This window comes from Kogia breviceps, chromosome 19, assembly GCF_026419965.1.
Source record: "Kogia breviceps isolate mKogBre1 chromosome 19, mKogBre1 haplotype 1, whole genome shotgun sequence".
Taxonomy (NCBI): domain Eukaryota; kingdom Metazoa; phylum Chordata; class Mammalia; order Artiodactyla; family Physeteridae; genus Kogia; species Kogia breviceps.
In genome coordinates, this window is record NC_081328.1 from 36,414,871 (window position 1) to 36,537,806 (window position 122,936).

Here is a 122,936-nt window from a genome sequence, read left to right on the forward strand (position 1 = left end):
GTCCTCTTTGCCTGGCTAGCAACTACTCATCTTTTGGGTCTCAGTTTAACACCATTTCTTCACGGGAGCCTTTCCTGAACATTGAGGCTATGTTGGACTCCCCAGTAATATCCTCTTATACCCCCCGGCACTTCCCATTCCAAAAACTCATCCCACTTCAAGTTACTCATTCAATAATTCTTGTTCCTGCTGGACTGTAAGCGCCATGAGGCAGAAACCAAATCTGCCTTAACTGATTCTATAGTCTCAGTGCCTCGTATAATATACTTTTGTTCTGAAAGCTTTTGTAATGCGTCTGCTATCTGGATTCCATAGCCATGGAACTAATGCATCAAAACCTTTCCTTCAAGGCCAGTGCTGTGGGGCTTTTCTGACAGGCTTCTTCTGATATTTCAATAATCAACGTCCTTTGATTAGTGACCAAAATGCACACCTCCCACATCCAATAGCAGGTTGTAAGGTTAGAACACAGTGACACTGTATTCTTTGTTAATGACTAGAAAAGGCTGGTGCTGTTTCTTACCTCTTCTGTTGTTTCTGTGATGCTCACATACCAATGAGGACTTTTGCCCAGCATCCTTTTGGAGCAGTCAAGGGTGGATCACAGATGACAGGGACATTAAAAGCTATTCAGGGCTTCCCTGGTGGCGCAGCGGTTAAGAATCTGCCTGCCAATGCAGGGGACACGGGTTCGAGCCCTGGTCCGGGAAGATCCCACATGCCGCAGAGCAACTAAGCCTGTGCGCCACAACTACTGAGCCTGCGCTGTAGAGCCCGCGAGCCACAACTACTGAAGCCCGCACGCCTAGAGCCCGTGCTCTGCAACGAGAAGCCACCTTAGTGAGAAGCCCGTGCACCACAACAAAGAGTAGTCCCCCCGACCGCACTCGCCTCAACTAGAGAAAGCCCACGCGCAGCAACGAAGACCTAACGCAGCCATAAATAAATAAAATCTATTAAAAAAATTTTTTAAATAAAGGATTATCTTTTGAAAGTAAAAAAACGAAAGCTATTCTGACTATTCGCATCTCAGGTCTTGGTTTGGTGCACACCTGGGTCATTTATAGTTGGATGGCACATTTGTTTTACTTGTTGGAAGCAGTGAGGTATAGTTACCAAATTAATGGTGCAAGCCTAGGAGTGGAAGTAATACAGTTGCTCAAGCTGGCGAGGCAGGCGGTAAGCAGGTAAGCAGGGTCCGGTGGGAGGAACGCATGGCCTCATTTCAACAGCTGCAGCAAGCTGAAGTCCCTGAAAGTTTTCAAGCCAGCTACATCTCTCCTCAGCACAGTCTTTATGAAATCTGTCACCATATAACTTCCTCAGTCCTGTTCACGGTGATCAAAACTTGTGGCTAAATACCCAGGCAGTGGCGTATAAGGTTGCAAATGTTAGTTCCAAATATAGTGCAGTTCACGTTGCCAGTAAGGAAAGAACATTGAATGAATTCATTACATGAACTGCTTAAACTAACAGCCTGAGAGCTTAAAGCCACATTCCTCAAATATGTGCACTCCACAAAACTGGCACTTAGTGTCAGGCAGTCAGGCTGGAAAACAGTCGCGAACCAAAGAATCTAAACAAGGAAGAGGGCTTCCGTGGTGGCGCAGTGGTTGAGAGTCCGCCTGCCGATGCAGGGGACACGGGTTCGTGCCCCGGTCCAGGAAGATCCCACATGCCGCGGAGCGGCTGGGCCCGTGAGCCATAGCCGCTGAGCCTGCGCGTCCGGAGCCTGTGCTCCTGTGCTCCGCAACAGGAGAGGCCAAAACAATGAGAGGCCCGCGTACCGCAAAAAAAAAAAAAAAAAAAAAAAAACAAGGAAGAAATGCTCTCAAGGTATGCATTTGCCATATGTTACTTTGTTCTCAAGTCATCTTTGGTGATGAGCTCCGTGACTTAAAGCATGACATCAGGGGTTGCAGGTCTGAGCCTAGCACACTTGGCTTCATAAGGCAAAGACTGAAAATGTGTGGCACTGGTTACAAAGGGAAATAGGCAAAGGGGGCACAGCCTGTCTTTGTTACCAAAAATAATTAAGTGCATAGAGTATAAAAACATAGCTAGAAGAATATGCCCCAGACTTATCTATTAATCATGATTGTCTTTGGGAGGTGGGCTTATAAGAAGGGAAAGTCTCTTTCTAAGGTTTTTTTTTTTTCCTCTCAAAATTTGGAAAATGGATCTGTATTACATTTTGTAAACAGAATTAAAATTTTAAGTGGATACAGTATTCTCAGATGAAGAGCAAATTGTTACAATGAGGTTGATAAAGAAAAGCACAGACTGTAATTATTTTCTACCATACACAAAAAATACACTTGCGTATACTAGATATAGAACGGTTCAAATAGAACTTTCTTTGGTGATGGATATGACCTATATCTGTGCTGCCCAATATGGTAGCCACTAGCCATGGGTGGCTACTGAGCACTTGAAATGTGGCTAGTGCAGCTTAGGAACTTATTTTTTATTTAATTTAAACTTAAATAGTGCATATGGCTAGTGGCTACTGCATTTGGAGACACAGGTCTAGAACCTTCCATTTATAGGAAATAAGATTGTCAGCAGGGGCAGGGAGAGACCAGATTTAGTAGCCAGGAGATCTTCTATAAGCCATGTTCTGTTATGCTGTCTATCCAGTAGAGTCTGTGTACTCTAGGATTGTTACAAGAATAGAGAGGAGGCACTTCTTTACACTTGTAAAGGCCACAGCATTAACTTCATCCTGCCACACCCCTTCACATTCTCCTGAGTTTAACTGCTCCATTGATAGACTGAAGGAACTGACCTATTAGAAAAGCAACAATCATCTCACCCATTCTCATTCATCTCAAATATTTTAAATGTTTTGTGTTTTTTTTCTTATAAACTGTTTCTTTTCACCTCTCCTCCATTATCTTGTATTCTATGTTGTCTTGAGACTTCTCCCATTAAACCATCAGCCATTCAGTATACTGTTTTCTTAATTTGTCAGTCTAATAAGCATTAAGAGTATATCCATAAGATTAGTATATATAATACAAGGTAGATAATCCCCTAATAAATTAGAGTGGATTAAAATTGCAGTGTAATGTAATTTACCTGTACAGTTTGTCAAATTTATGATAAAAATTAAGGTTGTTTTGGGGTGAGAGGAGGTGGATGTCTCAGAGGACCATACTGGTATGATCAGCCAAACCATGGCAAGATTTTTTCTTTCTTTCTTGGTTGTCATTTTAATTGGTGTATAGCATGTCTGCTGGCAGCTGCTGGCAGCTTCCTGAGAAAGCACAGATTATGATAGTAAGCTATGTTCCTTCCCTGTTGCTAATTCCACCCCAGCGTTGGACCAGAAGTTCAGCAGTGAAAGCTACAGCTGCCAGATATCAGCAACGAAATCAGAGGAGCAGAGTTCTTTACAAATGGCAGTAAGAACCCAATTGATTTTTCCTGACACAGCCATCTATCACAGTTTGCCGTCAATCGTACTGTTAGAGCAACCTGATTTGGGTTCCTAGGGAAAGCAGTTGTTTGGCCCAATGTTTCATTAACATCAGGGTCTCCTGTCTCACTCTTGCATTGGAAACCAAACACCTTAACCACTTTACTTGCACTTGGGTTGGTACAAGAAGGCATGGTACATCTTGGCTGGGTATTTTCCATTACAACAAAAGATAAGAGAGTCCTATTAAAAACAACAACTCTGAGATCCTAAAACTACTATTGAGTAAGAAAAGATTAAATTCTCATCAGCTGATTTTATTATTCAGTCAAAAATGATGCTGGGCTTCCCTGGTGGCGCAGTGGTTGAGAGTCCGCCTGCCGATGCAGGGGACACGGGTTCGTGCCCCGGTCCGGGAAGATCCCACATGCCGCGGAGCGGCTGGGCCCGTGAGCCATGGCCGCTGAGCCTGCCGCTGAGCCTGCACATCCGGAGCCTGTGCTCCGCAACAGGGGAGGCCACAACAGTGAGAGGCCCGCGCACCGGAAAAAAAGAAAAAAAAAAAAAGATGCTGTAGGGCTTCCCTGGTGGTGCAGTGGTTGAGAATCTACCTGCCAGTGCAGGAGACACGGGTTCTAGTCTGGGAAGATCCCACATGCTGCGGAGCAACTAAGCCCGTGCGCCACAATGACTGAGCCTGCACTCTAAAGCCCGCAAGCCACAACTACTGAAGCCCGTGTGCCTAGAGCCCGTGCTCTGCAACGAGAAGTCACCACAATGAGAAGCCTGCGCACTGCAACGAAAAGTAGCCCTCGCTTGCCGCAACTAGAGAAAGCCCATGCGCAGCAATGAAGACCCAATGCAGCCAAAAATAAAAATAAATTTATTTTAAAAAATGATGCTTTAAGTATAGATTCAAAATTATAAATTTATTACCAAAAGCTTTTTATTTTCTTGCTGAGAAAAAAATTACTAACCCTACAAGTGTGGCTCCAAGTCCAGGACTCATTTGGATAATAAGAGTTGAAAGACTTGATTTAAAGCTATAAAACCCCTCCTACCCCCCCAAATTGCACACTACAGAGAGATATTCTTTTCAAAGAGGTTCCTTGCTTCCTGAAATTCATCCTTAGAAAATGCAAGATAAGAATTCACCCACAACTGCCCACTGTCCCAAAAGGCTTTACTGCTTCCCATTAATAAAATATAAAATAACATTCTCTGTAAGGAAATAACACATTCTTCTTTCTTTCCAACCTTCTGATTTCCACTAAAAATTTTAACCGAAGAATATTAGGGAAAAGGAAAATGACTGAATATCTTTAAAGCTGTTGCCTGGGTCCAGTGTGACTGTATGATCTTCTAATTGTGGAGACCTAACAGTTAGCTAGGAGAACACAGGTTTTTGCACTGGCAAGCTTGCGTTGATCACTAGTACTGAGAGTTATTTGCTGTTTAACTACCTTGCCTAATTTTTCGGTGCCTGCTTTCTCATCTGTAAGATGAGTATATTACCTAGGATAGGGAGCTATTTGGAAGACAAATTAAAACATCTGACAGGGAATTCCCCGCCAGTCCAGTGGTTAATGCGCTTTCATTGCCGAGGGTGCAGGTTCAATCCCTGGTCGGTGAACTAAGATCCTGCAAGCCTCGTGGTGTGGCCAAACAAAACAAAAATATCTGACATGCAAAATGTCAGATTAAGACCTTTAGAGACCCAAAGCATCAGGACTGTGGTGCCCAGATCAATCAAGATATTAGTAGAAAACAGAATACACTAAAACTGGGTAATTTGAGAAAGGTTTAATAAAGGGACTGTTTACAAAGACATGGGTAGAGTTCAGAGAAACAAACTAGGAATAATGGAGTTATCCAGAGCTAGTAAATGAGTGGTCCTTTCTATCCCTAGATCTGAAGGGCCAAAGAGAAGGAGACAGAAACTAGAGAGGCTGCTTGATAGGAGTCGCAGTCCTTGGTAGAGGGACTCAGACAACCTATGTGACCTGGCAATTTAGAAGCCAGGGGAATAAATACCCTAGCTTCTAAATATTCATTCCTCAGCCTTTTGATCTTCTGAGGGTGTTACTAATTGGATCAACACAACCTGAAGTCAAAGGGCAAAGGAGGCTGTTAATGCAGTCCATGGGGGTCAATACCTCCTGGGATGCAGAGCAGGATGAAAAGCAGTTCTGAGGAGGAAGTGGAAGATACCTAGCGCAACCTCTTCCCCAACATAATTCAAACTGCTAAACCAGTATACACAAAACTTGCATGTATGCTGAAACTAAAATAACTTCTTTCCAGAATTTGATTGTGAGTTCTTTAATTAAAGCAGAATTTCTTTCAGTCTTTTTGATGCCCCTACTTTGCCGGTGGCAAATGCCTAGATAAAAGGAAGCCTCAATAAATGGGAACTGGCAGGCTCAAGTTAACGCCTCAGTGCTGACTCTAAGAGACTTTTGAGTTAACCCACAACTAATTTAGGAGGAATCTTAGGATTTTTCTTTTTTTTTCTTTTTTTAAAAAAATTTATTTTTGGCTGCATTGGGTCTTTGTGGCTGCGTGTGGGCTTTCTCTAGTTGTGGTGAGTGGGCTCTATTGCGGTGGCTTCTCTTGCTGAGGAGTATGGGCTCTAGGCGCGGGCTTCAGTAGTTGTGGCGCATGGGCTTAGCTGCTCCGCGGCATGTGGGATCTTCCCGGACCAGGGCTTGAACCCATGTACCCTGCATTGGCAAGCGGATTCTTAACCAGTGCCACCAAGGAAGCCCTTAGGATTTTTCTGGTTAGGTACTATTCATTAGGAATTCAGCAACTGGATTTTCTCAGACTCAAAAAAATCCTATGGTAGTAAAACTTATAATCCTACTGAATGATAGGAAAGGTTTTAGTTGCTTATCAGAGAGAATAAAGGACATCAGAACATCAATTTCACATTGACATTTTTATTAACGCCAACTGTTTTTTTAATTATTTTTTTAAAACAATAGCACAAAAATGTTTCAAGGAAGCAGTCTCACAATCTGATGACCTTCTGAAATATAGTTAAGCCACACCAAATATGAATTCCTGTTAATAACACACAAAAATATCTTTTTTTAAGAAAAAGAAAAGAAAAAAGGTAGGGAAAGAGGAAAGGAATGAGATTTAGACTTAAAATTTACTGGATTAGGTTGGTGAGGCTTGTTAGTAGGATACACTGTGGAAGCAGAGTGGCACACACAGGCTTATATTCTTTGTTGTTTTTAAAACCAGTTACCACTAATATATAGGCCCTGCAGCAGTTACCAATGACTTCTTACATGCCCAAAATGAACCAGAAGAAGCCAGTGTTGATACTGTCATAAAGAGATTCAACAGCTGGCCTGTCAGACAACTAAGACCATTTTCAGCAGAGTAACTCCTTCAGAAAGGCCTGGATGAAAACCTTTTATTTCTATTGTCTCACCTATATGCAATTCAGGGTTCTTAAAAGTCATCTTAAAAAAGAAAGAAAAAAATAATGTATATCAGTTTCTCTTATTTAATGTGGCTATAAAAGATGTTTCCTTATTATTTCTTTATCTCTAAGAAGGACACCAGGGTAGTGGGTTGGGGATGGAACTAGGGGAGGAAAAAACCCAGACCAGGATAGGTTTTTTTTTCTTTTCTTTCTTTCTTTCTTTCTTTCTTTCTTTCTTTCTTTCTTTTTTTTTTTTTGCCAAGGGGTCACACAGAAGGGAAAGCAAGGAGGAAAACTACAATCCTTGGTTCAGATTGAGTTATGCAGGAAAATATATCTTCCTGATCAGTCCCCATGCCAAAAACAAAACAAAACAAAACAAAACAAAAAAAACCCAAAACAAAACCCACTTGAGATTATGCACAGACTCTATGTTATACCAGCTATCAGCCTTTCATGTTTAACATCCCCAGCAATGGACACTACCCTTGGCTTGTAGGCTGCTTGTAGAACCCATTTCACAAAAATCCTCTTTACCCAGAAGCCTCTAGTTTCCTTTTGGTAGGTTATAAAAACAGAACATCTGTCATTAACAGGAGAGTGTTAAATACTTTTAACCACTGACAAGGCTTCAGGAAGTTTCACAGTTTCGTTATGCTCTATTTTATTACTATCATATTTACATTTTTTTATTTTTTATTTTTTTTGCTGAATTGCTGATTTTCCTTTTTCAATAGAATTTAATTCTGGAGTGTGAGCAGGAACCAGTTAACTACATTCATTGTCCAACCCCCACTGGCTTGAAAGAGGACTCCAAATTCTTGGCATATGAATCAGCTGTTCGGTGCTCCACCTTATCCCTGCACGAAGCAGCAGAACCGCAGTGGCAGCATGCTCCAGGTTCATGCTGTGGGTGGTGAGGCCTTTCGCTGAAGGAGGTACTGGTGGATGCTCTCAGCATCACGCTTTAGCCAAGCAGCATTCAGCAGGATATTTTCACAACACTGCTGGATGGTACGCTCAGCTGAAGGAGCTGGGTGACTCTCGAAGAAAGCCTGGTATAAAACAACCCAGAATGTAGGATCATTACCAGCAATGGTAAGAAGCTAGTATCACAGGCTATGAAAAAATACCCACTGTCTATAAAGGGTTCATAAGCTTCACTCATGAAAATTTACCACTGCCACCTCCAAGCTAAAAGAAAACAAGCAGCTCCTTGTACCTGCCTACAGGAATTCTCCTCCAAATATATACTTAAAACCTAATCAAAAGTTAACAGTAAAGAGACTGAACCTACGGCTTTTCTTTTAAGTTCACTGTCCAACCAGCAAAAGAAAGTAAAAAGAACTAATATCAAGGACCTACTCTGTTCCAGGCCCCCTGTGTTAGTTACTTTATCTAAATGACAATCTTATCACTTCATTTTACAGATGAAACTGGCTCACAGGGGTTAAAAAACCTACTTGAAGTCTAGGTTTTGGAATCAGACTTGGGACTTGATCTGGGCTCCATCATGTACTAACCTGTGACTGAGTAAATTAACTGCTCTAAGTAAGTTTTCTCATCTATGAGAAAATATTTACTCCAGAAGATTAAAGAGACACAACCCATATAAACAGTCGGCATAATACTTGGCACAGAGTAGTTAAGGACTCAACACATTTTGGCTGCTTCAAATAAAGATTAATTTTTAAGGGTTGATAAAATTAAGAAGCTTAAATTGCTTCTATATCCTAAAAATTTAAAATTTTATAGACTCACATTTTTCATACAGTAAAACTACTTCAGTTTCTTGTAATTATCACAATGCTTATTGATTAAACACCGAATAAACCATTTTCTAATGAAGTACACCTGGTTCCATAGAAAATACCAACGAGTGAAAGAATAGGGGTCTTTCCTTTGAGCTAGTCATCACAGGTATATAAGAGAGAATGACTAATTCATCAGATTAAGTCTAGACCTTTTAGAAATCAATAACTTTATTGACATGGATGACAGTGGCTCCTGCTCCAAGGCTCCTATCACAGTTGGGTTCTTAGGGCCTGAGTAAGATACAAGACTTCCTCTCATTTCACCTCAAGAAACAGCACCACTATTTACATACCAGAAACCTGGGAATTATCCTTGATTCTTCCTTCTTCCTCCCCAGATACGTTCACAACACAGAGAAGCCACTCAGAAATACTGGTTGAATTAAAGATTAACAAAATCAAGCCCCTGAGTTTCTCTTACTCCATCTTCTCCAAGCTACTAAATCATTTTTGCATGGAGAGTTAGATTCCCGACATCTTCTCTTTTCCTTTCCAAATTATGCATTCTCCACACTGCGGCCAGACTGAAATTTTTATCATATAAACAAAGGAGTGACTTGATCTGGTTTGTAAGCCATTCAAGGGCTTCCCATTCTTAGGAAAATTTTAATATGGCCTACAAGGCCCTCCTTGGTCTGGCCTCTACCTACTTTACCAGCCTTAGTTTAACCACTGCCCTCCCCTCAAACTAATTATACGTATTTCTCCTTCAGAGTATTTATTACCTTTACAATAAGGTAATTATTAACACAATACAATACACAATGTAAACTAAATGAATCTTATTTCTAACAATGGCTCATAAAGTGAATCAAACATTATAGCTCTCAGAATTTCCAAATTCACACCTGATAACCCCCTTGCTTTCAAGAATGAAGGTGGAAGTGACACTTAAAAAATACTTTGCAATTAAAGGCAATGAAAGGCTTAAAGTTAAGATTTTCCTAATCAGTGTAGATTTGTCCTCCAAACGCTGAACTCTGCCACTAAACTTATTATCAGTCTTTCTAAGAGCTAAGAGGCGAGTCCCTACATAGTCATCTTGTCTCACTGTACCTACAAAAGACCTATGAAGGTTTTAGAAAAGGAAAAAGAACTAATATCAAGGATCTACTATGTTCCAGGCCCCCTATGTTATTTAATCTAAATATCTTAACACTTCATTTTATGGATGAGGAGCCAGGCTCATAGAGGTTAAAAATCTTGAAGTTACACAGCTAACAAGGGGCAGAGCACAGATTTATACCCAGGTCGACTGATGTCAAGTTCCACATTCTTTCAACCACAATTCAATGCCCCAAAGAAGATTCCAACTCTAAATTCTTCAAGCATTAAAGATACAACCTAACCTGTCTTTCTCCAAGCAAGAACATGGAGACCCTAAAGTACAACACTACCCCAACACTCTCATTACAATTTGGTTAGTGTTTTAACTTACTGGATTGAAAAGTGAAAAGTAAACAGTCCTTTCCTTACCTTAACTTCTCCAGCCATTTTATCAACTGCAAATCCCTCAACTGATAGCTGAAAATAAAAAATGGTTTATAAATAGTAAGAACAACTAAGAGTTTAGGAACAAACTTCCATTTACCATAAAAACAAATCATTCCATTCTTTCCCAACTTCAGTTTATTCTAGAGGGTACAGGATGGGTTATGGAGAAACTCTTTAGTAAAGCTAATAACTACTTAAGGAAACTCTTAAAAAGCAAAGGCCATAATCTATGGGTCTAGTGAATCATGGATGTCTCTCAATAATATCCATGGTAAGCAAGCTACTCAAAAATTTTCACCTACCTTTATTAGTCTAGATATTAAGAATCCTCCCTGGTATCGATTATAAAGTTCTTCCCAGTTGTCTTTTATGAATTTCCAAGCAGCCTTCCTTCCATGCTTACTGCCTCCAGCCACTCCACCAATTACTGATACAGTGTCCTGTGGACGTACCTCTTCCTAAAAAAAGGAAGAGAACTAAAAGTCTACCATATCCAGAACATCATCTGCTGCCAGAAAGGGCAAATGCTGTTGAGGTACCCAAGTAATCCCACTGAAGACACTTATTGTTTTAGGAATAACTGGCACCAGAAGCTTCTAACAAAGAGGAGAATGTTTAACCTAAATATCAGCCAAATTGAGAATGAAGCACTGGGATACAAACAGGCTGCTCAATAGATACTTGCTCTATAGGGTAAAGAAAGGAAGAGACAGAAAGTAGGCACAGGGATATGTCAGCTTTCCAGTTTATTTCCTCTCCCAACTATTCTGATTCTCACCACTAGAGGGAGATACAGTGATTAGTAACAAAAGCTTATTCCAGTCCTCCAAGAATGAGGGAGCCTTTAGTCTAGGGTTAAGGCAGAGAATACTCAATCAAGGACACTTGCTACAGATCAGTGGGTAACACTTCCCTCTAAAAGCAGTTTTCATTGTAACTTACTGAAAGTGCAAACGTGAGGACTTTTTGAATCAATTCAGGTGAAAGAGTAGCCCCAAGGACTCTTTCAATCCGGTTTTTCTCTTCCTGCATATCTGCTTGTTTGTGAAGCTATAGTGAAAAAATACAGATAGAGATAATTAACTTCTCCCCCATTAAGGTGAAACTTTTGCTCTACATTCTCATTGGCTAAGACTGCAGGATATGAAATTAACAAAAGAATATTTTTCAAGATGTTTGGGCACTAAATTTGTCATGTGCCCCTATAGTAAGACACTAAGTGTAAGTGCTTACTGTATGAATAGCTTGTTATCAGTTCTGAGCAGTTCAACATCAAGATCTAAGGGGTCAACCTGTCATGACCAAATTCTTTACTCATTGATGTCTGACTAATGTTCTATGTTAGAGGAGCAAAATAATAATTATGAATACCACTTCAATTTATAATATTTTTCACTATTTACAATAGTGAAAAATATAAGATGCACTACTGAAAGTAATATTTTAAGAATATTTGATGACATAAACATGCTCTTGATATATTAAGTGAAAGAAGAGAGACAAAGCAAAATGATTCTAAATTTTTAAAAAGTTAATGTGAAGGGGAAAAAAAACCCTGAAAACACATCAAAATGTTAACAATAACAATTGTCTCTTATCAGTGGGATCATCACATTTTTTAACTGCAAAAGCAGCATACGCTGAATGAAGAGTATTAAGAAAACAGAAAAGCGTAAAGAAAAACCAAATCAGGAATAAGATCATATTATACATGCTATATTTGTGACATTTTAAAATTACAGGTAAGTTCTGTGTTCTTCTTTATACTTTTCTAGTCTCTAAACCTTCCATAATGAGTATACCAAAATCTTTTTTCATAATTAGAAACAAAATATTATTATATATTTTTTAAAATTAGAACTACAAATGTATATGAGATACTTCTCCAGGACAACTTAATTTATAGACTCTCTTGACCTTTTTTCCCCTCTGAAGATTTAACACTGACCAGTGTCTGGAGACCCCATCACAGCTCCCAGTTTCCTCTTCCTTTCCTTTGGACTCTTTTGAGCAGCAGTGTAGTAAAATAGATAGGAGGTCAGAAGACCTGGGTTCTAGTCCCAGTTTTGCCTCTAACTAGCTGTGTGATCTTGACTAAGTCCTTAACCTCTCCGGGTCTCAGTTTCCCCATCTGTAAAATGAGTGGGGTGGACAGATGATTTCTAAGGTCCTTTTCAGCTCTAATACTCAAGGTCTGAACTCTGGTTTTTAGGAAGCATTCCCCACCCCACCCCCTGGAGAACCTGTTACAGGAGTCCACTAGATGGCACCATAACACCACATTTCAAATACACTTTGAATTAAAGTTATTTATCCTGCTTCATTATTCTTAAATTACCAACAGAAAACAGTCTGCCTCATCTCTCATCAACTGGTTTCTATTTTTTTAAAATTTATTTTATTGAAGTATAGTTGATTTACATTGTTGTGCTAGTTTCTGATGTACAGCAAGTGATTCAGTTATACATACATAATTATAGTTTGCATTTGCTAATCTCAAACTCCCAATCCATCCCTCTGACTGGTTTCTTGAAGAACCCTGATTCTGCCTTCATTAGAACTCTTTCCATAGTAAAGCTGAATCACTGTGAGCTCCCTTGTGTTAGATGCAAACATTTATTAAATAAACATACTAGTATAAATTCTTAAAAATATGCCATGACATGAAAATGTCAGAGTACTACCTCTCATGAACATTTCAGAACCCCTATTTTTCCCACACCTTTATGGAACAGACAAAAAATACCAAGTACTTCATTTCATATGCAAAGTAGTACATGATTTATAGTGCATAGGTTCACAGAATATTAAGAATGAGAAGGGACCTTAATGTCATTTAGCTGAAAGGTAAACCCAAAGTGTATTGTTTTATGTTATTAGAAAGGAAATCCTTATACAAGATAGGTAGTTAAAGCAATACAGTTTGAGATGTAGTTTCTTAAATAAAGTTTATAATAACTATTTTTTAAAACATTCTAATCATTTAAATAGGATTTGTTTAGAACTAAAATACTAGAAATTAGATTTGCAATTCTGATCCACCTGGGATAAGAAAAGTATTCTGATTAAGTGTAGAAGTATTAAAGCACATCCCATTCCTATCCTGTTTGTCTCCCTAAGTGCGGATCATTTAATGAATGGGTCTGATAGATGATTTGGGTATTTAGGCACATTTTGCACATTTTATTTAATGGTAATAAGTAGAATCAGCTCTCTCCACCTCTAATGCAACCAGATTGTCAAGTTATTTCTTAGACTAATAACTGCATGGACAAGGACTGGAGATAGCACTTGTTCCACAGCATTGGGACTTTCAAACAGATCACTGCCATTATAAGGACATGGAAAGTTTTACCTATATTTTTCTAAGTCGGAGTTTAATTATATGCCAACCACCCTGGGAAACTACAGAGGCTGTGAAAGCAAGTGAATTAATTTCCTGTCCATTCATAAGAGGCACTGGCATAGACCAAACCCTTGAGACACCTAATCATCTATCCCTTTTCTAAGCACAGAAACAAACCTTTTGTATAAAATGGGCAGAACCCCAAGTAAATTTGCATTGATGGGAAAAGTCTGAAGAACTTGACTTTTTAATCAAAATTAACATTTCGGTATTAAGATTTAAGATGCATAAATTCGTGAGTAAAAAAAAAGTGAAAAAATTAGATGACTTTTGGCACTTGTATTGTTAGTACAGATAAACAGATATTATATATTTCTCCCAGTTTCCTAATATTTGCATGTCTACAGTATGCAGATCAGCATGTATTTATTTATTTATTTTTTTTTTTGCGGTATGTGGGCCTCTCACTGCTGTGGCCTCTCCTATTGCGCAGCGCAGGCTCCGGACGCGCAGGCTCAGTGGCCATGGCTCACAGGCCCAGCCGCTCCGCGGCATGTGGGATTTTCCTGGACTGGGGCATGAACCCATGTCCCCTGCATCGGCAGGCAGATTCTCAACCACTGCGCCACCAGGGAAGCCCATCTTTTGCCAGGACATTTTTTAACCACTCAAGCTCATACTCTCTATAAAAAGCAGAAACTGGGAGCCCTTTCTAAATTTACTCACCTTCAGCATAATGTCTAAGGTAGTGCCATCACCATGCTTCAAAACAGTCAGATAGACCTACAAGAGAATACAGGAACAAAAAAGAAGGCATCTGATTAAATGTATCTTGTTCCAAATATTCTAATGTTAAGAAAAGACAGAAAGCAAGTTAAAAAAAATTGTGTGGATATTACGTATTAATACAAATTGTGGCAAGGATCTAAGAGCCCACATGAACAACCAGAAAGGTAGATGGCAGGTAGTAAGTAACAGTAGAACACACCAGTCTCTCAGGAGAATGTGCACAGATAGTCAATCACCTTTCAGTACCCTAGTGCAGACTGAGAAGCTTGGCATCAATGAGAAGCTGCCTACAGACCTCATAAGTGGTGTATATTGAAAGAATCAGGAGGGACTTCCCTGGTGGCACAGTGGTTAAGAATCTGCCTGCCAATGGAGGGGACACAGGTTCAATCCCTGGTCTGGGAAGATCCCACATGCCACAGAGCAACTAAGCCTGTGCACCACAACTACTGAGCCTGTGCTCTAGAGCCCACGAGCCACAACTACTGAGCCCACGCACCACAACTACTAAGCCTGTGCGCCTAGAGCCCATGCTCCGCAACGAGAAGCCACCACAATGAGAAGCCCGCGCACCACAACAAAGAGTAACCCCTGCTCGCCACAGCTAGAGAAAACCCATGTAAAGCCAAAAAAAAAAAAAAAAAAAAATTGTAATAAAATATCTTAAAAAAATAAAAGAATCAGGGGACTTCCCTGGTGGTTCAGTGGTAAAGAATCCGCCTTGCAATGCAGGAGACACAGGTTAGATGCCTGTGTGCCACAACTACTGAGCTCGTGCGCCTCAACGAAGGAGCCAGTCTGCTGCAAACTACAGAGCCCACGTGCTCTGTAGCCCCTGGCCACAACTAGAGAGAGAAAACCCGCATGCCACAACTAGAGAGAAGCCTGAGTGCTGCAACGAAGAGACTGTGTGCCTCAGTGAAGATCCCGCATGCTGCAACTAAGACTCAACACAGCCAAAAAGTAAAAAAAAAAAAAAAAAAAATAAGTAAAGAAAATAAATAAATAAATAAAGGAAAAAAATAAAAGAATCAGACATGATTTGTGAGTCAATACTTAGGTCATTTTTGGTTACTATTAAATACATTCCACACTACACAGAATGATGAAGTCACCTAGAAATCAAGGTACTTTATTATGAAAACCTACCGGACTCCTCAAATCAGCAGAGAGAATCTGTTTCCCTTCCACATGGTCCTTAAACCGACGACGGGCTTCTTCTAATGTTGCCTTATGTCCTGCCTTCCCTAGTTTGCCCAGAACCAAGCCCCTCAGGAGTGCATCTAGATGACCTGATTGAGAAGTAAAAAAGATATAGAACTACTTAAAAAGCTTATTTTTACAAATATGCCACCTGGATATCTTATAATTGTGTTATACCATGTCTACAGTCTTGAACAAACAAAATCAATTACCTTAGTACTCGAGAGAACACTTGATTTAAATTTATCAAATAAGAATGAAATGAAGTACTTAACATACTAGACAAGCAAATATGATGCCTCTGTCTACAGTTACAATGCCAACTGGATTTACTAAATGTTCACTCCATCTAGGTAATTACATAATAAGAATTATGTGTGAAAGGAACAGACTTAGATCATGCAACTTTGACCCAAGGTTTAGAGAAAGGTCACATATAGAACTAGTATGCCAGGTACATTGAAATCTTAGATTTTTAAAGTCAAAATCTGACAGATTACTCCAAAGATATGCAGATGGCCAATAAGCTATCACTGGTCATTAGGGAAATGCAAATCAAAACCGCAAGATACCACTTCACACCAATTAGGATGGCTAGAATAAAAGAGACAATAACAAGTGTTGACAAGGATGGAGAGAAATTAGAAACCTCATACATTGCTGGTAGGAATGTAAAATGGTGTGGCCACTTTGAAAAACAGTCCAGCAATTCCTCAAAAGGTTAAACACAGAGTTACCATATGACCCAGAAATTCCACTCTTCGGTATACACCCAAGAGAAATTAAAGTATTTGTCTATACAAAAACTTGTATACAGGGCTTCCCTGGTGGCTCAGTGGTTGAGAATCCGCCTGCTGATGCAGGGGACGCAGGTTCGTGCCCCAGTCCAGGAAGATCCCACATGCTGCAGAGCAGCTGGGCCCGTGAGCCATGGCCGCTGAGCCTGTGCGTCTGGAGCCTGTGCTCCCCAATGGGAGAGGCCACAACAGTAGAGGCCTGCATACCGAAAAAAAAAACAAAACCAAAAACCAAAACAAAAAAACTTGTATACATATGTTCATAACAGTATTCATAACAGTCAAAAAGTAGAAACAATCCAAACATACATAAACTGATAAATGAACAAAGAAAATGTGGTGTATCCATATAATACAATGGAATATTATTTGACTATAAAAGGAAATGAAGTACTGATACATGCTGCAACATGGATGAACCTTGAAAACATACTAAATGAAAGAAGCCAAATATAAAAGGCCATACAGGGTATGATTCCATTTATACGAAATGCCAGAACAGACAAATCCATGAGACAGCAGATTAGTGGTTGCCTGGGACTGGGTTGCCAGGGAATAGAGAGTAATTGCCAATGGGTATGGAGTTTCCTTTGAGGGTAAAGAAATTGTTCTGGAATTAGATAGTGCTGGTGGTTGTACCACATTGTGACAAAAGACTGAATTGTATATTTAAAAGAGTGCATTTTGTGGTATATTGATTATACCTAAAAAAAAAATAGTTAACCTAGCATACAAACTGATGGACTGCAACAGCACAATGGACAAATAAATTGTGGTATATTCATACAATGAAATAGCACTCAGCGATAAAAAGGATGTATCTCTAGAACATTATACTGAGTGAGACAAGCCAGATGAAAGAATAGACTATATAATATGATTCCATTTATATAAAGTTCTAGAAGAGACCATATTAATCTAGGGTGAAAGAAGTCAGAATAGTGTTTGCCTGCAGGGGATGTGAGGGTTGGTGGGGTGGGTACAGTGGCAGGGACTGGGAAGTGGCCTGAGGGCAACCTCCTGTGGTGATGGAAATGATGTATGCATTTGTCAAGTCACTGAATTGAACATGCACATTTTGCCATATTTAAATAGTAACTCCATAAAAAATAAGTTTAAGAAAACCATAAGAAATCAATAGATAACACGACACTAGTGAAGGTTCTTATTAGAACCAACTTATAATTCTGGTGCTGATTTGCTGTGTTGATACAGGCAATATTTTTATTATTTTGCTATGTTTGATTCTTCCATCTGTAAAGCTGGGAAACTAATGACATTCTTCCTATTTCAAAAAGGTGTTTTTTAGCCCCCAAAGTTTCACATATTATCATCATGAAAGAAAAGTACAACACCTACCAATTTACCTGCATCTGTGTCCATATACTTCCTGTCTTGTTCTTATGGATCTGCTGTATTCCTACCTAAAGCCAACTCCTCCACTTGTGCAATGGATCCTGACTCCTCTCGATTATTCAGCCATCACTCCAGCAATTACCTCTCTTTCACATCATGAATTTTTCTATTACTGCATCATTTTCATCAACACAAAAACATATTATAAAGTCTCCCACTTAAAAAAAAAAGCCCCCTTGACCTCACATCTCTATCCCCTTTTATCTGATCCTCTTTTTAGCAAAACTCCTTTAAAAAGTTGTCTAAAAGTGCTGTCTCCTTTTCCTCTCTTCCCATTCTGGTGTTGTTCATCACCATGCCACAGAACTTGGCCAATGCAATCATCAGTTCTTCATCATTCTGCCTGACTTAGAGCAGCATTTGTCACAGATGATCACTTCTCTCTCTCTACTGCTTCTTTAAGGCTTCTGGGACACTCCTCTCCCTCCTGTCTCTCCTACCTTATTGTCCAGTCAATCTCCCTTGCTGATTCCTCCTCTTCTACCCAATCTCTAAATCTTGGACTGGCCGTGCCCTCATCCAATCTTATGGCTCTAAATACCATCTATGCATTAAATGTATCTATTCAGCCTGGACCTCTAGGTATGGGACTCCCCACTTGGATGTCTAAAAGGACATCAAATTTAAGGTCCAAAACCAAACTGCTGATTCCCTTTTGTACCCAAATCTGCTTCTACAGCAGTCTTCCCCATCCCTGTATATGGTAACTTCACTCTTTCAGTTCTTCAGGCCAAAATTTGATGACTCCTCTCTTTCTCTCTACCACACAGGCCACCACCAAGTATTTTCAGTTCTACCTTCAAAACATACCCAGAATTTACTACCTGCAAGTGCCACCTGCAACCAACACCTAACTGGATTACTGAAATAGCTTTCTAACTTGTCTCCCTGCTTCCTCTTTTGCCTCCCCTACTACAGTCTGTTCTTCACACAGCTAAGTAAATAAGTCATGTTCCTCTGCTTTAAACTCTCAAATGAGTTTCTCATACCACTAAACGTGAAAGTCCCACGGGTTCTATAGGAGCTGATATGCTTCCACCCTCCTCTCTCCCTCAGTTACTCTGTCCTGAATTTACCAGCCTCCTTGTTATTCCTTGAACATCTAAGCATGCGTCTGCCTCAGGTCTTTTGTACTTGCTGTTTCCTGTTTGGACCATTTTCCCACTAGATATCCTCACAGTTCTCTCCTACAGGTCTCTGCTTATGCTCAAATATAACCTCACTAGTTTTTCCTGTATTTTCCTGTCCACTCTCCATAAAATAGTGGCTTACTACTCCTTTTACTCCTGATCTATGTTACCTAACTTTATTTTTCTTCACTTGCTGCCACCTAAAATATTATCTATTGGGCTTCCCTGGCGGTGCAGTGGTTAAGAATCCGCCTGCCAATGCAGGGCACACGGGTTTGAGCCCTGGTCCAGGAAGATCCCACATGCCGCGGAGCAACTAAGCCCGTGTGCCACAACTACTGAGCCGCGTGCCACAACTACTGAAGGCCATGTGCCTAGAGCCCATGCTCTGCAACAAGAGAATCCACCGCAATGAGAAGCTCGTGCACTGCAATGAAGAGTAGCCCCTGCTCGCCGCAACTAGAGAAAGCCCGTGCACAGCAATGAAGACCCAATGCAGCCAAAAATAAATAAATAAATTTATTTTAAATATATATATATATATTATCTATTGAACTGTTTGCTGTGTCTTCCACTAGAATGTAAGCCACACAGGGCGATTTTTTGTTCACTGTTATACCACCAGCTCCTAGTATGGTACCTGGCATTTACTGGGTACATAAATATTTGTTGAATCAATAAAAGGAAGACATAGAGCTCTAGATAATTGTTACTATTGTTCTTATTGTAAAAGACTCCCAGAATAAGAAGGGCAGGAGGAAATACCACCTTCAGTTATTAGCATATGGTAGAAAATAATTATATTTAAAGCCCTATAATCACTATTCCCAACATTTAAGTGACAGCAAAAGAATAAATACAGGATTACAGAAATAAAGAGGAGAGAATACATGTAGAAAGCAAATAACTCCTTTAATTCAGAAAATTGGCCCCCTGTGTCTCTCAACACCTTTTCAAGCTGTACATAAGGTGCCTGGTATTTATGGTAATAATAAATAAAATAATCCAAAATTCCCTTTAGCTTTTCTTTACTAAAAATGGGCCTTTGGAACTTTGTGACTTTTATTTCCATCATTTGCTCTGTGCATAAATCATATTTAGCAACAAATACACATAGCCACCACTGTTTTTATGTTGATTACCCACATAACTTCACCAGGAGGTTTAAAAGTCCTAAGTCTTACTTTCTAGTTAGGTGAATACACAGTAACATCCAGCAGACACAAAGATCATGTTATTGTTATTGTTAACCACAGCTGAGTAAAAAAAGGATCAATTTCTGATCAATTCTTTCCCCATTCAGTACATCCATTACCTTCTCCAGGCTTGGGGTCCCAGCCCAGTCTCTCCCCTATAGGTGAAAAGACATCTTTCACAAACTCCTGGATTTCCTCATAGAAGTCTGTGTGGGACAAGAGAGTTGAGAGAATCCCCAGGTTACAGCTCAGGTCGCTCCATACAGTATAATTGGGCTCATTCACAAAAGCCTCCATGACTTTTAGAACCTCTACAGTGCTAATGATTCCAGCTCGAGCCTGGGATAGGAAAAAACATAAATTAATCTAGTCTTCAAACAAAAGCAAAACTAAAAACATAAGCATGTATTTTTGGCATTATCTTCTGCTAGTCGGCCATCCCTTAAGGAAGAGACTAGACTATATAAGCTCAGACCACTACAGAATTTTATAAAATAAAAACTGTATTATGACACCATTCCTTACTTTTTTGCTATTTATAGAAGAGCCACTTTAAAAAATTGCTAAAATTCCACCAATTTAGAAAAAGAAAGAAAACAGTTAACTTCCTATTTCTATTCAGTTTCTGGGGTCTTGGCATTGTTTTTTATTTTGAAAATTTTCATACTTTCAGAAAAGTTGCAAAAACAGTTGGGGCTTTGGTTTTTGACAGAGGCGCTTTCAAAACTAGACCTGCAAACTATGTCAACGTCAGCCTGTCCTTTACTCATTTCTAAAAGAAGGCAAACTGGAAGGCACTACAAATTCAGTCCTTTCAGAACTGACTAACAGAGTCAGGAAAAAGAACTTCTGTTACAGCAGCCAACTGCACAAACACACCACTCTCCTGGGACAGGTCTCTCTCAGCAATGAAATCAGCAGATGTGAGGTTTTGTGCATCAATGCTAATCTGTGTTTATACAAAGGAGGAATCCAAAACCAGTTACTGCAGAGGGGAATGAAAATTTCAAGTCCAATTAAAGGAACACTAGGAGGAATCTGACAATTTTATCATAGAGACATCTAGAAATTATCTAACCTATGTTTTGGGGTCATAAAGATAATACGACTAATTGTTCCTTAAAATTTTTACTGGAACAAAGCTAAATATATATAATTCTAAAGCTAATGGGCTATTATAATTTGAATAGTAACAGAATGTTAAAAAATTCTACTAGACTTTCCCTGCAAAGTACAACCACTATTTTAGAAAAATATAAATCACTCTGAATTATTTTAAAAAACCACATAAGTAGAGAAATTTCTTCAAGGTTCATATCTATGTCTGTTGAAAAGAATTTCTGCCTTACAAAGGATAATTTTAGTTGCAAACAGCTGGCTTAGGAGTAATAAAATGAGATTTGTTTCTGGTAAATTATATAGGTTCAATCTTGTCATGTTAATTAATAATTAGTCATTTGCTTTGGTCCTAAAGGCATTCAACCTTCAGGAAGAACTACATTCTTCTAGTTATGCTTCATTCAGGCACTCCAGGAAAAACAAAATCCTTTAATCAACAAAATCCATCATACTACTGGAGGCTCACCAAGGAGAAGAGGTCATTCTGTAATCCAAGTCGATCCACAGGGGGCAGAGAAAGGTCACGAATGCCTGGTAATAAACTTTCCAGCATGGCTGAGCTGTATTGGGTCCGATAAAACCCAACTGTTCCCAGGTTTAACTGAAAAGATATCCAACAGGTATTGTTAAAGAGCTGCATTTTAAAATTATTTATTTATTTATTTGCAGTACACGGGCCTCTCACTGTTGTGGCCTCTCCCGCTGCGGAGCACAGGCTCCAGATGCGCAGGCCCAGCGGCCATGGCTCACTGGCCTAGCCGCTCCGCGGCATGTGGGATCCTTCTGGAAAGGGGCACAAACCCGCGTCTCCTGCATCGGCAGGCAGACTCCCAACCACTGCACCACCAGGGAAGCTCCCGCATTTATTTTTTAAATCAATTTTTTGTAGGTATGAAAGAAGTTCTAGTTTTAGTATATCTGGATGAAAAACAACAGAGATCATTTATGCTAAGAGACAAATATTAAAATGAAACAACATATAAAGATAGTAATCAGTTGTCAAAGATGAATACAGAGGCAAAAGAAAACAGAAACTTGGCATAGTGGGAGGCAAAGTGAGCGACAGTGAAAAGAACATGGCTGAAAAGGAGGATAAAATGCGGCTAAGTTTCTATTTCTAATTTCAATGAATGGTTTTCAGTTTACAGAAAACATTTACTACAAAATAAAAATTCTTGGACAATAAAATCTCTGAGGAAGACTAAACCTTTACAAATACTGATCTAATGAGCCCAGAGCCTCAATAGAATAACAGCTGTCAGGTCCTAGATTTTAAAGAATTACATGGAGTTAAAAGGCAATTTCATATGATTTTTGGAGTGAGGTAATCATTGACTATCATTATTTTCTATATGCTATTTACCAACAGTCAAAAATATTTTTGATAATATTTATATGCAAAATATTTTAATGATAAAATGACAGTATAAGATATAAATATTTTGGGCTTCCTTGGTAGCGCAGTGGTTAAGAATCCGCCTGCCAATGCAGAGGACACGGGTTCGAGCCCTGGTCCGGGAAGATCCCACATGTGGCAGAACAAATAAGCCTGTGCACCACAACTACTGAGCCTGTGACCTAGAGCCTGTGAGCCAGAGCCTGTGAGCCACAGCTACTGAGCCCACGTGCCACCACTACTGAAGCCCGTGCGCCTAGAGCCCCTGCTCTGCAACAAGGGAAGCCACCGCAATAAGAAGCCGACACACTGCAACGAAGAGTAGCCCTCACTTGCCGCAACTAAAGAAAGTCCATGCACAGCAACAGACCCAACACAGCAAAAAATAAAATAAATTAATCAATTTTTTTAAAAAGATATAAATATTTTACTATTTATATATATTTAAGTCACTTCATATTTCTAATACAGTAATTATTTTATTGATTCCCTTTATCTTTTACTATAGGAATAACACCTTTATTTACCTAATTACAATCATAGTGTTTTTTCTTATAAGAAAAATTTCATATTGCTACATATGTTCCAGATTGTAATTTCAAATGGTAATATAGTATTCTACTGAGTATATTATAAAAATATATTTAAAAAATTAAAAGAGGGAGAAATAGTTCTGCAAGCACAAAAGCCTGAGACAATGTATAATTCCTATTAGGAACCTATAATTGGGAGAAAAGTTTGTAATAGATACTTTCATTATGAAAGGCAGAGTACAGAATAATGAAAAATAATATTTACTGACTCTTATTGTTGTGAAATGGCTTTAAAACACCAGCTAAAAGGAATTTCACATTTCAGTGACACAAACTGATTATTATATGTCTGATCTCACTTGATTATAGTTGTACATGTACAATGACAACACATCACTGAAGTTAACATGTCATTACAATGACAGGGCAGTTTGATGTTGCAAGACTACAAATGTTTTGGTTAATGTGACTTTATACATAGACTACTAGTTTTTTCCTGTTTAATCCTATCCCTTTGTAACTGCTTACCTGACATAAAGGCAAATATCTAGACAATACTATTTGAAAGTTGGCCCTAAATTTCACACAAGGAAGTTCGGAAATGTATTTTTCTTTTCAAGTCCTAGTCCAAAATGAAGCAGTAGAATTTACAGCCAGCCGTAAAATGCATAAAGGAAATGAAAGAAATAAATCAATTTAGGTAAGATAAAAATGGCCATGTCATTTCTGGACTCACCTTCACCCACTGGTCTGGTTTGACATCTTTTAAAACTACATTCATCTCTGGCTTGTCCATGAGAATCTTCATTTTGGCATGGCTGGAATCTTCACTAGTAGAGATTGTGATAGGAACCATCCACTGGGGACAGCCTTCTCCTTAAGCAAGAGAAGAACAAAGAGGAAGCTTGAAAAATAATTTCTCACTGGGAGAAATAGAAGGTAAGGTAGAGAGAGAGGACTGGTGTCCCATGCATGGGTTTGAATCCAATTGTTAAGCCAATAGCTCATTTTTAATGGTACATGAACTCTTCCAGGTAACCTGAATAATAATAAGGAAGAGAGAATTTACTAATGAAATCACAATAGCCTATAAAAAAGAGAACACTGTGCTTACTTGTAGAATCACAAATACAACAATTTTAATTTAATTGTTGTTTTCCCTTTTCAGAGCAAAAGAGATAATGATTTTACTAATAAAAGACATTTCGAGTGGGTTAAAGCTCTCATATAGCACTTATAAATTTATTTTATTTATTTGTTTTTGGCTGCATTGGGTCTTTGTTGCCACGTGCAGGCTTTCTCTAGTTGCAGTGAGCTACTCTTTGTTCCAGTGCACGGGCTTCTCATTGTGGTGCACCAGCTCAGTAGTTGTGGCTCACGGGCTCAGCAGTTGTGGAGCATGGGCTTAGTTGCTCCGTTGTATCACATAGCACTTAAAAACAAATTCTAAGGTGCAATTCTTAACAGGTATATACACTGCTGAGAAACTGAAGGGCTGATTTTACTTCTGCGACAGACAGGATACACCTTGGGAGCTGCTGGATTCGAACAGAGGAGTCACATCTAAAAACTGAAGCTTTCGTAAGGCAAATACATACACTCTCTTAGGTATTATACAGCAAAACAGATTTTGCATTAAGATACCAAACAAAAGAGAGTCATTGCCCAGTACATTAATGAAACTATCTTAATAAATTATATAGCTTTATGCTATCAGGCTAAACCACAAATGAAAATTCCCTCCTGACACTGGGATAATTCAGGTTTTAATAATGTCTATAGTGGTCACAGAGTATTGGAAAGATTTGCAAAACCTGTCAGTCCTACAATGCAGATTGCAGATATGTGCAGAAAACAGCAACTGTGACACTATTTATTTAGATAGTAAACATGTCACCTCACTTGTAAGACATATTTATTAAGAGTAACTCTCAATGCTAAGGAAGGCTAAGGGTTGAAGGCTGTACCTCTTAAACCTAGTAAAGTGCATCATCATTTGGTGGGTGGAACATGAAAAGGCACTGGTGATTCTGATATACCCTTCCCCCTGTTGGGAACTGCTATTTTAAAGGAAGCGAGAAAGGTGCAGAAAAACAGTTTACTTCTTGATTTTTCAATTCATCTTTAATTCCCTGGGTAAAAGAGTCTATTCTCGGGCTTCCCTGGTGGTGCAGTGGTTAAGAATCCACCTGACAATGCAGGGGACACTGGTTCGAGCCCTGGTTCAGGAAGATCCCACACGTCGTGGAGCAACTAAGCCTGTGCACCACAACTACTGAGCCTGCACTCTACAGCCCGCAAGCCACAACTACTGAGCCCAAGTGCCACATCTACTGAAGACCACGTGCCTAGAGCCCATGCTCTGCAACAAGAGAAGCCACTGCAGTGAGAAGTCCACGCACCGCAGCAAAGAGTAGCCCCCGCTCACCACAACTAGAGAAAGCCCATGTGCAACAACGAAGACCCAACACAGCCGAAAATAATTTTTAAAAAAAAGTCTAATGTCATGTAGAAATATTTGAAAAAGCAGAGTTGAGTGATAGTTAAGGGTATAAACTTAAGGATTATAAACTTATATAATCCAACTATTTTGTTTGAATTCCTACTCTTTGACTTATTATATAGGTTATCTTGCACCATTTAACTTACTTAGTTAGCTATGCCTCAGCTTCCCTATTATAAACAGAAATAATATGACCTACCTAATAGGGTTGCTGAGAGTATAAAATAAGGGTCAGGTATAGATAGTGCTTAGCACAATGACTGACTGGTACATAATAAATCTAAATAATCATTGGGCTTTATTTGCTTAGTTACTTACTATGCCCAAGAATTAAAAAAAAAAATTAGCCACAATGTAAACACTTGGTACACAAGTATACCAAATGTACTTAGTACATAAGTGCATAAGACTTAGTACACAAATGCATACCAAGTCTTCTTTTAGGGATTAAGGTTAGAGACAACACTTCTTGAGTGTTCCTATACTTCTTCATTCAATACAGCCCCCAATAACACAGAGAGACATGGACTTTCAAAAATCTAAGAATATGACAATACTACAAATACCCCATGAATCTCCTGTTTTGATTTCCTAGATTTCGTTTTTATTCTATTACCATTACCTTGCTTCTGTTTAATTCTATTAAAAATATTTTTAAATGGATAATTATTTCTTTTTTTTTTTTTTTTTTCCGGTATGCGGGCCTCTCACTGTTGTGGCCTCTCCCGTTGCGGAGCACAGGCTCCGGACGCACAGGCTCAGCGGCCATGGCTCACGGGCCCAGCCGCTCCGCGGCATGCGGGATCCTCCCGGACCAGGGCACGAACCCGTGTCTCCTGCATCGGCAGGCGGACTCTCAACCACTGCGCCACCAGGGAAGCCCAATTATTTCTTATTAGTTAGAACACTGGTATGGTATCCAAACTCACTGATCAGCTCCCACTCATAACCATTTGCTTACCAACATATGGTCCACTGGCACAGAACTTCCTTTGGGACAACCTCAGTAGTCTGTCATCTTCCATCTAAAGAAGCAAAACAAAACAAAGGCTGTAGTAGCATCAACACTTTTTTTTTGGAGGGGACGACATCTCTGTGACAAAGTAGAGGTGAAACCATATAGTCAAATGGCTCCTGAATATACAAAATGCAATTGTGATAAAGAGCATGATACTATAGAATGGTAGAAAAGTCACTATTTCTCATTAAGCCCTCAAAATAACAATACTCTAAAAATTAAAGGCCAGGTTCTATGAAGTATTGCTCATGAGAAGAGATATGTATCCAGATAAGAACTTCAAAGTGTTAAAGTTTTCAAAAAGGATACGTAGTTAACCTTTGTGGAGGAAGGTTATGTCTTTAGCCTTTTCTACTTCCAAAAAGTAGCAACATTAAATTAGCATGTGGACTCAATATTCAGAATTCAAATTCTGAATTCAGAATCCAAAGTCATTTTTAGAACAACTGACAAACATGAAAGCAGCACACATCTTGTTTCAAAAGATGAGCTTTGCAAAGAAACAAAAAAAGTTGGGGGGAGGTACTGCAAAAAACTAAAAAGCCAGAAGCAACAACGGCAAGTACATATTTTTAAAAAAATACTTCAACAATTATGCAATCTTTTGTTTTAGTTATCATTTGTTACTATGCCCTAGACATCTTAAATAACGCAAGATACAACAATTTTAAGATCACTTAAATCAAACACTAAATTGGGTCAATGACCTTTATAAAGGGATAAACTGACTGCAAGAGACAGAAATGAAAAACTAAAAAATTTGAGTGAGGAAGCAATGGCCACTTTGATGCCATAAAGAAACTACTAATGAACTTAAATACTGATACTACATCACTGATTAATTATGTATCACATAGATTTCCTTGAAAAAGTTATTAGGTGACTTTTAAATTCATTCAGAAATAAAGCAAAGATATTTAAATTTAGGGAATATAAAGTGAGATACAGATCATAATCAAGATACAATGTTGCAGAGTTCTCCTATTTGTAAAAGAATTGAGTCATAGACAGGCTTTTTATTATAATGTAAAATGGAGGATTAGTTTGGCTGTGCTTGGAGACAAAAAAAATGCAGAAAAAGTAAGATCTTGAAAGTAGCTTGATGGAAAAGTTCCCTGAGTCTCAGTAACATTGGGAGGAAGTGGGGTATTAGTGTCCTCTCTTCTGATAAACTAGAAAGAAACAGAATGGTCACAATGATAGCTCACTAAAGTTTTAGATATCCTTTCTCACCAAATATGATTGTGTTCCCTAAATTGCCTTTTCAAATGCTTGCAGCCAATCTAACTGAGAGGTCCTTCAATGCGTATACTTTATTTAAGATTGCCACATTGAACCTTTGTAAAATATTAGCTTCATGGACAATGCAGAACCACAAGGACAAACACATACCTAAAAAAGAGCTATGAATCTTCCTCCCTAAAAAAGAATGGAATTAATTCCCTATGCAGCTTATAAAACCATGGCAAAGAAATTTAAGAGAATGATTTCATAGTTTCATACAATTAAACTAAGTTAAGACAAACTTTCTGGTATGCATTATAGGTTGATGTGTAATTCTCAGTACTGTTGGAGGACAACTCACTTTGAACTACACCTGTCTGAATTCAGGTAACAGTTCAACTAATATGAATGCAATTCTAATCAAAATCACAATGTCATCCAACATTAAAAACTAATTTTAAAGAATGATATTATAAATGGGTGTTGAATTTTACCAAATCCTTTTTATGCAGCAGGTGAGGTCATTATGTGGTTTTTCTAATTTGATTCTGTTAATGTAGTGATTATGAGTCAATACATTGACTGTTTTCTAATATTAAACCAACCTTGCATTCTCAGAATAAACTTCATTTGGTGATTTTAGAACTATATCAACAAGGTTACAGTGTTTTCCTTGGGGACAGTAAGGGCAGACAATATTTTGTTTTCTACCATAAGCATGTATAATTTTAAAGACATGGGGCAAATTGTTTGGTATAGACATAATAAATCATTGAGAAAAGAGTATAAGGGCTGGCTTAAATCTTACCTAGAATACTTAAAGGAAAGAAAAGCAAATTTGTTAACACTGACTGAATTTCATTTAATACAATCAGAAAAATTGAAGGACTTTTTTATAAGTTTACCTGTTCCGCTTCCACGTAAATGAGAGGGAATCCCATTTGTTTGGTCCAGGTATTCATCACAGCGGCTATAGGTTTACCACTGGCATTTTCTAAACTTTCCCAGAGATCCTCTAGAAGATAAATACAAACAATAAAAATCTAAAATGTTTCCATTTTTATTCTCCTAAACAAACCAGAAATTTTATATAACTCTTGACACTGCAACACTGACCAATTTTGTGATTCTTTCAGGTTCAGGAACAGTGGGCCAAATTAATGTTCCCCTTGCCTTCCCATTAAATGAACTCTATGGTCTTATATTCTAAGATGTTCTTAATTGTTCCAATTTATTAAAAAATTACAAGTTATAAACAAAAGACAAACAGGTGAGTTCAAACAAGAAGAAAACAGAAACAAACAAATAGAAACATATTCAAGGTCACTACTAAACAATCATTCACAAACTTAAAACTATTATACCCATTCAATTAACAGAAGTTAAAAAATACTCAATGCTGATGCTGTTTTTGACCCAAATGGTCAAACAACTCTGGTGGTAGAATAAGCAAAACAACAATACAACATGGTACATACTATAACATGGGCAAGAACAGTGAAAGAAAAATCCAAAGAATAAAGTTTCACAAGAGGTAAACTTTTGGTCTGCACCTTGAAGAGTTGTTCATTAGACAGGGAGAAAAAAGGCATTCCAGGTAGACAGAATAAAGGTACAAAGAGGAAAATAAAAAGGAATTCGTTGGCGGTCTGGTGGTTAGGCCTCTGAGCTTTCACTGCCGTGGGCCCGGGTTCAAGCCCTGGTCAGGGAACTAAGATCTCATAAGCCGTGCAGCACGGCCCCCCCCCCAAAAAAGAGGGAAGTATAAGAAATGACAGAAAATGTCAGTAACAGCAATATGTTCAATAAGCTGAAGACAGAGGCACATGTGTGGGAGTAACAGGTCATGAGGCTAAAAAAGTAGGCAGGGGTTGAACTGTTCAAGACTGTATGGCTTACAAAGAAGTATAGACTTTATCGTGAAAGGAATGTGGCATCTCAAGTGTTTTTAATCAGTAGGGTGATGTAATTAGATATTCACTTTAGAAAGATAACCCTAGCTAGCCTCAGAGTGAGAGATGAAACTGAAGAGAGTGGGACAAGGCAAGTAGTAAATTAGTAGTGAATTCCAGGGGAGAGATCAAGAAGGCATAAATTAAGGGAGAGGCAGAGACAGTAGACAGAGAGCACTACAACTGCTACAAGAGGATAAAAACCATGGATGATAATGGGAATGTATTTGAACTGCCAATTGTCTTTCATAAGTAACGAAAACAAACCCAAAAAAGTTACATGGTACACCCTGTACCAGTTACACTTTGGTAAGCTAAAGTACAGCCCATGAACTAGTAGCACTGGCTTCACCTGGGAGTCTGTTAGAAATGCAGACTCTCGGGCCCCACCCCAGACTTATAATAATGACATTATACAAATCTTGTTTTCTAAACTATTTTTGTTCACTAAGGAACTCAGCTTCATATTCAATCAACTATTAACACCTTTATTCTTCCTTTTGACTCTAATATCTAATAGACCATCATAAAATCTTAAGAATTTACTTCATTGAAAATCTGTAGTTCCACAAGTTCACTCCCACAAATGGTTAATTTGCAGCTATTTTAATGGTCAATGGTCAACGAAGGGCAACAAAACCCACAAATCATCAAAAAGAACAGGCTCTGGTAAAGTAAACAGAACTTTTCAGACTCTTTAAAGTGGCAAAACATTGAGCTGTGGAAAGCAGACTACTGGAGGATGACCAAAAAGATAATAGATCCTGATTCATGTTGTTGATCCATGATGTAACACATCTTCAAATAAGTCGACTCTATTTCCTATCCAGCACATGGAAAATTAAGTATTTCAAAAAAATAAAATGTCACACTCTGGATAGTATGCCAACACTTTCTCTCCATTTCTATCTCAAGCTATTAAAGATTACCTGTGGCAGCATTCTTTTGTTGAAACTTGGTTAAATACATGTTCATTCCTTTCTTAAAGTCCTGAGAAAACACAAAGTCAGAACTCAGAATTATAGTATATTTTGAGTATACAGTACTCAAAAACTAATTTACTCAAATTACTTGACTGTTAGATTTACTAAAACACATGTATCCCCCTAATGTCTACTACCTTCTGTTTAAAAATGCATACTCTTTGCCTTCTACTCTTGCTTTTAAGTTTTATACCAGACTTCCATCAACCCCCAAAACGTATCTGCAACATCATTCATCTGAGAGCCCAAAATAATCAGCATAAAAAGAAATAAAGACAAGCCAGAGTACTGTCCTTATAAATTCTAGAAAAATTACTTAAGAACTTAACCTAAATAAAAGCAAACTTTTTTTTTCATGCAAAACTCTATGGTTTCACCATAAAAGAATGGAAGATTTTTTAAATTGCTTTTTTACCTTATCCCCAATGTAGTCATGTAGCATTCGGATGACAGAGGCACCTTTGCTATATGATATAGCATCAAATATCTCATCAACTTCAGAAGGATGGCCCACACTCACCTAGCAGACAGTGTGATTCAAGGTTATGACAGGAAACAGACAGCCTGTAATACTGAATTACATAAAAAGCTATCTAGGAAAACCCTTCTAAATCATAAGATACTTTTTGCCTTTAGGTGACTCATAATGTGTAATTGTTTAAAAGGGTTTAATAACTAATACTAATAAAATAGAATATATAACACAATCCCCATCATCTCTTAGGACCTGGGTTCCAATCTTGGCACCGCTTTGCTGGGAGGCAAGTCACTATTGATCTCTTTGTGGGTAGAGAAGTGAGGGTAAGGAAGGGAGAGATGAAAAACATTTGACTTCTTGCACTAATTGTTATGGCTTACAGTTACATAGGGCCCTGGTTAAATATGTCAAAGTAGACTCTAAGTCTAGCTCATTAGAGGCAAAATTTATACAGATAAACTAGCTGAAATAAGGACAGGCTAAGTCAAAAGAATTAAAATATTTATATAAAAACAGACAATGACAACAATAAAGAGTATGTTCAGAATTTTCTCTGAAACAACAGAATCATACTACCCAACAGCTATGGTTCCCCCACACTATTCAATAAAAATCTATTTAGTGAATGCTTATGGGTACAGAGCACTTGCATCTACAAAGAACATAAATGTTTTAAAAGAAACATAATGAGAACTTAGTACTGCTAGAATTTCAAGAATGGAAATATAAATTACAAAAGTAAATGACATCACCCATGCAATTTTCTTTTCAGAGTCCTAAGTATCTCTATAAACAAATTATATATTTTATTGAAAATGAGAGCAAAGGCCAATGAGTGAAAATTATGTCTCACTTCAATAGGATGGCTGTTATCTAAGGCATCAAGCTCCTGGGCACGTGTGTAATCAGCAGAAACAAACTGAGTCCAGATATCATACTCTGGGAAGCAGTGGTCTACACACAGATATTCAATCCATGATGCGAAGCCTTCATTTAACCAAAGATGAGTCCACCATTCCTAAAAACAAAAGATGGAAATATATAAAGAAAACAAGATGCTTGTCACTCCACTAATTTAAAAAACTCATTTGTCCCTTCCACTATACTCTAAAGGTCTTAATGAACTGAAATTCATTTCAAAACATTTAGTAAATAACTCACATCCCTGAACAAAAGAAATGCCAAGAAAGGCCAACCTGGTGACACTAGCATTATCACCACTGCTAAGTAACTTTCTGGTACTAAAGGTAGAAAAGGAGGAAGAAGGAGGATGAAAAACACCCTAAATATGGAAAAGGGGAAGAGAGCGCATAAATATAGGCAAGAGCCCACATTGTCATATAAAATTTAGTTTAATAAACAGTTCTCTTAAAAAAAACCAGAAAGCTTATCAGGACCAAACAAGGAAAACTAGAAACTATTTCCATAATGACAGGGAAAAATCATTGTTGATTGAAAAGTTAAACTTTATAGATAAACAGAAAAGCAGTACTGCTTACATAAGAATTATGTGAAATTAACAGAAATGTCATGGCAGTAAGTAGTTCAGTAACGAATGGTGTTTAAACATTTATGGAATATAAAATTCTCATCTGTTAATAAGAATTAACAGTGGAGTGGACAAAGAATATAATGGGTCACAGACAAAATCAACTTTTTGAAAAAGAAATCAACTTTTTAGAAAGAGATTTCAATCAATTTTCATTAAAATTGATTAAATCTCTTATGAAAAGAAAGCAATACTATATGAATTCAGGACAAAGGACTAATGCAATGGTGAAAAACCTGTAGGGCTTCCCTGGTGGCACAGTGATTAAGAATCCACCTGCCAGCGCAGGGGACATGGGTTCGTTCCTCGGTCTGGGAAGATCCCACAAGCCGCTCCGGGCCCGTGAGCCACAACTAGTGAGCCTGCGCGTCTGGAGCCTGTGCTCCGCAATGGGAGAGACCGCGACAGTGAGAGGCCCGCGCACTGCGATGAAGAGTGGCCCCTACTCGCCGCAACTGGAGAAAGCCCACGCACAGAAACGAAGATCCAACACAGCCAAAAATAAATAAATTTATTTATTTATTTATTTATTTTTAAATTCTGAAAAGATCAAATATTTTCAATATCAACTGATAAATGGCTATCTGTTTATATGCTTTGTGCACTTATTTAACTAAGCCTCCACTGGGATAAGCTGGTACAAACCTAGTAATTTCCCTATCTCTAAGCCTTTGAATTTTGGTTAATGAAACAAGTGACATCTAATAACCAGAAGTTGCTCCAATCCAGTAAAAAGTTGTTTAAAAGCAAAATGAGAACGCACGCATTTCCCCTACTAAAATTTATTACTGGAAGTTTAAAAATAATATTATAAAAAATAAAGTCTGCTCAACACTGAGAAAAAAAATTGGTAGCAACAAACTTGCTGCATTAGGAGAAAAGAATGTTTCTGACATATTGTTTGTTTGTTTCTGACATATTGAATACAGGTACTAGTATACTTACTTCCGCATAAAATTATATTTCAAAAAATTTTTTTTACCGCTAAGCAAAATTTTAAACATCCAAAGCAAAAAGGAAAGGATTTACTTTCAAGGGCTGACCGTCTTTAGAAACTCTTTCAAATATGTAAGAGTTGCTAAATGTTTTCCTTTCCTGCTTATTTTTGTGACATGTGGACTCAACTAATATCCAAATTGGGCTCTGCTCTTTGGCAACCTAAAATGCCATCAGGGAATTTGGCTGGCTCCAGAATCTCCAGTTCTTTCTTTGCAGAGGCACTTCTAGTTCACTTATTAAATGCTGGTCTCCCTAGCTCTAACACAGTTGGCTGCTATAGATAGCACTTATTCAGAGTAAGAGGGAAAGGTCAAGACTAGAGGACAGAGATCATTCACTGCAAACATTATAATAAACAAGAACTTCAATACGACAGTTGAAAATTTTAATATACTTCACAGTTATTCTGTTGTTTCTTCGCCTTTATTTCTGTCAAATTTCAACTTAAAATTTCAGGCAATGAAGAAAATGACCCTTAAAAACATTTCAACCTAATCAAGGATAGTTTGTCATTTATCAGGTTACTTTACAGTTAGTGAGCTACATAATATATATGACACAAGAAACTACAGTTAGTCTGAATCTCACTGCATGCAATCTCTCTACCTAAGTGGAATCTCTTCCTTTCACCCAAATTAGTATCATGACTTCCCCCGCAGGCAGTATTTAGAACAGTTTAGGAAGTATTTTCTGTTGAATAAAGATTATCTACATGCTTTTGATCAACAAGAATATTCTGATAAACACTTTTCAAAGTGGACCTTTTAAAATAAAGTTTTTCAATAAAAAAACTACATTTTTGGTACAACATTCCAGCCAAACCTGAAATACTATGTAGACAAAAAAAGGTGCAGCATGAAAAAAATAAATATATTTGAGCACTTAAAAATATTAAATACCATAGTAACAAGATTTCCAAACCATTGATGGGCGAGTTCATGTCCCACAACCAGGGCAACCCACTGGCGTGATGAAGAACAGGAGTTTTTTGGATCAATAAGCAATGCAGTCTCCCTGTGTTTAAAAAAAACATTTTTTTTTAAGTATTACAATCAAAGCAGGCATGCAGAAGTGGGGGAGGGAGATTCAAACAGTAAATAAGATGGTCAAGTTAGGCTTTAAAGATGTCAAGAAAATATTTCCTCAGAGTACACAGGACAGAAAAAGTTCTGGGAAGATTAAAGACACCACTCCAACAGAATTCATAACAGAAGATCAAAAATGTGACACAAGTTTAATTATCAGTTTGTTTATAGGACAGCTGCCTGAAATTTCAGAAAAATTTTGTCTAAAGGATTAGGGATTATTGTGCTAGACAGAGAGAAAAGACAGTGCTTCCATTAAAAGAAGGGGAGCAGAAAGTAGGGAGAAGATGCATTCCACAGTCCTAAAAACACTGAGCAGGCTGTCCAAAACTTAGCTCACTGAAGAAGGCAACTGAAAGTAGAAGACAAAAACTTGTTTACAGACACTGCTTTTAAAATTATACAACCTACATGTTTGTATTGTGGTGACAGACATGTAACAACTTGGCCAGAAGATATTAAATCAGGGAAAGTTCTTCAAGCTGGATAAATAACTATGTAACTACTAGAAGGAAGAAAAGGCACTGAAATGAGAAACTCAGCCAAAAATACATCTACAAATGCTACTAATGCCAGATGCTCACTTTAAAATCTTATACTCTCACATAGTAGCACCAGAGGGTGTTCATCTGCATTCTCGAAAAGTTCAAGGAAGTGGGGGGAGGTAGGAAAATTTATGACAGATCATAAAGCAGAAGCTACTGAACTGTACTTAGGAGTGAAGTTCTCATGAAATCAGTGACTTAAAAAGATAAGGCAGGGTAATACATCATTAACATACCTATAAGTAACAAGGCCCCAGTTCTCCATGGCACCTTCATAAAATAAATATAAACATTTATTGATATTTATATATACTTCTTGAAAAATCATAAAATTCAAAAAAGTTATTACAATTCATCAATAAAATGAAATTTACTTTACCAGCTGCAAAGTCTGCAATAGCAATGAGATCAATTTTAGGTAGAGGATAAGGAACATTGAAGTAGTCCTTATAAAAAGGCAGAGTTTTAGCAGCAACCTATAAAAAGTATAGACAAAAGAACCATCTGATAAATCTTACTGTCATTCATATAGAAATCCACAAAGGAATCCTGTTGCAAGCCAAATATCTCAAGTTACTAGAAACCAACCCTGGGGAGCCCCACCTCCAAAGACTGCTTTAGCCCTAAGCTTTGTATGTCAGCCAAACTTTAATCCATTTATAATTCAGTATGAAAAGTATAATTACATATTTTCCCACCCACTCTCTGGGTAAATAAATTCTACTCTAATATTTTCTTAATCATCATCTTGTAAAATGTTAATAAAACACCAAAGTTGCTAGTTCCCAGATTCTATTAAAAGTAAAACCAAAGTAGTACATGAAATTTCAGATTAAAGTATAAATAATTGTACTAATAATTGATCAGAAATGTAAATTCCCCAACCTGGAGTTATGGACTGTTGGAACAATCCTCTTCAAGTACATTTACCTCTAACGCAAATTTTCCTTGCTCTGCTTTGCCAACAGGGGTGTAAACACGGACACACACACCATCTTTTGACCTTGTTTCTACAAAGTCATATTCACCCACAACAAATGCCACCAGATACGTAGACATGACAGGTGTGCGAGCAAACTTCACTTCCACTACATTTTCATCATCAGGATATGGTTTCCGATCAATTACATTCTTTAAAAAAAAAAAAGGAAAATTTAACAGATTTACATTAAATACCTTAGAGCAAACACTAGCCAAAAACTCTAGGCTTTGGGGCCTTTTCTTCCCCCTTTCCAGCACTGCTTACTTCTCTATCCTAATTCATCCAGTGCTATTATGCTGTCAAGATCTTTCCTATTAAGAAGGAAAGTCACCTGATAAAGCATTCACACTAAGAAACTGGAACCTAAAGTGTTAAAACTTCCAAGGATTTGTAAGAAAAAAGAAGCAACTTTTCTTGAATACATATTAATATGCCAGATACTGGGATGTTTTAAGACCTCAATACTTTTCAAGTGAATGAAGGATAGGAGACAACAAATATTAATGAAAATAAAATGTAATTGTGGAATCAGACATTTCAAAGGGTACAGATTTCTAGATTTAGAGCATTCTCTGTACCAAGGCTGGCTCTAAACAAATTTGTCACAAAATCTCCACTTTACCTTTGGAGTCCCCTAATTTCCCTTTGGTGTTCTCCCTCTTTTTCCTATTCAGGCTCTCAGTTTCCCCAAGGTCTCACTATTCTTTCTTCCAAGTAAGACTTATTCAAGAATTGATCCGATAAATTCATTCATACTAAATTGTAAATGAACATTTCAGTGTAATATATTAGCATCCTCTCTGAAAATATTTGAGAAGAGAATCTATGGAATTCTCTCCACCAATAAAGGAGGCAAAAGCCAGTTATTTTCAGGTACAGCAGGCATTTCCAAGTTCCCTAGACTCCTATTATAAGCCACAAGCTACTCTATGTCTTAAGTAAGGCAGTCTTAGACAATACACTTCAAGTAGTGAATGCTTACTCTATTATGAATGAGGATCAACGACATCAGTGAAGGGAGCATATTCCAAGAATACAATCATCCAAAAACCTAAATACACTTCATTTTGTGGCTATTCCTTTCGGCATTTAATAAGAATATCAGATTTTTTTCCTTTCACGTAATATTTATGAAACTCATTTCTTATTTAGATTTCCAAATTGAAGGAATTAGATGATCTTGTTAATATAGTTTATAAAGAATTTCTTCCAGGAGGGGGGAAACTCCCCAAATAAGGCAATAAAGAAAAAGAAGGCTTTCAGAAATTAAGAAAACTAACATTTGTGTTCCAATTATGTGTCAATCACTGTGCTGGGTGGTTTCATGCTATCACATCTAATCAGCAAACTAAATATGCTAAATGCTTATCAAGATATGAACATACAAACACAAACATACCATGTTTGATAAAGCTACTCTGTCTTTAGGAACAACCAATGAGATATCAAAAGTTGCTTTGATGGCAGGCTCATCCCAGCAAGGAAAAGCTCTCCGGGCATCAGTAGCCTTAAGAAAAGAATATGAAATATAAAATATCACAGAATTAACCTACCAGACTATTTTCATGAAATAACAGACATTTCTTTCTTTTTATCATTTGTTCATTCACGTTTTCAAATATTTATTTTCTACTCAGTGCCAGGCAACAAGCTAGGGACTGACTACAAAGAAAACACAAGGTTTACTATCATTGCCACATCAGCAATTATCCAGGAACTAGGTCTGCTATAGAGCTTAACAATTTATAGTATTAGAGTAATTGACAATTATATTTTTGTTTTTGTTAAAACATTTCAATATTTCAAATTAAAGGCAAATGGCTTTATCTATAATGTCAACACAACATAGAGCACAGGAAGGTTAACAGTATACTATTATAACGATTCAACGATGGGAAAATATGACTGGTTGCTTCTCTGGCTTTGATTTCAAAATAAAAATAAAAATATCTTCAGAATTTTTGATGTGCTTTGTTCTTTATCTGGAATGGTAGCAATAGGAATAAAGACAGATGCTGTATCAGTTCCAGACAGGTCATTTGTTTAATGGCACTTCCATATACAACACATAAAACTGTCACCATCTGACCTACCTTTTGAAAGAGATCTCATTCTTTCTTTAAAAATAAAAAAGAGCAAACTTGTTAAAGCAAAATAAGATTAGTGGTGCAGTAGAATATCAGTTATAAAAGAAAAAATCTTTAATAAAATAGAAAGAGAACCATTGACAAGATTCTGTATCTTAAAAAGAAGTAACAAAATATGCAAAGGTAGAGGAAGCACATACTTCTGAAAAAGGATTTCACCAAGGAAATACATTAGATGGCTGATTGCATTCTCAAAGAAACTAAATAAATTATGAATTCTACTAAAGAATAAATAAGACTAAAGATGTTTAAAAAAAGAATAAATAAGACATTTGGAAAAGTAAGAGTGTAAAGAAAGAAATGCACAGAAAAAATCAAATTAGGAGCAACAGCAGTAAATAATGTATTTATATTAGAGGAAATTAAATGAATGACATAGATAGTAAGATTTAGGTTTCCAAAATATCCAAAGGACAAAGTAATAAAAGCAATCAAAGGTACATTTGGGGGATAGACACTAGAGTTAAATCTATTATTAAATGATGTTCCTGAAGAAGAAATCAGAACAGAAACCACGACGAAGATGCAATAGAAGAAAATACTGCTACACTGAAGACAGCTCTGAATATGAACATCAATAGGGTTTACCAATTATTAAAAGTTAATGAAAAGTGAACACCTAGGGGCTTCCCTGGTGGTGCAGAGGTTAAGAATCCGCCTGCCAATGCAGGGGACACGGGTTCGAACCCTGATCTGGGAAGATCCCACATGTCACAGAGCAACTAAGCCCGTGAGCCACAACTACTGAGCCTGCACGGGAAAACTCACATCAGAAGAAACCATGGGGTATCTCAGTAAGAATCTAAGGATCCCACATGCCACGGAGTGGCTGGGCCCATGAGCCATGGCTACTGAGCCTGTGTGTCCAGAGCCTGTGCTCTGCAACGGGAGAGACTACAACAGTGAGAGGTCCGCGTACCACAAAAAAAAAAAAAAAAAAAAGAGTCTAAGGAAGAAACAATTATGTGATTTTGGATTTGGCTGAATGATTTGGAGGAGGATTTAAGAAGAAAGGATTCATTCTAAGTTGGGTGCTGTCAGAAAGTGGAGGCAATTTTATGAGTGGGTATCTCAATAACTGTTATTTATCTATGGAGAGGGCAGACTACATCAAGCCTAAAACTGCAAATGGTAAAGAAGCAGCAGTCACTCATTTTAACCGAGAGAGAGAGTTGTTTGTCTTTTGTGATTAACAAAGTGAACTTGTTTTTGTCTATGCTTGGATGAAATTATGAAGTGCCCTTGTTTTGTCTCACTTTATCATGGTCTCGGAGTAACCTTGTCTGAGGTTGGCATTCTGTGATACTGTTTATGTCCAACAGGAGAACAACATGGACTAGTTTTCAGTGCTAGGACAACTTCTGGAGGTCAGGGGCTGCTCTTTATTTCTTTTTCCCCCCAGCAAATCTCTTACATGCTCAGTAAAACTGGTCATGTATAAAGGCAAATGAAAGATTTTCAGATATGCAAAGACTCAGGAAGTATACCACCCACATATCCTCTCTTAAAAAAAATCATTGGGAGACACACACCAGCCAACCATTCCAGGATGAAGAAGTGCTCAAAAGGGCTAGAAATAAGCATTGGAATCACACACTCATACACGCACACATACAGGTAACAAAATTATATTTAAACAGATAGCTCTATATCTATATATATCCATATATAACTATACATACAGACATACAGGTAACAAAATTTCAATACCTGGATTGCTTTTATACTTTGTACCTCTTTTTGTACCTGTGGCTTTTCCTACTAAATTAATAGTGGTACTGTTATAAATAAAATCATTCCCCAGCCCACACCCCTAATTCTCTCTCTTGTATAACAGAGATAACTGGCTGAATATAAAATAAAAATTCCAAAATCAATAATACAATTATGGCCAAAGGCACCTAAGCCTCAAATAATCATGCAAATAATAGAATTAGACCTTTGTCAGAATGTCTAATTTAAGATCATAACATATTAAAGAATACCATACCTCAAACTGTGTGACAGCAGCATAGCGCACCTCTCCAGAAGGGGTAGTATATTTACTTCTATAGAAACCTTTCATTTTATCATTCAGCTCTCCAACAAAATCTATCTTTAAAGTTCCTGTACCTGTGATTGAAGATAAATGAAAACATTTTCATGGAGATATTAAGTACAAGTTATCAAAAGTATGTCCCTAAAACACTAATTCAGCTTGCGATTGACAATGTTCAAATCATTCCTTCCTTTCTCAAATACTCCTCCTGGCAATGGAGAGAATACAGTATTTACTAAAGTAAATAGCAGACTAATCCTAAAGTAAACCTTAAAATCATGTTTAGGGTGACTGCTTAGAAAGTTCTTTAATTTTACTAATTTAGTCTCAAATTACCAATACATGAAGATAAAAGCAGGAAAAGAAATGAACATTTATTATTAAATGTATGACAAGCTATTGTGCATTGGTGCTTTAAAAATATTTAGTTGGGTAGGTATTGTCTCCATTTTTTCAGATGAAGAAACTGAGCCTGAAAAGTTAAATAACTTGCCCAAGGTCACACCATTAGTAAGTAGCAAGAATAAGATTAAAAACTTAGGTCTGTTTAATCCAAAGTTCATGCTCTCTGCCAATTATACCATGTAAATTGGTCCTTTTAGATGACTTCATGCCAAGTATTCTATTATTAAGACAAGACACAGATGTTCAATCCAAATGGAACACTGATTCCATACATTTGTAAGGAACTATAGAGAAGACCAATGATTTGATCAGCAACAGGGCATAAAACAAACTTTTACAGTTACCTCAATCATTTGAAATCTAATAATATTAAATCAATAATTATTAAATGCAAATAAAAATGCAACCTGAATACATATACTATTGTTATATAAGAGCAAAATCAATTTAAACAAAATGGACTTTCTGTTTTGTTTTGTTTTTTACTGAAGTGTAGTTGATTTACAATGTTGTGGCAACCTCTGTTGTACAGCAAAGTGACTCAGTTATACAGAGAGACGTTCTTTTTTTTATATAAAAATGTGAGTTTTGGACTTCCCTGGTGGTGCAGTGGTTAAGAATCCGCCTGCCAATGCAGGGGACATGGGTTTGAGCCCTGGTCCAGGAAGATCCCACATGCCATGGAGCAACTAAGCCCGCGCGCCACAACTACTGAGCTTGCGCCCTAGAGCCTGCAAGCTACAACTACTGAGCCCATGCGCCTAGAGCCCATGCTCTGCAACAAGAGAAGCCACCGCAATGAGAAGCCCACGCACTGTAACGAAGAGTAGCCCCCACTCACCACAACTAGAGAAAGCCCACACACAGCAATGAAGACCCAACACAGGCAAAAATAAAATAAATTAATTTAAAAAAAAAAGAGAGAGAAGAAAATGTGAGTTTTTATGAGTATATGTACAGTTGACCCTTGAATAACGCAGAGGTTAATCCACCTATAACTTATACAGGGCCCTCCATATCCGCAGTTCCTCCACATCTCCTAATTCAACCATCCTTGGACTGTGTGGTACAGTATTTACTACTGAAAAATATCTGAGTATAAGCGGACCCGTGCAGCTCAAACCTGTGTTGTTCAAGCATCAACTATGTTCTCTTTTGCTAACAGAAAAAAGATTATCACTATTATCTAGTAGTCGTCTACTAAATTCAGATGCATAACAAAACAATAATCCCATTCTACATTTTACAAATCCAGTCACACACACAAAAAAAACCCCAAAATATTGACTTTGTAATAGAGCCCTTTAAAGTGCTTCTTTATAAAAGAATCTAGAGCATGGGAATCTAACAAGTCAGATACAGTATGATTATAAAGTAATTAGCCACTTATATCAAAACTTTTTTTTTTTTTTTTTTTTTTTTGGCACTACGTGGGCCTCTCACTGTTGGGGCCTCTCCCGTTGCGGAGCACAGGTTCCGGATGCGCAGGCTCAGTGGCCATGGCTAACGGGCCCAGCCGCTCCGCGGCATGTGGGATCTTCCCGGACTGGGGCACCAACCCGTATCCCCTGCATCGGCAGGCGGACTCTCAACCACTGCGCCACCAGGGAAGCCCATATATCAAAACTTTTATATCCTAATGTTTCAAACTGTCATTTTGGAATGCTGTAGAGCAATGACACTGACATTGTTCAAAATGTTCTTGACTCTCTCTCTGACATATCCTTTTGGATGTTCTCAAAGTCATGTCTTCACCTTCCAAAATTGAACTTGCTTTTTGGAAAGGTCCAAGTCATGAACAGTTCAAGTCTACAGAATATGCGAATGACAAATTGCAATCTATTTCTAGGCAAAACACTAACTGTGTCTATGAAATAATTAAACTGATTTTCTTATGTGCTTCAAACTGGTTCTGAAAATAATTTCAAGTGAAAATTTCAGAACTTTGCAGCAAAGTCACCACTAAAGAAAGTGCCACATTCTTAAATTAATCGTGCTGGGAAAATAAAACAAAACAACTAAATTGAAGGTCCAATGAATAGATATTTGTGATAGTTTTTTTTTTAAACCAGACATTCTGTCTGAAGGGGTCAATAAATGCTTTTTTCTTTTTTTCTTTATATTTATTTATTTTATTTATTATTTATTTTGGTTGTGCCAGGTCTTAGTTGCGGCATGCGAACTCTCAGTTGCGGCATGCTTGTGGGATCTGTTCCCCGACCAGGAATCAAACCCAGGCCCCCTGCTTTGGGAGCACAGAGTCTTACCCACTGGACCACCAAGGAAGTCCCAGTACTTTTTACTTTTAAAGAGAATGATAGATTGCTGGGACAGTAAATAAGAATACAGTAAAAGAATATGAAAGAATTCTAAATGATACTAAAGAATTTAGCTATAAATAAAAAATTTCTCTCTATTTTCATTAGAAATTCACTGATTTTTAAAAAAATATTTATTTATTTTCTTTATTTTTTTGGCTACATTAGGTCTTCGCTGCGGTGCTCGGGCTTCTCTCCAGTTGCTGCATGCGGGCTTCTCTCTAGTTGTGGTGTGCAGGCTCCAGAGCATGCGGGCTCTGTAGTTTTGGCATGCAGGCTCTCTCCTTGAGGTGCATGGGCTCAGTAGTTGTGATGAGTGGACCTAGTTGCCCCGCAGCACGTGGGATCTTAGTTCCCCGACCAGGGATCGAACCTGCGAACCCTGCATTGGAAGGCAGATTCTTTACCACTGGACCACCGGGGAAGTCCCTCACTGATTTTTTTTTTTTTTTTAAGCAGATGTGTTCACATTAATAAAGTTTACAAGGAATATCTATTAGATTACAAAAACCCCTTTAAAGATAACTGTTTGATGGAACTTTATGTTACAATTCCATAAATGGAATTGGCCAGTCTGTTTTCCCTAAGTCAGCTGTTAAGATGTCCTTTACATAACTCATATTCCAAAGTAAATCTACTTTTGACTTTTCCTATTTGGAATAAAAGTGGATTTAAAACTCAAAACTAAATAAGAAATGCTGCTTACACTTTTACTTGGGTTTAAATCTCCAAGGTCATCATACTATATAGCAAGATATTGACAGTGACCCCCCTTCCAAAAAGTGGCATACTAAACAAAATATAAATTATTGGGAACGGCTATTACCTGAAATTCAAATAAAACACAAGTCTAAGGTTTTTTAATATATTAATAAATTTAGTGTCACATTATACAATACTAATTACAAAGTATCTGCTATTGATATAGTAGAATTTTAGGGCAAGAACAGGAGGAAAAAGGACTTCACGATAAATTTCATTATGAAATTTATACCATATTGACAAACCAATTGCCAGAAAGTCTGATTTTATACCTATTTTCACACATAATTGACACTGCTTCCTCAAATTAGATACCTTATTTGAATATCCAATGTATGCAACATTTATCTGCTTGGGGTAATAAGCCTCTTAAAATATACAATAAGCTCATTTATTAATTAAACAACTGAAAAATTAGGACCTCCTCCAAAAACCTTATTTGTTTATTAAAGCTTAGGAGAGTATAATAATTGTTGTAAAACCTGAAGTAATAAAATTACTAAAAATTAAATTATTAAAAAGTTAATGAGACTACCAAACCCTATGAAATTTAAGACAGATTATATAAAGAGAAAATAAAGGTCTCTGCCTTTCTGTCATCATTTCTTATGATCCTGTCTTCCACTCTTCAAAATGTTAACATCTTCTAGTGTTTCTCCAAATGAACATCACTCTACAGGATCCTTAACCACCGATTCTGAGGTTGTTAGGCCTTACAATGATCACAGTAAGTTAACCACTATTCTAGAATGGTGCCAATTTCAGAAAAGAAGATATTTTACTTAGCTATATAATATTTGGTATGACTGTTAAGTTTGAAGAGGCTAAACACAAAGGTTACTAATATCCTCCTGATATATGTTCAATATTTACTTCATTACCAGAAGAGAGACCACTTAAAATTTGAAAAAATAAGGACTTTATTCTTAAAGCAAAGAATGACTGGGTAACTTTGACCCAGAGAATCTTGGGAAAATGTGAAAGCCAGTGATTTTTGAACAGATATTTATAGATATTCAATAATTTAACATAGTCACATCTGCAAATAATTTTTTAATTCTAATATTCATATCAATTACTTATGTATATCATTATATTAGCTAAAAATCTCCAAAACTCTGTCAAATGATAGTATACTAATGGTCATAACCTTCACTGACTTGTCCCTGCTTTTATTAGAAATGACTTAATTTACCACGTCTACTGTAAACAGTCCTTATTAAGAATGATGTAGCTCTTATATACTGATAATAAATGAACTCATATATATAAGGGAAAAAGAAGGGTACAGAATATGTATGACATGCTAACTTCTGTGTTCTTAAATGGTACATACATAAATGCTTATAAAAGCATGGAACAGTTTTGAAAGGATACATAGGAACTGATCACTTCTGAGAAGTGGAGCTGAGAGAGGAAGACAGGATAGAATGACCAACAAATTATCACTATATATCATTTGAATTTCAAACCATGCCCATGTATTATATTTTCTAATATATAATTTTAAAAATAAAAAGCATAATGTGGTGGTTAGAAGTGCAAAGTTTTTAGTTAAACTGCTGGTGTTCAAATTCAGACTCCGCCTGAGTTTATTTAACTTAAATAACTTGCCCAAGGTCAATAGCTAGTAAGTCATTTTTATTTCATTAATTTCTGCTCTTAAATCTTTATCTCTTCTACTTTCTTCAAGCCACCTATTCTTTTTGTCTAATTTTGATCTTGATGCTTACTTAGCTAATTAATTTTCAGTCTTCCTTATTAGCTAAATATATTCTCTGAGAATGTTTTACCTGCCTCCCACATGCTTTGTAAGTAGTAATTTCATTAGTCAGTTCTAAATATCTTCTAATTTCCCTAACAAATATTCTTTGACTCATTAATTTTCAGAGGTATCATTTTTCCAAAAAAGTAACTTTTTTTTCTCTTTTGCAACTAACTTTGTAATCTTTTCACAGTATGAACATAGAATATAGTCTATAATGATACAGATTTTAAAATTTTTTAAAAGTTCATGTTATTTCTATCAAGATAATATTTCATAGTTTAAAACCTCATATAGTTCTACATGCTTACATATATAAGCTGCAGGCACCTGCCCAATGCCACTTACTCCCTACACTTGCCTCAGTAGCAACTCTGTGATTTCTAAATACCTTGCTTATTTAGCTATTTTTTCATTTTACAATTTTACACACTCTTTTCTTCTTACTACAAAAAGTGAAGTGGGGCTTCCCTGGTGGTGCAGTGGCTACAAATCTGCCTGCCAATGCAGAGGACACGGGTTCAAGCCCTGGTCCGGGAGGATCCCACATGCTGCGGAGCAACCAAGTCCGTGCACCACAACTACTGAGGCTGTGCTCTAGAGCCCACGAGCCACAACTACTGAAGCCCACACATCTAGAGTCCGTGCTCCACAACAAGAGAAGCCACCGCAGTGAGAAGCCTGCACACTGCAACGAAGAGTAGCCCTTGCTCACCGCAACTAGAGAAAGCCTGCATGCAGCAATGAAGACCCAACGCAGCCAAAAATAAAATAAATACTAAAAATAAATACATTTTTTAAAAAAACAGTAAAAAGTGAAGTGTAGCTAAACTACATCTCCACTCCTACATCTTTTACAAAGAATTAAATTTTCTGTAACCTTCCAAATCTGAAAATATTTTATTCTCTTTAACTTCACAGTTTGGCTAAGCACAGAATTCTAGATTGAAAATCAGATTCACTCATAATTTTGAAGGAACGGCCATACTAGAGTCTAGTTTCCACTGTTCCTGATGGTAAATCTACTGCTATTCTGATTCCTGAACTTTGAAGGTAATCTGTCAGTCTTCCTTCCTCCCAAGTCCCTCGCCTCGGGAAGAAACTCTTTCTTTGAGAGTCTCACTTTACCCATGAAAGTTCTAAAATTTCCTTTGATGTGGGACTTTTTACATTTGAGTCAGTCTCTCTCAGTAGTGTATTTTTTTCAAACCTAAGTCTCCTGTCCCATCCGTTCAGAGAAATGTTCATGTTTTGTGTCTTTCATCATTTCCCCTTACCATCTTCTCTGTCCTCTCTTTCACTAGACAGATGTCCAGTCCTGCTAGATTGGTCCTCCAATTTTCCTAATTGGAAGATGCCTCTATTTCATCGTCTACAACTTATTTTGGTTTTTTACGTCTAATGTATTATAATTTCCAAAAGTTTTCTTACTCTATTCCATACGGTCCTTATTTAATGAATGTAATATTAATAATACTTCTAAGGATATTAATCTGTTTGTGTTTTTTGAGGCTTTCTTTTCATTTGTCTTTGCTTCTTCCAAGTTCCTATATTTCTACTATACTTATTGTTTTGCCTTTTGCTTTATGTTTCATATTAGAAGTTTTATCAAATGTCTAGTAATTGTTGTGACTTTGGGCTTGGCCATGCTATTTGCTTTGGCCAATGAAATATGAATGGACATCACCATCCACGAAGAAGTTTTTTTTTTTTTTTTTTTTTGTGGTACGCGGGCCTCTCACTGTTGTGGCCTCTCCCATTGCGGAGCGCAGGCTCCGGATGCACAGGCTCAGCGGCCATGGCTCACGGGCCCAGCCGCTCCGCGGCATGTGGGATCTTCCCGGACCGGGGCACGAACCCGCGTCCTCTGCATCGGCAGGCGGACTCTCAACCACTGCGCCACCAGGGAAGCCCCACGAAGAAGTTTTAAATGTGTCTTTGTGGTTAGGCTCTGTCCCCATCCCTGAGCTTCTGCCTTCTGCCATGTGAGAGAACAGCATGCTGCAGATAGTAGCTACTCACTACAGAGCCTGGAATGAGCTGACTTGGGAGCTTAGTGGTGCTCGTAAAGTTGGCAATATGGCTGCAGATGATCAGCAGTCCTCAGGGCCATGTGTAAACAAGAAATATTTGTTGCAAGCCACTGACATTTGTGATCCCATCTGTGGGTTAAAAGGTACATATACACTTATGGAATATTTCTAGAAAGAAATAGAATATTTCTGGAAGGATTAGTAGACAATGGAAGTAGAAGGGGTCAGAGAGAGGGAATATCAATTTTCAGGTTATATTCTTCAGTATCTTTTTTTTTTTAGAACTAAAATGAGATTTATTTGAATAAAATACATATTCTTCAGTATCTTTTAATACATGTTCATGGCAATCATTTGTTTTTATAATAATGTCACACAAAAATAATCTTAGTTAGAAAAAGACAAAATGAAAGGTCTTTAAGAGTATCAAAATAAAAGACAAAATTTCTCCAATTTAAAATTTTTCTTAAAATACTTTTCTATTAAGGGAATATATTCTCAATATAAAAATTATGGAAACCAGAGAAAGGTATGAATAAGAATAAAAATCATTAATTATGTCAACAACCAGACATATAATGTCATTTGTACCATTTTAGAGATCTGATTCATCACCTTGTATATGTAATTTTGTATTCTGCTTTTCAATTTTACATTATAGTAAGTACTTCACAGTGTTAAGAATTCACAAACCTCACTTATTTATTTATTATTATTATTATTTTTTGCGGTACGCAGGCCTCTCGCTGTTGGGGCCTCTCCCGTTGCGGAGCGCAGGCTCTGGACGCGCAAGCCCAGCGGCCATGGCTCAAGGGCCCAGCCGCTCCGCGGCATGTGGGATCTTCCCGGACCAGGGCACGAACCCGCGTCCCCTGCATCGGCAGGCGGATTCTCAACCACTGTGGCACCAGGGAAGCCCAAACCTCATATTCCACCATACATATATGTCATAATTAGCTTAATTATTCCCTTAGTGTTGGACAAATGTATTAATTCTAATTTTTTACTACCTTAGGTAACATCTCAATAGACATTTCTAGGCATAAAGTATCTCCTGTATTTATGACTTTTCTTTAGGATATATTCCTATTACCAGAATTGCTAGGTCAAAAGACATGAACATGTTTAGGCTCTTAATACATACTGCCAGACTGCTTTCAAAATTAATTACATGGATTTACATTCTTACCAGTAATATGAGGCAGTCACATCATTGAGAATCATTTTTTTACTTCAGCTTATATGACAGGCAAAAACTGATATATCAGTAGCTGTTGTTTTAATATTTCTCATTACTAGGAGGGCAAATGTCTTTTCACGTTTATTATTTATTTGCATTTTCTTTCATACAAATTATCTGTGGCTTTTCATTTGCTCACTAATCGAAGTCTTAGTGCTTTACCAATTGATTTGTATATAATTTCTTCCATTATATTAAGCTCAGAACGTCTAGTTTCTTTGTGCTTTTATATAGCACATATAGTAACCTATCAATGAATCTTTCCATCCATGCCCTCACTAGCAATAATAGCTCTCTAATCTCTGGTGGTATCTCAGAATCATCTGTGGGACATTCATCTCAGAGATTTGGATTCAATTAGTAGAAGATGGAGCTAGGTAGATATATTTTTTAAAAAACTGAAAAGGTGAAAACAATGCATTATGTTCTATGTTTTTTATTTTTTCTGGTGGCCCAAAAGTTGAAGTGTACCTGACTGTCTAAAGCTCTGTCTTAATACTTAATCTCCTTAAAACAATGAGTTAAAAAAAAAAGGCATACGATAAATTTTTCTGGAAGAAGATGTCACTATTCATAACAGGATTTTACAAAAGCCATTTCTCCTACCTGGTTGGAGAGTACTAGGAAAAGACAAGGTGACTTTTTCATCTTCATTCTGATAGTTAAATCCTGTAGCATGTATTTCTGGAATGGAAAAAAAAAAATTACTTCACAAATCTGACTGGATTGATAAGACCAAATCCAGACGGCAGCAATTAACATTTTCAAGAGCAAAATCTCTACTAAAACTAAATATTCTTAATTTAATAAATTAAGTTCCTATTAACAAGAGTATCATTTCAAAGTAACCTATTTTAGGCTATGTAACCTAAGTTAAACATGCTCCTTGGAAACAATTACACATCCTATATTAATTCACAAAACTTTTATGATATAAGGGAAATAGAGCTGCTATAAATATGAGAAGGTTTTCTACCAGATTCCTAGACACGCTTCATTCTCATCTTTGTGTGACTATGATTCTGCTTTATATGTTGCAGTCTTACTCATGAACATTTGAAATACTGAGCAGATTGCTAAGATTTCGGTGTTAAAGATATATCAGTGAAAGTTCTGTCCCCCACCCAAACATAGGTAACAATTCCAACAAGATATAAATCATATTTCCAGTGAAATTCTTTGTTGTTACATTTTACATAAATAAAGAAGGTGAAAACAGGTGTGTGGATTAAATTAAGACTTTGATTTATTCCCTACCAGGAGTGAGAAGAGTCTGCTTATTTAACTGATACTTCAGAATGCTTAGTTGACACGTTAGGTAAAGAGCTAAGTAGATCAACTTCCAACTACATCATATCCCCATTCCAAAAGAAAAACTGCCCAAAGAGGTAGCCTTAATAAGCACTTGAAAAGATGTTCAACATCTTTAACCATCAGGGAAATGCAAATCAAAACCACAATGAGATACCACTTAACACCCACTAGGATGACTATAACCAAAAAGATAGACAATAATAAGGTTTAAGGCAAGATGTAGAGAATTTGGAACCCTCATACATTGCTGATAGGAATGTAAAAATGTTTCCAAATGCTTTGGGAGGGACTTTCCTGGTGGCGCAGTGGTTAAGAATCCGCCTGTCAATGCAGGGGACATGGTTTTGATCCCTGGTCCGGGAAGATCCCACATGCCGCGGAGCAACTAAGCCCGTGAGCCACAACTATGGAGCCCGCGGGCCTAGAGTCCATGGTGCTCCACAACAAGAGAAGCCACCGCAAGAAGTCCACGCACTGCAACGAAGAGTAGCCCCCACTTGCTGCAACTAGAGAAAGCCCACATGCAGCGACAAAGACCCAGCGCAGCCAAAAAAACAAACAAATGAAAACAAATGCTAAGGGAAACAGTCTGGCAGTTCCTCAGAAGATTAAATACAGAGTTACCATATAACCCAGAAATCCCACTCTTAGATATATGTCCAAGAGAAATGAATACATATGTCCATACAAAAATTTATACACAAATGATCTTAGTAGCCAAAAAGTAGGAACAACCCAAATGTCCAACAATTGATGGACAGATAAAACATGATATACAATGGAATATTATGCTACAACAAAAAGAAACGAAGTGCTGATATATGCTACAAAATGGATATGCCTTGAAAATATTATGCTGAGTGAAAGAAACCAGACACAAAAGGCCACATGTTTATATGAAATGTCCAGAATAGGCAAATCCATAGAGACAGAAAGTAGACTAGCCGTTGCCTAGAGCTGGAAGGTCATGAAGAAATGGGAAGTGACTGCTCATGGGTACTTTCTTTTTGTGATGATGAAAATGTTCTAAGGCACTACCCTGGTGGTTCAGTGGTTGAGAATCCGCCTTCCAATGCAGGGACGCAGGTTCGATCCCTGGTCGGGAACTAAGATCCCACATGCCGTGGGGCAACTAAGCCCATGCGCTGCAACCACTGAGCCAGTGCACCTCAACTAGAGAGCCTGCATGCCGCAAAATACAGAGCCCACACGCCACAACTACAGAGCGCATGCACTCTGGAGCCTGCACACCACAACTAGAGAGAAGTCCTCGTGCTGTAACTAGAGAGAAGCCCGCATGCCACAATTAAGACCTGACGCAGCCAAATAAATAAATAAATTTTTTTTAAAAAAAAGCGGAAGAAAATGCTCTAATTGATTCTTACGATGGTTGCACAACTCTGTGAATATATTAAAAACCACTGAGGGCTTCCCTGGTGGCGCAGTGGTTCAGAGTCCGCCTGCCGATGCAGGGGACATGGGTTTGTGCCCCGGTCCAGGAAGATCCCACATGCCGCGGAGTGGCTGGGCCCATGAGCCATGGCCACTGAGCCTGCGCGTCCAGAGCCTGTGCTCCGCAATGGGAGAGGCCACAACAGTGAGAGGCCTGCATACCACAAATTTTAAAAACAACAACACTGAATTGAACTGTATAGTGTGTGAATTATATCTCAATAAGCTATTATTAAAAGACAGGTAGCCTTACCAGTCACAGGCTTAAGTTTGATATGGGTAACAGTGATTCAAATTTAGTAACATTCTATGAACCAGGCAAGATGCCCACAATTCACATTTTTTTTCAAATGAGTCACCCAAAGATTAAATTTCCAATGTTTCTTTTTTTGTTTGTTTTTTAAGTATTTATTTATTTATTTAGGTTGCGCTGGGTCTTAGTTGCGGCATGCAGGATCTTTTAGTTAAGGCATGCGGGATCTTAGTTGCAGCATGCGGACTTCTTAGTTGCGGCATGCAGATTCTTAGTTGTGGCATGTGGACTTCTTAGTTGCAGCATGCAAACTTTTACTTGCAGCATGCAGACTCTTAGTTGTGGCATGCATGCGGGATCTAGTTCCCTGACCAGGGATCGAACCCAGGTGTCCTGCACTAAGAGCATGGAGTCTTACCCACTGGACCACAAGGGAAATCCCTCCAGTGTTTCTAATACGATGGTTCAAACATGTCTTTATAAAGCCAAAATCTCTACAAAACCAATAAGAAACTATAACTTCAGTTTTTAAAAGAACTTTAATCAATTATTCCTCATTTTACAGATGAAGAAAATGAGGCATATAAAGTTAATGATTCACCTAAGGTCACAGAGCTGGACTAGAACTCAGTTCCCTTCATATTCCTGTTGCCAAAATTCTTTCTGCTATCATAAGCTAGCTCCTAAATTTGAACAGAAACTCAAGACTTGGTGTATATATATACAATATTAATGAAATCTCTACTGAAACAATGACTTTTGCTGGCAAAAATCTGAGATTTGCTCTAACTTGATCCCCAAGAATAGAATCTTACTTTGCCTATAGGGAAGAAATGCTTCAAAATGGTAAGAAATGAAGCTAGAAAAACAAAAGAATAGCAGTTTTCAAATTGAAATAATCAAGCACTGTATTGTTAGATTACATTCTACAAAATATGCTTCCAAATGTACATATCAACTATACATGTGTACCAAAAAAAGAGCAGAATTTCCGCCAAAATTCTCTAAGTAAAAAGAGAGGGGCTTCCCTGGTGGCGCAGTGGTTGAGAGTCCGCCTGCCGATGCAGGGGACATGGGTTCGTGCCCCGGTGTGGGAAGATCCCACATGCCGCGGAGCAGCTGGGCCCATGAGCCGTGGCCACTGAGCCTGTGCATCCGGAGCCTGTGCTCTGCAATGGGAGAGGCCACAACAGTGAGAGGCCCACGTACAGAAAAAAAAAAAAAAAAAAGGAGAGAGAGAAAGTAGCTATATATTTGAATTCTTTAAAAGTCTATTGTATTATGGGCTACTCTTCCAATTACTTTATATTGGACAACATACTACTTGGCAAATGTACATTAGAGTTTGAAATAACCTCAGTCAATTATAGTTTTGTATATTCTGTATACGGCACCACCATTTATCTAGTGGCTCAAGTCAAAAATACGAAATGATCCTAACTGCCTCCCCTCCATGTCTGTCTGTCTCTTTCACCATACATCCAACAAGCAAATTCAACACCCTTAATCCCAGACTTTTCAATGTCTCCACCACTACAGCCCAGTCCAAAGTACCATTATTTTCTTTCCTCGACCACTACAATAGCATCTTAACATTGCTGACCAGGGGATTTTTGCAGAAACTGTGGCCGGCAATTTGTTACATAAGGGAATATTGAAACACCCAAGTTTGAGTAAATATCAACAACTTCTTTTGCACGTAATGTACTTATTTGAAACTTTGTACATGTCTTACTAAAGCATTCTAATATTTTGTTAGAGTGTGATACGCAGTACAGCAGGCACCTCTGTGCAGGGGAACAGAACATCTATTACAAATACACCATGTTTCACTATGCTTTCCCCTAAGACCAGACTCTACACTTTCTGGCAGTTTTTTTTTTTTTAGTCCTGTGTATATTATTTCCTCTAGCATATATTCTTTTATTTTACCTAAGAGTTGACAAGGTGGATCTTTGCAAAACACCACAAGAAGGACCAGGTTCGGGACTACCACTACACTTACCAGAATGGCCAGTTACCCATTCTCTAGCTGCTGCTAAGAAAAATTGCTTGTAAGTCATTTTATTCTGTGCATTAAGGTTACAGTAAAATTTTAAATGCATTGAATAAACCTCAATCACTCAAATAGAAACTTACTTTCTTATACCATTTTCAAGTTTTCTGGAAGATACTGAAGTTTGCCAGATATTGATCAGACTGATCAACTCCTTTCATATATTTATTATACTCTAATACAGGGGTCCCCAACTCCCAGGCCACAGACCGGTAGTGGTCTGTGGCCTGTCAGGAACTGGGCTGCACAGCAGTAGGTGAGTGGCGGGAGAGCAAGCAAAGCTTCATCTGCCGCTCCCCATCGCTTGCATTACCACCTAAACCATCCCCCTGCCATCGTGGAAAAACTGTCTTCCACAAAACCAGTCCCTGGTGCTAAAAAGGTTGGGGACAGCTGCTCTAATATATAAGTGGGCTTAGTTATCTGATGGCCAGTCCTCCTGTCTTACTTCCTGTAGATGTTATGGATCTATGCTATGGAGAGGCTATGGATGCGTCATGAATAGTTGTCACCCTGTGGACCAGCCTCTTGTCTTTCCATATAAGAAGAGTCACTTCTCCCTTCCATAAAAATGTCATTTCTCCCCTCTGCAGATACTTGGATTTCTCCTTTAATTGGTTTGGTAGACCATGATTCTCTCTTACAGTCCCACAAACTCTGGTTTTATTTTCAACAATATTTCAGATGTGGACACACTGTTTTAATAACTGTCTTGGTAAATATGGTGTCACGAACCAAGATAATGTTGTAGGACCGATAATATTGTTTCTTATAGTTTCTTTCCTTCATCTCAAGGTTGCATATATATCCAGTTTCACTTTCACCAACCATCCTGACCAAAATTCTATATTTTGTAAGTTTTCTGGGATTACAGGTTTTGAATCTGAGTCATCCTCTCTACTTTATCACTGCCTCCACAAGTGACAGCTCTTGTCTGGTTATATAGATTGATTGAAATTTTGGTAGAGGGACTTCCCTGGTGGTCCACTGGGTAAGACTCTACGCTCCAAATCCTGGGGGCCCAGGTTTGATCCCTGGTCGGGGAACTAAATCCCACATGCATGCTGCAACCAAGAGTTTGCATGCCACAACTAAGACCCGGCGCAGCCCACATAAATAGATAGATAATAGATAAATAAATAAATAAACAAACAAATAAATATTTTTTTAATTTATTAAATACTTTTGGTAGAAAATAATCCAAAAGAGGTTTAACTTTTGAAATTCTGTCTGTAGGAAGTGGAGTTCCTGAGTTATCATTAAAGTGAAGAAATGTCATTATTTGTTGGAACCTTCTTCTCGTCATAATCTTTGGAAAGATAGGTGTTTCAAGTAAGGTATCAGTCAACCAATGTTCTTATCAGTGTGACTTTATTTGTCCCATCAAAGTTATTAATCCAAGAAACTTCTTCATGTCACTATTGGTTACATCAGAACATTTTAAAGCCTCATCATACTTTTTATATGATTTTTCATTCTGTTGGTGATACAAGTTTGTTTGAGAAGCGACCGACTCAAAAAAGTCGTTACCAAAAATTGTTATTTCACTAACATTTTGTGGGTTATTACATTCAATAGTTAAACCTGGGCTTTCCTGGTGGCGCAGTGGTTAAGAATCTGCCTGCCAATGCAGGGGACACAGGTTCGAGCCCTGGCCTGGGAAGGTCCCACATGCCGCGGAGCAACTAAGCCCATGTGCCACAATTACTGAGCCTGTGCTCAAGAGCTCATGTAACTACTGAGCCCACGTGTCACAACTACTGAAGCCCCCACGCCTATAGCCCATGCTCCTCAACAAGAGAAGCCACTGCAATGAGAAGCCCGCACACAGCAACAAAGAGTAGCCCCCACTCGCTGCAACCAGAGAAAGCCCGCACACAGCAATGAAGACCCAACGCAGCCAAAAATATAAATAAATAAATTTATTTTTAAAAAAGTTACACCTGACACACCTGTAAAGTCTTCTAATTTTTGTGAAATGTTGTCTTCAACCCACTCTTCTGCCAAACAAAAGGATCATTCTCCAGAACCACCGGTTTTACTTTCACTTTCCATATCAGAATCAATCACTAAGGTTTTTGTCTTTTTGTTGGTCTAATATTCACATTTGTCTGAATCAGAACTATGTTCTGAAGAACTATCATCTTCTGAGACACTAGTATATACGTCGCTCGGACAATAAGAGAAAGCATCTGGATAAAATTCACTGAAATATTCTCCTTCACTCAAAATTTCACAATGCATCATTTTTGAAAATTTTACGGTAATAAACTTGCATTTATAATATACACAAGGTGGAACAAAAACCTAATGGAGCAAAACGTGAATGATAACGACAGTCATAAGTTGTATAATGAACCTTTGATCAATTTTAAGCTCTAACAACGTCTCACGGTGATGTTAATTGTATCAGCTAACAAAAGACGTATTAATATGTCTCCGGTCAATAAATTGTTAACTGGTCTGTTTCCACTTTTGCTGCCTTATAATCTTGTCTTCACACAGCAGCTAGAGTAATCTGTGAGATCTAAGCCTCTAATGGAGTCCCAAACATTCAGAATGAAAAGCTAAGTCTGCTTAAGATGGGCAATTATTTCTTGGAGAGGACCAAAACAAGCACTCACCATAAAAGAAAAAAATTGATAGATCAAATTTCATTAATATCATACTGTATGGCACAGGGAACTACATTCAATATCCTGTGATAAACCATAATGGGAAAGTATATGAAAAAGAATATATATGTAAAAAAAAATTTTTTAACTTGTAATTATCAAAAGACACTAATTAGAAAATGCACAGGCAAACCACAGACCAGGAGAAAATATTTTACTTTGTATATATGACAAAACACTTGTATCCAGAATATACATAAAAACTTCTACAACTTAATAAAAAGACAGACAACCCGAAACACGGGCACAATCTTCAACATTGGTCTTACCAATACAATGTCTTTCTAGATATGCTTCCTCAGGCAAGGGAAACAAAAGCAAAAATAAACAAATGGGATTACATCAAACTAAAAGGCTTCTGCACAGCAAAGGAAACCATCAATAAAACAAAAAGACAACCTACCAAATGGAAGAAGATATTTGCAAATGATGTATCTGAAAAGGGGTTAATCTCCAAAATATATAAACAACACATACAACCAACAAAAAAAAAAACCCTGATTTTAAAATGGACAGAGGAGGTAAATAGACATTTTTTCCAAAGAAGACATATAAATGGCCAACAGGCACATGAAAAGATGTTCAACATCACTAATTTTTAGGGAAATGTAAATCAAAACCACAATGAGATATCCCCCTCATGCCTGTTAGACTGGGTATTATCAAAAAGACAAGAAATAACAAGTGTTGGCAAGGACCCAGGGAAAAGGGAACTCTCATACACTGCTGGTGGGAATGTAAACTGGTGTAGCCACCATGGAAGACAGTATGGAGATTCCTCAAAAATTTAAGAATAGAATTACTAGGACTTCCCTGGTGGCGCAGTGGTTTAAGAATCCATCTGCCAGTGCAGGGGACATGGGTTCGAGCCCTGGTCTGGGAAGATCCCACATGCCGCAGAGCAACTAAGCCTGTGCGCCACAACTACTGAGCCCAAGTGCCACAACTACTGAGCTCTGCAACAAGAGAAGCCACCGCAATGAGAAGCCCACGCACCACAACAAAGAGTAGCCCCCGCTCACCACAACTAGAGAAAGCCTGTGTGCAGCAATGAAGACCCAACACAGCCATAAATAAATAAATGAATGAATGAATGAATGGATGGATAGAATTACCATATGATCCAGCTATCCCACTTCTGGGTATTTATCCAAAGAATATGAAAACACTAATTCAAAAAGATATATGCACCCTTATGTTCATCACAACCTCATTTACAACAGCCAAGATACGGAAACAACCTAAGCACCCATCAACAGATAAATGGATAAAGATGTGGGATATATACACAATGGAGTATTAGCCATAAAAAGATGAAATCTTGCCATCTGCCACAACATGGATGGACCTTGAGGTTATTATGCTAAGTAAAATAAGTCAGATAGAGAAAGACAAATACCATATGATATCACTGATAGGTGGAATATAAAACAAAACTAATTTTAAAAAAGCAAAATAAATGAACAAACTAAATCAAACAAGAACAAACTAAATCAAACAAAAACAAACATGCAGGGCTTCCCTGGTGGCGCAGTGGTGGAGATGCAGGCGACACGGGTTCGTGCCCCGGTGCAGGAAGATCCCACATGCCACAGAGCGGCTGGGCCCGTGAGCCATGGTCACTGAGCCTGCGCGTCCGGAGCCTGTGCTCCTCAATGGGAGAGGCCACAACAGTGAGAGGCCGGCGTACCGCAAAAAAAAACCAAAAACAAAAAACAAACAAACAAACAAAAATAACATGCGGATACAGAGAACACAGTAGTAGTTACTAGGGGTGGAAGGTGCCCCAGGAGAGGGCAAAATGGGTAAAGGAGATCAACTGTATAGTGATGAACAGAAATGAAATTTTTGGTGGTGAGCATACTGTATGGTATACAGAAGTAGAAATAAAATGTTGTACACATGAAACATATAACAAAATGTCATTGAAGATACAGAGCAATGACTAGAACTCATATTTTGCTGCTGGTACCTCACTGTTGTTCCTCAAAGACTGCAAGCATTCTACAACCTCAGAGTTTCTGCAACTTCATGGAAAATTCTTTATCCAGTTACCTACACATTTTATGTCATTCAGGTCTCTGCTCAAATCACTTCTTTAGAAATCTGTTCTATCACCTTAAACAACAATCATCACTCTATATCCTCTTACTGTGATTTCTGAGTACTTATCACTACCTTACAACACATATGTGTTATTGTCTTTCTTTCCAGATTGAATATATGTATCTGGAATGTTGATTCTTGGTTTTGTCCACCACTCTACGTCCAATGCTAGAACGGTTTCTGGCACATAGTAGGTTTAGTAAATATTAGCAGCACAAATAGATCACTTTAAAAAGCAAGACTAAGTGATTACATCATAGAGATCATCAATACTATCCATATAAAATACATTAATAAAAAAAACCTGGGGCTTCCCTGGTGGCACAGTGGTTGAGAATACGCCTGCCAATGCAGGGGACACGTGTTCGTGCCCCAGTCTGGGAAGATCCCGCGTGCCGCGGAGCGGCTGGGCCCGTGAGCCATGGCCGCTGGGCCTGCACGTCCGAAAAAAAAAAAAACAACAACAAACAAACAAAAAACCCTGGGGGCTTCCCTGGTGGCGCAGTGGTTGAGAGTCCGCCTGCCGATGCAGGGGACACTGGTTCATGCCCCGGTCCGGGAAGATCCCACATGCCACAGAGGCTGGGCCCGTGAGCCACGGCCGCTGAGCCTGCGCGTCTGGAGCCTGTGCTCTGCAACAGGAGAGGCCACAACAGTGAGAGGCCCATGTAACGCAAAAAAATAAATAAATAAAAAATAAAATAAAAAACTCTGGGACTTCCCTGGTGGTGCAGGGAATAAGTTGGCGCAGGTGGATAAGACTCCACGCTCCCAATGCCGGGGGCCTGGGTTTGATCCCTGGTCAGGGAACTAAATCCCACATGCATGCCACAAGTAAGGAGCCTGCCTGCTGCAACTAACAGCCAGTGCAACCAAATAAATAAATAAATATTTAAAAAAAAAACTTTACTAATGTTACATGAATGGGGATTTATGGCTAGAGAGAAATTTTCCAATTAAAACATAATACAGTGATTCAAAAAGGGATCTATTTCAAATACCTTAGAAGATAATATTTGCTCTGGAACAATTAGATTGTTCAAAGTGTGGAAAACCATTAATATTAAAATACATATGAAAAGTCTGAATAAATATGCTTCCCTGAAGTAGAGAAGAAAAGGTAATAGTTCTAAATTAATGTTCATATTAATTTAATACTAATGTATCAATAACAGTTTTTATTAACATATTTATAAGTTAAAATGTATGTATGTAAACTGAGCATTATAAGTAGACACTTTCCTACATCATGTATAAACAATAAAATTAAACTTAACCAAACTTAACCTTGATTAAAAAACTTTAAAAAAAAATATTTTAGGGCTTCCCTGGTGGTGCAGTGGTTGAGAATCTGCCTGCTAATGCAGGGGACACGGGTTTGAGCCCTGGTCTGGGAGGATCCCACATGCCGCGGAGCAACTAGGCCCGTGAGCCACAACTACTGAGCCCGCGCATCTGGAGCCTGTGCTCCGCTACAAGAGAGGCCACGATAGTGAGAGACCCGTGCACCGCGATGAAGAGTGGCCCCCGCTTGCCTCAACTAGAGAAAGCCCTCGCACAGAAACGAAGACCCAACACAGCATAAACAAATAACTAAATAAATAAATTCCTACCCCCAACATCTTCTTTAAAAAATATATATATATTTTTTTAAATGGGAGAGTAGGAATCTTATAATCAGGCATATATGGTTATTCAACTCTCTGAGCCTTCATCATCTTACTTGTAAAATTAAAATCATTACCTACTCCTTAGTTATTTGAAGATTATATAATATACTCTATGCAAAGTGCTTAGCACAGTGTCTGGTTATGACAAATTACTTATCATGGAGTGCTACATTTCAGAAAAAAATTAAATGTAATTGGCATTTTCAAATCTATGGATATAAACATACATATTTGGGAATAAGCATGCATGTGGTAAGTGTGTATTTTAGTAATCATATAAACAGAAGCAAAATTTGAATATAACCATAGCATGTATAAAACCGTAACAAGAAAAATCTTATACTCAAAACTACTAACAATATTCACCTTGACTATAAGTTGACTCATGACAATATACACCTACAAAGTTCATAACAAGATAGACCTATAAATTGGATTTTTTTTTTTTTTTTTTTTTTTTGCGTTATGCGGACCTCTCACTGTTGTGGCCTCTCCCGTTGCGGAGCACAGGCTCCGGACGCGCAGGCCCAGCGGCCATGGCTCACGGGCTTAGTTGCTCCGCGGCATGTGGGATCTTCCCGGACCAGGGCACGAACCCGTGTCTCCTGCATCGGCAGGCGGATTCTCAACCACTGCGCCACCAGGGAAGCCCTATAAATTGGATTTTAAATGTCATGTTTTTAAAACCAATTAAGATATAATTTTGACTTAAGTAAAAAAAATTTCAGAACACAGTATGCTATCATTTATGAGCACGCACACATTACATATGTATATACAGAAATATAGACACACACATATCCATATATCTATAGATATCCGTAGATATACAGACACATGCACATGAACATATATACACATATGTCTGTAAATGCATAGAACAATCTGAGGAAGGATACATACAAACCTGACAACTTTGCCTCCAGGCAGGAGAGCTGGAAGGCTGGAGAGGGGGAAAGCAGGCTTACTTAGTACTGCATATCTTTTGAATTTGGCATCATGTGTACATATTAACTATGAAAAAATTTTTAATTGTTTAAAAAGAATCTTTTTAAAGATATTCCTTTTGAGATCCTGGTCAAATTTTTATAGGAAGCCCATTTATCAAACAAATCTAATGAATATGTGTTCTCATTCTGGGCTTTCCAAGTGTGGCTTATTGACAAGGAGGCATTCTTGCCTAGGTCTTTAGGACTTTGGCCAACCATAATTCAAAAACCATACTCATCTTTAGAAAACACAAAAGGTGAAGTGGCTCATCTTTGTACAATCAGCCAGTGCAAAACTCTTTAACTATAACCAAAAGAAGGCAGACACTCTTAATCACTGTACCACTTAGTCTCCGACAAAATTTGAGAACCTCTCTCACATGAGTTCTAGAACAAAGAGTTTGTTCAATATTTGTGCAGGTATCCTATCTGGTCCATTACCTTTCCTTTAAATTACCCTGCTTACTTCCATAAAGAATACCAGGATCCTCAGGCCCCTTCGTGAATCTGCTTTACTTCATTGTAATCTCCCCTCTCAGCTGGCCTTTCCCACTTTGTCACTTAATATGTTAATTCTGGTTCTTTCTTCTGCCATAATAGGCCTCAAGAGGGATACAATGCCTTTTATTTAGTAAACATCTACATCCCTATAAGGGAACCTACTGTTACTGTTAAAGCCAATTTGTGTTATCAATGAATAACACAATGAGTAATTATAAGGTAACTCCTGCTCTCCTTATTAAAAAAATCTAGGTCAGGGACTTCCCTGGCGGTGCAGTGGTTAAGAATCCGCCTGCCAATGCAGGGGACACGGGTTCGAGCCCTGGTCTGGGAAGATCCCAAATGCCACGGAGCAAGGAAGCCCGTGTGCCACAACTACTGAGCCTGCACTCTAGAGCCCACGTGCTGCCCGAGCACCTAAAGCCCATGCTCTGCAATAAGAGAACTACCACAATAAGAAGCCTGCACACCACAATGAAGAGTAGCCCCCGCTCACAGCAACTAGAGAAAGCCCACGCACAGCAACGAAGACCCAACGCAGACAAAATTAAATAAATAAATTTATTTAAAAAAATATATATCTAGGACAGAGTTTCTCCTAAATGAAAATTTCTAAATATGTCCACATGCACTTACAATCCTGTACTTCAACTTAATCTTTTATTCAATCTGTACTCTGCTACATAAAGCAATAAATATAAAAAATAAACAATAAATAAACAAACAATAGTTTCCTTCCTGTGAACCACAGGCTTCCTGTAGGGCCTCACTGATTCTTTGATCTCTTTTGCATTAACAACGTAAGTATAAAACACCTAGATAGTGAAGTATCTAACATTTTTTCAAATTTAAATAATACTAGTAGTCATAAAAATAAAATCTATTTTAAAGTACTATTAAATTCATAGAAGGTTGACCAAAAACTTAATCAACAGGGCTTCCCTGGTGGCGCAGTGGTTGAGAGTATACCTGCTGAGGCAGGGGACACGGGTCTGTGCCCTGGTCCGGGAAGATCCCACATGCCGTGGAGCAGCTGGGCCCATGAGCCATGGCCACTGAGCCTGCGCGTCCGGAGCCTGTGCTCCGCAACGGGAGAGTCCACAACAGTGAGAGGCCCGCGTACCGCAAAAAAAAAAAACACTTAATCAACAGATACTAAAAGTATCATTTCTACCATGTGAACTATCAGAAGGAACACTGCATAGCAGTGGGGAAAGGATCATGTTCTAGTAAATGGTATTGGGACAACAGAATTCCCATTAAGGGGTAAAAGCCAAGATGGATCTGAATTCACACCACACTTAAGAAGTAGATTATGAAAGTCAGCAATAAAGTTTTCAGAAGATAATATAGGAAGATATCTTCATGATGTTGGAAATAGGGGAAAATATTTTAAGGACAAAAGAGCAATAATCATAAAGCAAAACAATGATAAATTTGACCCAATGAGAATTAAGAACTTCTGTACATTAAAAGGCACCGTTAAGGGACTTCCCTGGTGGTGCAGTGGTTAAGAATCTGCCTGCCGGTGCAGGGGACACTGGTTCGAGCCCTGGTCCCAGAGGATCCCACATGCCGCAGAGCAGCTAGGCCCATGCACCACAACTACTGAACCTGCGCTCTAGAGCCCACGAGCCACAACTACTGAGCCCGTGTGCCACAACTACTGAAGTCTGTGCTCCTAGAGCCCTGCTCCACAACAAGAGAAGCTACCACAATGAGAAGCCCACACACTGCAACAAAGAGTAGCCCCTACTCAATGCAACTAGAGAAAGCCTGCGTGCAGCAACGAAGACCCAACACTGACAAAAATAAATAAAAACAAATAAACAAAAACAAGGTAACCTGTAAAAAAAAAAAAAGAGGCACCGTTAAGAAAGTGAAGATGCAGGAGATATTTGTAACACACAAGGGGCAGAGAACTTATATCCAGAACATAAAAAGAATTCCTTTAAATTCTAAGAAAAAGACACAGAACCCAGTAGAAAAATGGACAAAAAACTTTTAACAGATACATCACAACAGAGGAAATAAATATGTCCAATATACATATAAAAGGTAACCAACCTCATTAAAATCAGGAAATAAAAATTAAAATCTCCATCAGATACCCACCAAGTTAGCTAACAGCAAGAAGTCTGAAAATATCAAGTGTTAATGAGGACACAGAACAGATGGTACCCACTCCTGGAAGTAGTGTAACTGCTATAACCTAAAGATATGTATACCCTATAACCTAGCAAGACCACTCCTAGGCATATATATTATGGAAAAGTGTGCTTATGTGCACCAGCCTGAACATTAAGTACATACCAGCACTGTGCACAGTAACCCCAAACTGAAACAATCCAGATGTTCATCAATGTCCACCAGTGGGAGAATGGATAACTACATTCAGTATATTCCTATAATGGAATACAGGGCACTGCAGCTACACAAAATGACATGGATAAGTCTTTAAAACTTAATACTGAGTGAAAGCAACCACACAGTATTTACTGTGATTCCATTTATATAAAATACAAAAAAAAAAAGGGTAAATTAAGCTATATTGCTCAGGGATGCACACTTACATCGTCACACTATTAAGCAAATTAAGAAAATTACTGAGGACTTCCCTGGTGGCGCAGCAGATAAGACTCTGCACTCCCAATGCAGGGGGCGCAGGTTTGATTGCTGGTCAGGGAACTAGATTCCACATGCATGCCGCAACTAAGAGTTCATGTGCCACAACTAAAGAGCCCGTGTGCCACAACTAAGGAGACCACCTGCCGCAACTAAGGAGCCCATGTGCTGCAAGTAAGACCCCGAGCAACCAAATAAATAAATATTTTTAAAAAGAAAAAGAAAATTCCTACCTCAAAAGTCAAAGTAAGGTAGTCTCTTTGGGGAAGGAGAGGATGTGATCAGAAGGGGGCATGTGAGAGGTTCTTAGGGTTATAGTACTAAGCTGTAAAATTGTTATATGCATTTTTCTGAGGTAATGATAATTTTCACAATAAAAAGTTTATAATTTTTAAGGAGAGGGGGTCATACTAAAAACAGATGGATACCATCTACCCTAATGCCAAAACATTTCTTATAGTGTTTTAAACACAACTAAACCAATTCAGTAAAACAGATTTAAAAGACAAAAATAGTTTACTCCATAGATGCTGAAAACACAATAAAAGTTCAGTAGCCACTCTTGATAGAAACTCTTAATAAAATAAGTATAGATAAAATGCTTGCAATTTTAACTATATCACTTGCAATGCTTGCAAGTGATAAGACTATATGTCAGGAACATCTAAAAGAGTCAACTGAGAAACTATTAGAAATAAAAAGAAAATTTAGTAAGGTAGCATGATACAAAATTAATATAGAGGGATCAAGAACCTCGTAAATCTCATAACTACAAGATATAATGGAAGATAAGACCCCATTCATAATAGCAACAAAAAGTATAAAACACCTAGGAATATATTTAATAAGAAATATATAAAATCTTTATGAAGTAAATTTTAAACACTACTTAAAGACACAGAAGACAAACAATGGAGAGGTAAATAATATTCTTAGTTGGGGATATATCTTAAATATTGTTAATTCTCTTAAGTTACATATCATATGATCCCAATAAAAATACCAACAGGATTTTTTCATTTTATAATTATGCAATCTGACTCCAATGTCCATATGCAAAAATAAATAAGAGGAACTAAATGAATTCAGAAAGAAAAAGTGTAAGGAGAGGGCTTGCTCTACCAGACATTAGAACATATTACAAAGTTACAGTAACTATAATAAGTATGGAACTAAACTCAGAAATACAGAGCATATTCAAAAAGTAAGAAGAAGAATCATACATATATAATTTAGTATATGATAAAGGTGGCAATTGGATGTGGGGAAAAAGATGGATTATTCCATAAATGGTGTCGGAGCAAAAATTTCAGTTGTATTCATACCTTATACCTATTAGGAAAATTACAGATGGAACAAAGATTTATATGTAAAAACAGGAACTACTAAAATACTGATTTAAAAAAATAATCTCTGGCTGGCAAAAGCCTTTCTAAATATGTCTTAAGCACATGAAAAGATGCTCAACACCACTAATTATTAGAGAAATGCAAATCAAAACAACAATGAGATTATCACCTCACACCTATGTCAGAATGGCTATCACCAAAAGGTCTACAAATAATATATGTTGGCAAGGATGTGGAGAAAAGGGAGCTCTTGTACACTGTTGGTGGGAATGTAAATTGGTGCAGTCACTATGAAACAGTACAGGGGTTCCTCAAAAAACTAAAAATAGAACTACCGATAGATTCAGCAATTCCACTCCTGGGTATGAATACAGAAAAAACAAAAACACTCATTTAAAGATATGTGTACCCCAATGTTCACACTAGCACTATTTACAACAGCCAAGACACAGAAGCAGCCCAAGTGCCCACCAACAGATGAACAAATAAAGATGCGGTACAGGGACTTCCCTGGCGATCCAGTGGTTAAGACCCCATGCTTCCACTGCAGGGGACACGGGTTTGATACACACACACACACACACACACACACACACACACACACGCACACGCACACACACATATATACACACACACAATGGAAAATTAGCCATAAAAAGGAATGAAATTCTGCCACTTGCAGCAATGTGGATGGACCTAGAGAATATTATGCTTAGTAAAGACAAATACTGAATGATAATCACTTATATATGGAATCTAAAAAATAATACAATGAATGTATATGCAAAACAGAAACAGACTCACAGATATAGGAAACTAGTGGTTACCAAAGGGGAGACAGAGGTAGGAGGGGCAAGACAGGGGTATGAGATTAACAGATAGAAACTATTATGTATAAAATAGATCAGCAACAAGAATATATTGTATAGCACAGGGAATTATAGCCATTATCCTGTAATAACTTTTAATGGAGTATAATCTGAAAAATACTGAATCATTATGCTGTATACCTGAAGCTAACATAATATTACAAATCAATTCTACTTCAATTAACATTTTAAAAATCTGTTTTAATAATTAAATGTCTTAAGATCTAGACGTTATAAAAGAAACAAATACATTTAATACAAAAATACCTTGGCATTATAAAAATAACCATAAGCAAAAATCAAAAGACATATGACAAATCGGGGAAAAAAATACTACAACCCATATTATGGAAAAAGTTAAATCAGTAAAAAAGGGCAGCACCAAAGTAAAATGGACAATGACTTGAGCAGATTACAGAAAAGTGAAATACAAATGACTTTTTAAATATATGAAAAGATTTTAATTTTACAATATAAAGAAATGCAAAGTAAAGGCAGTGCAAAATAATCATTTTTTACCATCAGATTAACAAAGATCAAAAAATTTGAGAAGATATGCTGCTGAGTAGGGTGTCTGACTATCAAGTTGGTAGATGTTGATACAATCTCTATAAAGTGCAATTTGACAATATCAATCAAAATCACAAATACAAACACCTTCTGACCCAGCAATTCCACTTCCAGGAATTTATCCTAGATAAATGATGTGAGATATGTACAATACTATTCACTGCAGCATAGATTCTTAATGATTTATGATAAATTCATTCCATTTAATTATAAAAAGGGGACTTCCCTGGCGGCGCAGTGGTTAAGAATCTGCCTGCCAGTGCACGGGACACGGGTTCGATCCCCGGTCTGGGAAGATCCCACATGCCGCGGAGCAACTAAGCCCGTGCACCGTGGCTACTGAGCCTACTCTCTAGAGCCCATGAGCCATAACTACTGAGCCCACGTGCCACAGTTACTGAAGCCCGCATGCCTAGAGCCCGTGCTCTGCAATGAGAAGCCACAGCAGTGAGAAGCCTGCGCACTGCAACGAAGAGTAGCCCCTGCTCACCGCAACTAGAGGAAGCCTGCGCACAGCAATGAAGACCCAACACAGCCATAAATAAATAAATAAATAAATAAAATTTTTTAAAAATCATAAAAAGGAGGAAGCTCTCTTTTTTTAATATGCCACTTTTTTTTTTTGTGGTACACGGGCCTCTCACTGTTGTGGCCTCTCCCGTTGCGGAGCACAGGCTCTGGACGCGCAGGCCCAGCGGCCATGGCTCACAGGCCCAGCTGCCCTGCGGCACGTGGGATCTTCCTGGACCAGGGCACGAACCCGCGTCCCCTGCATCGGCAGGCAGACTCTCAACCACTGCGCCACCAGGGAAGCCCTCCACTTTTTTTTTTTTTGGCTGCGTTGCGCGTTCATTGCTGCGCACAGGCTTTCTCTAGTTGCGATGAGCAGGGGCTACTCTTCGTTGTGGTACACAGGCTTCTCATTGCTATGGCTTCCCTTGTTGCGGGGCACGGGCTCCAGGCACGGAGGCTTCAGTAGTTGCACCATGCAGGCTCAGTAGTTGCGGCACACAGGCCCCTAGAGCGTGTGGACTTCAGTAGTTGTGGTGCATGAGCTCAATAGTTGCGGTGTGTGAGCTCAGTAGTTGCAGTGCATGGGCTTCAGTAGTTGTAGCTCGCGGGCTTTAGAGCACAGGCTCAGTAGTTGTGGCATACGGGCTTAGTTGTTCTGCCACATGTGGGATCTTCCCGGACCAGGGATCGAACCCGTGTCCCCTGCACTGGCAGGCAGATTCTTAACCACTGCACCAACCAGGGAAGCCCCGGAAGCTCTTTATGTACTGATTTATAACAAGCTCCAAGATAAGCCAAGTACAGAACAGTTTTTCAGAAGATGCTACATTTATATCAAGAAGGAAGTTTACAATTAACTAAAGTTGTTATTTCACCAGTAAAAGTTAGCAGAAGCAATCAGATTTTTTAAATTAATTTTTATTGGAAGAAGCAATAAGTTTTAAGTTTAGAACAACACCTCTTCTTCCTCACTTCATTTAACATTTTAACGTTAGCCCTCTACAAACACATATACACTCTCTTTCTCCCTCTCTCTGCATTAAAAAAGCCTTCTTATGTTAATATTTGAGCATGATTGGGACTTCCCTGGTGGTGCAGTGGTTAAGAATCCGTCTGCCAATGCAGGGGACACGGGTTTGAGCCCTAGTCTGGGAAGATCTCACATACCACAGAGCAACAAAGCCCATGCGCCACAACTACTGAGCCTGCACCCTAGAGCCCATGAACCACAACTACTGAGCCCACGTGCCACAACTACTGAAGCCAATGCGCCTAGAGCCCGTGCTCCGCAACAGGAGAAGCCGCCACAATGAGAAGCTCCCACACCACAATGAAGAGTAGCCCATGCTCGCCATAACTAGAGAAAGCCTGCACACAGCAATGAAGACCCAATGCAGCCAAAAATAAATGTATAAATAAATTTATTTTAAAAATATTTGAGCATGATAATCTTGGATTGAAAGGTAATCATTAGTTGAGCCATGATACACTTTTCTCCCTCTTTATGTTTAAACATGTGAAATTTAATCACAGAAAAGGAAGTACAAAGAGAGAACTACAAGGTGGTACACTCAGGAGGCCACATTTTTTAAAAAACATGCAGAAAGTCAGCCAAAGTTGTCATTGCTTATGTCATATAAACAGGCCTCTAATGGATTCTGCTCTCGTATTATATTGAGATACAAATGTAAAATCTTTTAAAAATCCCAACATTAGAAGCTCCAATTCAACTGTACTTTAAAAGTTCCTTTATATATTGTCTATTTGGAACTCAGAATGTCATTTCCCCCAAGCCACTGCAATATGTAAGTAACAGGAAACCTAGCCCACATAATTCCATATAGCCCACATACGCCTGTATAGTTCAGTTCTAGATTAAACATGTGATGAGGTTTTATTTTGTTTTTTGGCAACCTACCTACCATATTGTTTCTGTGGTTTTAGAAACCATTCTGGTGTATGCACAGTTACAGATAAAGCAGTAACTATATTCACAGTTCCATATTTTGAAATGGATTTATATAATATAGTAATGATCCTACCCCATTAGGCTATCTAAAAAAGTCTAAAGAGAATTAGCCATATACCAAATACAAATCAGGCCCAAGAGAACAAAGAAATCCCTTCTACAGTATACCTATTTTAAATAAATGACTGTTGTATATTTAGTTAAAATGACTTATCACTAGTACAAGTACTAGGGTAACACAAAGACATAGACTGTAGACCTGGTTCTGCCGCTGATTATGTGGCCTTACAGTATTACTTAACCTGTTTGGATCTCAGTTTCTTCACCTATAAAACAATTAGAAACTTTATTTCAAGTAATGGTGTAGCATATAATTTAAACAAATTGTCCCTCTCACTTACCCAACTCCTCAAAACTAAAAAAGTTAGATGAGGGAAAAAAATTTCTTCTTAAAAGCATCAAAAAGCAACAAGATAAGGAAGTCAAGATTAAGAAGAAACAGGATTACAAAAACAGGAAGCTATCCCATGCCAGGCCACTGCTGTTCTAGAGTCATTTGTTGATTTGGTAGACATGCCTTAGAGGCTGAGTCTAGTAGGCCCTTGGGACAAAAGTTGGAATTCAGGGTCCATCAAGACTGATGGGGAGGGGTCTTGGCAAACCAGTTCCTCCTTTGGACCTGAACCTCAAAAGCTGATAACCTCATAGTAAAGGTGACTAAGAAGAAAACTAGTCCACACATGGAATGCAATAAGACTTCAGAAAATCTGAAGCCCTGATACTGGAAAAATATTATAACTGAGTACTAGTGACCCACAGATGAAGTAAACAAAAATCTTCCCTAGACAAAGAAAATATCATCTTATTCTGACCATACAATTTTCCTAATTTAACATACAATAATCAAATAAACCCTGGCACATCAGAGGACAAGACAAATTAAATGAAAACAGTTAAAACAATGGACTATAAAACAGGAGTCCCCAGGTATTAGCAGATATATTTATATACTTTCTTACTCTGTTCAAGAAGATAAAAGCCTAAGCTTGAAAAATCTGGCAGAGGGCTTCCCTGGTGGTGCAGTGGTTGAGAGTCCGCCTGCCAATGCAGGGAACATGGGTTCATGCCCCAGTCCGGGAAGATCCCACATGCCGCGGAGTGGCTAGGCCCATGAGCCATGGCCACTGAGCCTGAGCGTCCGGAGCCTGTGCTCAGCAACGGGAGAGGCTACAACAGTGAGAGGCCCGCGTACCGCAAAAAAAAAAATAATCTGGCAGAGGATGACAAGCTACCCCCGCCAAAAAAACCACAAAAACCTGTACACTTGGAAAAATAAATTATAGAACAAAAATGTACAATAACAAAAACTGAAACAAAACACAAAGAAAAACACCTTCAATGGACAATCTTAAAAGCAGACTAGGGACACATCCCTGGTGGCGAAGTGGTTAAGAATCTGCCTGCCAATGTAGGGGACACGGGTTCAAGCCCATCTGGGAAGATCCCACATGTTGTGGAGCAACTAAGCCCATGCGCCACAACTACTGAGGCTGCACTCTAGAGCGTGCAAGCCACAACTACTGATCCTGAGTGCCACAACTATTGAGTCTGTGTGCCACAACTACTGAGCCCGCGTGCCACAACTACTGAAGCCTGCATGCCTACAGCCCATGCTCCTCAACAAGAGAAGCCACCACGATGAGATGCCCGCACACCACAACAAAGAGTAGCCTCCACTAACTGCAACTAGACAAGGCCTGTGTGCAGCAACAGACCCAATGCAGCCAAAAATAAATAAATAAATAAGTTTTTTTTTAAAAGCTGATTAGATACAGCTGAGTAAAGAATTAATGAGTTGGAAGATAAACCAGAATAAAAGATCCAAACAAAGCACATAATAACAAAAGAATAAAAAACCCAGGGAAGGATAAGAAAGATGGAGGATCTGTTAGGAGAACAAACATATATTTAACTGGAATCCCAAGAGTGCAGATGAGAGGACAGAATGGAGCAGAAGCAGTATCTGAAGAGATAATGACCAAGACCATTCTAAAACCAATTAAAAGATATTAAGCCATAGATTCACCAAGCCCTTCAAATCCCAAGCAGGCTACATAAAAAGGAATCCAACTGCATACAGTATAGTTAAACTTCAGAAAAACAAAGACTATGCGCATCTGGGGTAGGGAAGTTTGCAGGAGGGCTATTTTTAAAGAAATAACAGCCTGAGAGATGACTTCTTAAGATCAACAATGGAAGAAAGAGGACAGCTTGAATAAAAGAGTCAAGGTACTGGAAGAAAATAATTGCAATCTAGAATTTTATAGCCAGCAAAAAATAATCCTCGAAAATGAACTTTAAAACCCAGGCACCTATGGTCAATTAACGTATGACAAAGAAGGCAAGGATATACAATGGAGGGGCTTCCCAGGTGGTCCAGTGCATAAGACTCCACACTCCCAATACAGGGCACCCAGGTTCAATCCCTGGTCAGGGAACAAGATCCCACATGCATGTCACAACTAAGAAGCCTGCACGCTGCAACCAAGAAGTCCACATGCTGCAACTAAAAGATCCCACATGCTGCAACTAAGACCAGGCACAGCCATAAATATAAATAAATAAATATTTTTTAAAAGAATATACAATGGAGAAAAGACAGTCTCTTCAGTAAGTGGTGCCAGGTAAACGGGACAGCTACGTGTAAAACAATGAGATTAGAATATTTCCTTAAACCATATACAAAAATAAACTCAAAATACATTAAAGACTTAAATTTAACACTTAAAACCATAAAACTCCTAGAAAAGAACATGGGCAGAACACTCTGACATCACAGCAATATTTTGGGGGGTCTGTCTCATACAGCAAAAGAAATAAAAGCAAACATAAACAAATGGGACCTAATTAAACTTAAAAGCTTTTGCACAGGAAAGGAAACAATCGATAAAATGAAAAGATAACCTTTGGAATGGGAGAAAATATTTGCAAATGACATGAGTAACAAGGGATTAATATTCAAAATATATAAACAGCTCGTACAACTCAATATCAAAAGAACAAATAACCCAATCAAAAAATAGGAAGAAAGCCAGAAGAGACATTTTTCCAAAAAAGACATATAGGTGGCTAACAAGCACATGAAAAGATGCCCCAAATTGCTAGTTATTAGAGAAATACAAATCAAAACAACAATGAGATATCACCTCACACCTGTCAGAATGGCTATCATCAAAAAGTCTACAAATAATAAATGTTGACAAAGATGTGGAGAAAAGGGAACCCTTGTACACTGTTGGTGGGAATGTAAATTGGTGCAGCACTATGGAAAACAGTATGGAGGTTCCTTAAAAAAACAAAAATAGAACTACGATATGATCCAGCAATTCCACTCCTGGGTTATATATCAAAAAAAAAAAAAAGGAAAACACTAATTTGAAAAGATACATGTACCCCAATGTTCACAGCAGCATTATTTACAACAGCCAAGATATGGGAGCAACCCAAGTGTCCATCAACAGATGAATGAAAGATGTAATTTACATATAACAGAAACCTAGCCATAAAAAAGAAAAAAACCCTTCCATTTGCATTATGTGATGAGTCAGAGAAAGACAAATACTATACATTATCACTTATACTTGGAATTCTAAAAAATAAATCAGGGCTTCCCTGGTGGCTCAGTGGTTAAGAATCCACCTGCCAATGCAGGGAACACGGGTTCGAGCCCTGGTCCATGAAGAACCCACGTGCCGCAGAGCAACTAAGCTTGTGCGCCACAACTACTGAGCCTGCGCTCTAGAGCCTGCGCGCCACAACTACTGAGCCTACATGCCACAACTACTGAAGCCTGTGCGCCTAGAGCCAGTGCTCTGCAACAAGAGAAGCCACTGCAATGAGAAGCCCGCACACCGCAACAAAGAGTAGCTCCCACTCACCTCAATTAGAGAAAGCCCATGCACAGCAACGAAGACCCAACGCAGCCAAAAAATAAATAAATAAAATAAATTTATTTTAAAAATAAAAATAAAACAAATGAATTTATGTAACAAAACTCACAGTTATAAAGAATAAGTGATTGCCAATGGACAGAGAGAAGGGGGGAGGGGCAAGATAGGGGTATGGAATTAAGAAATACAAACTACCATGCATAAAGTAGATAAGTAAAAAGGATATCTTGCATAGCACAGAGAAATAAAGCCATTATTTTGTAGTAACTTGAAATGGTGTATAATCTGTAAAAATGCTGAATTGCTATGCTGTACACCTGAAACTAATACCGTAAATCAACTACAATTAAAACAATGTAGGAGGGCTTCCCTGGTGGCACAGTGGTTAAAAATCCACCTGGCAGTGCAGGGGACATGGGTTCGAGCCCTGGTCCAGGAAGATCCCACATGCCGCGTGGCAACTAAGCCTGCGTGCTACAACTACTGAGCCTGTGCTCTAGAGCCCACATGCCACAACTACTGAAGCCTATGCACCTAGAGCCTGTGCTCCGCAACAAGGGAAGCCACCGCAATGAGAAGCCCGTGCACTGCAATGAATGGTAGCTCCCACTCGCCGCAACTAGAGAAAGCCCGCGTGCAGCAACAAAGACCCAACTCAGCCAAAAATAAATAAATAAATAAATTTATTTTAAAAAACAATGTAGGAATTCAAAATGAAGGTAAAAAAATAAGGTAAAGCAAAGATATACTCAAATAAACAAAAACAGACTTTGCCATCAACAGACCCACATTAAACATTACAAAGGGTATTCTTCAAACAGAAAAAGAATGATTCTAAAAGGATTACTGGAATAAAGAACAACAAAAATAGTAAATATTTGGGTAAAGCTAAATGAACATTATACTATATAACAGTAATAATGTCTTTATTATTTAACTAAATATACATACATACATAAGAAAATTAAACTACACCACAATAATACCATGTAAATCAAAGGGAGATAAATGGAGATTAAGTGCTCTAAGATCCTTATATTATCCAGGAGAAGGGTAAAATGATCAATTAACACTGGGTCTTTTTTTAAGTCAGGGATGGCTGTTATAATTCCTGGGGTATTGACACACATCCAAAAAACAACAACAATAAAAAAAATTTTTTTAACTTGTCTAATTAAGAGAATGTGAGAATGTACATAAGAAAATGGTAGATTTAAAGCCAAATAACAGTAGTTACATTAAACGTAAATGGATTAATAAATGCTTTATTTAGAAGGCAAAGATTTTCAGACTGGATTTAAAAAGAAAAAAAAAGTACAATGAGCTGTTTATGAGAGATATACCTAAAACATAAAGATTCAAAAATAGTGAAGGCCCATGCCACAGAGTGGCTGGGCCCATGCATCTGGAGCCTGTGCTCCACGACGGGAGAGGCCATAGCAGTGAGAGGCCCGCATACTGCAAAAAAAAAAAATAGTGAAGGTAAAGAATGAGAAAAAAATTACATGCAAACGTTAACCAAAACAAGCAAGAGAAAAAAAATCAGTAAAAATGAAAGATTTAAACAAAGTTAACAAACTTGACTTAGTAAGACATACATAAAACATTACATGCAACAGCTATACAGCCGCTCCGCGGCATGTGGGATCTTCCCGGACCGGGGCACGAACCCGCGTCCCCTGCATCGGCAGGCGGATTCTCAACCACTGCGCCACCAGGGAAGCCCAGCTATACTCTTTTGAAGCACACACAAGCATTTTAAAAGTTGACCATATCTTGGGTCATAAAGCAAGTCTTAAAAGTCTAAAGGACTGAAATCATATGTTTCCTGACCATAATACAATTAAACTAGAAAATCTCCAGGTACATCTAAACATTCCAGATCAAAAATCACAAAATATTTTGAATTGAATGATAAAAACACTAAATGTCAGGCTTCCCTGGTGGCACAGTGGTTGAGAGTCCGCCTGCCAATGCAGGGGACACGGGTTTGTGCCCCGGTCTGGGAAGATCCCACATGCTGTGGAGCGGCTAGGCCTGTGAGCCATGGCCGCTGAGCCTGCACGTCCGGAGCCTATGCTCCGCAACGGGAGAGACCACAACAGTGAGAGGCCCCCCGTACCGCAAAAAAAAAAAACACACTAAATGTCAAAAAATGTAGAGGCAGATCAGTGGTTGCCTGGGGATGAGGAGAAGGGGAGAAATGGATTACAAAGGGACATGAGGAAACACTGGGGGTATTGGATATGTTCATTAACCTTGTTGCATTCATAGGTCAAAAAGTACCAAAGGGCTTCCCTGGTGCTGCAGTGGTTGGGAGTCCGCCTGCCGATGCAGGGGACACGGGTTCGTGCCCCGGTCCGGGAGGATCCCGCATGCCGTGGAGAGGCTGGGCCCGTGAGCCATGGCCACTGGGCCTGCACGTCTGGAGCCTGTGCTCCGCGATGGGAGAGGCCACGGCAGTGGGACGCCCACATACCACAAAAAAAAAAAAAAAAAGGACCAAATTACACATTTTAATATATGCAGATTATTGTATGTGAATATTGAATATACCTTCACAAAGCTATTAAGGGGGGTGGGGGGGAGGAGAGGAGTGAAGGAGGGGCAGCAGCAGCAGCAAGCAACAAGAGCTACAGTCACTGCCTGGAGAATTTCCCCCAAAACAAATAAACCAAAAAAAGTGGGGGATACAGCTAAAAGCAATATATGTTTAAGAGGAAAATTTACAGCTTTAAGTGAATATACTAGAAAAGCAATTAATAAGCCAAGTATCCATCTCAAGAAGTTAAAAAAAAAAACTACAAAATAAACCCAAAGAAAGTAGAAGGAAATAATAAAGAGCAGAAATTAAGGAAATAAAAAATATTCAGTTGAGGATTTAAAAAATCAAAAGTCAGTTTTTAAAAAAAACTAATAAGGGACTTCCCTGTTGGTCCAGTGGTTAAGAATCCACCTTCCGGGCTTCCCTGGTGGCACAGTGGTTGGGAGTCCACCTGCCGATGTAGGGGATGCGGGTTCGTACCCTGGTCTGGGAGGATCCCACATGCTGCGGAGCAGCTGGGCCCGTAAGCCATGGCCGCTGAGCCTGCGCATCCAGGCTCCGCAATGGGGAGGGCCAGAACAGTGAGAGGCCCGCATACCGCAAAAAAAAAAAAAAAAAGTATCCGCCTTCCAACGCCAGGGATGCAGGCAGGGGATGCAGGTTCGATCCGTGGTCGGGGAACTAAGATCCCACATGGCGGGGGGCAACTAACCCACACGCCACAGCTACTGAGCCCACGTGCTCTGGAGCCCACACACCACTACTAGAGAGAAGCCTGCACGCCGCAACAAAGATCCTGCATGCTGCAACTAAGGCCCAATGCCAAATAAATTAAATTAAATTTTTTTAAAAGACTAATAAAAAAGACAAATATCTGGGGATTAAGGGCAGGAAAAAGAGAAAACAAAAATAAATAAAATATATAAATAAATATAATAAGTTTATAAAATTATCATTTATAATAGAAAATATACATTAAAAAATAAAATAATATTTTATTATAGGGATCTGGAAGAGAAGATCCTTTGTAATTCTAAAAGTTTGAAACTATTTACAGCAGAGATTTTCCAAGCAATATTCTGTGGCAGTTCCAAATATGAATTACAGGTTTGCCAAAATATTGATTTCCTTGGCCCTTGGGGCAGCCAGTAGGTCTTGAGCAATGAGAGGCCTCTGCCACCCTCCTCGTGTGAGCCTCCTTCTTTCTGGTGTACCAAGAAAACATCCTTTTCTATTAACATCTTGGAAAAAAAAAAAGTTAAGAAGCACTGATTTGGAGAACTAACTCTTCAGTTTAGCATTTAAGAACAAGCATATGTATTATGAAAAAAGACAAAACATACTAAACAAGTGGTGGCAAGGATATGGAGAAAAGGGAACCTCTGTAATACTGTTGGTGGGAATGTAAATTGATACAGCCATTATGGAAAACAGTATGAAGATTTTTCAAAAAATTAAAAACAACTATTTTATGATCCAGCAAGCTCACTTTTGGGTATATAACATAAAGGAATGAAATCTATATCTCCCATGTTCATTGCAGCATTACTCACAATAGCTATGATATGGAAACAAACTAAATGTCTGTCAGTAATGGATGAAGGGATAAAGAAAATATGTTATGTTTATGTGTGTTTGTGTGTGTGTGTGTGTATTTATTTATTTATACGCACACACACACACACATATATATACACACATACATACACACAATGGAATACTATTCAGTCTTAAAAAAGAAGGAAATCCTGCCATTTGTGACAACATGGATGAATCTGGAGGACATTATGCTAAATGAAATAGGCCAGACACAGAAAGACAAATACTGCACGATATCACATATGTGGAATCTAAAACAATCAAACTCACAGAAGCAGAAAGTAGAATGCTGGCTGCCAGGAACCGGAGGGAGGGGGAAATGGGGAGATATTGGTCTAAGGGCACAAAGTTTCAGTTACGCAAGATGACTAAGTTCTGGAAATCTAATGTACAGCAATGTATCTATTGCTGTACTGCATGCTTGAAATTTGCTAATAGGATAGATCTTAAGTGTTCTCACCACAAAAAAACAAAACAAAACAAAAAAACAGAAAATGGTAAATATGTGAGGTGATGGACATGTTAATGAGCTTGTGATGATTATTTCACAATGTATATGTATATCAAAACATCAAGTTGTATACCTTAAAGATACATAATTTTTTGTTAATTATACTTCAATAAAACTGGAAAAAAATAGCATATAATACAATATTATATAATGCTATGGAATCAGTTTTTCTCTCCATTTAATCTGAAAAGTAGATAATTTACAATTTTTACACTCTGCATTTCCTTAATATTTAAAACACTGTACAGAATCTTTACAATTAGTAAATATCTTGATTGTACTCCTCAAAAGGAAGTAAAACACAAATTAAAGCTAATGAAAAGTATCCCAAATATAATTTTGTTTGTTACACATAAAGTCAATAGAATAAGCATATGAAGAAATTCAGGGGACTTCCCTGGTGGCGCAGTGGTTAAGAATCTGCCTGCCAACGCCGGAGATATGAGTTCGAGCCCTAGTCCAGGAAGATCCCACATGCCGTGGGGCAACTAAGCCTGTGCACCACAACTACTGAGCCTGAACCCTAGAGCCCACAAGCCACAACTACTAGCCACACAACAAAGAGTAGCCCCCACTCACCACAACTAGAGAAAGCCACACAACAAAGAGTAGCCCCCACTCACCACAACTAGAGAAAGCCCGCGCGCAGCAATGAAGACCCAACACAGCCAAAATAAATAAATTTAAAAAAAAAAAAAGAAATTCAGGCCCCCAAAATATGACAGACTTATTACTGCATTTCTTTACATTTTGCTTTAGTTCACTCAATGAATATTTATTGAACACCTACTATATGTCAGATACCATGGAAGACCACAGATGAAAAAGAATAAATCACGGCTCTTAGTCCTTAAGGAGCTTAGATTCTAATAAGAAGTAGCACAGACACAAACAGATAATTAAAATATGGTGTGGAGGCTTCCATGGTGGCGCAGTGGTTAAGAATCCACCTGCCAATGCAGGGGACATGGGTTCTATCCCTGGTCCAGAAAGATCCTACATGCCACAGAGCAACTAAGCCCATGTGCCACAACTACTGAGGCTGCATTCTATAGTCCACGAGCCACAACTACTGAGCCCATGCACTGCAACTACTGAAGCCCGCGCACTGCAACAAAGAGTAGCCCCCGCTTGCCGCAACTAGAGAAAGCCCGCACGCAGCAATGAAGACCCAATGCAGCCAAAAATAAAATAAATAAATTTGTTTAAAATATATATATATATCTGGTGTGGTTTTTAATGACAGGCAGTAGACTGTGTGATGAAGTGCATGGACCCAAGGAGCTGAACTGTCTAAGTTTGAATCAGTTACCAATTTTATGACCTATAGTAGGTTATATAACCTCTCTGTACCTAGGGATATCTATATGATTATGTAATGCATTTAATGCCTAGCATACACTAAACGATGAATTCATCTTTTAAATTATCATCACTATTAACATTATCATTATTAAGAAAAATGATACCCTTGGTTGGACCTGGTCTGAAGGTTAGGAAACCTAACTTAGGAAGACAAATACACCTTGTATAATCAAATGATAAGTCATCTAAATTCTTAAAACAACAGTCACTAAAGCAATCCATATCAGCTTAAAGCTGTTTAATGTTTTAAAACTTTCCAAATACAAATAAAACTTTAAAACCATTATACACTCATATACTTTATATTTGTTACATAGCCATATGGAAACTTAACTATTCCTCATCAGCGAGTCTTTCACTATCACTCAAAACCAACTAAAGTGAAAGTGAAAGAATGTAAGTATGTACAATTGCAAACTTCATGTTCTTTCTCTCTGACCTGTACTAAAAAGGAATAAAAAGGTTGGCTACTGTTATCATTTGTTCCTTCTAATGCAAGGATTTATTCAATGGGACTCCAGTTTTTTTTTGGCCATGACTCATGTCTTGCAGGATCTCAGTTCCCCAACCAGGGATTGAACCTGGGCCACGGCAGTAAAAGCCTGGAATCCTAACCGCTAGGCCACCAGGGAACTCCCAAAGATTACTTATTTTAAAATGGATCCATTCCGGGAGTTCCCTGGTGGTCTAGTAGTTAGGATTAGGTGCTTTCACTGCTGTGGCCCAGGTTCAATCCCTGGTCGGGAGCTGAGATCCCACAAGCCGCAGTGTGGCCAGAATTTTTTTAAAAAAAGGATCCATTCTTCATAGAAAACAGAACACAGTTCACAGATAAACTCAGAAATCCCAACAAGATCAGGAATTAAAAATGTGAGGTTTGGGGACTTCCCTGGTGGTCCAGTGGTAAAGAATCCACCTTACAATGCAGGGGACGCAGGTTCAATCAGTAGTCAGGGAACTAAGATCCCACATGCCATGAGGCAACTAAGCTTGCGTGCCGTAACTACTGAGCTTGCATGCCTCAACTAAAGCCCGCATGCCACAAACTACAGAGCCCATGCGCCCTGGAGCCTGCACACCACGATTAGAGAAGAGAAAAACCTGCACGCCACAACTAGAGAGAGGCCTGCTCACCACAAAGAAGAGCCCGTGTGCCGTACCGAAAGATGCTGCATGCCGCAACTAAGACCTGACACAGCCAAAAATAAATAAAATTAACAAAAAATAGATATATCTTTTTTTAAATTGTGAGGTTTTATCTTAATGTTAATACTATTTATAAATTCTTCCCTTGAAAAATATGTCTTCTGTTTGTCTCTACTGTCTTTGCAATTGGTTTTAAGTTTCTTGTAGATAAAGGATACTTCAGACATGCTTTCACACTTACCAAACTACCACTTAAAAATGGATATTGGGACTTCCCTGGTGGTTCAGTGGTTAAGACTGCGCTTCAGGACTTCCTGGATGGTCCAGTGGTTAAGACTCCACACTCCCAATGCAGGGGGCACGGGTTCAATACCTGACTGGAGAACTAAGATCCCACATGCCGCCCGGCGTGGCCAAACAAGACTCTGCGCTTCCACCGCAGGGCGCGTGGGTTCAATCCCTGGTCGGGCAATTAAGGTCCCACATGCCACGCAGTATGGCCAAAAAGAAAAAAAAACTTTTTTTAATGGATATTAAATAAAAACTCCTTGAATTACTACACAAATGACCACTTAAGCAAACAAAACGAAATAAAACAAAAAACTTTGATATGGGGAGAGGAAGGCTTCAACTAAATAATAAACTAAACTTCCTTTAGCTAATTTATCTGAAAAGTGAGCAGACAGGCAGAACCTGGGAGATAGAGGGGAACATTCTGTACAATATTACTTGTAGTTCCACAATAATTGAAGGTACTTGATTCTAACATTAATTATGATGCTTACATAAATAATTATTTATGTACACATCAATAAGACCTAAATAAGGATTTCCCTGGCGGTCCAGTGGTTAGGACTCAGTGCTTTCACTGACAAAAGCCTGGGTTCAATCCCTGGCCAGGGAACTAAGATCTCACAAGACACACGGTGTGGCAAAAAAAATAGGATCAACTGTTAATATATCTGGATTAAAAGATATGAGAAAGTTTTAGTTTCTATTTGAAATGGTCTCACTTTCCTCTTTACAAGGGAGAGCAGGTAGAAGAGTAGACAACTCATACTCAGTATAGGTAATATAAATCCTATTATGCCTTATTTTAAGGCAAGTTCTAAGATTTCTGGATAACTCTCAAGTGACTGAATGGTCACAGGATGCTAATTAGAAATTTTAATTTGTATACTCAAAATACCACAGACTGAATCAAGTCCAGAAACATTAACTAGAAAAATCTAGAAAGGCACGACAAAAGAGAATTCTAAACCAAAATGTGAAATCAAAATAGCCTTTCAGTTAGCTGCATATTACCAAGGAGGGAGAAAGCTAACTTAAAAAATTCACTCAACTGACAGATTTAACTAGTATGGCAAAGTTATAACACAAAAGACAGACACAATGAAATTTTGCAATAATAGATAACAAAGGGTGTACCTACAATATATATCATGTATGTTCAAAGCAATAAAAAATAGGCCCAAAAAATTACAAATATAAAATTGTTACCAAAAAAATTAAAAGGCCAATAGTATATGAAAAGATACTCAACTCTATTAATAAAAAGTTCAAATGTAAACAATATATTTTTCATTTCTCAGATGAGAAAATAGAAAGATGCATAATAACATCCAGTAAAACGGCAATACAGATATCCAAAACCTGTCACACTGGTTCACAAAAGATGTCTTTTGCACTACTGTTTATAACAGCCAAAAAAGGGAGGGATAACCAATATGTGCAACATTAAGAAATGGCTTTGTAGGGGGCTTCCCTGGTGGTGCAGTAGTTAAGAATCCGCCTGCCAATGCAGGGGACACAGGTTCAAGCCCTGGTCTGCCAAGAACCCACATGCCGCGGAGCAACTAAGCCCATGCACCACAACTACCAAGCCTGCGCTCTAGAGCCCGTGAGCAACAACTACTGGGCCTGCGTGCCACAATTACTGACGCCCGCATGCCTAGAGCCCGTGCTCTGCAACAAGAGAAACCACCGCAATGAGAAGCCCACGCACCACAACAAAGAGTAGCCCCCTTTCGCCACAACTAGAGAAAGCCTGCACGCAGCAATGAAGACCCAACGCAGCCATAAATAAATAAATAAATAATTTTAAAGGGAGATAACCTTCTTTAAAAAAAAAAAAAAAAAAATCAGTTGCTTTTCCGTACTCTAACAATGAACAATCTCAGGACTTCCCTGGAGGCGCAGTGATTAAGAATTCACCTGTCAGGCTTCGCTGGTGGCACAGTGGTTGAGAATCCACTTGCCAATGCAGGGGACAAGGGTTCAAGCCCTGGTCCGGGAAGAACCCACATGCCGCGGAGCAACTAAGCCCGTGCACCACAACTACTGAGCCTGCGCCCTAGAGTCCATGGGCCACAACTACAGAGCCCGTGTGACACGACTACTGAAGCTCACACACCTACAGCCCATGCTCCACAACAAGAGAAGCCACCACAATGAGAAGCCCACACACCACAAAAAAGAGTAGCCCCGCTGGCTGCAACTAGAGAAAGCCCGTGCACAGCAATGAAGACTCAACGCAGCCAAAAATTAAATAAATAAATAATTTATTTATTTATTTAAAAAAAAAAAAGTCAACCTGCCAACACAGGGGACATGGATTCGAGCCCTGGTCCGGGAAGATCCCACATGCCGCAGAGCAACTAAGCCTGTGCCCCACAACTACTGAGCGTGTGCTCTAGAGCCCACGAGCCACAACTACTGAGCCCACGTGCCACAACTACTGAAGCCCACGGGCCTAGAGCCCGTGCTCCGCAACAGGAGAAGCCACCACAATGAGAAGCTCACACACCACAATGAAGAGTAGCCCCTGCTTGCCATAACTAGAGAAAGCCTGCACGCAGCAACGAAGACCCAATGCAGCCAAAAATAAATAGTTATTTTTAAAATAATGAACAATCTCAAAGGGAAATTAATAAAACATTCTATTTACATAGCATCAAAAATAACATAAAATACTTAGGGAAAAACTTTAGAGGTGAAAGACTTGCACACTAACAACTACAAAATGTGACTTAAAGAAGTTAAAAGTTAAAGAAGTTAAAGAAGATACAAATAAATGGAAAGACATTCCTTGTTCATGGATTAGAAGACTTAATATTGTTTGATGTCCATGATAGCCAAGGTGATCTATATGTAGATTCAATTCAATCCCTCTCAAAAGCCCAACAGTGTTTTTTGCAGAAATTTAAAAACCCATCCAAAAATTCAAACAGAATCTCAAAGGACACTGGAGAGCCAAAACAATCTGGAAAAAGAACAAAGTTGGAAGTCTCACATTTCCTGATTACAAGGCTACAGTAACCCCAAAAAGTGTGGTACTGGCATCAAGACAGACATATAGACCAATGGAATAGAATGGAGAGCCCGGAAATAAACTCTTGCACATACAGTCAAATGATTTTCAACAAGGGTGCTAAAACCATTCATTCAATGGGGAAAGGGAAGTCTTCAAAAAATAGTATTCGGAAAACTGAATTTCCACATGCAAAAGAATGAAGTTGAACCCCTTATACCATATACAAAAATGGATCAAAATGTGGGAATTAACACTATAAAAGGGACCTAAATTGTGGGAACTAACACTATAAAACTCTTAGAAGAAAATATAAAAGTTTAATGACACTGGATTTGGCAATAATCCCTGGATATTACACCAAAAGCACAGGCAGCAAAAGGAAAAATAGACAAATTAGACTACATCAAAATTTAAAACTTTTGTGCATAAAAAGATACAAACAGGGAATTCCTTAGCAGTCCAGTGGTTAGGACTGCCGAGGGCCCAGGTTCAATCCCTGGTCAGGGAACTAAGATCCCACAAGCTGTGTGGCATGGCCAAAAAAAAAAAAAGAAAGAAAGAAAGACAATCAACAGTGTGAAAAGGCAACCTACAGAATGGAGAAAATATCTGCTAGGGGGTTAATATCCAGAATATGTGAAGAACTCCTACACTCAACAACAAAGAACCAACCAGCCAACCCAATTTAAAAATGGGCAAAGGACTTAAATAGACATTTCTCCTAAGATGTACAAATGGTCAGTAAGTGTACGAAAAGATGCTTAATATCACTAATCATTAGAGAAATACAAATCAAAACTGAAATGAGATACCACTTCATACCTATTAGAATGGTTATTACCAAAAAATGAAAATAATAAGTGGTAGCAAGGATATAGAGAAATTGAAACCCTTGTGTACTACTGATGGGAATGAAAAATGGTGGAGCCTCTACAGAAAACAGTATGGCAAGAAATAAAAAACAGAATTACCATATGATCAAGCCATTCACTTTTGGGTATATCCAAAAGAATTAAAAGAGTCTCAAAGAGATATCTGTACACTTATGTTCATAGCAGCATTATTCACAATAGCTAAAAGGTGGAAACAAACCAAGTGTCTACTGACAGATACGCAGATAAAATATATGTACCACACTTCCTTAAAAATGAAACATGCTATAACATAGATGAACCTTAAAGACATTATGGTAAGTGAAATAAGCCAGTCATAAAATGACAAATGCTGTGTGATTCCACTTATATGAAGTACCCAGAGTAGTCAAATTCATAGAGACAGAAAGTACAATGGTGGTTCTCAGGGCCTGAGAGATGGGGGAAAATGAGGAGTTATTGTTCAATGGGCACAGAGTTTTGGTTTTGCAAGATAAAAGAGCTGTGGAGATGAACAGTAATAATGACTGCTCTACAGGTAAATGTGTACTAATGAACTGTACATTTATAAATGGTTAAGATGATAAATTTTATGTTATGTGCATTTTACCACAATTAGAAAAAAAAAGATGAGCTGGCTATATTGTCTGCAAAAAAAAAAGAAGAGAAGGGGAGGAGGAGGAAGAAAATTAATTCCTCTCTAGAATGAGCTAACATCTGCTGAGAGAAATTAAAGAAGATCTGAATAAATGGAGAAATAAATACTCTTCATGAATGGTAAAGCTAAATATTGCTCTCCCCAATGGAGTTAATGCAATACCTATAACAATATCAACAGGCTTTTTTGTAGAAATTGACAAGCTGATTCTAAAATTTATATGAAAATTAAAGGGACCTAGAATAGCCAAAATCATTTTTATTTTTTATTTATTTATTTTTGGCTACATTGGGTCTTTGTTGCTGCGCATGGGCTTTCTCTAGTTGTGGCGAGAGGGGGCTACTCTTCGTTTCAGCGAGCAGGCTTCTCATTGTGGTGGCTTCTCTTGTTGCCGAGCACAGGCTCTAGGCACGCGGGCTTCAGTAGTTGTGGCTCGTGGGCTCTAGAGCACAGGCTCAGTAGTTGTGGTACACGGGCTTAGTTGCTTTGTTCTTTTTAAAAAGAACAAAGATGGAGCACTTAACCACCTGATTTCAAGACTTAAAATACAGCAGAAAGAGGGCTTCCCTGGTGGCGCAGTTGTTGAGAGTCCGCCTGCCGATGCAGGGGACACGGGTTCGTGCCCCGGCCCGGGAGGATCCCACATGCCGCAGAGCAGCTGGGCCCGTGAGCCATGGCCGCTGAGCCTGCGCGTCCGGAGCCTGTGCTCCACAACGGGAGAGGCCACAACAGCGAGAGGCCCATGTACCGCGCAAAAAAAAAAAAAAAAAAAAAAAACAGCAGAAAGAGTGTAGAAATTCAAAGGGGCAAGAATAACCTTTATAACAAATAGTGCTAGAAAAAGTAGACAGCCATATACCAATAACTAATTAATTAACTAATAACAGAACCTCTACCCTTATCTCATATTTAACTCAAAATGGATCAAAGACCTAAATGTAAAAGTTAAAATTATAAAACTTCTAGAAGACAACTGTAATGTTCTCAAATTTTGCAACATCTGAAATAGGTCAGGGACTTCCTGGGTGGTCCAGTGGTTAAAAATCCGCCTTCCAATGCAGGGCACACGGGTTCAATCCCTGGTTGGGGAACTAAGATCCCACATGCCACGAGGCAACTAAGCCCTTGCACCGCAACTACTGAGCCCGCACTCTGGAGCCCATGCACAACTAGAGAGCCTGCACACTGCAACTATTGAGCCCACACATCGCAACTAGAGAAGCCCACATGCCGCAAAGAAGAGCCTGCTCCCTGCAACAAAGAGTCCGCACCACGCAACGAAGATCCAGCACAGCCACAATATAAATAAATAAATAAATAATAAAATAAAATAAAATAGCTCATAAGGGACTTCCCTGGTGGTCCAGTGGGTAAGACTCTAAGCTCGCAATGCCGGGGGCCTGGGCTCGATCCCTGGTTGGGGAACTAGAACCCACATGCATGATGCAACTAAGTCCACATGCTGCAACTAAGAGCCCGCATGCTGCAACAAAAAGATCCTGCATGCCGCAACTAAAGATCCCACATGCCACAGTGAAGATCTTGCATGCCGTAACTAAGACCTGGTACAGCCAAAATAAATAAATAAATAAATATTTTAAAAATAACAATAATAAAAAAATAAAATAGGTCATAAAAACCCATGAACTATAAAAGAAAAATTCAATAAGCTGGAATTTGTTGAAATTTAAAACTTATGCTCTTCAAAAAATATAAAGGCAAGCCACAGACTAGGAGAAAATATTTGCAAAACATACGTCCACCAGAGGCTTATGCCTGGAATATATAAAGAACTCTTAAAATTCACTAAGATGATAAACAACTCCCCCCAAATGGCAAAAGGTCTGAATAGATACTTCACCAAGGAAGAGAATACGTATGGCAAATAAGGACATGAAAAGATGCTTGGCATCGTTAGCCATTAGGGAAATGTAAATTAAAACCACAAGATACAACTACACAACCACTTGAATAGCTAGAATTTAAAAGACAGAATGTAAGAAACATTAGCAAGGATATGGAGCAACTGGATCTCACACAGCTGATGGGGATATAAAATGGTACAACCATTTGAGAAAATTGGCAGTTTCTTTAAAAATTCTCCATTTACCATATTATGCAGCCATTGTATTCCCAGGTATTTTTTAAGTGTTTTTATTCATTCATCCATTTATTTATTTTCGGCTGCACTGGGTCTTCGTTGCTGCGCGTGGGCTTTCTCTAGCTGTGGTGAGCTAGGGCTACTCTTCTTTGCAGTGTGCAGGCTTCTCATTGCAGTGGCTTCTCTTGTGGAGCACGTGCTCTAGGCACGGAGGCTTCAGTAGCTGTAGCACACGGGCTCAGTGGTTGCGGCATGCGGGGCCTAGAGTGCGCGGGCTTCAGTAGTTGTGACTCGCAGGCTCTAAAGTGCAGGCTCAGTAGTTGTGGCACACGGGCTTAGTTGCTCCGTGGCATGTGGGATCTTCCCGGACCAGGGATCGAACCTGTGTCCCCTGCATTGGCAGGCAGATTCTTAACCACTGCGCCAGGCAAGTCCCTATTCCCAGGTATTTACCCAAGAGAAATGAAAGCATATGTCCACAAAAGGGCACATATTGCTTTTTTTTTTTTTTTTTTTTTTTTTTTTGCGGTACGCGGGCCTCTCACTGTTGTGGCCTCTCCCGTTGCAGAGCACAGGCTCCGGACGCGCAGGCTCAGCAGCCATGGCTCACGGGCCCAGCCGCTCCGCGGCATGTGGGATCCTCCCGAACCGGGGCACGAACCCATGTCCCCTGCGTCGGCAGGCGGACTCTCAACCACTGCGCCACCAGGGAAGCCCCACATATTGCTTTTATATTTTAAGAATGCAACCTTTTATATTGAAAATAAAAATAAAATCACTAGGAGGATTTCTGATATCTGGTCTTACATGTAAGGAGCCCAGAAGTTGCCACTCCATCCTAACAACACAAGTAAAAAGCTGGAGAAACTGAAAAATCAACAACTCTCCTTAGATCCACCAGAGAAGTGAGGACAAAGAGCAAACCACTGCTGAAAAAACTGGAGACAGGTAGATACAGAAAATCACAACATACCAGGGCAGAAATCCACAAGAAGAAATCACCCCTGGCAACTAGTGCTGGGGTAGGAATACCTGAACTGTAATTGATGAAGTGCTGGAGGCTTAGTGTGGACAAGCTTGAGAGTTTATAATTCCAGGAGGACCCAGTCATAGGGGAACCCTCATGCTTTTTGTGAGTCTTACCTCCAGGAGCTATACCAGGTCTTAAAAGTAAATATCAGAGAAAAATCCTCTCATGCTTCTGGCAAGGGGAGGGGGAAAAGAAACCATTCTGAAATATGCTAGAATATTCTGTTCTTAACAAAACCTGCCCTCAGGAGAAACTCTTTTACCAGAGTTTAACCTGCTGGGATTCCATCAGAGCCTAACATACCTGGGGTAAAGTAAAGCCCAACTCCAGGCCCTCCTAAGGGGGCTACCTAAGGGGGTAAGAAATACCCTACCTAAGGGGGTAAGAAAACATGAGAAGCACCAGTGAAGCTCACAGACCAGGAGCACAAGCTCACGGAAAAGACTAAGCTTTAATCATTGGACTAAAGAATGCTTCCGCTCCCCTCTTACCTTACCACTGCATTATTAAAGTCCTATTTATTGCAGTTCCTTTAACCTAGTACATCATGTCTGCCTTTCAACAAAAAATGGCACGGCACACTAAAAAGCAGAAAACACCGCTTAAAGAGACTGAACAAGCATCAAAACAGGAATCAGATATGGCAGGAATGTTGGAATTATCAGACCAGTACGATTAATATCTAACAATGGATAATGCAAGCAGAGACATGGAAATTCTGAGAAATAAAACGAAATGCTAGAGATCAAAAACACTGTAACAGAAAATAATGTCTTTGATGGGCTCATTATTAGACACAGCTGAGAAAGGAATCTCTGCGCTTGAGGACTTGACACTAGAAACTTCCAAAACTGAGAAGCAAAGACAAAAAAGACTGAAAAAAACAAAAACACAACAAAATATCCAAGAACTGTGGGAAAAGTACAAGAGGTGTTACGTACATGTAACAGGAATACCAGAAGGAGAAGAAAAAGAGAAAGAAACAGAAGCAATATTTAAAGCAATAATTACTAAGAATTTCCCCAAATTAATGTCAGAAACCAAACCACAGATCCAGGAAGCTCAGAGAAGGAGGGGAAAGAAAAAAAAAAACAATTACACCTAGGCATATTAGAGTCAAAATTTAGAAAATCAAAGCCAGAGAAAAAAAAATCGTGAAAGAAGCTGGAGGAAGAAAACAACACCTTACTTACAGAGGACCAAAGATAAGAATTACATTCAACTTCTTAGAAACCATACTAGCAAGAAAAGAGTGGAAGGAAATCTTTAAAGTGTTAAGAGAGAAAAACTACTAACCTAGAATCCTGTACCTTTCAAAACTGTCCTTCAAAGTGAAGGAAAACCAATCTTTATGTAAACCTCAACTGCTCTTAAAAAATAAAGTCTTTTTGCAAAGTGAGGTATTAGAAATAGACTTTCTCAGACGAAAATTGAGGGAATCTGTTGCCAGTAGACATGCTTTACAAGAAATGTTAAAAGTTCTTTAAAGAGAAGAAAAATTATATAGGTCAAAAACTCAGATCTACAATAAAGAAAGGAAGAGCATCAGAGAATGAGTAAATGAGAGAAAAATAAAAATGTTTACTTCTCTTACTCCTAATTGATCTAGAAGATAATAGTTTGTTCAAAATAGTAATAGCAATGTATTTGATTATGTTGGCTTCTGTGTAGATGCATATGTATAATGGAAATGAATGACAGCAATGACACAAGGAATGGGAGAGAAGAATTAGGAATATTTTGTTATTATAAGGTACTCATACTACCTGTGAAGCAGTATATTTTTATTTGAAAGTGGACTAGATTAGTAGTAAATGTATACTGCAAACTCTAAGGCAATCACTAAAAATCTTTAAAAAAGAAATATAATTGATATGCTAAGAAAGGAGAGAAAGTGGCATCATATAACATTCAATTAAAACCATAAAAGGTATCAATGGTATAAATACACCAATGAAAAAACAGACTGTCAGAGTAGATGAAAAAATAAGACCTAACTACATGCTGTCCATAAGAAACCCACTTTAAATATTAAGACACATATAAATTAAAAATAAAGAGATGGGACTTCCCAGGTGGCGCAGTGGTTAAGAATCTGCCTGCCAATGCAAGGGACACGAGCTCAATCCCTGGGCCAGGAAGATCCCACATGCCATGGAGCAACTAAGCCTATGTGCCACAACTACTGAGCCTGTGCTCTAGAGCTCATGAGCCACAACTACTGAAGCCCATGCTCCACAACAAGAGAAGCCACAGCAATGAGAAGCCCACACACCACAACAAAGAGTAGCCCCTGCTCGCCACAACTAGAGAAAGCCTGCACACAGCAATGAAGACCCAACGCATACAATAAATAAATAAATAAATAATTTTTTTTACAATAAATAAATAAAAGAATTTTTAAATGTTTCATTAAAAAAATAAAGAGATTGGGAAAAGATATATTATGCTAACATTAATCAAAAGAAAGTGGAAGTAACTAACTATATATATATATATATATATATATTTTTTTTTTTTTTTTTTTTTTTTTTTTTTTTTTTTGCGGTATGTGGGCCTCTCACTGTTGTGGCCTCTCCTGTTGCGGAGTACAGGCTCCGGACGCGCAGGCTCAGCATCAATGACTCATGGGCCCAGCCGCTCGGCGGCATGTGGGTCCTGGACCGGGGCTCGAACCCGTGTCCCTTGCATTGGCAGGTGGATTCTTAACCACTGCGCCACCAAGGAAGTCCCTAAATTATAATTTAAAAAAATTTTCAGATACCACTTATTCATTGCTGTTGTATGGGAAAGCAATTGACTTTAATGCGTTAACCTTATATCCTGCAACTTTGAACTTTGTATCCTGAAACCTTGCTTTAATCGCTTATTAGTTACAGGAGTTTTTTGTTGATTATTTTGAATTTTCTGCATGACAATATCATCTGTGAACAAAGACAGTTTTATTTCTACCTTTCCAGTATTTATACCTTTTATTTCCTGTCCTTTTTTTGTCTTGTTGCATTAGCTAGAACTTCCAGTATGATGTTGAAAAGTAGAAGTGAGAAGGGATATCCTCGCTTGTTCCTCATCTTAGCTGGAAAGCTCAGAGTTTCTCATTAAGTATGATGTTAACTGTAGGGCTTCTGTAGATATTCTTTATCAAGTTGAAGAAGTGCATCTTTATTCCTAGTTTGCTGAGTGTTTTTTATCATGAATGGATGTTGGCTTTGTCAAATGTTTTTTCTGCATCTATTCATTTGATTGTGTGATTTTTCTTCTTTAGCCTGTTTCTGTGATGGAGTACGTTAATTTAATTTTGAACATTGAAACCGCCTTGCATATTGGGATAAAGTCCACTTGGTCATGGTATATAATTCTTTTTATATATTGTTGGATTTGATTTGCTAATATTTTGTTGAGAAGTTTTGCGTCTATGTTTATAAGAGATATTGGTCTGTAGTATTCTTGTAATGTGTTTGTCTGATTTTGATTATTAGGGTAATGGCTGGCCTCGTAGAATGAGTTAGGAAGTGTTCCCTCTGCCTCTATCCTCTGGAAGAGATTGTAGAAAACAGGTATAATTTTTCTTAAATGTTTGGTGGAATTCACGAGTGAACCCCATCTGTGCCTGGTGCTTTCTGTTTTGGAAGGTTATTTCTTCTTTGACCTGTGTCTTATCTAGACGTGTGTTTAATCTCCATGTATTTTAGTATTTTTTCAAGCTATTTTTCTGTTATTTATTTCTAATTTAATTCCATTGTAGTCTGAGAGCAGACAGTTTATAATTTTTTATTCTTTTAAATTAGTTAATGTGTGTTTTATGACCCAGAGTGTGGTCTGTCTTGGTGAATGTTCCATGTGAGCTTGAGTAGAATGTATAATCAGCTATTGTTTGATGAAATAGTCTATAGATGTCAATTATATCCAGTTGATGGATGGTGCTGTTTAGTTCAACTGTAACCTTACTGAGTTACTGCTGCTGGATCTGCGTGTTTCTTACAGAAGGGTGTTAAAATCTCCAACTGTAATAGTAGATTCATATATTTCTCCTTGCTATTCTATCAGTTTTTGCCTCATGTATTTTGACACTCTGCTGTTAGAGGCATACATATTAAGGATTGTTATGTCTTCTTGGAGTATTGCCCCTTTTATCATTATGTAATTCCCCTTTTTTATCCCTGAGAAGTTTCCTTCTTCTGAAGTCTGTTCTGTCTGAAATTAATAAGCCCGTGTGCCACAACTACTGAGCCTGTGCTCTAGAGTCGGCAAGCCACAACAACAGAAGCCGCATGCCTAGAGTCCGTGCTCCACAACAAGAGAAGCCACCGCAGTGAGAAGCCCACACACCGCAAAGAAGAGTAGCCCCCACTTGCCACAACTAGAGAAAGCCCGCACGCAGCAACAAAGACCCAACACAGCCAAAAATAAATAAAAAACTTAAAAAAAAATTATCATTTACATTATCACTCCCCAAAATGAAATGCTTAGGTATAACTCTAACAAAATATGTACAAGATTCACATCTGATGAAAGATACCAAAGAAGTAAATGAATAAAAAGATATTTCATGTTCATGGATAAGACTCAATACTGTCAAGATATTTCTTGTTCCCAACATGATCTACAGACTCAATACCAATCCCAATCAAAATCTGAGAAAGTTATTTTGTGGATATTTTAAAACTGACTCTAAAGTTTATATGGAGAGGCAAACAATCCAGAATGCCCAACTCACTACTAAAGGAGACAAAGTCAGACCCAACATCAAGACTTACTATAAAACTACAGTAATCAAGATGATGTGGTACTGGAGAAACAAGAGAAAAATAGATCAATGGAACAAAACAGACAGCCTAGAAATAGACCCACATAAATATAGTCAACTGATTCTGACAAAGGAGCAAAAGCAATACAATGGACACATCTTTTCAACAAATGGCGTTGGAAACTGGACATCCACATGCAAAAAAAAAAAAAAAATTAATCTAGACAGACCTTACCCTTTTTATAAAAATTAACTTGAAATGGATTATAGGCCTAAGTGTAAAATGCAAAACCATAAAACTCCTGGAAGATAACATAGGAGAAAATCTAGTTGACCTTAGGTATGGTGATGACTTTTCACATACAACACCACCAAAGACACAATCCACGAAAGAAATAAATGACAACCTGTACTTCATTAAAATTAAGAACTTCTGCTCTGAGAAGGACAACATTAAAGAGAATAAGAATTCAAGCCACAGGGTAGGAGAAAATATTTGTGAAAGACACTCCTGATAAAGGACGGTTACCCAAAATGTACAAAGAATTCTTAAAACTCAACAATAAGAAAAAGAACAATCCAACTAATATTGTGCAAAAGACCTAAACAGATACCTCACCAAAGAAGATATATAGATGGCAAGTAAGCATATGAAAAGATGATCAACATGAAGTTATTAGGGTCCTGCAAATTAAAATAATGGCATACCACTGCACACCTATAGAATAGCCAAAATCCAAGACACAACAACAAATGCTGGGGAGTATGTGGAGCAACAGGAACTCTCATTCATTGCTGGCTGGAATCCAAAATGACAGTCACTTTGGAGGACAGTTTGACAGTTTCTTACAAAACTAAACATACTCTTTTATCATAGGATCCAGGAATCATGCTCCTTGATATTTAGCCAAAGGAGTTCAAAGCTTATGTCCTCACAAAACCCTACACATGGATCTTTACAGCACCTTTATTCATAACTGCCAAATCTTGGACACAACCAAGAGGACCTTCAGCAGGTGAATGGATAAAAAAACTGATACATACAGATAAGGGAATATTATTCAGAGCTAAGAAGAAGTGAGCTACTGAGCAATGAAAAGACATGGAAGAAATGCATATTACTAAGCGAAAGAAACCAATCTGAAAAGTCATGACTCCACCTAATTCTAGAAAAGACAAAACTATAGTAAAAAGATAAATGATTGCCAAGGGGAGGGATGGGTAAATAGGCAGAGCACAGAAGACTTTTAGAGTACTGAAAAACTCTGTACAATACTATAATGGTAGATACATGTCATCATACATTTGTCAAAACCCATGGAATGTATCACAGCAAGAGTGAACTGTAATGTAAACTATGGACTTTAGGTGATAATGAGGTCAATATAGGCTCATTGACTATAATAAATGTACCATGCTGGTTTGGGATGCTGATAGTGGGACAGGCTGTATGTGTGGGGACAGGGGCTATATGAGAAATCTCTGTACTTTCTACTCAATTTTGCACTGAACTTAAAACCCTAAAAACTAAAGTTTTTTAATTAAAAAAATAAAATCAACAAAATTTAATTCAGAAAACAGGCAGCTCTGATAGTTACCAAAGAACTGGGAAAATATTTGGTTCCTCAGTGTAGCCTGGACACTATGGTTAGCTTATGCATTAATTCATCTATTCTTCAGAACAGTAATAGCACATAATAGACTTTATTTTCAAAATTCCCAAAACTCAGGAGTTCCCTGGCAGTCCAGTGGTTAGGACTTGGGACTTTCACTACCATGGGCCTGGGCTCAATCCCTGGTCAAGGAAATAAGATCCCACAAACCTCACGGCATGGCCAAAAAAATAAAATAAAATCCCAGGGACTTCCCTGGCAGTCCAGTGCTTAAGACTCTGCCCTGCCAATGCAAGGGACACAAGTTCGATCCCTGGTTGGGGAACTAAGATCCCACATGCTGTGCAGCATGGCCAAAAGATTTAAAAAACAAACAAAAAAAGAACATCCCAGAGAATCTGGGAGTTCTAAGTAAAATAAATAAATAAACAAATAAACAAACAAATAAAATCCCCAAACTCAATACACTTGGGAATAGTAAATAAATGAGAGACAAAATAAAAACAAGTTCTCAAAAACAATGCCATTTTAGTGCTCGAAAAACTAAAAGCTACCTAAAAGAGCTATTATGCTAGATTCTGAATTTTTTAAAAGTACATACCACTGGAACTCATATAGCAAACTAAAACAATGTGCTTAACATATTTAATAGTAACATGGCATAATATACATAATTTATATCAGTTTCAATTAAGAACTTAGAAGAATCTTATAAGGGTTTTTCCTCTTTTTAAAAAAAAAAACTTTTTCTTTTTTGTTTTCCTTTTTCTTTCTTTATTTTGGGTTGCATTGGGTCTTCGCTGATGCACGTGCTTTCTCTAGTTGCTGAGAGTGGGGGCTACTCTTCGTTATGGTTCGTGGGCTTCTTTTGTGGTGGCTTCTCTTGTTGCAGAGCACGGGTTCTAGTCACGTGGGCTTCAGTAGTTGTGGCACGCAGGCTCAGTATTGTGGCTCACGGGCTCTAGAGCACAGGCTCAGTAGTTGTGGCACACGGGCTTAGTTGCTCCATGGCATGTGGGATCTTCCCAGACCAGGGCTCAAACCCATGTCCCCTGCATTGGCAGGCAGATTCTTGACCACTGCCCCACCAGGGAAGTTCCTCTTTTTTTTGAGAGGGGGCCGCACTGCGTGGCATGTGGGATCTTAGTTCCCCTAGCAGGGATCTAACTATGTTTAAGTCTTATCTTCATGTCCAAGTGATAAAGAATATGCATAACACACCACAGTTCTCTAGAATCCCTCTTTAGAGGTTGCAAAATCAACAGAACTCAATATGACCCACAAAAATGTTCTGTTTGGCCAGAAAAAGTTCTTTAAAATGTTAGTAGATTTACGTGAGACATGGACTCTTTGGTTCAGCCTCTGCCCCAACATTCTTATTTTCCTACATCCAGCCCAATTCATTCAAGGTTGTTATTTGCTTAACCCCACAGTAAATCTGGTTTTAGGCCCCTACCCTATATTGTTACTTGTGTAAGTAAAGTTATACTCAGACTTCTTTGAAAATTTCCTTATGAAATACGATATATTTCAATACATTTGTATTAGAAAGGGATATATTCCCTTCTCTTTCAATCCTCTTGATTTGAGGGCTAGCACTTAATTAGTCACATATGTATTTTCAGAACAATGCCATGAACAATTCTATTGCAAAAAGAAGATGGTTTATTAATGTTTTTACTAATCCACACATAACTGTATGACAGAATATAGATTACTAACAGTTAGATAAAAGCTTATGATCAAATGTGAGGAACCTTCCTATTTTTGAAGTGAATAGTTTTGCTCAAAATTAATATTTGGCAGTATTTCTAAGCTGTTTGCTTTATTCTTCCATTAAACACACACGCACATATGCGTACAACTGAAATATACAATCCTACTTTAAGAATAAATGTGTTAAAATTTACATGCCTTCTATGGATAAACCAAAGTGATGCTGGTGGATCTGAAACTATATATTAGAACTCTGCATGAAATATGATGTAACCAATGGAAAAACTTTTTCTTACACAGCTAATTCTACAAACACATACCTGACAGAGTATACTAAGGCAAAAGTTGGTACAAAACTTTCAAGTGATCATTCTCTATGTGGTTATGCCCAAGCCATCAACTATTAATGATAAATTAAAAGACTCTTTACCTGTCAGGACCTGAGTTCAGGCACTCAAAAGTTTCGTATTTCTCTTGCAGAAGCTGATGACAATACTAATCCCTGCACTGTGTAGGGAGGTGCATTCCTTGCACTGGCTTAAGTGCTAATGATTTCACCAACCCTTGAAGTGCAGAACAGTAAAAAAACAGTTTTCAGCCGTTTTTCTTACTGATTTCTCGTTTAAAAAAATATTACAAAGATTTCAAATAGGTTTTAAAATAAATTACTTCTGTTTAAAAGGCAGTGCCTTAGTTTAAAAAAGACACATGCCAATAGATCTTTCTGGGTTATTGCACATATCACAAGATGGCCTTTTTCATCAATTAAAAACTTACACAAAGAAGCAACAACTTCACGCCTTCAAATAATTTTCTGAGTTTACCTTAAAGCACCAAGATTTTGGCTACAGATATGTAAAACAGTCTTCCAGAAGGTAATCATAAATAGGTACTAGATGAGATTACCTGGGTTAAAAAATGGTATCTCTCCTATTAACCCATTTATCACCCTGCCACCAGCATACAGCCCTAGAAGGAGCTGACAGTCAAGTTCACAACTATTAGTTTCTAAAGAAACAATATTATACTCTCCTAACAAGATAAAAATCAAGAAATGCTTCTCTATCTAAGGGCAAAATTAAGCTACGTATATATCTGGAAGGCCAAATCTATCTGTTCTGACTCCTTAAAACACCAAATTAATACAACTCCCCATTCTCTTATACTCTAAAATTAAATGGGTTTACACGACTCCAGGTATTTCCTACTGCTATAGAAGAATGAATTGAGAAATGTACCTTAGCTAGTTCTGAAGAAAATACTTTATGTATCTAAACAATTTAATGTTTTATATGAATCACTCTCCAAATCCTCTCTACTGTATGAATTTTCATTGAGAATACTAACACTGCTTCCTTAAGATTCAGATCATTATGAGCTTGGCACCATTCAGTTATGCATATTCAAACATTTAAATTCTCTGAATTCTTTCCTGGCATTTCAGTAGAGGAGGATAAAAAAACAAACCTGAGCTGAAACCATGCCAGCTGGAGGGTACACTTATTTTACTAGTTCTACCTATCTAAACTTGACAACATTTTAAAATCCTATATTGAATTTAAATGTTCTCTATCTACAACAAAGAAAGCTTGCCTTGATATGCCTAGCTAAGATGCTCCCATTTTTCTTCAGGTAAAGAAATTAAACAATCTCTCTTTCATTTACCAAACAATTTTTTTAAAGTTGGCACGCAATCAAAGTCCATTTGAAAGATCTGTTCCTCTAACTTAAAATGGCAGCAGCTGATCTCAATTACGATCAACTGAACATAAGTACTTCTTGGCAATAATATGCTCAACTGCTACTTGCATTTTTTAATCTTTCTATGGACAAGATATTTTAAGAAAAATCCACAAAATAAATATAGCCAGGCCTTAAAATGTTACTTGTATGCTTATTTTCAGTATAATATAAAGAAGGGAAATAGCAATACAAAATGTAAATTAAAAGGTCAAATTTCTAACTTAATTTATATCAAATGAGAAGACTTTCTAAGAGGAAAACTCTGAGTAGTAGAGGTTAACCAATAACCCATTTTAACAAGGAATGTCAAGAGTAAAAAGTAATTCAGATCCAATATTAATACACTTGTGAGTTTATACCAAACTTGATAACTTTTTAAAATGCAGTTTATGTGGGAATAAGAATTCAGGCCAAAACTGATTATTCAATTTAATTCTTACTGTAATTACAAGGTCCAAAATATTTATTATTTTAAATATGCTAATTGAGTTCCCTCACATTCTATACCATGTTTCTTTTAAACATATTCTTCCCCTGTAATTAACTCCATCATCTAGTTCCTAACCTTCACATTAGATCTCATAAAGCAAATATTTTTCTTCCAGTTATGAGTAACACTATCTCAATTCTAATCTATTTATCAAGAGAAAAAAAAAACCTTTAAGAAAACCGCATATGAACTAAGCCTGCTTGAGAAACTTTTCACGTTCAAAGTACTTAATTTTTAAATAACTCTTCAGCTTTATATGATTGGTATTATATTTATTTTACACTCATGAAATGTGATCTGCCTAGGGTCACAAAATAAGTTAATGTTTGAAGTAGAATTTAAATTGTTACATTTCTTTTATCTTACATCACTCAAATATCTGCTATGAACATCTAAAGAATTTTCCTATTTCAAAAGTAACAAACATTAATATCTTAATTTGCAAGTGTATATATTATGTGTACACACACACAAAAGCACATACAAGTACATATTATACATAAACACAGAGACAGCAAATTAAAAGGGAAAACAGCGCTTACCTTCATCTCCTTCTGGTACATATGAAGCTGTAATAATGTCAATATCAGCACAATTCATCACAATCTGATTGGTTGCCTGCCTCACCTAAGGTGGAAAAAAAAAATCGGCAATGTCAGAAATAGCCTAGGTTAATAATACGTACATCTTCATCTCGGCCTAAAATGTGTCATAGGCAATTTTCAAAAACCCATACATCAGCAGTTCCCACCTTTTTGGCACCAGGGACCAGTTTCGTGGAAGACAATTTTTCTATGGATGGGGGGGTGGGGGCGGGTTTCAGGCGGTAATGGGAGTGATGGGGAGCAGCAGATGAAGCTTCGCTCCCACATCCACTGCTCACCTCCTGTTGTACAGCCTGGTTCCTAACAAGCCAGACTGGTACCAGTCCGAGGCCCGGGGGTTGGGGACCCTTGCCATACACCACTTAAACCAACACTAAATATATATGCATCAACGGTAGAAATTAATGACTAGTTCTGAATAGATTATATATTATCTGGATTATATTAAAAGCAATAATAAATACTTAGGTATTTCACAGAATTCAAAGATCTGACCAATGAGCTAAATAAAAGCCATTTTTTTCTACTTAAATCTTGATTTAAAACAACTTAATTAAATTTTTTAATTTCAAAAAAATTGTAATTAGGAAACATTTCTTACATGTTGCAATTAATCATGTATTTCAACCTGCACATCAAAACCATCATGAGGGGGCTTCCCTGGTGGCCCAGTGGTTGAGAGTCTGCCTGCCGATGCAGGGGACACGGGTTCGTGCCCCGGTCAGGGAAGATCCCACACGCCGCAGAGCGGCTGGGCCCGTGAGCCATGGTCGCTGAGCCTGTGCTCTGCAACGGGAGAAGCCACAACAGTGAGAGGCCCACGTACTGCAAAAAAACAACAACATGAGTTGCTTATAAATTTTGGATATTAATCCTTTGTCAGTTGCTTCATTTGCAAATATTTTCTCCCATTCTGAGGGTTGTCTTTTGGTCTTGTTTATGGTATCCTTTGCTGTGCAAAAGCTTTCAAGTTTCATTAGGTCCCATTTGTTTATTTTTGTTTTTATTTCCATTTCTCTAGGAGATGGGTCAAAAAGGATCTTGCTGTGATTTATGTCATAGAGTGTTCTGCCTATGTTTTCCTCTAAGAGTTTGATAGTGTCTGGCCTTACATTTAGGTCTTTAACCCATTTTGAGTTTATTTTTGTGTGTGGTGTTAGGGAGTGTTCTAATTTCATACTTTTACAGGTAGCTGTCCAGTTTTCCCAGCACCACTTATCATGCAGCTCAATAACAAAAAAACAAACAACCCAATCCAAAAATGGGCAGAAGAACTAAATAGACATTTCTCCAAAGAAGATATACAGATTGCCAACAAACACATGAAAGAATGCTCAACATCATTAATCATTAGAGAAATGCAAATCAAAACTACAATGAGGGGCTTCCCTGGTGGCGCAGTGGTTGGGGGTCCGCCTGCCGATGCAGGGGACGCGGGTTCGTGCCCCGGTCCGGGAGGATCCCACGTGCCGCCGAGCGGCTGGGCCCGTGAGCCGTGGCCGCTGGGCCTGCGCGTCCGGAGCCTGCGCTCCGCAATGGGAGAGGCCGCAACAGTGAGAGGCCCGCGTACCACAAAAAAAAAAAAAAACAAAAAAAAAAAAAAACAAAAACTACAATGAGATATCATCTCACACCAGTCAGATTGGCCATCATCAAAAACTCTAGAAACAATAAATGCTGGAGAGGGTGTGGAGAAAAGGGAACACTCTTGCACTCCTGGTGGGAATGTAAATTGATACAGCCACTATGGAGAACAGTATGGAGGTTCCTTAAAAAACTACAAATAGAACTATCATATGACCCCGCAATCCCACTACTGGGCATATACCCTGAGAAAACCATAATTCAAAAAGAGTCATGTACCAAAATGTTTATTGCAGCTCTATTTACGAAAGCCAGGACATGGAAGCAACCTAGGTGTCCATCAACAGATGAATGGATAAAGAAGATGTGGCACATATATACAATGGAATATTACTCAGCCATAAAAAGAAATGAAACTGAGTTATTTGTAATGAGGTGGATAGACCTGGAGTCTGTCATACAGAGTGAAGTAAGTCAGAAGGAGAAAAACAAATACCATATGCTAACACATATATATGGAATCTAAGAAAAAAAAGTCATGAAAAGATTAGTGGTAGGACGGGAATAAAACACAGACCTACTAGAGCATGGACTTGAGGATATAGGGAGGGGGAAGGGTTAGCTGGGACAAAGTGAGAGAGTGGCAGGGACATATACACACTACCAAATGTAAATTAGATAGCTAGTGGGAAGCTGCAGCATAGCACAGGGAGATCAGCTCAGTGCTTTGTGACCACCTAGAGGGGTGGGATAGGGAGGGTGGGAGGGAGGGTGACGCAAGAGGGAAGAGATATGGGAACATATGTATATGTATAACTAATTCACTTTGTTGTAAAGGAGAAACTAACACACTATTGTAAAACAGTTATACTCCAATAAAGATGTTAAAAAACAACAACAACAAAAAACATCATGAGGGTCCCCTCTTTTTGTAAGGATAAAGGAAGAAATCTGGTATCATAAACTATGTCAGAACTTCATAAAACACTCTCTAAATTTTTTCTTTTCCCAAAGAAACATTCTGAATATAACAGACACTAATGACTCACCACCAAAATTAAATAAACTTTTAAGACTTTGTCTTACTTGATTTAAATCCAAAAAATAAAATACAGATATAATGAAAGCCCCTTCCTCTCTTCCTCATTCCCTAGAGATAACCACTATCCTAAGGCTAATGTGTATCTTTCTCATATATGTTTAGTACTTTTGTTACATATATAAAGATCAGCAAACAATGTTTTTAATCTTATACAAATGGTATCAAAAGTGTGTATAACCTTTTGCAACCTGTTTTTTTCATTTAACATTGTTTCTGAGCTAGGTAAATGCTGATAGATGTAAACCTAACTCCTTAATTTTACTTCTGCATAGTAGTATTCCATTCTATAAATAAACCACAGTTATTTATCCATTTCCTTCCTGAAGGAAGTTAGGTTATTTCCACTTTTTTGTTATGTAAAAGAGTACTATAATAAACATCTTGGCCCATGTTTTCTTGTGCACCCATTTTCTTTACCAAGAGTTGCTAAAATTATACTCCAGAGTAGTTTCAATGCACGCTCTGATAAGCAAAGAATAAAGAAATCCCAGTTTCAGCAACCTCCAAAAAACTTTAAAATTTTTCGACAATCTGGTGGGTATTAAATGGTATACCAGGGACTTCCGTGGTGGCGCCGTGGTTAAGAATCCACCTGCCTGCCCATGCAGGGCACACAGGTTCGACCCCTGGTCCAGGAAGATCCCACATGCCATGGAGCAACTAAGCCCGTGTGCCACAACTACTGAAGCCCGAGCGCCCTAGAGCTGTGCTCTGCAACAAGAGAAGCCACCGCAATGAGAAGCCGCACACAGCAACGAAGAGTAGTCCCTGCTCACCACAACTAGAGAAAGCCTGCACACAGCAACAAAGACCCAATGCAGCCAAAAATAAATAATAAATAAGTAAATTTATTTTTAAAAATGGTATTCCATTATTGTTTTAATTAGAATTTCTCTGATTACTAGTAATATTAGTTACCTCTTTTCTCTTTCTTTCTCTTTCTCCTTTCTCTGTCTCTCTTCCTCTGGCCCCCCACCCCTGCTTCCCTCCCTCCCTCTCTCTTTCTTTCTTTTTTGACCCCTAAGTTTTTCCTCTCCTACTTGCACATTCATAACCCTTGCTCATTTTCCATTTGGTTGTAACCTTGTTTTTCTATAACTGTTGAATTACACAAAATCTCAAATTCATTTTCAGACATTTGAATGGTCTAAATCTAAAATAACAAAAATACAGATGTCCTAAATCACAAATGCCTACAGAGGCTAATGAAACAGATGAGTACAGTAGGCCAGGTGAAGTCTATGCATAAAGGAAAGCTATGTGTAAAGGAAGGGCGAAGTAGACATTTCTTGGAGCTAACCAATTATTGCTATAAACAATAAAAAACAGACTCAGTGTTGACAGATCTTCCAATTTAAAAAAGCCACAAGGCTTCCCTGGTGACGCAGTGGTTGAGAGTCCGCTTGCCGATGCAGGAGACACGGGTTCGTGCCCCGGTTCGGGAAGATCCCACATGACGCGGAGCGGCTGGGCCCGTGAGCCATGGCCGCTGAGCCTGCGCGTCCGAAGCCTGTGCTCCGCAAAGGGAGAGGCCACAACAGTGAGAGGCCCGCGTACCGGAAAAAAACAAAAAGGCACAAATTCAGATTTCATGTGCAATCTCCCAATTTCTAATTGATGACAACTAATTCAAAATTTTCTACAACACTGTATAGACCAAACAAAACCCAACAGTGCCTTGAGTGTCACTGAACAGACCACAGAACTAGGTAAGGACACAGAGTACTATAAAATCTGTATGAAAAAGCTATACCTAAGAGTAATTATTTTATTGATAACTAATACATAAACATGATTAATATTAAACCAAAATTACCTGACCTAAATTACAGATAGTATGTTATTAAGCCTGTAACAGACTGTCAAAATCTCTAACATATAAAGTGAAACTATTTTGGCTCATTAAAAAAAAAAATTATTCTCATAAATCTTCCTGTTTCTACACAAAAATGCCATTTAGTGAACAGTTTTTTTGGTTTTTGTTTTTTGGGGGGTTTTTTTTGTAAGTGGTAATATTCCTTCACACTGTTTACTGCACCAGAACATACCTAAACAGCACTAAAACTTTTACATCCCAACTGGCTGTTTATAGCACTATGTTTGAACAAAAAGAAAAAAACAACTCTTTGCCTATTCACAAACTGACTTTTAAAAAAATTTTCAGAAAACACAGAACTGGGGTATGCTCCAAAGGGTAAAATGAATAAAAACCTTCCAGAGTTTGATGTTTATGCCAACAAAATCATTAATAACAGTGGCTTAGTTACATGTTTGTTGCTTTTCTAAAAAAATATTTATTTATTTGGCTGCGCCAGGTCTTAGTTCTGGCACGGGATCTAACCCAGGACCCCTGCATTGGGAGCACGGAGTCTTAAACACTGGACCACCAGGGAAGTCCCTAGTTACATGTCTTAATCTTTACCTAGGCAATCCTATTTTCATCCATCAACACCTACAATGAATTTAATGGTAGCCAAGCAGTTAATCTACCATGTGAAGATACCTGTACTACACTACATATGCCAAATGACATTTATCTCACTATTATTGCACCATTTTGAGGAAAAGTGTTCGTTAACTTTGGAAAGGTACAGAGCACAACATCTAGTTACAAGTACATTCCAATTCCCCCTGGATTTAGGGAAAACCCACCTGTTTACACTAATGAATTAAGCTGCTTGTTAAAGAACAATTAATTCTTTTTTTCAGGGTACTGCCATTTCTGGAAGGGTGGAAGGGGAGAACTAAAGGAACAAAAATACTTATGTTAATAATAGAACTCCACTCAAACTTTAAAAAAGACAGTATATTCTATCTCATATTAAAGATTTTTTTTTTTTTGGGGGGCCACACCTCACGGCATGCAGAACTTCCCTGACCAGGGATCAAACCTGTGCTCCCTGCAGTGGAAGCATAGAGTCTTAACCACTGGACCACCAGGAAAGCCTCTAGAGATGCATTTTAAACAACAGGATAATCCATAGAAAGGGCTTTTACCACTTAGTGCCTGATACATAGTAATCACTTAATAGATGACATTATTAAGACACATGCACAGAGGGCTTCCCTGGTGGCACAGTGATTAAGAATCCACCTGCCAGGGCTTCCCTGGTGGCGCAGTGGTTGAGAGTCCGCCTGCCAATGCAGGGGACATGGGTCCATGCCCTGGTCCGGGAAGATCCCACATGCCGCGGAGCAGCTAGGCCAGTAAGCCATGGCCACTGAGCCTGCGCGTCCAGAGCCTGGGCTCCGCAACGGGAGAGGCCACAGCAGTGAGAAGCCCTCGTACCACACACACACACAAAAAAAGAATCCACCTGCCAACTCAGGGGACATGCGTTCGAGATCCCTGGTCCGGGAAGATCCCACGTGCCGCGGAGCAACTAAGCCTGTGCACCATAACTACTGAGCCTGTACTCTAGAGCCGCAAGCCACAACTACCGAGCCCACATGCCACAACTACTGAAATCCACATGCCTAGAGCCCATGCTCCTCAACAAGAGAAGCCACCGCAATGAGAAGCCTGCACACATCAACGAAGAGTAGCCCCCACTGGACGCAACTAGAGAAAGCCAGCGCGCAGCAACGAAGACCCAACACAGCCAAAAATAAATAAATAAATAAATAAAATTTTAAAAAACACATGCACAGAGACCAAGGCTAAATGTGCACCTAACAGTCTATAAAGTACCTAATCAAAATGGTATAAAATTTAAGAACTATGTGCTGTATTATATAGCACATATTATATCTTATATTGGATATCAGCATACTCTATGTACCAACCAAGGAATGTAATTTAAAACATCCATGTGGACTTAAGCGTATGCTTAAGTACTCAACCACCACACTGATCTTTTTGATGCTTTCCCAACAAGAGCACAGACCTAATGATTCAATATGATTTCTCACACACTAACATCATCATGTTATTGAATACTACCTGTATGTTCCACTGTCAAAAATACAGGTAATAATGTAAGTCAACTATACTTTAATTAAAATTTTAAAACAGGTAACAAATCAAAGGAATTTCAGCATTATCATCTTCACTGGACTTCCCTGGTGGCGCAGTGGTTAAAAACCCGCCTGCCAGTGCAGAGGACCCGGGTTCGAGCCCTGATCCAGGAAGATCCCACATGCCACGGAGCAACTAAGCCTGTGTTTCACAACTACTGAGCCTGCGCTCTGGAGCCCACAAGCCACAACTACTGAGCCCACATGCCGCAACTACTGAAGTCCACGCACCTAGGGCCCGTGCTCTGCAACAAGAGAAGCCACTGAAATGAGAAGCCCGCACACCGCCACGAAGAGTAGCCCCCACTCACCACAACTAGAGGAAGCCTGCGCACAGCAACGAAGACCCAACACAACCAAAAATAAAATATAAATAAATAAATTAATTAATTTAAAAAAAAATCTTCACTTTCCAAACTTAAAATAAAAGCAGAATGTTAAAACTGGCATATAAATTGTGTTGATAACAAGCTTATTTTCACCTTTTCCATTTGGTGCTATTAATGAATGGAACGTTAGCATATCCTTTCTTTGATTCAAACCGAGGGTTAGTTAAGTCTTCTTGGAGTCCCATACAGACTGTACTTCAACTGAACCAAATGCTAAGTAATGGTTCTACTGAAGAGACAGCTTGACCATTGGTAACAATTTTACAATGGAAGTTTCCTAAGAGCTAGGAAAGCAGCAATCTGAGACAATATTTTTCCTGAATAAGTCTTTACTACAATCACTCAGGAATACACCTTACATGTACTAGAAAGACTCAAAAGGGTTTTTTTCTGATTGCTAAAATCCTGAGATTTTAGTAAAAGGAAATCTCCAGTGTGATAATTCCAAATACCAGTCAGTCTGAAGCCTGAGTCACTTTGCCTAAAAAGCGATTTCATCATTAAAATTTTGTAATAATCATTGCCTTTGTGGAATAGGGCTATAATTTCTAAAGACAATAAGGAGCAAATAATTAGTAAACACAAATTGAGCTGAGTTTTCTAACAAAAGAGACATTAAAAAGAGCAAGCTGTAGAAAGTCAAACATAATACATAAACATACAGAATATTACTATTTATTGTTTGTAGCTACTTTTGTACACACTAAGACTTTAAAACTATACATAGGAATAATACCTACCAAAAAAGAGAATTTACCTCTCAGGGTGAGGATGAGAAGAGATGGAAATGAACTTTAGTGGTATCTGTGACATTTTATTTTCCAAAAAACATCATGTACACACTAAGACAAATGGGGCAAAACATTAATATCTGCTAAATCTGGGTAGTGGTTACTTCTCTGTGTTTAAAATGTTTCCTAATTTTAAAGTGATTACAAGTGGCTAAATAAACTGAGAACTACATACTTGTATGGTGTTCAAAATGGAATCTCCAAGATCTAGAGAACTAATCTCAATTAACAACAAAACAGCTATCTGAAGACTCAGGCCTTTGCCACTGACTCAAATACAGATTAGAATAAGATTCACTTTACAATAAGAACAGTCTCATTTATGTAGCAAAGTTCAGAGAAGTTTCATAGATAATTTACTACTCAAGACTGCATTTGGGCTTCCCTGGTGGCGCAGTGGTTGAGAGTCTGCCTGCCGATGCAGGAGACGCCGGTTCGTGCCCCGGTCCGGGAAGATCCCACATGCCGCGGAGCGGCTGGGCCCATGATCCATGGCCGCTGAGCCTGCGCGTCCAGAGCCTGTGCTCCGCAACGGGAGACGCCACAACAGTGAGAGGCCCGCGTACCACAAAAAAAAAAAAAAAAAAAAAAAGACTGCATTTATCCAGGTTGTATTGTTGTATTGGACAATATCAAGAACCAGGAAGTTTAAAAAAAAAAAAAAGGCCTTTATGGAAGCCAGAATAGATGGTACAAAGTCCACACAATAAAGCTCATACCCTTCACTCAGAAGAGAATCCATCAAACCCGCACCTAGAAAAAAATTTTAAGTTCAAACAAGCTTGTTTACTTGATTACTTAGACCTCTTCAGAACAAGTTCAGTAAAATAGAAGAGGGAAGAAATTGCACAATAGGGAGCAACAAGGCACAATAAGCAGCAAGTAATAATCTGAGAGTAAGGAAAACAAACAAAAAAACTTTAAAGAAAAGATATGAAACTAATAAATTATAGTACACAGTTTTGGGTAATCTATGGTTATAAGTATCAATGACATGTTAGAATGCTGTCCAGTATTTAGAAAAAGAAGAAAGAAACCTAGATTATGAGGAATTATGGAGCTTAAAAAGATAAACATTTCCATCAAAATATTTACATGTTTTTTAAAGTCTGAGTGCCTCAAGGGGTAAGCTTCATTTATCTGGAAAATTCACTGCAAAATTCATTGCCAGATGATACTGGATAAAACTTACCATACAAAAGTTTCTTATACTCAGGTGTTTCCTCATTGATACATTTCAAGAAACAGAATAGAAAATCTGAATTCAATTCCTTATGACCAATCTTTCAAATTTAAGACCATTTAGTGATCTAGCACAATGATATACAAATTAATTAACTTTATCTGTTTTAAGTAATAAAAAAACTACTAAAATGACTGCATAGAATATCTGCAAAATTTGGGCAGAAAATTCCATAACACAGGGTGACAATAACATCCGTTTAGGTGCCAAGTTTTAGCCTGCCAAACAATCTACTGTATCTGTAACTCTCCTCTACGTGCCAATTTAGTCATCACCATCATGAATATTTTGTTGGCGGAGGCCAGGGATTGTTTAGTATATCCTGACTTCTGGCCTTGAAGGATAAAGTTAATTTCTCTGGCACAGGTGAAATATTTCCATAAGAGAATTACTGTATAAACCACTATACACTCATAACCAGGAACTGTAGCCACTCACATAAACTTGTAATCTACTTTTAAATTAATTATCCACAAAGCAAGAGAGTCAGAATTTTAAATAGCTACGAAGTCTGTTCCTCTCAAATATCCTAATGTAAAAGGAGAGGAAAGGAAATGTCCCATTTTTCTAGGCCCATGGTAACACATTTTCAAAACCTGCTGAATTAGACCACACTCACTTACGTAAAAGACAACTACTTTTAAATCACTGCACATTGACTAATTTTCATCTTCCCCAGGAGTCCACACCCCAGACCAGGTTAAAAATCCACTAAGTTTCTAATATGTAACCTGTACAAATACTCTGAGCTTATCATAAAATTTTGCAACTAAAGCAACCAAGCAACTTGCATACTTTGTGCAATGTAATTCCAAACTGTTAGGGAACTGACACAATACCAATTATCAATCTAGGCTTCTAGAGATATAATTTTGTCCACATTTTTATATTTCCACAATCAGATACCACCTAATGCCACAAGTTAAACTTACTGCTCCAATCTACGGATTTCAAAAACATCAATATATGCTTTTTACTACTAATGTTAACTTTTTACTAATGTTAACTCCTCTTCACACTTCCAAAGGTGGCAAAGCATACAATTTAAAAGTCCAATCATCCTTTAATAAAACCTGTTAGAATTCTCTATCATGCCATCTTTCATTTGTGTTGCCACCTTGCCTGAAAAAAATTTTCTGAAAAGCTTTGAAAACTTAATGTTACAAAAAAAAATATTCATTTATTTCCTTGTATCAAATTAATGAGTCCCTGCTAATACCTAGTACATTACCACATGCTCCTTCATTGGACCAAACCAGTCCACCACCTATTTCTCATTTCTTTCCAAAAGCAAGTAGAAAAGGGGTTAAGGAGAAGCATGCCACTGCTTGTTGTTATACCCTAACACAAATAAAACTGTCATTTCCCAATAAAATAATCATTTGAAAATCTTTATTATTGGTAATATTTTTTCTGAAACTTTTCCCTAAATATATATACCTCTCAAAATTATGAATGCATTATGGGGTACACCAACTATCGGGGTAAAGAAACAAATGATTTTTTTTATGTTAGTCTTTTCACATAATGCAAACTCATTCATTGCTAGGTCCTTCTTCCCGCAGGTCTGCCAAGTCACAAGACACACTACTGTTTACAATCCCTCCCATCTGCCCACAGCCAATATATATCAAACACTCTAGTCACTTGGATTAAATAAACAGGCTCCCAAATAACCCTCTCAAATCCTAATTTAGACCCAAGATGCACTCATTCTGATACATATTCTTAACGGAAAATTTTTTAATCACCTGACTTTCACAGGGGTAAGTTTTGCCTTTCGATGCAGCCAGACAACAGAGCCCTCATGCTTTCGTACAAGCACTCCAAATCTGACAGTATACTTTTTAATTCTACACTTTTAGACATATTTTCAATCTGAGTAGTCGGCTTTCAAAAACAACTGCCAACTTTCAATTCATTCGAACGCTACACTAGTCTATATTTCTTTCATTTCGCTGCTACATACACCCTATTCTTTAAGGTTGAGGCCTACTGATTTTTTCCCCCTGACTGCAGTAGGAAAAGAAATGAAACAAAATATATTTACCATCATTCTTTTTAAAGGTAACTACTAAACAGTTCCCATTTTTCATTACAGACTTCACAGAATACATCATATAACATGGTATCATAAATGTCTATTGTTCTGGATCTTTGTAGGGCATCAATACTAATGATCTCCAAAATCAAACAATACTTTAGATAATCTGCGGGGGGAGGGGTGGGGGGAAGCATGATTCACCAAAAACTGCAATGAAGAGTAATGGAATATTTTCACCGGTAGTATGCTAAAACTAATAGCCTCTTTCAGAGGAAGGGTACTGCTAAGCAACCATCGCTGTAGCAATAAATCCACCTGCTTTAAAGGCTGCAAAGCTAGGAAGATGGAAGGAAAAGCGGAGATGGGGGTCCTCCTTCAGCTTCTCTAGAGGTTAGGAGAGTACAAAGTCAATGCTGCACTGTCACTTGAGGGAAAGGAGAAGGGGGAGGGGGCGGATCATCTTTAGAAACCCAGCCCCTGGGCCGGAGCAGGCGGGGAGAACTCAGCAAGGCTGCCCGGGATTAACATTCTCCTTCTCACCCTCTTCCCCCTTCTAGAATCTCCCCTCCTGGCTAACGCGCGGCAGCCGGAGTCCCAGATGACTGTCCCTTCCAATGTGTCCTCCATGGGGCGTAGGGAGAACGAGAGAAAAGAACTGAGTCAGGAGGCTGAGCATGGACTCCGATGACCCCTCTGGCCTCCCCAACACCCTCCAGCCTCTCCCAGACCACGACCAAGCCCGGAAGGGCCGGGGTCTGGGGGTGGCTCCACACAGGTGTGCTGGCCCCGAGGGGCACACGGGCCGAGCCGGCCGGTTCACGCGGCGCTCTCTGCAGCACGGCCCGGGCTCCAGGCCGGCAGGGCAGAGCACAGCCGCCCGGGCGCCCCGGGGCCGCCCCAGAGGGGCGCGCCCGTCCCCGAGCCGGCCCCCCCAGCCCCAGGTCCGCAGCGCCCAGGCCCGCGCGCCCGCTCGCCCGGCCGACCGGGCCCCCAGCCCAGCCCGTGGGCGCGGCCTGACTGCCCAGCAGCTCGCCCCCGGCGCCAGAGGGTCGCCGTACCTGGGCGGAGGCCTCCAGCTTGCCCTCGAAGGTGAAGTCCAGCAAGTCGGGCTTGAGGCAAAGGCTGTAATTGATGGGGCAGACGTCGGCAGGCAGCCGCTCGAAGGGCCTCTTCTCCGGCATCGCGGCGAGGCCCAGGCTGTGGAGGCGGCGGCGGCGGCAAGAGGAGCGGCTGAGGAGGAGAATGAGGAGGGGAGGAGGCGGAGGGCCAAGGAAGAGCAGGCGGCGAGCGAGGGAGGGGGCGGCGGCTGCCAGCCACATCCACCGAGCGCCGGCGACCGCCTGAGGAGAACGACCGGGGGAGCCTGGGGGCGGGGGAGAGACCCAGCCCGAGCGCCAGGGGCCGGGAGGCAGGCAGTACGGACGCGCGGGCTGGCGGGCCGGCTGCCTACAGGGAAGGGGGCGGAGGGGAGGGAAGGGGAGGAGGGCCAGCAGGGAGGGAGGGAGAGAGTGAGGGAGGGAGGGAGGGAGGGAGGAGGCGGCGGCGGCGGCGGCAGCAGTTTGCGTGCGCGGCCCCGCCGGACGGGCGCGCCTCCGCCGTTGTGCGCGCGCGCGCCGGGTAGGGGGCGGAGCGGCGAGGGCGCGGCCAGCTTGGCGGGATGTAGGGTCGCAGGCGAGCCCTGGGGGTCGGAGGCGGCTGCCGGCGCTGCACCTGTCTATGCTGCTGCGGGGAGCAGGCCGCTTGCGAGCCGGAAGAAGCCCGGAAGGGTTTGAGAAGCACAGAAAAGGCGTGAGGCCCCCCCCCCCCCCTCTCTCTCTCTCTCTCTCTCTCTCTCTCTCGTCTCTCGCGAGGGCCCCCCCACCCCCTACACACACACACACACACACACACACACACACACACACACACACACACACACACACACACACACACACACACACACACTCTCTCTCTCTCTCTCTCTCTCTCTCTCTCTCTCTCTCTCTCTCTCTCTCTCTCTCTCGTCTCTCGCGAGGGCCCCCCACCCCCTGCGCACACACACACACACTCTCTCTCCTCTCTCTCTCTCTCTCTCTCTCTCTCTCTCTCTCTCTCTCTCTCTCTCGTCTCTCGCGAGGGCCCCCCCACCCCCTACACACACACACACACACACACACACACACTCTCTCTCTCTCTCTCTCTCTCTCTTTCTCTCTCGTCTCTGTCTCTCTCTCTCTTTCCCCCCACCCCGCTAACCCCCGCGCTGTCTTTGGAAATAGAAGCCTATATAGTTGGTCAGTGCAGTCAGGGCAAAATGTTGAAATATCAATTCAGAGCAAAACCCCAAACTAGATTTTTACCTCCAGACCAGCAGAAAACCCTGATAGGAGGCTCTTTGGCCGTAATTATTCCTGTTATTTTAAGTAGTAACTTCAAGGGATGATATGAAAAATTTTGTCAGAAAACCTTTAATTCAGGTTACTTAAACCAATAAGATTTGGACCTTTGAGAGTGTGATTTCAGAAATTAGAAGATTTTTGTTTTCATGATTTAATGTTCAAAAGTAAGATGTGTTTCACCTTTTTTCTGTTTTCATCTTTGTTTCTGCCTTTTTTAAACAAATAGAAGACCTGGGTATTCCCTAGCGGTCCAGTGGTAAGGATTCTGTGCTCTCACTGCCAGGGCCTGGGTTAGATACCTGGTTGGGGAACTAAGATCACGCAAGCCTCGTGGTGGGGCCAAAAAAATAATAATAATAAAATAAAAGACCTTTTACCAATTGTGGCCTCTTTAAAGGTAAATTAGCTGTGGCTCCCTCAGTTTTGTAGGTATCTCGCAAATTGAGGTATATATATTTTAAATACAAATATATATTAATTATATATAAATGTGTGTATATTTAAATATGTTTTAAAGTGTCAAGGACAGGAGATTTTATCTATAATTCCCCATATTCCTTTATAGAACCTTCTCATGTAGAACCGCTTAATTTTTAAAACTCAGTGCTGAAAGTTGTACTGGACCACCATTGTTCAATAGAAATATAATGCAAGGGACGTCCCTGGTGGTGCAGTGGTTGGGAGTCCGCCTGCCAGTGCAGGGGACACGGGTTCGATCCCTGGTCTGGGAAGATCCCACATGCCACGGAGCAACTAAGCCCAGGCACCACGACTACTGTGCTCTAGAGCCTGTGAGCCCACCCACCTACTGAGCCCATCCACCTACAGCCCATGTTCTGCAACAAGAAAAGCCACAGCAGTGAGAAGCCCGCACACCCCAACGAAGAGTAGCCCCTGCTCGCCGCAACAAAGACCCAACACAGACAAAAATAAATAAATTTATTTTAAAAAATATATATATATAATGCAAGCCAGATAAGTAACTTTAAATTCAAAAAAAAAAGAGAAAAAGGTGAAACTGATACATCTTATTTAACCCCATATATCCAAAATATTATCATTTCAACATGCAATCAACAAAAAAGTTTTAATGAGGGAGTTCCCTGGTGGCCTAGTGGTTAGGATTCTGGGCTTTCACTGCCACAGCCTAGATTCAATCCCAGGTTGGGGAACTGAGTTCCCGCAAGCTGTGTGGCCAAAAAAATAAATGTATATGATTTTTTTTCCATAATAAGGCTTTGAAATTGTGTGTATTTACAGCACATCTCAATTTACAGCACATCTCAATTTTGACTAGGCACATTTTGGGTTTTCACTAGCCCCATGTGACTAGTGACTATTATATTGATCAGCACAGTCTTGGACACTAGGCCTGCCCTCCTATCCTCTGAATCCTACATACCTTTTTAGAACAGACTGAAAAGCTGCAGTCATTTCAAAGTAAGATGTGAGATGGGGCCTTTTGTTACATGGACTCATTTCTATGACCACTTTTTGGTCATAAAATAATAATATAATACTAATATATTAATAATGTAATAAATAATTGCATACTAATGTATTGAGTGCTTACTAAACACTTTTAATGTATTAATTCATTTAATCCATTCAACAGTTCTGTTAGGTGGACACCATTATCCCCATTTTACAAATGAGAAAACAGGCACACAGATTTAGTGACTTGCCCAAGGTCATATAGCTAATAAATGGCAGAGCTGGCATTAGGACCCAGCCATTTTTTTTCTCTCCTGGAAAATTTTGCAGCATCTCCCCTATTTTCTACGTCTCCAGTTTTGTTTTATTCTAATTCATCTGTACCTCAGCTTCTTAAAAAGTTATTTTCATTATGCAAGAAGCTTTGAGACTTCCTCTTTTCTGTTAAAGCAAATTTGATATATAACCATTTAAGGCTCTTCATGCACTGTCCTTACCGTTTTCTCTGACTTGTTTCTCCTTACCCTTTAACATAGATTCTCCAGTCTTAGCAAGCTAAGCTGTTTACCACTTGGTCCTTAGAGCTTGCTCACTGTCTTCTCTACCATTGCTCATGAATTATTGCTTGGAAAGGCCTCCTCGTCCTTCTTCACAAACCCATGCCCCTCCCTTCCTTCAAAACTCACCTCTTCCAGAAAGTCCTCATTGACTAACTCCACCCAACTGTAACCCATTTCCCATCAGCTCTCAAATACTGGCTTTTGCTGACTTATTTGTACTTGTTCTGTTTTTCTGTAATTGTATTTTTAATTTGTCTTATATGGATATCTTTTTAAGATGTACTACTAGCAAAAGCTTGACTTCTTATTCTTTTGTAACTGTCAGTACTGAGACCTGCACAAAGTACATCTCAATTTTTATTGACCCAACTAACCAACTGACCAAGAGAGAGTATTTTACCCAGTCTTACCAAAGCCTTTCCTTTGTATACAAGCTGTGTGCTCCACAGAGAACCTATGTGAACCTAAGGCTAGAAGCAAGCTGCTTTTATAAAATCACAGAAATGATTTAAAAAACAAAAACAAAACGCAAAACCTACCAGGGCCATAGACTTCATGGCAACAGTAATAAAGAGGAGAATCTTACTTGGCCACATCCCTAGTCCCATGACCCACGAGGTTCCAATGCAGCAAGTCAAGATTGAACCCAGGCCTACTTGGGATAGAGGAATGGAAGGTAGCATATAGTTCCCATTAAGACTAAGGATCTAACATATGCTCCAGGCAGTCTTCTCTGGCATAGTTTAAATGAAGTTTAAGCCTCTTGGAAATTAATTTCCCTCCAATGGGGCTTCAGAAAGAGTAGGGAAGTCAGTAATATCTCAAGGTCATTAGCAGTACTTCTAACAGATTTCTAGTCTTCTCTGTTTAATAAAGCCCTTGAAAATCTGCAAATGAAAAAGAACATATGCAAGTTGTATCCTTCAATAAAAAGAAAGAAAAAAACTAATCAAATTCATTTTGATCTTAGTCCCTTTTGTCTTTAGTTTTAAAGCACTAGTCTGAGAGTCTAAGGACATAGTCCCAATCTTTATATATGACCTAGAGCAAGTCTTATAATTTCCCTGCTTCAGTTTCCACATTTGTAAAGCAGATAAGTGCGTAATACATACTTTTCTCAAAGAAAAGTATTATTATTTTACTTGTGGCTTGGGAATTTCTTTAAAAAAAAAAGTCGGTCATGTTCTTTTCTGTGTTTTGTTTTTGCTGCTTTGGGTCTTCATTGCTGTGCACGGGCTTTCTCTAGTTGTGGCGAGTGGGGTCTACTCTTCATTGCCCTGTGCAGGCTTATTGCAGTGGCTTCTCTTGTTGCAGAGCACGGGCTCTAGGCACATGGGCTTCAGCAATTGTGGTGCGTGGGCTCAGTAGTTGTGGTTCACAGGCTCAGTAGTTGTGGCGCACAGGCTTATTTGCTCCGTGGCATGTGGGATCTTCCCAGACCAGGGATCAAACCCGTGTCCCCTGCATTGGCAGGCAAATTCTTAACCACTGCGCCACCAGGGAAGTCCTATCATGTGCTTAATATCAGAATGATCTTCACAGCACGAGTTGTAGATAAAAAGTTGGGAGTAAAGGATATACAGTTGGTCCTTGAACAACACAGGTTTGGACTGTGCGAGTCCACTTATGTGTGGGTTTTTTTCAATAAAATACAAACTATAGGACTACATGATCTGTGGTTGATTGAATCCTCAGATGCAGAGACTGACTGTAAAGTTACACATGGATTTTTTTGACTGGAGGGAGTGGTCAGTGCCCCTAACCTCCATGCTGTTCAAGGGTCAACTGTATAGAGCAAATGTAAGTAATTGAAAGAGATGTTTCCAAGCAAAGAGAATATAAAGGAATCAGGTTAGGAAGCCAAAATATTCAGGCAGAAGGGCGAGACACACTTGCCATGGAACATTGAAAGGGGAAGAGAAACAGGTGGAAGAGTTTGGGAGGGCATTATAAAACCCACCACATTAGATGAAAACAAAGCATTACTGTTACTATTTAGCCTCACTTAGAAATTATAGCCTTCAATGTCAGTTTCAAGCATGTAACTCCAGTTCCACTAACATGAGTCTTACCTGTGGAAGATGGTGAAGGGGTTCCAAAAACCAGGGAAACAAAAATTTGGAGAGTAATCCATAGGAAGCTGATGCCATGAGATCCCAGCTTCACTCTTTTCTCTAACTTAAAATGGCTGTTGGAATGACCGTTAGAAATGTGGGGAGTAGATGGAATGTTGCCTACCCATCCTGTGTTCTTCATGAAAGAGAGTAGATTAATTCCATATGCTTTATTTAAAATGTATACTATACTGATGGATAATAACTATATTTGATGTAACAGGTGATATATGTGTATGTGTATATATCTGTATGTGTTCATTTATTTATGTATTTGAGAGTGGCAATATGACATTATATACATCCAAATATGGCCAAAGAAAGGTCCTCAGAGTCAGAAAGAGTTTTATTTCTCTTGGATCTTTCCATCAGGAAGTTGAAAAAGTCATGCATTTCCACCTGTCTTACTTCCTTTCTAGACCCTCCCCCACCCCCACCCCCCCGTTTTTTTAGTAATTCTGCTTCCTTTTTCACTACTACTACTCCAGGATTATTTACCAATGCCAAGTGACTGGGCAACTACATGACTAAACCCAGGCCCTTTGCTGGTGATCTTCAAGTTGAGATGAGCCTGTTTGACCCTGTCCTTTTATGAAGGATCAGCTGCCAGACTCCTGAGGACATCACTTAGGGAGTAAGGCCAACGCCCCCTGCTGCAGGGAAGAATGCATATGTCTGTGTCTGATGCGTGGGTCTCTGGAATGCTGCTACAACATTTCCCATGGAATCCCAAGTCTTTAAAGGTTACAGTGTTCTGGACCTGACATGCTGGAATTGACTTAGCAATGGTGTTGCCTTGACTTCAAAGCCAAAAAAAAAAAGTAGCGAGGGCTTAGGTTGAACCAGACCAGTGAAGTAGCCAAGAGGATTAGTCTCAGCAACTTGGCAACAGTCAGATAGCCTCAGTTTCTCCACCCTTGGCTCTATTTCTAATTGTTTTTTAAATCCCTGACAAGAAGAATTTACATCAGAATTAGTCTTCCTTCAAGACCTGACCCCATACCTAGCAAAGAGAATAATCTCACCTCTGTCCAACCCTAGGTTAAGGGTGGGGTGAAGAAAAGATACTCAAAGCAGTAAGGCCTGCCAACCTGGTGAAATCATGTCTTACAGGATGTGATTTTATGAGACCAATTTGCCTTTGAAGTTTTAGCCACATCTTAAATAACTGAGGATGAAAATCTGCTGCTGCCAGCCTCCCTACAGGATTTGCATTGGAGTCAAGATTAATAAACACTTGAAAAGCGTAGGGGGAACTAGAAATTGGCTTGTGGCCTGCTTACACACAGGACTGAATTGAAAGTTATCTTGTCCTCAATAAAAAAAATAATGCCAGAGCTGAAGAGAGACTGAAAAGTAGGCATCTAGGCCCCTTTCCTTTGCAGATATTCTGCATTTACTAGGAAAATAGTCTTGGTATAGAGGCTAGCCTTTGGGATCTGATGCCTTTTTTTTCCTAAATAAAATCTAGAGGGTAACATCTCTGTATTGTGAATTGACTCAAGAAGAAGCCACAGACACAAAAAACAGCTCAAACTGTTCATATTCTTTAGTCCTTGGGAAGCTGTACCAGCAGATTTCTAGATATGGTCTATTTTAGTTCAAAGTGTGATCACACTGTATAAAATATACATTCACTGAGAATGAGGCAGAGCACAGATACCCTGGGGACCTGACATCAGGAATTAGGGCAGGCCAAAAAAAAAAAAGAAAACTCTTTAGGCAAAAAGGCACAATTCCAACATTCAGGAGGAGAAATTTGTATTTTTCTTGCCCCAAACCAACATTAACCACTTAGTGGGAACCACAGTTTTAGGAACTTTGCATCAGGAAATCCTGAACACTTTCTGCCCTGTCCTGATGTGTCTCAGTGCCAAGTGATGCCAAAATATGACATCTTTGTTTGGCCCTATGTACTTTTTTTTTTTTTTTGCAGTTCGCGGGCCTCTCACTGTGTGGTCTCTTCCGTTGCGGAGCCCAGGCTCCGGACGCGCAGACTCAGCGGCCATGGCTCAGGCTCAGCGGCCACGGCTCACGGGCCCAGCCGCTCCGCGGCATGTGGGATCTTCCCGGACCGGGGCACGAACCTGTGTCCCCTGCATCGGCAAGCGGACTCTGAACCACTGCACCACCAGGGAAGCCCGGCTCTATGTACTTTTACTAACATGATTCATCACTATCTTATCTCAATTTAAGAGGATATCATGTGGAGGGGAGGCTGACAGGATCAAAGGAATTGAAAAGGTAGAAGAGAGAAAAAGGAGTCTCTGTTTTACAGATAGTGCTATTCTTACTGTCTGACAGAGTAAATCACTTTCTTTAGTTTATAAGCCCCTTTTATTTTTTCCGGGAATTAGAATACTATAGTTCTATCCAGCTTGGGTTCAGACTTGAAGTTTACAAATTGCAGTCCTGAAAGCAGACACTTGTTTTATCCTCCTAAACAAGAAGTTAAAATTAAATGGTAAAGTCTTTAAGGCCTTAGTTTTCCCTAACTTTCCCCACCCTCATGGTAAATGGACAAGGAAGCCCAATATGCTGTATTACAAACACTACGATTCAAACTTAAATTTTAAGGATAGGCAGAGTAAGTTGAAAATGAGTTCCTTTTGCTTTGTTCTTTTTTATTATTTTTATAAGGGGTTTCAAATAAAAAGGATCAGAAAGTGACAGAGATAGACGCAGTAATTTGCCTAAAATTAACTGCAAAGCAGTGACAAAAGCCATGAAGACAAGAATTTCTGATTCCCAGTCCTGTCTCCTTTCCAAATACCCATGCCGTCCTAAGTAACTGTCAGAGGACAAGTGTTGAAATATTAGGGGGACTACATGCCCTAAATTTTACTGGACAGTCCTGATTTCAAATATTCTCCACTGTTGTCATAGCCATGTAAATGTCCTAGAAATTCCAATATTCTGGCATATGAGTTTAAAGGAAATGAAAGAAGAATTGTGGGCCTGGGAGTCAAGGCAAAGTGGGCACATGATAGCTGGTGTCAAGGCCGGGTAACAGGAAGGAGACAGAAAGATCTGATTGCTAGAATAACCAGGCAGCTCAAATGAAGGTAATAGAATCCCTTGCTGCAGAGCATCAGCTGCTGCTAGAAAGAATGCTCCCTCCATGAGCGTTCAAAACAGACTCAGAGCAATGTTGCTGTTTTCAACCTACCTCTGGAGTACTAGTACTCCAGCCTCCATTAAAGAGGATGAGATCTGACAAATAGGGAGATCTGCCACAGTAACAAGTCCTATAAAAGCAGAACAATGTGGGTAATCCTTTAATGAAAGAGGTGGTGGGAATAACTTCATTAGAAAATATTTTCATGCAGCAACTTCGAAGTCTTCCAACTGCTTTACAAAATCAGGTCTGTTCACTCCTCACTAGGACCACCAAACCTAGCAAGAGAAACAAGTTCTCTAGGTTCATAAATCCATACAGTTAATCCTAGGCTTTTAGTCCCTACATAAACAAACCCTAGAGATCCAAAGGAAGTATACTCTTTATTTAGTACAACTAATCCATTACCACTCTAAATAATTAGAAATACATTGAAATGCTTTTCACAGTATTTCTTCAGTGTGAAAGGGAGAGTAGAAATCCATGGAGCAGAAGAAAGGGTCAGTTCTTTTCCTTTTACCGTGACCATTGCTAACCTTGTAATTCCATGTAGTAACCCTAAAGGCACATTCTCATCAGCCAGGCCCACCTGGCCTCATGTTCTGCAGAGGAGGCCAAATAACTCTCCCCAGTACTAGGGTTGCCAGATAAAGTACAGGACGCCTAGTTACATTTGATTTCCAGATAAACAACAAATTTTTTAAAATAAATTGTTTATTAGTATAAATATGTTTCAAATATTTCATGGGACCTGCTAATACTAAAATATGCAGTGGGGGGGGATACTTATACTAAAAACTATTCATTGTTTACCTGAAATTCAAATTGAATTTGAAGATTCTGTATTTTTCTGTATTATTCTGTATTTTTGTTTGCTAAATCTAGCAACTCCACCAGTAGTCTTTCAGATTTTGAAGATGGCAGACAATGGTTTTTGAACTGTTTGATTTTATTAAAGGGAATTTTAAAGTAGCTTTGTGTGTTTACAAAAATCTTTCTCTTGAGAGTCATTGGCATTCTGTCATGTTTAGTTTTTTAGGTTATGAAACCCCTAAAAGGATTCTCTGACTCCCTTCTTCTAATTTTCATATTCCCCAGGGTATTAACTTTAGTGGAAAACAGCATAGGTTGATATCAACCAGCTCCATAAAAATCAACTTGTCTCTTCAAATATTTCAAATACTTTAAATAGTTTTTCTGAGATTAAATACCCATGTTCAAAATAGGGTGGCGACTGTGCCATATTTTATAAGAGAAATTGCTTTGAGAGTGATGTTGGCAAGATTATGTGGAATAGCAGCCAAATGCTGATCTACCGCACTGGGAAACCGATGATGGTTTTTTATTTCTTTCTCTCACCACTGTTACTATCTTAATATCCTTTTAGCATTTCCACTCACCTGCAAATGATGCAGGCAGACATTATAGACCTGATTCTGCCACTTTGGGAGAGATCAAAGCTTAACCATTTTAATGCGGGAGGGAAAAACACCACTGTGAAGAATAAATATTCAGAGTTTTAATCAAGGAATATCCCAAGAGAATCACATTTTACTATAACCCAGGAAAGAGAAATATTTTCCATAATTATTAATAATTTGGTTCTTTAGAAAAATAAAGAACCAAATAAAAAATAAAGAACAAAATAATTTGGTTCTTTAGAAAAAGAACCTCTTCACTTGTTTATTAAACATTTACTTAGTGCCTAGAGCAATTCATTGTGTGTGTATGTGTGTATAAGCTTTGACTGAAATATAATTTTCATACAATGAAAATGGAGAAATCTTAAATGTTCAGGTCAATGCATATTGACAATTGTAACCACTGTGTAACTACTAGTCAAAACAAGATATAGAATATTTTCATCACCCCAGAACGTTTCCTCATGGCCTTTTCAGTCAATCCCCACTCCTGCCCCCACTTCACCCGAGCAACGCAACTACTTTCTGATTTCTGTCACTGTAGATTTGTTTTGCCTGTTCCTGTACTTCATGTCAATGGAATCTTTTAGCATGTGTTGTGTGTGGATGGGTGTGTGTGTGTGTGTGTGCGTGTGTGGCTTTATACAACATAAATTTTTTGTTTGTTTTTTATTTAGTTTATTTGTTTTTATTTTTGGCTGCGTTGG

The 122,936-nt window shown here is 38.8% G+C and overlaps 1 protein-coding gene across 1 annotated transcript; it reads right to left on the bottom strand.

Annotated features, from left to right (window-relative positions):
• Positions 1-6,347: 6,347 nt before the first annotated feature.
• NPEPPS (aminopeptidase puromycin sensitive) lies at positions 6,348-112,800 on the bottom strand. Its single transcript, XM_059046510.2, has 23 exons — positions 112,263-112,800; positions 99,972-100,056; positions 49,726-49,803; positions 40,549-40,670; positions 37,811-37,918; positions 36,360-36,560; positions 35,809-35,905; positions 35,666-35,699; positions 34,699-34,813; positions 32,105-32,269; positions 31,189-31,293; positions 30,720-30,780; positions 28,744-28,853; positions 26,558-26,621; positions 23,830-23,969; positions 21,631-21,765; positions 20,165-20,384; positions 15,453-15,595; positions 14,241-14,297; positions 11,111-11,218; positions 10,471-10,626; positions 10,151-10,198; positions 6,348-7,915 (listed from the first exon to the last, which is right to left on the bottom strand). The coding sequence occupies exons 1-23, from the start codon at positions 112,521-112,523 to the stop codon at positions 7,763-7,765; spliced, it is 2,766 nt and encodes a 921-aa protein (XP_058902493.1). The 5' UTR covers positions 112,524-112,800; the 3' UTR covers positions 6,348-7,762.
• Positions 112,801-122,936: the final 10,136 nt, after the last annotated feature.

Coding starts and splice junctions, on each gene's coding strand:
- NPEPPS (XM_059046510.2), bottom strand. CDS start 112,523: ATGTGGCTGGCAGCCGCCGCCCCCTCCCTCGCTCGCCGCCTGCTCTTC. Junction 26,622..28,743: donor TTTACGTGGAAGCGGAACAG/GTAAACTTATAA, acceptor TTGCTTCTTTAG/ATGGAAGATGACAGACTACT. Junction 10,627..11,110: donor TCCTCACGTTTGCACTTTCA/GTAAGTTACAAT, acceptor TCCTTTTTTTAG/GAAGAGGTACGTCCACAGGA.